Below are 144,179 nucleotides of genomic sequence, written 5' to 3'. Positions count from 1 at the left end.
CTGGGGCTGATGAGAATGGTAGTCCAAAACATCCAGGGGGCACTTGACTGAGGAAGGCTAGTCTACTCTGAGTGGCAACAGCTGTCCAGGGTTTCTGACTGCTCCTCATTTGCCCGTGGAACAGCTGTCTTTCAAGGACAGTGTGCTTTTGCAACAGCTCCCCATGATGCCCAGTGAGCCATTCTAGCCCAGGGGTGCTTTGCTGGCCATAACTAGGAAAGGAGTAGTGTTCGTTTGGCAACCCATGCAAAATTCTGCTGACCAGCTGTGCCCTACTTGGCAGCCCCATAATTGTTCAACCTGTTACTGAGTTAATCAGCCATTGTGCTTTTAAAAACTTTCTGTTTTTTACATCAGCTAGCGATGTCTGGATATTTCATTAACTTTCTTTGCAGAAAAGCAAAATCTATCTCAATTGCATTCCTTTATTTTCACATCTGGCTAAGGCGGATGAGCCACTGTTAGAACAGCTGCTGGCTGTATGCGGATAATCTACAAATAGATCCTAGTGTATACTCATTTGTCGAGTGCCAGCCCTTATGTAGCACATTATTTATTTATTGTTAGATTTATAGCCCTCCATTTTGCTTTTTAAAATACTCAAAGTGGCTTACATCATTCTCTTCCTGCTGTTCCCAGTCTTACTCCCACAAAAATAACCCTGTGAGGTAGGTCGGGCTGAGGATCTGTGACTGGCCTAAAGTCATCTAGTTGGCTCCATGGCTGAGCAGAGACAAGAACCCAGATCACCGGAGCCCCAGTACTTTTAACCATAACATCCCCACTGACTCTCATTAGTGCACGATCCATGCACGAGATGGGAGGGGTCAGCAAGCTTAGGGTTATCCCAAGTTTGCAAAAGTTAGAGAGAGAGAGAGAAAGAGAATGTTTCAGGAAGCAGTCTAAGCAAGTGGCAAAGAACAGAATGCTGATTATTGGGAAACTGGGAGCAGAATACTAGACTGAATGGGTCAGAGAGTCTTGGAAAGGGCATCACTGGATGACTGAACCTGAGTAGAAGCATTCCACATGGCAAAATGTTGCTGCAGACCTTCTCCTACTAAAGATTAAGTGTCATAATTGAATAGAAATGTTGTCTTTTCTGAACGTTGTTGCAGATGGCCATTGTGCTGGAACTTCTCTTGAACTTCTGTAAATGTACAAGTACCACATGTGCCTCTGCATGTGATGTGCCAAATCCTTGTCTCTGCTTTACTGAGCATCACTCAAGAAAGGATTGCCCACAGAATCTTTCCTCACGCTCATGTGCTCCCATGATGTCCTGATATTGAAATTATTTCATAAGAGGTTTATATGCCAGTCTGGCCTAACGGTTAGAGTGTTGGAGTGGGGCTTGGGGGATTGGGTTCTCATGACCATTCAGCCATCACTGGGCCAGGCATGGACTTTCAGCCTCACAGGATTTTCCCCTCAAGGTTTCTTGTCACTGCCCCAGTCACCATTTTGAATCCCTGAGCTGGGCTGGGGTATGCTGTAACTTCTCATTGTGTGCAAACCTGGCAAGGGTGGGTTCTTGATGCCCCTGCAGCCCATTTGCTCTTTTAGTATTGCAAGTGGCTTGTCAAGTACCCCAGCAACTCGGCCTGGCCTGGTTCACACGTAACAACAAATGACAGCTCTTCCAGCACAGCTCAGGGATTCAAAATGGTGGCCGAGGCAGTGACAGGAACCCTGCAGGGAAATTCCAGTAGCGCAGCTTCTTGCCATGGTCAAGACTCATAGCCATGATCAAGACTCTGGCACAAAAGGAAAAATAGGGAAGCTGTCTCCCTAACTGTACGCTTCAGGTCAAGTATTTTTTTGTTTCATGCAGTGCGTGTCATTCTTCCTGCCTTAACTCTGTTTCATACAGTCTGGAGGCCCAGAAGAGGATTAAATATCCTACTGTACCTGTCTGTCAGGCTCAGGTACTCTTCAGCCTGGGCTTGGCCATTCACTGGAGCTGGAGGACATTGTATGGGTGGCTGAAGTCATTTGCTTACTTTCAGTATGACAAAAGAGGTTGTAAACCTCTTTCGTTAAATATTTAGCTATGCATGATGGAAGCATAGCTGTTCGTCAACAAACTTGGATCAAAAACAGGGAGACAGAAAACCTGGACAGAATTGGGCTTAGAATAGAGAAATGTAAGAGGCAGCAGGTATATTATTCCTTATGTAGTCATTATATGTGTATTTAGCAGATTTTAATGCCAGTTTTTGAGTGAAGCTCTTGAAGTGGCTTAGAATATTTCTGGCAAGAACATTGCTCTCAGAACTGACTGTAGCCACTTCCATTTGAGTAGCAGCCAAGAGGCATCAACAAAGCAGTTGATGTCATTTAGCCCTGGGAGTGGAGGTGGGGGACAATTCCACTGAAGCAGGCCTTGACATCCCTTTTGCCTGTCAGGAACTCCCTCAGTCCTCCTTCCTTCCCACAGGGCAGTTCATGTCAATTAGCTGGGGAGAAGAGGCAGCCCAACTCTGTTGAGAAGTAAGCTCCACTGATTTCAGTGGGATTTACTACATGGGATTGTTGTCTGTGTAGTTATAGGGTTCTAGGAATGAACAGTCCACAACCTTCCTTACTTGGAAAGCTTTGACTGACATTGCAGTAATATTGACTAGGTTCTGAACTCTGTGCTCAGCAGAGGAGACACATGCTGATGTTACACAAGCTGGCTTGTGCACTCCAGTTGTTCAACCCAATGTGCAAGCTCTTGTGCAATCCATTGTGCAACCCATCACACATTCCACTTGCATAATGCAGTGTGCAGTCTGTTGCCCAAAGGTAACAAGTGGAAAAATGTAGTGAGAGCATCACTAGGTTAAAGCCCTGTATCACTTGGCATCTTTGCACCTGAAGGAGGGTCTTCTCCCATGTTCTCCTGACTGAATTCTCACAGTGCCAGGTGAGGGGCTCCTCTTGGTTCCCTCCTTATCAGAGGTGAAACAGGCAGCAATTGGAGAGAAGCCCTTTTGGCCCATGGCACCCTGTCAATGGAACACCTCTCCAGGAAGGCTCACCTGATTCCAAAACACTTCTTCTAGGTGCCAAGCAAAAATCCTTGCATTTCCAAACATTTTAGGCATTCAAAAATCTTGCCAGTTGCTCTTGGATTTTAAATTTTCATTATATAGTTGTTTTAATGCTGTAAACTGCCTCAATACCAAATTTGGTGAAGGCTGTTACATAAATAAGTGGCATGGATCTTTTGTCAGCACTCCAGAAATGAAGGGAGGAGGAATTAAACTCCCTGCTGTTCTGTTTAGTTTTGTTATCCTGGAGTCTGGCAGGACATATGCAGCTGCCTTTGCAGTCTCACACGCACAGCTCAGATTGCTGTGTACCATTTTCTGACACTCTGAAAGTTATTATGAGTCCACGGCCTTGATAGCTGGTTTCTTGAGTGCATGCAGAGAAGAGAAAGGGCTGGGTAAAAGGGCAGAGCATTTGGTTGGCTGCAGCAGACTGTGGCATACATTTCATGAGGTGGCGTTTGCACAGAAAGTTTTGTGTATGATCTCACCCTTTCGTTAATGGGTTCTCATGGCCTGTGGCACGCAGCTTGCTCTCAGAACATATCAGGGTCAAGTCAAATTGATGTTGATTATGTAGCATGCAGCCTATTCCTTTGCTCTAAGAATACTCCAGTATCTTTTTAATATTTCTGCTGTGTGCAGCTCCAGTTTGGATGAGAACCATTGCCCAAAGGGAGGATCACACCTTACTTTCAACCATTATTTCCTCTGAAATATCCCCTTTTCCATTACATTCCAGGGTTTATTTATTTATTTATTTATTTAGCGGACTTATATGCCGTCCCATTCGCCTAAGCCTCGGGGCAGCTTACAAATAAATAAATAACATTAATACAATAAAATACAGTTGGAGACATCCTGGCCAGAGTTGACACAAGAAGTCTCTCTTGACTCTAATGGAGGCTGTTTTTCCTTTTCAAATCCCCAACTTGTGGTGTGGGGATTTCAGGCAAAAATCTGTGTGGGACATTTTACCCCTACGCCTGATGCTGCGTGGTGGTCTCGGGAAGGGCACACTTGATCTGGAGGGGTTTTTTTAAAGGTTATACTCAGCTACATACTTTCCAGCATTCCCAATGCAGTGCCCTCCAGATGTCTAGATTACAATTCTTAGTGTTCCTCACCCTTGGCCATGCTGGTTGGGGATGGTGGGAGTTGAAGCCCAGAACATCTAGAGGGCAGCAGGGTGAAAAAAGCTGCACTGTACAGTTAAAGTAGTGGGTGTTAGCTTCTTAGTGGAAAGTAAATTGCCACAGAACTCGCCACCAAAAATCTGAGTTGTGGTCAAAACATTGAGGTGTCTGTATTGTTTCTGTATGTACAGCTGAACTGTTTTTGTGGGATTCCATTAATCTTATTGCCATAATTGATTATTGATCTTTTTTTTAGATCTTTATTTATAAATCTGTGTGCATATTTTTGTGTATCTATGACTCTATGAATACAACAAAACATAGAATGCAGTAATAAATACATTCTTTATTAGTGATTGGTGTAGAAAATGGGAATTGTGTGTAAATGAAGCACAGCCTTGAGTGTACAAGAGCTGAGCTGAGCTGAGCTGTCAAGGACATTTTTGAGGGCACTCGGAGACGACTCAATGGCCTGTAACAACAAGATCAGGCCTGATAAATAGGGACAAATAGAACATGTGTAATACTATAATTTATACTAAGGAAAGTTGTAATCCATGCAATATGAAAAGCAAACAACAGCCGGATCCAGCTACAGCCAGAAGTTGCTCAAAGAAAATAACATCTCAGCCACCAGGAGATCATCTTCCCTGTTTCTCCCTAGGAGAAATACCTTCCCTAACTTAAATGTTTGGATCTGCCTTCCCAAGGAAGATAGGCCACCCTAAGAAAGGGGGCTTCTGTAGCCTAATGCTGGCTTCCAGTTGAAGTCCGGACCCAATTTAAGGAGCTAGTGATGACTTATAAAACCCTAAACAGCTTAGGGCCTGTATATTTGAGGAAGTGCTTCCTTCCATATATACTTGCCCAGCCTCTAAGATCTGGAGCAGAGACCCTTCTTTGGGAGCCCTCTTTGAAGGAGATCAGAAGAGAGGCTGCCTGGAGAAGGGCCTTCTCTGTGGTGTCACCCCAGCTATGGAATGGAATGGGCTCCCCAGAGAGGGGTGCCTGGTGCCAATGCTTTTTTCATTTTGGCGTCAGGTCAAAACTTTTTTATTTTCCCAGTATTTCAAATGTTACTGTTTTTTAAATATTGATTTTATACATTATTTGTGATGCTGTGTCTTATTTATGTTATTGCCACCCTGAGACACTGTAAAGGTGGGATACAAAGGCAATAAATAAATAAATAAAGCAAGCAAGCAAGCTTCGGTGCAGATGGCATATGCCATCTGTGAGGAGTGATATTTCTCATGGGACAGGGATACAGTGCAAGCTCGTTCCTGCAAATCTCATGGATGACCTTATGTTTGCCTGTTTGCTGGAAACATGCCTGAGATCTGACATTATGTTTTAGGACATGGGTATTGCCAGTTTCTTGCAGATTAGTTTAAAAAAATCACAACCCCGGCTTAGGAATGTGCACTCCAACCCTTGTTGCCCTTCTATTCCTTAACCGCAAATTGGTGTTGATTCTATGCTGACATGAACTAGGATCCTATATTTATCCCTTTAAAAATAAGATTTCTTTATGTACATTCAACACTTACCTGTGGCTCCCAGAGTAGCTGTTCAGCCTCAGAGACACAGCAACAACTGATGTTTCCAGACAATTCACGGAGCCCAAATTTGAGATGGGTTTGTAAACTGGAGTTAGCTAGACATATATCTAGTTAATGTTGACAAGTTGATATCAGCATGTCTTCAAGGCTATATTGTGGTTAAGACCACTGAGTGAAAGAAGGGAAGAAGAGAGCATATTCTTAAAGCAGACCCCCAATCTGCAAATCATAATTTATACAGGATTAAGATTGTACCTGGCCTGTTTCTCTGTTTAGTGCACCCTTCCCCAATTAACACCCTCTCCAGATGGGTTTGGACTATGATTCCCATCATCCTCAGCCATCCTGGTCATGGGAGGTGATTGATAGGAGGTGTTCTCCAACACATCTGGACGGCACCAGGTTGGAAAAGGCTGTATATGTGTTTTCATAACTTCCTTTTTCTCACAAAGTCCCTGTCACCACTGAACTTGCATGAGGTTCAATCAGTAAGTCAATATTTAAAAAGCACTTACTGTTCATTGAGTGATGGTAATAGCATCAGAAAGCCTGATGCAGGTGGCTTTCAGAAATATAATCCTTGCAACTCAATGCCCTAACTATTCTTCAGTAAAGAAGATAAGAAGGATTCTGAAAGATACATACATTCCTTTACATACTTTTCATAGTTTCTGAATCATAACATAGGAGCCTGGCCTTACTCAAACACACCTGACATGCAAAAATATCTCATATTAATTCTTTTGTAAAAGCTGCCCAAATTTGGAAGACTTAAAATAAATAAAAGCTTTCTAGTGCTCAAGTGAATGTGGAAGTTTACAAAGAATGCCTTTTAATTGCTTGAAAATGGTTTTCAGTTAAGAAGAAGAAGAAAATATTTTAAAATACATTTTATATTCCATTCCATTGTCAAAGCTCTGGATATAAATGAGATTTTTTTTTGAGGTGGAACCCAATTAAATCCCTTTGCTGACAGAAGGCTTCCCTCAATGGAATAGAGACAGACATGATTTTCAGCAGTTCCCCTTCTACCCTGCAGCCTCCCCGCAAATATGCTTAGAAGGATTCCCCAACCTCTGAAGCAGATTTAGGAGGATGTAACTGGGGCAGGAGAGAATTTTCCAACCCTGCCTGCCTTCCTATTCTGCTGATGGATATCTTCTTTTAACAGCATCTCCATCAACTGGTACAACCCAGATCTGTTACGTTGTATGTGTTATTGAGCAAGGCAATTTAGGGTGTGACAAAGGACTGAAAGTAGAATAGAGTTTCATTTTCTGATACTGGGCTTAAACCACTGTACCATTTCTCTCTCTCTCTCTTGCAGCAATCCAGTTCTGGGGATTTCAGGACTCTGAGGAAGGGGTTATCCCCATACCACTCCGAGTCACAGCTGTCGTCACTACCACAGTATCAGGATGCCATGCAAAACGTAAGATCCACACAGCTCTCTAGTTGGTGTAATTATGCTGGCAGGAATCATAGGCCTTTGGGAAAAGGGAGCCAAAGCTCAACCAAGAATGCAAATTTCTGGAAGACTGACTGACTACGTATTCTGCAAGCAGTAGACAAAGAACGAGAATTGGTCACCTGTGTGTGGATTTTGTGTGTCTTTTTCTTGTCCTGTGCTCATGGCATGTGTGGGAAATCAGTGCTAGCTCCGAGCAGGTGCCATGTTGCCTGTGAGGATCAGGTGGGCTGGAATGTAGCATCCATCAGGAATGTCCTACAATGTCTTACCCTCTTTCTTTTTTGCCTTTTTAAATATAAAAAAAACATTAATTTTCCAATGATAAAGAAAAAATATGTCAAATTTAAATCTAGTTCTTCACAGAGGGTAGTAAATTTAACATATATCAATATTTCCCTGTACTATAGGGAAAAAATATAGGTGAAATTCATGGGCTAGTTGGAGGTTTTCTTCCTTAATTATATTTAGTTTATTTTCCATAATCTGAGGAAGGGTTTTGATATATATTGCAGAGTATGTCCTTGATTGGTGTATGAAATAAAATCATGCTGTGATCAAATCATACCAAGGACGTTCTATTCTTAAACTAAAATGGCATCCAGTGAAGCTTGAAGATGCTGATCTATTTTCTAAAACTCTTTTTCGCGTGTGAAATAAGTCATGTGTGATAAATCATAGTTTAAGAACTGATGCTTATGCCCTTAGTTGCTTTCTGTTTAGACTGAAACTATTTCTGCATAGCTAGCAAGTCCATATAACTCAAGAGTTGCTTCACTACCTTTCAGAGAATTGTAAATAAGTAAAATATTTTGCTGTTGCATCCTGGACACCTCTTTTTTATTCCTATGGCATTCAGTAGTTATTAGACACAGTGTTATTGATGGCAACATAAAATCGTGTCAAAATGTTCCTCTCCTAAATATTTATCAAGGCCTTTTGGAATGTTGCAGTGTTGGCGCGGAGCTGCTGGTGCATGGTTGCATACCAGACATGAACAGTACAACTTTCTCAAGGACTTAGTATAATAGAGTAGTTTTTTGTGATCTGAGAGGTGATAAAAACCATATCCAGGAGTCTGACTTATCTCCTGCTGCTGGAACATGTTGAAACTTTAAAAGTTTTGAAATGAAAATGCTATCATTATTGAGGAATAAACAGTTATTCTGGCTGAGTGGTAAAGGAAGGGTCAGTACTTCAGGATGCAGAGAGAAATAGTGCAAATTAGGCATCCAAGAACACAGAAACAAGAACAACACTTTTGCTCCAACCTGGGACAGTTTAAAGCCTTCAGTGAGGCCTGTATGCTCACCCTGGAGTGATATGGTCCAGGAATACATGTAAATCTGTCTAACTAGGGATGGATAACCAACCAACACCCCATATGCCCATGTTGGCCCACAAGGCCTCCTCACCTGGGTGGTCCTTTTGCTCTTACACAAGGCCAAAGGATCAGCTCCTTTCTCTGTGCAAGATTGCTTCTCTACCCCTCTGTTCACAGGGGCTGCCCTTTTTCCTGAGCAGAGAGATGAAAATGGAGTGATCTAGCAATGGAGAAAGAATGCAGGTTTCTTCCTCCGATCACCAGCTAGTTTCCATGCCTTTCTGTACAGAGAGAAAACAACTATTCTTTTCTCCATTCATAGCAAGGCATGAATATGATTAGTGTGTGTGTGTGAGTGTGGGTCAGGTATTATGTATTAACGTGTTGTGCCTCTCTGTGTGTGTTTCTGGGAAGATGGGTGGATCTCCAGCCTGCTGTGAGGTGACCTTTAGGAGGTGTCCTGGGAGGCATTCTGGTCCTCAGACCAAAAATGGTGGTCCATCCCTGACCCAGCAAATAAAAGACTAGGTTGACAGTCACTCTGAGCCTCGGACGTAGTTTACAGGTACTAATACTCCGATAAGGAAGAATGTTTCTTACCTGCAATGCAAGTGAACTGAACACAAAGAATCCAGTATCATTTTGGAGTAAGTTGTTCCATCCAACTGGGCCCCCTTTTTTCTGGACCTTTGATCCAGTGGAGGCCTGGGTTAACAGAAGAGAAGACTGTAACTTTTGCTGATCCCTCCTAGGCCTCTCGAAAATCTTCTGCACAGTGTTGTAAGATCTTCCAGAACAGCACAGAAGAGGGCATGGGGGGCTTGGTGGCAAATCAGTGAAAATTACCTCCCTTACTCTTCTGTATATAAAGGCTTCCCCAGATTAGAGATGCTTCTACAAATGGATGGAATGGAATCCTTTCATTCACAGTAAGCTGCAACTGGAAGAACATGTTAACTTAGCTTATATATTATTGCAGATTTGGGGATTGTCATGACCCATAAAATGGCTAAGGTGCACAAAAACATCCAGGTGCAAATGTTTGTACTGTCCAAACCTAAAACTGGGTTGTTCAGGTCTTGAACAACCCAGAGTTAATCCTGCAAAAACCATAGGTAGCCCCTAAAGCATGCAGAATTTATGGGTTCCTGCATCATGAAACCTCCTAGGAATGGGGCCATTTCTGGGTTATTATTGAAAGTGGACATAAGTAAGTGGGCATGCTTGTTCACTCCCACACACTCACAAACAACCCAATTAACAAATAATGTTACTTATTTCATTTGTCCCAGATCACAGGTCTAATTTCCAAATACAGGATTCTATTTCTGCATATATTAACTTTCCATTAAACAATTAGGTTCTTGCCTCCCTTGTCAAGCCATAATTTGCTATCCTAATCTAATCTAATCTAATCTATCCATTATTAAGAAACATCCCGCTTTTAAAACCCAGTTCCCTTGCATAGGTTTTTTGATAGATTTCCATCTTTTCACTTATCACTCAAATATTAGTTTTAGTATGTTATAGCCTGATCATTAATATAGCCTAACAGTACTGGTGAAGGGTCAAAATGTTACTTATTTCATAGTGTTCTTGATAGTAGCCTGTATCATTTCCCCAAACTTCTGTATTATGATATGTGCTCAATAATGATGTCCACGGTTAAAAACAAAGGAAGAGCCAGAGTGGATCAGACTGAAGGCCTGCCCACGTGATCATCCAGATGTATGTGAAAAGCCCATAAGCAATATGTCCTCCTGCCCATGTTCCTCAGCAACTGGTGTGTTCAGGTGCATCCTCTTGAAAAAAAGCCCATCTTAAGAGCCAACTACACATGCTAACATCTGAACAGGGACCAGCATCCTTCCAGAGTTGTGCCACCCACCTTACCCCACCCCAAAGTGCTCTCTACCCCTGTTGCTGTTGCAGCCACAGAATACGGATGGAAGACAGCTTCTAAAGTATAAGCAGGAGCTGACTATTTCCTAATTCTTCAAATATTTCTCCTAGAACTTTACATTCCAGATACTTCTTGCATTCCACATCCTTCTCCCAGTACCCAACATTTCTTTCCGTGCACAAGTTGAACCTTTACAAGAAACTGCTTGGCATATTTCAGATGCTCTCCACTGCCTATATTTAGTTTGGTAACAAGCAGCTGGCCCAGCTGAAAACTCTGATGATTTCATTCACAATAGATGCTGAATTGCTAAAACACCATCTTCATCAACAATAACATAACAACATACTAGGTACTAGAAATTAGGGAGTCATGACTGGTCTCCATTCTTTGGAAGATGCCTTATGGATTGCAAAGCAGATGCACTCAACTTAATAACCGATTTACAGGCACCACACCTAGAAGTATGAGATGCATGATGCAGGCATCTCTCCCTATAAATACCACTGTTAACCTTGTAACACGTTAGTAGATCACTAACTTCATTGGAATGATTCAAGATTGACTTGATACAAGATGTGTGCTTGATGACCAGAAGACGGTATCATTGAAACACAGCAGTTGAAACAGACCTGGGAGGTCGTCTAGTCCAACCAATGCTCAATATGCTATCATCAATGCATGTTGCAGCTCCAGCATCTCTGAGGGGTGACTGACTATCCTCTGTGTAAATTCATCTGTTGAAGGAGACCTCCATCTTCCAAGGTTATTTACTAATGAAGAGTACCTATCATTGTAACATACCTTCTAATATTTAAGCAAATTTACTTCCCGCTAGTTCTACCTATTGGTTTTAACCTTGTCCTCTAGAGCATTAAGAATAGTTATCATGTTTCAGCATCTTCTCTTCACCAGTCTAAATGTACCCATTTCAACTGCTCCTCATAGGAGTTGGCTTCCGGATCTCTTACCATCCTGATCATCCCCGTACTTCACTTCTAGTCTTCATTTCTTGTTAAGAGATTTTCACATGACTTGGTCATGACTTCACAAACATATCCGCTATAGACCTTAGTCTTCCTTTCAGTCAGCAGACAAGGAAATACCCTATTTTTATCCATTTTTAGTATTCCTATTGTCGTGAAGGGAATGTACACCAAATGCCAGGTCCCCTCCTACTTATCGGGCAATTACCCTTTAACCATTTTGATTGAGATCCTTCATCAGTGTAAAGAGACCATTTTGCTTGATCATTCAAATAACACAGTAAAGCCTTTTCTGTATAGTGCCATTTCGGCTGCAAGCAATGGGAGTGTTCCAATGTGGGAATGATGGGGGTTGTAGTCCAATGTCTAGAGGAGTCTGAGCACTGCACACAGAGCACTAACATACCATGGAGAAGTTTTTGCTGAACCGGTCCCCCAACATGCTGTTCTTTAAGCAGGGAGGGATGTCAGCACTGAACCATAGGCGGAGTTCAGCAGGGGGCCAAGTGTTGGAGCAGGGCCAGAGCTGGGCACCAGGGAATGCCCCCCAGAACCAGCGAGCAAAGCCACTGGCCAAACAAGAAGGCATTTCTCATCTGTCCTGCAAGGAGCAAGTGCACAATGGTCAGCCAGGGTGGGAGGAGACTGAGAATACCTCCCTATCAGGAGAAGGCCCAGATTGCATTTCTGGTGGCTCACTACCCAGGGCACCTGTGCAAAGAGGGTCAAAGGGTATTTCAGTGTGAGGGCTTTTAGTTCAGAAGTACTGTGCATCCATCTCATCTTCTTTTCCTTGGCGGATTTTCCATGGTAAGAAAGTCACGGTGGAAGAAGCAGTCTTCCTCTGGGCTCCCATAAAAGTCTATAAGGGAGGCAGGGCAATGCTGTAGTAAAATCCTTGTAGCCCCACTGGCTGCTATGAGTGATCACCATTTAAATTACTTTCTGTTTTTCCTGAAAGGCAAGTTAATTGCTGCCATTTGGGAAAGTGCTTATCATTTGTTGAGTGTGGGAATTGTGCCTGAGGGTGGCTAAAGCATCTTTCCATATTTTAATTTGTTTTATGTATTGTACTGCTGAACTGTTCAATAACCAGTGCTCTCTGGGTAGGGGGGAACACATTAAAAACATAAAATGAAAGTGGAAGCAAGAAATGAAAGCTGCACACATAAGGGAGACATCTGCATGCATCTTGTTGCTAAACAAGAGAATTCTCCTGTAGCTATTAGTGAATCCAGCATTCCTTGTCAGGGTGTGCTGTTTCTTTAATCCACTCAGTAAAGAACCCTGTTTTATTGGAAAGTATGCTGTCCATACTAGAGCTTGTGCTGTCCGTGGACATGGTGACAAAACACGCAAGGATTGTGTGGCACTTTCCCACGCAAGTGTCTTTCAGGTTGCCTTTCAATGACTGGATACATAAGAAGAAAGCAGGTACCTTCATGAAATAATTGAGAGGCACTTGGCCTTACAGCCTTGCAAAAGCGCCTATGTCTCTTGCAGTTGCAGGAAACTGTTATGAGATATATAGCTCTTTGCTGGTGCATATCATAAACTGATTTTAAGTAAGTTTTTTTAAAATCCTAAGAGAAAATAAAATTCATGAAGATGGGAAATAATCAGTCCTTAAAGAGCATTGAGAGTGTTCATACTTTCTTGTAGAACTGGGGAAAAAAATTGAAAGTATTACCATAAATATGAGCCCCTCAAATCATCAGGAAAGTGATGGTGGGTATTCAGGACCTGTAAACAGGATGATCTTGGAGATGCGTACTTAAAACCATTCATTATAGTGTGGAATTCTGCACAGTTTTCATTTCTATTTCTGATTAGGTGAGTTGGATTGAAAACCAATTCTGAAAATAGATTAGAAGTTCAATTTCTGTCTTTGATAGGATTGTACAGTTGGCAGCTTTCCATGCTGCCATTTTGAGAAATAATCAGAACTAAATAATTCTCATTGCTCTAGACTGCTTGATCCAAATGACTTCAGTTTCTGGCCATGCCATTTCCTTGTTCAGTCAATCCATAAAGCAGAAGAGCTATGGAGGAATGCTTCTTTCTAGCAAAAGGCCTACTAATATTCCATAAGTGGCATTCCATAAGTGGGGTGCCACCGCAAAGAAAGCTCTCCTCCGTGTACTCACCCTCCTAATATCTTTCACGGAGGGCTCCCGGAGAAGGGCCTCTGCCGCCGATCTCAAGAGGCGGGAGGGCAAATATGGCCTCATATGTTGTTATCATTTCTATAAGAAAATAAACGAGGATCACAAGAATTACCAAGCAATCCGTAAGCTAAGCTTGGTGTTCCTGGATCTTATTAGGGCTTCCACAGTGGGATCAGTAAAGCTGGACAATTCTTCTAGAAAGAAAATAGGGTCACCACTGTTGCTTTTTTCTTAGTGATGTACAGCTAGAAGTGACATTTGCATTGGGTGTGATGTCTGCTTCATTTATTGTGAACCCCAAGAGTTCCAAGTATATTGGAATAAGTTGATGGTGCTGCCTAGAGCATGCTACAGAATCTTTTATGGTGCTCAGGAGTTCCCTAGCAGACAACTCTGGATGGAATGTGTATCCCATAAACCAGGCGTGGGCAATAATCAGGGTCCTTGTGACCCTCCATTCTTCCCTCCCCCCCTTTTTTTGGCTTCCTGGCAGCAGTAACACAATTGGTGGTTTGCCACTCAATTCCACAAGCCTAGTTTTAAAGCTACATTTGGTACTTTTAGCTCACTGTTGTGATTTGCTGCTGAAATTTCTCAGAAAAGTAGATTGTTTTTCCACTGCCATCATTTTGCAGGCTCCAGAACCCACCTAGTTGCCCATCACTACTTAAGGGAATACACCTTGAAAAACAATTGCTTAAAGTGTTTACTTCAGATTTGCTCCTACAAAGACAAGGCCAGCCATACTATGAAGGGGGTGTCATTAAAATAGGTGGGCGGCTTGTGAGTTCCTTGAAGCTTTGATCTACACCTTCCTATGACTTTCCTGTGTTCGTTAGGGCTGGTAGGAGTTGTATGTCAAAATATCTGGAAGGAAACAAGTTGCTCCCCTCTGCAGTACAAGAAATTAAACTGGTGGCTATTTCATTTGTTATTTTTTACTCAACTGCAAGGAGAGGAAGGTCAACATTTCAGTTTTGCACCTTGGGCATCAAAACAACTTGGGCTGTCCCTGTACAAAATATGGTTTGCTTTTGTGTTTGTGTACAAAGCTTGGTAGAACATACTGTAATTTTGCATACCTGTGTTCAGTTTTTGCTGGCTTTGAAAGGAGCTTCTAATCTTGGTGATTTAGCTCACTGGCTGCAGAGATCATCAGTGCCCAGGAGCAGCAGGTGACTAACGAATAACATTACCTCTTTGCAGAAAAGGGAGGACAAAAGGAATAAAGAGCATAACAGAAGGGGGCTTGATGCTACTGAGATGCTCATCACACCATGAGGCTATTGAACAAAGCCAAAGCTGGAACAAAAAAAGCAGAAACAATAGACGGGGAAGAAAGGGAATCAGGACTGCAGTAGAGACAGGAGCAGCTTTCAGATGAAGGAAGCACTACTTCTAAATTTTTGGCTGGGCATCAAAAGCAAGTGATCACCACCATGATGGGTTCCTCAAGGCAGTTATTATTTATATCCTATGTTTTATTTTTTTTTCAGTCTTGTGAATTGTGCCTAATGAAGGTTGTCAGGTCAAAATTTCCCAACCAAAGGCTTTAATTATATGTGGGAGTAAATAATCTTAATACAGCAGGACTTCCTTCTAAGGAAACATGCATCAGATTGTGCTGTCTGTTGTGAAGTATGTCCATCCAGACATCCATCATGAAGCAGATCACATCCAAAAATATACCCCAGTGCAGTGGGCATTCAGGTTTGCAACTTTGTGAAAAAGGGAGTAGGATTTCACCAAAACTGATCTCCAGCAAGGGGTTTGAATGCTAGTGTAGGACGTAACCTGGCTGGCCTGCATTAAACACAGCAGGCTGGTCAAGTCCCCAGGCACTGTCTGTGAAACCTGAGCTGGCTGCACAGGCAGGGATTGAGAAACCCCTCATGGGTTCCCAAGGCCCGCCTCCCCAGGTAAGAGCAGGAACCAACAGAATTCAAATGAACCAATGAACATTCACAGTGGGAATTTCAAAGCAATGAACAAAGAGGAAGGTCAAGATCTCTTCTTGCTAAGGTCAGAGTGTAGGACGCAGAATAATCAGTTCAAGTTGTGACAACCCAGATTCAGGCTGGACATCAGGAAAAGCTTCCTCACTGTCAGAGCATTACAACAGTGGAACCAGCTGCCTAGAGAGGTGGCGGGCTCTCCCACACTAGAGACATTCAAGGTGAAAGTGAGTGGGATGGTGTAACATGGTGTCCTGCAACAGCAGGGGGTTGGACTCAATGGCCCCTTCCAACTCTATCATTCTATGATTCTATAAACCTCTGTCATCGCTACTTGCTCTGCAACGGTATTTAAGGCTCTGCAGTGTGCGCTCTGGGCCAGTCATCCTTATGCTTGTGATTGGACTATTCTCAAGCATGAAAATCCATGTTTTTCCCTCTTACCCTTGTGCTTGACTGGACTAGCAGACCAGAACTGGTCCCCTTGTGTCCTTCACTGGGAACTTGGGCCTGGGGAAGGTGAAATAATAGCCACCTGTAAATAAATGCTCCTCTGCACTGAAATTACCACAGTATTACAGAGCTGGAAGGTATGTTGGAGGCATCCTGTCCAATGCCCATGCTCAACACCAAATATGCAGTTTGCAAGAGGATAAATGCATCTGCTGAAACGCTTCCAGGGAGAAATCCCACCACTGCCGAAGGCAGATTGTCTTAACTATCAAATAGCTCTTGCCATTTGGAGTTTCTCTTTTTACCCAAATTACAATTTCCATCCAGTGGTTCTGCTCTTGCCCCCTAGAGCAGCAGAGGGTGCTCTCACAAATCAAATGCAGGAATGCCAAGTGCTTCTTTCTAGTGCGTGGTGAGCCCTGGAACCATTCTTGAAAAACTGACATTCACTTCTATGGAATGGGGCTGTGTGAGTGGAAATCTGCCTTACTTTCCAAATTACATCCATAAGGCAACAAAGCCATTAAGTTTGTGTGTGTTCATTTAAAGGGAAGTTTTTCTTTCCTTCCTTATGAATCAAAGAGGGTGCATCAGTCCTTTTTGTAAGGTAAGTTGATTTCCCCGAACTTGCCAAGGCCCTGAAGATAAGTTGTGTCTGACAGGTTGGTGTCTGAGCTGTGCAGAAAGATGGAGGCTTGGCTTGGCTTGGCTTGGCTTGGCTTCTGGACAAATCCAATGGTTGATTTATAGACTTGGGTATTTGCATGGCCGTCTGCTGGGTACAATGAATGGAAGGCAAATTAAATAACTGATGAAACAGATTAGCATCTGGAATAAAGTCTTTCTCAATGGGAGGAGGAGGAGGAGGACAGGAGGACAGGATCTCCTTTTCATTTGAGGTCTTAGCCTTTGAAAGGGATTCTGTGCAATATTGGGAAGCTGCTTTTGATTCAGACAGAATCCATATTGTTTTTCCCTGACCATGCTCCCCTGCCCTGCAAGAATCTGTGTTTTCCAGTTTGTTCCCTGTGGCAGGATTATCTACTCTACTCTACTCTTTTTTATATTTCTAAATTCATCCCAGCGTGATCTGGGACAGTGTAGCTATTTAAGTGTGAATGCAGAGGGGTTTGCTTTATTTAAGATCTCATGCCTGCAGTCCCTCTGAGTAGTGGGTGACCAATAATGAAATACCACTTTGAATCAACTGCTGTGCAGGCAAACCTGCAGACCAGGCAGAATATTGACAAACAGATAAGCTGATGTACTTCTGGGTGCAACTGGATTTAAACTGGACTTAAAACTGGTTAGAAAGTAGTGAAGAATAGTGTTGATCGTATGATAACTATGATGAATCCAGTTAAAAATAGAAAAAATCTTGTGGTAAAACTTTTCCATCATCATTGATGTTCCACATTCCATCATCTTTTGCCAGGTGGAGAAATACCCACACTCTCCATTTGTATCTGTTTCTTTGCATGTTTGCAACATTTGTATTCCATGTGCTTGTTGCACAAAACAGAATTTGAACTCAAAAACTGTGCTCTCCTTTGAGAATCTTCATTCCAAAAAAAAACACAGCATGTGTCTAGACCTCAAGATCACAGGCCAAGATGAAACCTTGTAAGCAGTCAAAGTAGGTCTGGATAAGTGAAGAACAAGATTTCTTTCCTCATGCTTTCTTGTACCAATTGGAGTGGCTTCCACTCCATCTGCTATATTTGGGTTCTTAATCCCTTTTTATCACTCCTCAGTGATGTATATATTCAGAAATAAATTAATACTTTTGAGAATCTTCTGCCCAAAGAACATTATTTCTCCTTTCTCATAGTCAAAAAGCCATAAAGTGCTTTGCATTAGAAATGTGTGCAGTGGTTAAATATAATTGAAAGTATCTTAATGTTAAATATGCATGGCTTGAAGATTTCAGCATTCCTAAGTAAGGAGCTGCTTCCATGACCATGAGGCAGAGCTACTGTGAGGAGGACTGCTACATGGCGCGAAAGAGGCTGCACCATAGTCAGCTCTTCCCCAAGAGCCGCAGGTGCCCTGCAGGTGTGATGGACCATAATTCTCATCATTCCCAGCCTTCCTGTCAGCAAGGTTACCAAGCTGCCTCAGCACATGCCTTTGATACCATCCATGTCTGTGTGGGTGTGATGTGGATGTTTCCTATTGTACTTCTCAGGGTGTCGTGTTGTCTGTACAGCATTTTGCGCTGTACATCCAGGATTCTTCACCCAGGCTATATGAAGGATACATCCCAAAGGATTTTAAGAAATCTTTTTACAATAGTGCAGTATGCTCTTCCTCCAGGGCAGTCAAGGCAGCTTGCATGGGGATTCCCACCCGTCCAGAGGTAAATTAATCTGACAGTTATGACATGCCCAAGTCTCTCACCGTGCTTTATGGTTCAGCAGGAATTTGAGCCCAGATTTCCCTCATTCAAAGTACACTACTCAGACAGGTATACATGCAACTTCCCTTATACACACACGCGCATGCACACAAACACAAGCACACTTAACATTTCCTGCCCTCCATGTATTGAATGAAACCCCTACCATGTGCAAATTCTACCCAGATTTCTATTGTTCCTGCGCAGATGCACACATTACCACAGGATTAAGAACCCTGCACACCCGCACCACGTTGAGTTCATGTACAAGTATGCTCACAAAGGTATGCCGTGAAATGTATGTGCACCAAAAGCATATACAAGTGAAACTTGCACTCCATCTCATCTCCAGCCATGTATTAGAACAGACTTGCCCAACCTTGTGCTTTCCAGAAACATTTGGACTTCAACATCCAGAACTCCCAGTCCATGGCCCTGCTGGATGGGAATTCTGGGAGTTGTGGTCCAAAGGCCTCTGAAGGCCACCAGGTTGGGGGAGGCTGCATTAGAACATATGTTTGTGTTCTTCCATGTTGTGGTGGAAAGCTGTGATATGTGATGATGGCCCTGCACATCTCCCTTAAAGCATCCTGAGTGGTGAGTCTGAAGACTGAAACAAGCAAAGACATCTTGGTGTTTCAAGCAGACAATCCAAAGGTCACTCCTCCATTAATGATTAAAGCATCAATACGTTAAAGTCATTCCCAAGTGTGCTGCCCTGTGGTGGCTGTCTCCAAATCTGTTCCACTCTGCCTCATACTGTAGCTAGACCTGTTTGGGGTTGAGACACCTATTGGTGGTCCATCAAGCCCTGCTGAAGACCTTCTTGAAGGCTTCTCATGGCAGCAGCCACACAAAGAGATGAGCTGTGGGAGATCAGAAGGAGGCCGGAGCCCTGGCCCTGCAGAAATTCTCTCTCATGAAGTCTCCTCCTGCCGCTGTCACCGAGACTAGACACTAGACAAGGCAGGGCCACTCCGCCAGCTTGGCTCAAAATATAAATTCATGCCCCCTCTTCTTCCTCTCCATTCCTTTTTGTTGCATACTATGCCTTTTTAGATTGTGAGCCTCCTGGCAGAGGACCATCTTCTTTAACAGATTATAGGTAAGCCCCTCTTGGAAGACTTTCTAGCTGAGAAGCAGTATAAAATGACATCAGATAAATAAGTTGACCCACACTCTACCTGTGTGTGTGTGCGTGGGTGCATGCATCTTTCTTGTCTTCCCACCATACCTCTCTTACAAAGGGAATAAAGGTTGACTTTTCCCCAGTCAGGATCTATAAAACCTTTGCCTTTCTCACCTTGCTTTGCATATGTCTTGCGTGCCTTTCTGCTGAAGGGAGACAGCTGGCTGGGAGGGGAAAATTACTGCCTGGGGTAGCCGTACGGGCCCCTTCCATAATCACCCTCCTACCCAACCACCCATATAAAGATTCCCAGAGAAAATGAGGTCTTCTAATCAGGGCTGGATTTTATTTCAGGAACAGTAATTCTCTGGACTTAGGGCAGCCATATTGTGACCCACATCTCTTCTGCAGGACTATCCTCTTGATTTCCAAACAATCGAAAAATAGCCATAGTTGAACAGGAAGGTTTTTCACCTCCGTTCATTTTCACACCTTCTATGTTTAAGGGGAATTCTGAGCAAGGAGGATGCTTGCTTTGGCTGTGGCTTTCCTGTATCTTTTGTCATTCACAGTTCAATGCTTTCTCCAGATGGGCAATGTTTTCCTCCCCAAAGACAGGAAAGCTCTCTCTCTCCTCTTTCTCCCCGCCTCTCTCTCCCCACCTAAAACTAGGAATGGAGGGGAAGGGATTTTTTTTAGCATGTTCTCACCAAAATGCTTCTCACCAAGGGGTGATGACAGCATGTTAAAACTGAATGGTGTGATTTCTCTTCACATTTCTGAATGAATCATCCTGCAATTTAAGCTAAAGAGATGTTTGGTTTGGAATTGTTTTTTCCTCTCTATCCTTCCCCACCCCCTTTGACTGAAGTGATGTGTGAGTCAGGCCTGAATGCCTGAATGCAAAAAGTGGGAATTACTGCTATAAATGCAGAATCTAGTTCCAGGCATTTTTTGTAGTGAGTTTATCTTTGAAGGATTAGAACATATTATATATTCATTTGAGCATAGAGTTCCACCTTAAAGCCGCTCAGGGCTGTCTTTGAGGGCACCTGGGGAAGAACACCCTCTGTGGAACCTCTTCCCTCCAAGAGTGGACCTTCTTAACTCCACTGTCACCTCCTTGCTCCTCCCTGCTGTCATTTGCTTGCTTGCCAGGCGGAGATCCAGTGAGCCAATAGGCAGGTCTTCTCTTTCTCATCTCCACTATTTTCTGGGCCAGAGCACAAGGCAGGGAAAATAAGCAGGTTACCGTGGGAAAAGAGGAGCGCAGCTCCAGGGGCACTTGGTTGGGTATGGGCCTATGAAGATATTTCTCTTTTAGCATAGGGAGTTCCTCCTCTTGTTTTCCTGTCTGTGGAGACAACCCAGTTGGCCTCCACAGGGCCCAGCCATGCCCATCCTTGGCACCAGCTCTGAAGCATCTCACAATGATATTACTCTGAAATCACAGAATCCAAACAATGGAACAGCACATGAAAAGGGAACTGCAAGCCCCTCAAAGTCACAGCAGAACTGCCATGGATGCCTAACCAGATGTTTCCAAGCTCCTGCAGAATAAAATGATCTTGTCTGGGGGAACACTTTTGGTGGAAATACTGGGGCATCATTTGCCATAGCCAGAAATCTTTTCCCTCAGCTCTTATCACCTTCTGATCCTCTGCTCTGTGGCCCAGGAATTCAGATTCTGCTAAATGGAAGTTGCATTTGAGAAAACAATATTCTCTCAATGAAGCTGGATTCATACTGAATAAAGGAGCAATCCTGTGCATGTTTAGACAGAAAGGGGCCGACAGCTCCCAATCTGCCACACCCAGCCCTGCATTAGTGGCATCAATGCATCTCTTTTGCATAAAGCTGCATTATCCCAGGCCTAATAGTAGTCAGAAATATTATTATGGGAGCCTAACCAAGGGGTTGGCAGCGGAACCCAAACAGCAGCAGCACAGAGCTAAGCACAAGGGACCAAACATGCAGACATTAAAGTTGTTTAATCACTATTTGAATATTTGAATGATTTCCCCCCCAAATGATATCATACCAGAACCTTGTGCACCTTTTGACCAGAACACTGAAAACCTGCCCCAGTTTCTTCCTGAACTTATTTATCCTGAATTATTATAATACTGCATTTCTATTCCACCTTTTCTTCTCTTGCAAGGACACCAAGGCGGCCTGCATATTCCTCCACTCCAGTTTCTCCTTCCCACAACAAACCTGTGAGGTGGGATAGGCTCAGATTGAATGGCCAAAAGTTACCCAGTGAGCTCCATGGCTGAGTGGGGACTAGAACTGGGATCTCCCAGGTCCCCAGGCTATCACACTAACCACTACGCTCCGCTGGCTCTCACACTGCATATTTTTCCAGAACTAAAATGGACCAGACATTTGTTTTTGAAAAGCATTAATGCTCCTGAAAAGGGTGTAGAATGTTTCTGGGGACTTTAGTCCACCACTGCCCCCTGGATTCCTGTCCTGCATTGTCTTATCATTTAGAAGAAAGAAGGATGTATTGCTGGCTAATCCAGGAAAGCTTTGGGGTGCTGGGTATTTTGGGAGCCAAAATACAGGCATTTCACGTACCAGGTGAATGAACCATTGCCCTCTAGTTTACATACAAACATATTTCCTTGTGACATTTAGCTGGTCCACACACCCATGTTCCCACCACATCAGGTAGTCCCTAAACATTCCTCGTACCATTATCTAAAGCAAGGATAGTGGACACAATTCAGGATTTCAGGACCTAATTTGTTCTTTGTTTAGACTCCTGAGATCCTGAAGCACAACAGACAAATCCATGGAACTTTCTGAGCCCAGGAATTACTTTAGGGTATCCAAACTGAATGGACCTCAGAGACCTTGTAAACAAAATACTCCAGGTTGTCTTTGTTTGAAGTTGAGGGAATCGTTTTCTTGCTGCTGCTGTCATAAAATTGGGCATTACAAGTCCCTGCCAATTTAAAGTGAATCACACAGCAATCTACCAGTAGATTCAGATCTAACTTCTGCCCCACCCTTGGGCTAAACTGACTTTTATATGGCACTGATGGATGCAGCTAAGTGTTGCATATACTCATGTTTGTTTCCATAGAAACTAATGCACTTCAGGGAAGGGGAAAGGAGATAGCAAAGAAGGACAAGGGGGAAAGATCAAAATTAAGTGGCAGTTTGAGCTGAATGCTTGGATATTTTGAAGCTTTTGATTCACATTGAGTGGTTTTTAATATTCTGACTTTTGAAAGCGTATGATAAGGAGGTAGATGTAGATTGTTATTAAAAACTTTCAGTGCAGGATAAGTAGCTAAAGGCTTTAAATATTTGGGTGGTTCTTGGTGCTTTGTCCCAGATTTCTCCTGTGTGACCTTGAAGATGGTTGGCCATGTGCCAGGTGAAGTCAGACAGTCATTTACCCAGTGGTAACTCACGGTGGTGTGAATGTAACCTGTGGTGAGCCAGTTGTCTGCATTTTTCCTTCCAGCATGAGGGGAATTTTCCTACCCTCACACTTCCAACAGCCTTCCAGTCAAATGTAAAAGTGTCATCAACTCTGACTACTTAGATGTCACACCATATCACCTCTGGTAGTGGTGCTGGTAACAACGTGGCTTCCCATTATGGTTTCACCATGTCAGGATCCTTAATGAACCTGCATATTTATTTAATATATTTCACTTTGTATTAATGGTCTCACTAGCCGTATAATGACTCTCTTACACCTTTGACCTTTTGTATCCCTGTTATCAAATATGCTTTTAGATTAGGGTTCTCTTTAACCCAAGAGCCACTTTGTTTTGTCACCTGGTTTTTGGATTGTTGGAAACTGCCCAGAGAACTTTAGTGATGGGCAGTATAGATATTAAATATAACAACAAAAGCAACAATAATGACATTCCAGTGATGGATGGGACCAAAGGCAAAAGAGGTGGAACCAAAATACCTGCACAGGTTCTATTCTTGTTCTTCTTATTCTTTCTTACATTTATATCCTGCTTTTTTCCTCTTGCAAGCAGCCAAGGTAGCTCAAATAATCCACCTCCTTTTCATTTTATCTTCATGACAACTCTGTGAGGAAGGTTAGGTTGAAAATCAGTGACTGGCCTAAAGTTACCTAGGAAATCTCTGCAGGGACTAGAAATCAGATCTCCTTAGTTCCAGACCAACACTAAGCAATACTTCACACTGGCTTTAAGCCCTGCCTGCCAAAAACTAAGCCTTGGGGTATTTCTGCCACTGAGCATTGCTCCTTTTGTCTTTCACAGTGAAAAATGCATCCACAGTCCATGAGTTTTAAGGAGCTGTGTGGCTTTCCAGAGGATGACACAGGAGACAATGGATCATAGAAAAACATAGGCAGGGAAAAATTCTACACAAACCACAACTAGAAGAACTTACATACAATCCATATATTGTTGTTATGTGCCATCAAGTCATCTCCAACTTACAGCCACCCCATGAACAACAGCCCTGCAAAATGTCCTACCCATGACAGCCCTACCCAGCTCTTGTACATTCGAGGCTGTGTCTTCCTTTATGGAGTCAATCCATCCCATACTTAGTCCTCCTTTTCTTCTTCTTCTGCACAATTGATATACACATAACTCAATTCATATATATGTATCTCAATTCAATACATGACTCAAAGCACCATTCATATATACATATTCAAGTATGATGTTAGTCTCAGAATTTTTCCTCAGGGTAATGGGGTTGTAGTCCAGCCTAGATACCCTTCTCCAGCTCCCATAAAAACTTACCCTTCTGAACCCCCTGTTTGAACTCTGTTAAGCAGTTCATTTTCCCAGCCAAGTCAGATGCATTTTGTACCACACCACAAATCAGCTCCAGGAATGTCACCAACCTTCCTGATTAATACTATTTCTGCAGCACTCTAATATTCATATACTGGGTATGATTCAGATCAGCACAAGCACTAACCTACATTACGATGCTTTAGCAAAAAGACCTCTGGCTCAACACCAATAGTGAAAGCTGTGATGGATTTTTGGGGAATTCCATCACAGCAGCTAAACATTTTGGCATTGCAGCGGAGGTCTGTTATGCTAGAGCCACTTAATTTTATTTATTTATTTATTTATTTATTCATTCATTCATTCATTCATTCATTAGATTTATATCTTGCCTTACAAAAGAACTCAAAATGGCCTTCATCATTCCCTGCCTCCTGCTCTCAATCTTATCCCCACAACAACAACAACTTTGTGATGTAGGTTGGCCTGAGAGTCTGGGACTTGCTCAAAGTCACCCAGTTGGTTCCATGGCTGAGAACCCAGGTTGCTTGAGTCCCAGTCCCTCACTATGGTAATTTACATTAGTGCCTGTGTTCACTATCATACAGCCTCTTGTTGCCTTCTTTTTCAATACTGAAATTACTTCTGAATTTGGTTTTACACCCATTAAGTGTCACCTCTACAACTCTGCTTGCTTCTGGCATGATTTAAACATTGCAAGAGGGCCACCAAAATAGCAGCAGTAGCACTTGGCAGGTTGTGCACACCTGACCTCATGAGACAACAAGTACATCTCCTAAAGCAAACCCTTCCCTTAAAGCTTTTGCTCTTGCTTGGAACCTAATTAATATATTTGAAGGACAATTAATACAAGAAGTGGCTGTACATGCTCAGCAAGTCTGGGTCAGGAAGGCAAACTGATACTGTGCAATCATATTCAAGACTCAGAGCAGAAATTAAGGAAATGTTGTTCATTAGAGTTTTCCTTTTCTTCAGCCTAAAGTTTAAAAGAAAAAACTCCCTTTTTAAATGGTTTTCTTGCTTAATAGTTAGTTAATCTTTTTTTAAAATCTTGTAGCTACTTTTAAACAATTGTGTAAGAGAGAAGCAATGACCTATAATTGCCATGGAGGAAGAGAAATGTTTCAGTAATTTCAGAGCCTTTATCCATCTCTCTTGGCCAAACATAACGCTAACAATCTGTTAACCAGCACTCACAAGGGCTACCGATAAGCAGAATTAACTTTATGACTTACAAATCAGCTTCTAAACATTAGTTGAAAAGATTACCTTGATTAATATTGATCATGGTTAGTGTTGAAACAGATAGAATATTATCCCATATTTCAGCACTAGGCATAGGAGTGCTTGCAAGAAGTATATATATTCTGTGTTTGGCCATACTGTATTACTCCAAGGTATCACAAAGTGCCTTTATTTATTGATTTGATTTTTATCCTGCCCCATTAGCCATAAGGCTCCCTTATACCTTTGTAAGTAGAGCTCATATAAATTAGGCCTAATTTGTGAAATAAACAAACTTAATTTCAGGCATGACACCTTTGGTCTAATTCCTAAGTATGGCCTGAATCTGAAAGCAAGTACCTCTTCCTATTTCAGTTTGGTTAATTTGTTTAAAGTGCACCTAAAATAGGCATGTCCTCTTCTTGTTGTGTAATGCTTCTCTAAGTCTCACAGTTCTGAAAATGCTTTAGGCCAGGGATTATTAAGTTTTGTATTGCAACCTGCTCTTTTGGTTCAGTGTTCTTGATTCACCGTATTTTCTTTCCATCTTGAGGCTGCATGACAGGTTCTAAATTATGGCTCAGATCCTTCTGCACTCTGATGCTCCTTTTACAACATTGCTTGACAGTGGCATGGATAATTTTTTAGTCAAGTCTCTGTTGCCCATTCACATTGTACAAGAAATTTTTTTCAGGTGCTCATCAACCTGGGCATGCTTATTTCCTCCTTGTATTTTCTGGAACAGAACAGAAGAGTCTCGGTTTAACAACCACAGCTCCTCCTCATATTTGACCTCAAGGAACTTTAGTTTGTTTAAATCATGGTTTTAGAATAACCTAGGGTTCAAAACTATGGTTTGATCCTGGCTTAGCTCTGATAAACATAGTTTAAACAAATCATAGTTTCCTGATTTCAAATGTACTAGGTTTATTTGAAAGTAGATCTTGTAATGCCTGGAAAAGAGGAAGAAGGTGCCAAAAACTTGCTGCAACTTGTTTATGTAGTGGGAAACCATAGTTTCCCATTGCACCTGAAATGAGCCATTCTCTGATCTACATGTTGCTGAGTAGGAAAGTAAATTTGAATAAGAAGCATGAGGGATAAATTCAGGGCACAGTGAATTCACAGTGACAACTCTGCAATTTTGAAATTCTAAGATAAGGGTTATTATTGTTTTGATATTAAAAAAAGACTACAGAGCTCTGTGCACTGTATAACTAGCACCTTAATTATCTGCAATGATACATACTACTCTGTCATCAGGATTTACCTTCAGAGCCCAACAGGATAATCTTGCTTTGTTTTGCCAAAGAATGTGAAGGCAAAATATTGAGTTTTTCAATGAATCCATTGTTGGTTTTGCTGAATGGTACAATGCAAACATACAAGTCACAGAGGCAGAAAGGGGTGTCTTACTGAATAAGGGCATTGTAGCTTGCCATGTTTAGGAGATACCTTGCAAAGGATTGCCAATCTCCCAAGTGCACATTGGGCTGGTTGGCTACTCAGGTTCCTTGGTACAAAAGCAGTATTTTTGTCTTTTCAGTTGCTTGTCAAATGGCAAGGGGCGAAATTGAACATTTTGGAAATGAGCTCTGCTGAGCTGCTGAACTTTGGGGTTCATAAATTTACCTGAAGGTTGCTTGATCGTCTTTCAAGACTCTTGCCATGTTGCTGATCTGCTCCTCGCTTCCCCATCTCGTGTCAGTGAGATGTAGTTTCCTAGTAAAGTTACAGCACTCTAAGCAGCTCTCTGCGTTAAAATGTTTCTAGGGTTGAAAAACTCTCTTAGTATGCCTAGAGAAATGTTTCCTTTCACCATAGGCTAAGCTACATAAAAACGTGTATTGGTCATCTGGTCCTTTTTAAATGGGAAAAGCCATTTCAGGGGACTTTGAGGATCAGAAAATATCAGGGAAGCTTTTGGAGGGCAAAAGCAATTGAGGGTTGAGAAAAGTGGACAGGAAAGGATTACACATTCTCCTTCTTGCTCCCCTTTGCTCCCAATTAACCCCTTCAGAAGTGGAATTTCCTGTTGAAAAGGCTGAGCATCTACTGGGAAATGTGTGTGCATTTGGCGCTTACTTAGTTCCTGCATATCTAGTGTTTGAATTAGGAAATGACATGGAAGAATTGGGCATGGGGGTTGGGGATGTATAAAGTTTGCTAACAGTGCAGAATTGTAATAGTCTAGGCAGAATTTTAAACTCTTGGCCAATTGCTAGAGGAAAAAAGATTTTAAATGTTATATTATGATATTTCCCGTATTTCTGTAAGAATATTTTTGAACAACAAATCCCTCTGAGAACTGCTAGACAGGCCACATAGAGGTTTTGGTGTTTTAAGAAGCTGCTGACACTCAGAAGGGGAGACACTCTGTCCATGCACAGAGGAGCTGATGGGTTTTAGGCCTTAAAAACAAAAACAAGGCTGATTTGCTTCAGCAAGGCAAGATGCCATCTCTGTGATCTCAAATACTTTCACCTTCTTTTCCTTTTGGAGGGAAAAGCAGTCTGCTCGTGTCTATATTTATTTGGCTTGAGAAATCAGCACTTTAAAATATAACCTTCTATATATGTATTTAGAAGGCAGAAGGCCCCTGGTTTGATCGCTGGCAACTCTATGCAGTAGGGACAGCTCCTGCTTGTAACCTGGACAGCCCCCACCACTCAGTGGCAACAATACTGGCCTGGACTAATATTACAACACTGGAAGGGCAAAACCTTCAACCACACAAGGAGTGGAGGACTTTCATGAAGCTTTTGATTCTTGAACAGGTGGATTGTAGGCATAATTTACAAAGGGACAGAAGCATGGATACCTGAGCTGTCTTTATTGAAGTCTATGCATATTTATTCCTAATCACAGTAATATATTATGCTATTTGTAAATATATGATGGCATATCATCTATTCGAATAGATGGTCTTTGTAATAGTGCACTCAAATTTCATTGTAACCGTTTATTTTAATTTATTTCTTTTTTTTAGTTTTGGTTGTGGTTTTATTTTGGAAATGCACCATAAAAATGAAATGGGAAAAAGCAGAACTGGACCCATGTAATGCTTGGTATAATGCTCTGGTGATCTCCAGCTTGTAAATAGATATTTTCCTTCAGTGGGAACGGGCTAGAAACCACTAAGCAAGGGAGGAGGAGGAGGAGGAGGAGTATATTATTGTAATAGTATTATTAATATTTGTTGTTGTTGTTATGCACTGATTTCCCACCTTGCTTCCTCTTGCAAGAACACCAAAGCTGCTCACAATGTTCTCCTTTCTATTTAACCCTTACAACAAGAACCCTGGGAGGTAGGTTAGGCTAAGGAGGTAGGTTAGGCAGGGACTGGCCCAGAGTCACTCACTGAGCTTCATGGCTGAGTAGGGACTAGAACCCACATCTCCTGAGTCCCAGTCCACTGCACCACACGAGTTCTCTCTTCTAGAAATTCTTGTGGTGAATAACAGTTGGGTATGACTCTGCTCTGCTCTATTCTTATATCTGCAATTCAATTCACAGCTTGTCAGCAACAGCTGGTGGCTCTGTTGTTAGGGAAGTGGGACATCCACTCCAGGGTTCAGGCTGGCCATTAAAGGAGCTGTCTGTGGTCCTGAAACCAATTGCTGTAGCCCCTTAAAAGTTCAGACTCTGGTTTTGTTTTCATGAAGGGTTTAACCTGCTTCTGTAAAGAGGTTTCATCTTCCATTTTTGTTGTGGAGAAAAAATGCATCCTTTCCAGGTGGCTTTTTCCAGGGGTTTGTATTTCTTTGCTCCAAGCACAAGGTAACTCTGTGATACAACTATAGCACAGTGGAATTTTTCTCCTCCCCTGGCACAATTTAAAATTAAATACCAGATTTTCCTTACTCTAAACAAGCCTGCAAAAAAGGCTGACAAACGGGAAAGGTCCTGGAGGACAAGAATGTTATAAAAAGGCCCCACAAAAGTTAGATTTCCATGCCCAGTGATACATGTCCGTCTTCTCCCAATATATTTTTTTAATTCCCTGCAACAGCCCTAAGAGGAAGGCTAGGCTATGACAATTGTCAGTTGACTGACCCAAAGTCACCTGCTCTTAATGGCTAAGCATAGATCTCAGCGTAGGTCTCTCTGGCCCTACTCTGACACCTTAACCTTTCCAACATGCTGCATCACAGGATTCTTCCAATATTGTGGGAAAATCAGATTGAGAAAGAATGCCTTACCCAAGTCCACCAGGTGGGCTTTGTAGCAGAAACTGTCAAGATAGACTTTCAACAACCAAAACTCCAATGGTTGTGCAAGTAGTAAGGAAGCTTTTTCCAAAGAAAGTCCCGCTTCAGCTATTTCATTAGGCCCGGGTCACTGATCCACCAGTGCTGACGGAACAGTGCAGCATGGACACGTGCACACAGAATCCCTCTCCACCCACCCGCAAAGTGGAGGTTGTAATTCCACAGCTGAGGGGCGTGGATTGGATAGAGCAGAGTTCCCCAGTCTGTGCCCTCCAGATGTGCTGGCTGGAGGATACTGAGTGTTGGAGTCCAATAAGTTTATTTTTATTTAAGCGTCATTTTAATTGTTAACAGTATTTGCTTATTTTATCTGGCCAGGGCGACTTATTTTATATTGTTACTTATTTTATATTGTTATTTTTATATTGTTATTTTTGTATTTTACTTCATGTTGTGAGCCACCCCGAGGCTTCGGCGAATGGGGCGGCATAGAAATGTTTTAATAAGTAAGTAAGTAAGTAAGTAAGTACCAGGTGGAGAAAGTGGGGTGGCGCTACCAGGATGGAAGTAGCCAGAAGGGACAACATACTGACCTGCCTTTCTCTCTATTTATCCATCTTCTTACAAGTGTTTGCATTCCTTATTGTTGTTTCCACAGGGCCCTGTCCGCATGACTCCGGATCTTGCTGCTTCTCCTGCTGTGGGTTATGTTCCCCTAAGCCAGAAACCTGAAGCAGTGGTGCATGCTATGAAGGTAAATCTGCATCTTTGTGCTTAGCAAGCCATGCTTTGTGTTCTGGCCCAAGAGGGGAAGATCCCAAGGAAGGACACTGAGGAGCCTGCACTGAGGAGACACAGCAGAGGACGCTGTCTTACTCTGATCCTTGGTCCACCTACATCAGTGTCACCCTCACTGACTGGCAGCCACTCTCCAGGGCTGAAAATGCCAGACAGGGAATGTGGAGCTTCTGTATGCTCCCTCACTGAGCTGATTCTGTTGCACTAGGAAGATCTGGTACTGATTCAACATGTAGTTAGCACACTGGTGATGAGCCATTTCTGGAACAAGGCAGGTCAGCACAGCTCACCTCTAAGAATTCTGCTGGCCTGTTGCATTCTGTAAACAAGCATTTGGGCTCATTTTCTGTTGCTTTAGGAAAAGCCAGTTTCCCGTGGTCCTACCAGCAAACAGGCAATCAATGCATCATATTGCCTAAGGATGCCTGTTAGCTAGGGTGCTATTACTTTAGACAGGATTCCATCCTCTTAGGCAGTCCACAGCTAAGTTGTGTGTTGGGTATCCATATCTGAACAAATAAAAATATGTTAGACAAGAGTCACAAAGATTACAAAAAGTACAAAGGCAAATTTCATCTGAGGAGGATGTTTCAAAAGCAGGGAGAGATTTGTGAAAAAGCCCTCTTTTTTGTGGCTGAATGATGACTTTCTGTCTGAGAAAGCTATTTTTCCATCCTGCACATCTGCCTTGATTTTTGGATTCCCAGCAAGATTGGTGAAAACCTGGAATTTCTCACAGCAGTTGAAATGTGGAGTGCTGCCCTAAGGAATTTTGCAATGGCAGTAGAGAGAAAACAGTCTTGTTGAGGACCGAAAGCTTGCTCTTGTTCGTTGTCTGACTGTGAGAGAGGCAGACCACACCAGCGTGTTGTGTTGTATTTTTTAAAAAGACTATTGTAGGTGCATGCTAACAACATAGAGGGAGCCCATCTCCCATCAGGACCAGCTGCTGCAGTCATCATGCTCAGTGAATTTATACGTTTAAGCTTTTTGTAATGATTAGTAACAGAAAATATCATAGCAGGAAACCATCAGTTACTTTTTGTACATGGCCACACACTTCCTTTTAGGACATCTGTGTCAAAACATCTGCCCCCAGGCTTATCTTTACAATTTCTGATCTTGTTGAAAGAGGCTTATTTTATATTTTTGATCATATTGGGTTTCTCTGAGAGAACCTGCATAACTAACCCTTGTTGTTTGGTCACCCAGAAAAAATTGCATTCTTCAGTCTCACCTTAAAAAACCTTCTGTTGGAGGCAATCAAAATCATTGTGAACCAAATCTTCTGACTTGTACACCCATGTGTGCAGAGCTGAAGCATTATATAGATGTATCTGTATCACCCCCCAAGGACCATAGTTTTCATTATTAGAAGTCTCAATGCGCTTCAAAAGCCCTTTGTAATGCACCAGTCCCTAGGGCATATGGATAATCTTTCAGGATATGAGTATGTGCAGCAATCCCAAGACAGAGCTTAGTCAGCTGCTCGAACCAGCTTTTTTCTCCCAGATCCAGAATTCTGCTTTGAATCGCCAGGCCTCTAATGTTGCATTGCATTGAAAACTTTCACTGCTGAGTGTCTTGCAACTGCTAAAGGAAGGATGGGTAACATGCAGCTGGCCTTGCATTTTGCCTCACCACTGAAATTTGGTGCTGTAATGGTGCTAGCCATAAAAATAGCTTAATTTAGAGGCCAAAAATCAGTCTTGCCACCAAAATGTTGGCCAAAAGAGTCCCTTTTTCCTGCAGCTGTTACAGCACCAGTTCTCAATGGCAGACCACACTTTCAGCTTACTGGAGTTTCACGCTGGCAGAAAAGCATGATGGAGATCAGCCTGGATTACAGGCGATTGTTAATTAAGTCACCCCGGCTAGCTCTGCACATTTACCCTGTCCAGACACCCAGTGCTTCTGGGGCTGCGCATTGAGATTTGATTATCCAGGCTGCTGAGTATCACAAGCATAGGAGGGCCAAATGAGTCGTTTCCATGGTCTGCATCCCATGGGATCAATAATTAATTCTTAACTTTTCATCAGAGATCTAGTTTTATTTGCTAGCCATGCAATCCCTCTTGCTTCCGCTTGTATTCCTCTCTTCCTTGAAAAAGAAAAGCAGATGGATTGAATTAATTTAAGCAAAGCCACGCAGTCATGCAAACTTGCCATTAGTCCAAAGTATGTCAGCTAAGTTAGTGGGTAATGCAGTTTTTAAAGTAGGTTAAGGGCCCTAAGAGAATGACCTACTTTTATAACCAAGACTTTAAACACACAGCAGGGAAAAAAAGCAGCATCACTCTGGTTATGAGCGGTCAATCTGCAGAGCTTCAATGGAAAGTAAAATTTAGCTCTGAAAAACATCTCACCTGATTAAGCATTTATGTAATTTTACACAGAACTTTGTGCATATGAACCAGACTAAGCAAAATTCATTGCAGTGGTGTCCCATCAAGGAAAAAACAATAGGATTTTTCACTCTGGATTATAACGTGCATGAGGTTTCTTTGGGTTGCAGTGTTTTGTTATTTTTTTTTAAAGTCTGAGATTTGGAGTGCAGTCCTGTACACATTTGGGCAGAAAGAAATCCTACAACCCCCAGCTTGCCCCTCTTCTGACTGGCAAGTGGTCTCCAAACAGAGGTCTTTGTTAGCCAGGGGATGAGGGAATCAGAGGAGGACATTCTGCATATTCTGCCTCTAACCTGCAGCCAGGGGCAGCACTAGGTATCAAAACAGTCTGGGACTCAGTCTGCAGTTTTTGCCTGTGTTGGTTTACCTATTATTAGGAGTATTATTATCCCACCTTTTTCCTTTCAAGGATCTGAAACACATGTTCTAAAGCACAGTCCCCACACTTTTTTGAGATGCTGCCCCCTTTTTCTCTTGGGCAACAACGATTCCCAAAGTACTGCCCACTTTGGGAATCACTGCTCTAGAGTATTTCTGTGTGTGTGTCTTTAAAGGACCTAGTCTCCAAAGGATGGTCCTATTGGTAAAAATGGATATATGGTTAGGGGAGAGGAGGGCAAAGCTACCCTCAAAAGAGAAGACTCAAGGGAAGAGGGCAAGAAGAGATGAAATACCTGGAGGTAAAAGCCGGGTGACCCAGGGCCCTGACTCTTTATTTCAGCAAGAACTCCAGGAGAACAGGGTGGTGGAGCAGATGGTCTCCTGCATATCTGGGGATCCAAATGAAGGATCTGGAGGCCGGGCCCTTCCCTAACTACTCAACGGGCCCCTCTTTTTACTGTCATCTGTTGGAAGGGATTTGCTGTGGCTACTTATACGGACATAATTTGGAGCAGGAGAAACTGAGTCAAATTGCTGGTGTGCCCAGCCAGTCTGTGCAAGCTGATGCATGACTACTCAGAAGTAAATTTCACTACATTCAGTTGGACATAACCCCTAAGGAGAGATGGGTTTGCAAGTGAAAACAACAGCTGTGACTCAGATCCAGTCCAAGCAACACACAGTTGCTATAATCAAAGTACTGGATTTAATATGCATTCAAAAGTCTTGCCCAAGTTTTGTTACTGAGTGTACATGTACATGTTGCACATGGGATAAAATCCAAATAGACAGTACTTGAAGGCAAGTAACAACAGACTCTGCCCCAAAATCCAAGAACTGCAGCGCACACATGATTGCCACAAGTGAAATGAAAGGGGCTGAGATATAATGTTGCATTGCATTTATAGTCAACTTTCCCCACCTGCAAGGAACCCAGGGTGGCTTACAGCATTCTCTTCCTCTCCAATTTATCCTCACAACAACCCTGTGAGGTAGGTTGGGCTGAGAGTCCATGACTGTCCCAACGTCACCCAGTGAGTCTCTTGGCTTAGGAGGGGCTAGAGCTCAGATTTCCTGCGTCCGGTCCATTGCTGTGAGCACTATGCCACACTGGCTCTCCATTCATATTCAAAGGAGTTGCATATTGATGGGGCTTATTGCTCACAGCCCCTCAGTATTCCATTACTTTTTTGTTCCGTGATTTCCATTACCCTAACTGTGGGCTTTGAACTTGGTTGAGGATTGCAGTCCTGGGACACCACATTTAGTGATCTCGACTGATGCTCCGTTCTTCTATGTTAGGAGCCATATGGCTTCACAGCTGTATGGGCAGGAACTGCTGAGGACCCACTGAACTTTTGTACGTTTAGTTGCGGAGTTTAGTTCGCGGTCTGTGTGCCTTTCTGGAAATCCCACAATACTAACTGCTTAGCTGATATATGTGGATGAAAGATTTAGATGGCACTCTATAACATTTTGCTGGCAGAGTGTAACTTCCATGTCACCCTTTCCTTTTGTGGTGTGTGTGTGTGTGTGTGTGTGTGCATGCGGACATTTTGCTTTGTTTGTCCTTCTAGAAAGCTGGACAAAGGCTGTATCATTTGCAGCTTTAGTGATTTGGTCGTGTGATGCCATTTTATAATTCCATGTCCATTGTGTTTGTCTGTAGGTCCTTGAAGTCCATGAGAATTTGGACAGACAAATTCAGGAAAACTATGAAGAAGACCTGAGTGAAAAGGAGAAAGCAATTGTTCGTGAAATGTGCAATGTAATGAATCCATTTTCACCGTGTTTCGCATTTCAGCCATTTGCTCCCAATTGTGGCGTTAGCACTGCTGTCCAATGCCTTGTGGGGCTCAGTTCTCTTTGTGCAGGCTTCTTTGCTTGCTGTTTTTGCAGCCTGCAGACAACGGTGTCACAAAGCTACTGACAATGCACCACAGTAGAACTTGCATTCAGTAGGACCAGCTCCCAGTTAGAGGCACAATCCTGTACACATTTAGAGACAAAAAGGGCCTACAGCTCTCAGCAAGCAGGGGAGTAGCAGGGAATTGCAGGCCTTTTCTCTGTCTCAACTTGCATAGGATTATGCCTTGAGTGTATGTAGGACACAGCCTGTACTTCTATTCTTGTGTCCGCCTGGATGTGTGTAAGTGGCTAAGACCTTTAGTGCACTTCAAATACGTGTACCCAGATTTCAGAGGGTATTTGTACTGGGCTATGGTTCCTTTCCATCTCAAATGCTGGAAATTATGAGAATTCATAAAACATTCCATACCAGAACTACTAAAATCTGTGGTGTAGAGCAAAAGTAGGAATCTGTGCTCCCGGAAGGCCTGCAGCCCCAGGCCTGTTTTAATGTAGCTGGGGAGAGCCGGGGGGGGGGGGGGGGGGGGGGGGGGGGGGGGGGGGGGTTTGAGGGGGGGGGGGGGGGGGGGGGGGGGGGGGGGAGAAGGGCAGGGCAGGGGGCAGAGGTGAAGACAGGGGAAGCGTTGACATGGACTGGCCAATGACAGAAGGACCTGGCACGTTAAATCACCAGTTCCGACCTCTGGCAAGCACTGTGTGCTCCTCATCCATGGCCTATTTTTGAAATGGAGAGATGTTAGAAAGAGAGTGAAGGGTATGCCAGGAAGAGTGTGAGCTAGAAAAGGAAGAAAGAGAGAGTAGCAGAAGAATAGAAGAGATGAGGGAATGAGTGAGAAAAAGGATAGAGAGAGAGAGAGAGAGAGAGAGAGAGAGAGAGAGAGAGAGAGAGAGGTGTGAGGGGATGGCAGAAAAGGAGAAAGCCACTTCAGACAACATGAAAACCCACATTCAAGGTTGTATGTGGGTTGTCCCTGAAACATGGACTTGTTGGGTTGTGAATCGTGGGTTGTTCACCATGCTTTGTCATCTCAGCTGGGTTCAGACAACACAAGAACCCATGTTTTAACACAAGGCCATGGTTCATGATAACTCATACTCAACTCATAGCAAATCCTTGAGTATTGGCTATTGCAATATATAGACCCAGGCAAAAGGGGTGGCTCTCACAAATGAGAAAGAGAAGGGGTGCCCCTTCCCAGTTTTGCCATCAGCCTCACCCCCTCAGGCATGCCTTCCCCCCACAGAATGCCCTCAAGGGAATGCATGTCTCTGCAGAAAACAGTGTTTTCACTCCCAAAGGGAAAAGAGCCTCACAGTCTTCCTCACAGTCTACTTCTAGCTGGAAAAGCACCAGCTCAAATCCCAGTGCTTTGCTGTCCAGGCTGAAATCAGGCTTAGCCCTTTCGTGAAGGCTTGGCAGACCCCCATCCCTCTCCTAAGTTGCTCTTAAGCCCGTGCCTCTCTGCTTTCCCACCAGCTGCCAGATGTGGAGTCGCCAATGGCTATCACTCTGCACATCTGTTTCTCTTCAGGTCTTGGCTGTTGTCACCAACAGAAAGCTCACACAGCAATCACTTCCTGTCACTCTGTGTAAAACTAAATTGCAGTGTTGCTGGAAGAAGGAGGAAGCAGATGACAGAGAAGTGGCATTTCCTTGTCTCTTGAGACAGGGACAAGGGAGGGAGGGAGGGAGGAAGAGTAGCAGAAAACTGTTTCTCACTTTTTTGCTGGAGTAATGCAAGGGGAGTATGAAATGAAATTCCTTCATTGAAAAGATTAGTTCTTCTTCACGGTCACCTGTCCACATATGGGCTCTGTGTGCATGCATATGTGTGATGCACAGGTGACCACAAAGAACAGTGTTAAAGGTAAGCAACCTACCTTTCTTTGCATACTCAGAAATGAATAGCTCAGTCCTGTGTGTTTTATGTTTGCTAAAATTGTGGGCTGCCATCTAAAGAGATCAATGCTGCTTTAAAGCTTTGTATCTAACACATTCAAAAGCAACACAGGAGCTTGTTTTTTTTAAAAGAAGACCTTTGTGATTCAGAGTCTTCTTTCAACAACAACAACAAAAAAGGCTCCACAGAGTGAGCAGAATTTCCAATAGCTCCTGTACATGTTTTCTTTGGAGCCATGTTATATTGGGTGAAAAGTGCTCCTCATGAGTAAGTTGCTTGTACGGATACAGCTCTGCAGCCCAGCCCCTTGCCATTCTATCTGGAAGTAAGCCTCACTGCTTCCAATCCCTAGTAAGTTCAGTTAAGATTTAATCTTAGTCTCAAAGTACTCCGGTTTGTGTGTCTGTTCCCTCCCACTATTGTGGGCCTGTTCCCATGAAAGAAATCCCCACAAGCATGCTTGGAGAAGCTGAAGGGCATAATCACACGAAGCTTGTGGTCAGCTGAAGTAGCATTTAGGGTTGTAACTCCATACTGTCCTATGGGAGTTGGTCTAATGTAGAAGCTTTTGGCAAGGTGGAAAACCAAGAACACTGGTAAATGCGAATATTGTGGGTTTGTGGGATGCCACATGGCATATAGCCAGAGGCAGCAACACGATGTATGAAGGAGCCCTGTTTGTTTCTTCAAGCTCACCATGGTAAATGGGAAGGTTTTTTCTTCTCACACTAAGAGTTAAAACAAAGACTTGTCCCAAAAAACTAGTCGGAAACGAAAAGCAGGTGGTTCTTGTACCCCAAGTGCTGCATCCAGTGTTGCAAGGACTCAGTTTAGACCCCTGTGGGACCTTAAACTTTGTGGGATGCTCAAGGTTGTCCGGCACTGAAATTCACCTGCCCTTTGAAATAGGTAGCTTTCAGGTGGAATTCAAGGACCATGGCTCAAATGATGCCTTTAACCCAAAAATGTTGTCTGAGCAGTCTAAAAAGTTAGCTCAGAATTTACAATAAAACCTTTCCAAGCAATGCTGCAGCACCTTCCTCATTTACTGCATTTTGAAATGGACTCCCCAGACATACCTTATCAGAGGTGATGCAACAGCATGCTTGGGTGGCTTCCTGAGCCTGGAGTTCAGAGGGTTTATCAGTCTGAACACGGGATTGGCACAGCCCTGGCAAAGCAGCCTCCCTCTTGCCTCATCCTTGGGAGACCTAGTGAGGAGGCTGAGCCAAGGACATGGCTTCTCTGGTGCCTTCCTGGAGAGGGGTGGTTCCAGGCCCCACGCTCAGCAGGCACAGGGACCTGGAACCAGCCACAGAGCTTTGCTGTGCTTCTGCTTTGCATTAACCTTCACGGGGTCGGAGCCACGTTTAGGCATGTGCAACTAAGCCCAAAGAACCAGGCGTCCCCCACGTCCTCCTCTCCATGCCAGCCTCTCGGGCCTGCTGATCATGCTGTGCAAAGGGCTGGGGAACCCTGATACGTTCGGTGAGCTGTGGTGCAGTGGTAAGGAATCGATCCTGAAAAATCGAGGTTAATTGTTTTATCAACTGTATCATATGCTGTTTCCAGTGCTTGTAAGCTGCCCAGAGAACCTTTGGGTTATGGGGCAGCAGAGAAGTGGAATAAAATAAATAAATAAATAAATAAATCAGGCAGAAGCTCTGTCCACGAGCAGACCCCTTCACGTTCCGGCGGAACGTGAGTGCACTCATACATCTGTAATGCGTCTGAGATGGAGCTACATTTTCCCTCCCACCTTGGCCACCACCACTTGGAGTCTGGTGCTTAACGAAGAGAACAGGGGTTCTTTAAGCTTGCCAGCAGCTGACCTAGCACTGAACTCAAATTCTCAGCCTAATTTACCAGTTTGATACCATTACCTAAGGCATGTCTCTGCTTTTAATTTCTAGAGGCTTTAATAAGATTAACCCTTTTAATCCATCAACAAACATTATCTTGGGGGACGGAGGCCACCTAGTGCCAAGAAGAGGAATTGCATAACTCAATGGTGGGGGCAGGATGAGGTGGCCAGGAATCAACTGCTTTAGCTGTAATAGTACTTCTTTTACTATTACAACTAAAACTGTAATTTTAGTTTACCAGCAGTAACCTGTGTTTCCCTTTGCCTCATAGGTCGTCTGGCGAAAACTGGGTGATGCCGCAAGCTCCAAACCTTCGATCAGGCAGCATCTTTCGGGAAACCAGTTCAAGGGCCCCTTATAAGAACCTCACATCACAAGACTGGGAGTGAAAAGAATGAGAGAAACAGACTTCTCTGCTTCTAGCTGCCAGGGTTATCTATTTTTCCAACTTTCCTGTAGCTGTTGATAGTGTAATGAGGCAGCTAAAGGCCTAGTCTGTAGGCTGGGCTGGACCGGAACAATTTTACATGGGTTAATAATAACTGTCCTCCAATGGCCAATTTGTGTCATTTGTATTGTAGTGAAAACCTGCTTTGTTGGATGGTCATATTTAGAAATACCTGAACCCGACTGAATTTCTAGGAGGGCAAAGAAACAGGGGACCTTAGCCTATGGAGCAGTTAAACTCCTTTGCTTCGTCCTGCTAATGCATCGCAGTGCAGCAGCCCCTTGCAGCATGATTTTGGAAAATACCAAGGAAAACATGAAACCTGCATCTTTCTTTCTTTCTTTCTTTCTTTCTTTCTTTCTTTCTTTCTTTCTTTCTTTCCACTTGAGATAATTAGTCCTATCAGAGATAGTTTACCTAGCATTAAGAACACTTTTTGAGGGCCAGTTCCAGGTTGCTGTGTGGCTTGTAAGAGGAGAGGCAAATCCTCCAGCCATGGATATGAATCTGCCAGGGCCTTGATAAGCCACAGCCCCTGGCTGGTGGGCTCCTCTCAATGTGATAGGCCCCAAGCATATTCATTTTCCTCCAGGTCTGCCTAATATTCATGAATCCTGGGGATGTGATACGTATTCCAAATGACTAGCCTACAGCAACTTCCATGTTCTGGTGAGCCCCTTGCCTGAAGGGTATAGACACAACTTGCATTGCCATGCTCTTTCCCTGTTACTGGGCAACCATGGGAACCATGGGCCTTTAATGCAACTTGGGTCTATGACGGATGGTGACCAGGGTGATTGTTGCAAAGGAGAACCAGGCTTGGGGCAGGTATCAAGGATTATCCTTGTTGGTTACTTGATGAGGCCACACTTGTCCGGGTTCCATGGCCAATTCCAGGCACTTCTAGGTGTCCTACTTTCCTTCTCGCTGTTGCTGCGAGGTCATCTGCCCTCTCTGAGTGAGCAGTGACAAGAAGGAGAGGTAGCTTCTGTAGCTTTCCTACTCTCTCTTTCTGGGAGGTGCTGCAGCTTGCATCGAGAGGAAATGGGCAACCCAATGGGCCCCCCATCCAACAAATCTTGTTCAAAGGCTGCTCAGAACTGGAATTGGTCTTGGTTCAGTATGTACAGTGGTACCTGCCAGTATTTTACGTTCTACACCACTATTCACACTACTGTAAACATGAGAGGGGAAACCGTGGCCCTACAGCTGTTCTTGGGCTGCAGTTCTCCCCAGACCTGGCCAATGGTAAGGGATGATGAGAGTTGCAGTCTAGTAACATCAAGAGAGCCAAAAGATTCAGCAGCCTGGTCTTCCTTTGCATCGCCCCTCCCCTGCGTGTGGGAATACTTGCTTCTGTGTTGCCAGGTTTGTTTTTGCTTCTGTGTGTGTTTATTCAGATGTTAATGTCTTGTTGCAAAAAAATCCATGTGGACTGGCCCTGCACTGTCCGTGTTGCCCAGACTTTTTAATATTAAACAGAAAGGTCCATTTCTTCAGTCTTTCATATAATTTAGCTTGCTGACATGATGGGAAGAGTGGTGGGCGCAGTGTGTTCTGTCCCATCATTCTCAACAGTCACTTCTCAGCGAACTAACACACAGAATGGGTTCTTTGAAAATGGGACCAGAACAGCAGCCATTCAAGCTGGCCAAAGGAAAGTCTGTCTTCAGACATGCTGCTTTCATTCAACCACTCAACCAAATCAAGTCTCTCTCCTTGGAACTGCTTCATATTACATGGGTTTGCTCGGTTCTTCTTTGTGGTCTCTGCGCATCACACGTACGGGCTCTGCACGCATGGAGTCTGTTCAGTCGAAGGAGATGCATAGATGACCACTTGAAGAACAACATTTACAGGTAAGCTATTTGCCTATTCGATTACTATATCAAGCAGCTCTTTTGTAACCTGCCAAAGATGTTGATTGCCTATCCTGGCTCCATCCCACCTCATCTCATTAGGTATTTGTTGATTTCCTTAACTTGTACAGCAGAACACACAACTGGCAATCTTCTCACTTGTGTGAAGGAACTTTTACGAGGATTCATATACCCTCAGAAAATTTGCATTGAGATTTGTAATTAGTTTGAAGATGTCACAGTTTCGGCTGTTGTGACCTTGACTCATAGAATTTTGGCTTAGCTACTTACAGCTGGTTCAGTTAGTTGGCTGAATTTCTGTTGGTTTCTCTTAGAGTGTCATCTGTTTAAGTACCCACATTGCTCTTCAACCACTGGATAATCAGAAACTTCTCCACACACCTTTAAAGTTACCTTCCTGTATGAAGGCCAGTGTCAATTGGCCATTGCTTCTTCTTGTGCTTCAGCCTTGGCAACACAATCCTCCAAGAGATGACTTTACTGCCTGCACATTGATGTGTCATGTTTGCTGAGGGTGACACATAAAATGCTGATGCAAAATGCAAGTATCCAAACATTTGGAGACAAGTAGTGATCGTATACCACAAAAATATGACTGGAACAACCCCAAGCGTGCTCCCTGCTTTTTTGTTTACAAATATGTCTTACTTTTGACCTTAAAGTCAGGACCAACCAAAGTCCCTTTGATTTCAGTGGGTCCATTCTAAATATGTCTAAATCTGGATCTAACCCAAGTGCAAACCCTCCTTCCTCTTCTATCTAGTTTGCCCCAACAACCCACAAACAGACATCTTACTGGGACAAATGCAAAGCTTTCAGTAAATGATGTGCTTGAAAGCAAGCCTTAATTATTGTATGTCTTTCTCTTTATACAAACCAGTCAAATCCAGCCAAGACACAGAAGGAGAACTTAATTTAAAACTGATCTTATAACATCCACAGATTTCATTCTGATTCAATTGGACGGAGATAGACAATAATTTCTCAGAGCTGCAAGTCATGAGGTAGCTCTCTGTTGGTCAAGCAGGTTTTGCAGGGGTTTTGGAACCAGCATCAAAACAAATTCTGCACAACTAGCTTTCTAGAGGCAAGAGTGCGATGCAAGCAACCATGCCTCTTACCTGCCATGTTCAGTGCTGTTGTCCACCAACCACTTATTGTTTGTAAATCACTAGCTTTGTTGTAATATTCCTGGATTTTCTCATTTTTATTTCCCATCAATTGCATTCTTTCCCAACTGTCTTCTCCTCTCTTCTATTCCTCTGTATCCTTTGGATGTTCGAAGATTTACATCGACTTGTTTTGAGCCACCTATTTGCTAAACCATTTTAATGGCAGCTGTGACCCATCCCTGGGATAGCGTGAAGCCTTTTTAAGTGATAAGGAGCAAAATTTATGGGCTGCAGTGCTTATACCACCATGGCACTGTGCTGCTGATAAATTCAAGCAGTTGCTTAGCCAGATGTGTTTCATCCCCAAGAGAAACATGAAATGAGCCAGGAAACACTGAATGATTGTTCTTCACAGATCTGAGCACCACTGCAAACAGGCTCAGAAGTTATAAAGCACCCAGCAGGATCCAAAATGTGCACAGGGCATGGTTTTGAAGGGCCATAATGCAGCAGCTCTGGTCTGGTCTGTGCCTGCACTGGACACAGCCTGTGCTGCCTTTGAAAGGGCAAATAACTAAAGAGCTGGAGCAAAGTTTCGCCTGTATAATTTGGAATGTCTGAGCTTTCTCATTCCTGGTTCACCTGCAGTCCCTCACATTCTCTGAAAAGCTGCCTCTGGAAATTCAAAAGTCCTTCCTGGACAGCTTGCAGTAGAATAGCAGTTGCAGTTGAAATGGCAAATTCAGACACATGCAATACACATTTGGAAGTTCTTGGGTGTGTCTCTTGGGATCTCAGTCCAGATGTTTTGGTCAACTAGATTTTTTTCTCAGTCCATTGATTGCTTGGGCACCCAACAAACCAAGGAAACCACTAAATTGAACCCACATTTTGTGTATTTGTTTAAATAAATAAATAAATAAATAAATACAAGAGGAGTATCTATTATAAAACCAAACTGTGACATGGGAATTAACTGAACCCTCTTCCAAATAATTAAATAAAATCAGAAGATGGACCAGCTTAAGTAAAACCACTGAAGTGGGAATGGCACAAATTACATGTATTCAACTAGCCCTATCTAAATAACATTAAATAAATTACAAAGTACTCCAAAGTAAATAGTTTGTAACTCCATGGTCATATTTGCAAAAAGAAAAAACTTCTGTTTTCATTGATGAAAATATAATGTATGCCCAAATGCAACTTATGTGTTATAGAGTTTGCAGGTGTAGTGCTATATGTTTTTTGTTTCATTGTTCTTCATTGCTACTAAATGTTTAGCTTGAACTGAGCTAAAATGAGCGTCTTCCTTGGCGGGGAAAAGGAGACTCGGCACACTCCTATGGCCTCCCACCATTGTCTGGGAGGCCGTAGGATTCTTCAGAGACAGTGCTCCAAGGTCTTGTGATCTCAGAGCTGGGACTCCAAAGACTGAAGCCCTGCCCTGCCCTGCCCTGCCCTGCCCTTTTGCAACTGGCTCAGAAAGACCATGCCAGCTACCCTGTTCCCGAGGTTGCAGTTGGGCCTTGGAGAGGGAGAAAGTGTGTGCTGGGACAGGGAGAAGAGGCTGAGTCTATGGACTTACACCAAATCCAATTGGTGCCCTGGCATCCTTCGCTCTGCCTCTCCGCACTAAATCTAGATGGTAAAAAATGGCCTTCTAGAGAAAATACCTGTGAGGCACGGCAGCAGTAGAGAGCAACACTGTTGCACCTGGCCCAGGGCAATAGGACTGTGCTCTCCATGACTTTACAGTATGCCTTGGGTGCTAAAGTTTCAGTTGTCTATTATTTTTTTAATTGCAAGTTGCACACAGTACACTAAGGTGGAAAGAGAAAATGTCCTGAAAGATTGCATATTAAACTGGAGTAACAACCCCTCCTTTCCCCAAATAGCACCCATTAAAATGCGTAGTTCAACATTACAGTTTGCTGTGGACAGTGATTTCCAGATTTTTATATCCTTAGAACTGGGTTCGAATGGAGCTACTTCAGGCTTGTCAGATTGGCTTTGATTTTCTCTTATTAGAACTCCAGGATGCTGCAGACAGACCCAGGGGCATTAGATGTACCTACAGAGTTAAAGAGTAGGGTGTTTCTGAGCACTTTCTGGGTCTAGATGTAGGTTTTCAGTACCAGAACTGAGCTCACCAGTCGCTTCCGTACGGAAGTCCACTCCTTGTTTTCCTCCAGCTTCCTTTCTTTCAATAACCTAATTTAGATGGGGGAAAGCCATGGGGTTGGTGCAAACGTTTAAGTGGACACTTATGAATTGCCAATAAAAAGACCTGCATCACCAAAAAAGGAGAGTACCAATTTGCATTAAATGTGCATGTGCTAATTTATGCATATGGATGCAAATTTTAAAATAATTTAATTGAAATATGGTACATCTCACCCTGGAGTGGAAGACCCGCTGATGTGTGTGCCTGTCTGTTCAATCTATTGTCCAGGTGCCAACTATTTATGGGTTCTTTATCTTTAAGTTGGGACTGGACAGCTTTTGGTGACCCTTAAATAGAAGACTGCAAAGGGGCACATGGATACAACGGGGCACCAGAAACCCTTTCTGAAGGGTGGATTCAAAAATCGACCAGAAAATCTTGAATGCTCTTCTGTCGTAAAACAAGCATTCGGCTGAAGTTTAATATGCTTTGAAAGTTCAGAACAAAAGTATTCTTGGCTCTTCCACTGTACTGCCACTTTATTTCTGAGCAATTGAAATATTTTCCCTTTTAAGGGAAAAAAGAGCAAATTGTGGTAAGAAAAAATATCGTGCTCCTTGTCCCTTTGTAACAAAAAAGAGCACAAGTTTGTTTCAAAAAGGCATGTTTTTAGCCAAATGAAAGCGATTTTAAAAAATCATTGGGTTGAACATGGACTTAGTCATGCTTTGAATGAGATCAATAAGTTAAGCCGTGAGTTTATGTCCCACCAATTTTAGTAGGTCTGTTCTAAGTATGGCTAAATCTGGATCCAACACAGTGTTTTTAAGTGACCTTTAAACTTTTTAAAAACTGGTGTGTGTGGAGGGGAAAAGTACTACTGATCTTTTTCAAACATAGTGCATGGCTGTAAAGTGATAAAATTGTATATTTTTCATAATGTGGGAAAAGAGTCTATTTGTGCTGCTTTGGGAAATCAATATGAAATTATGATTTCTGTTAAACCTGTGATTTTACAACCCCACTATATTTTCTGTATATGACTGACAAATAGAAATGGAAGAATTTAGCACCTGCGCTCATGTATATAAGCGATGTCTTTAGATCTTAGCACACATTTATACCTTTTATTGAATCACCTTGCTTTTGGGGGGATGGGGAGAAAATGTGAGCAGATTTTTTGATAAGTGTGTAAAACCTTAATTTGAAATATTTTAGTAAAAATTAAAGTAAGAGATTGTGATAGTGTATACATTCAGTTGAAGAAAATAAAACATGTTCTTTGTAAGTGAGCAGTGACATGTCTGGATTCTTCTTTTTGAACTGAAGACAGCTACCCTATGGCACACTTCCCCAGGAGTAAGCTGCACTGAACTCTGGGACATAGTTTGAGTAGATCCAGCTAGGATTACACTATACTGGGATTAGAATGTTTGCAGATCAGGATGAAATTATGATTTATGCTAAACCTGATGTTTATAATCCTGGTTTATTCCAGCCAAAGGTGTACTTACAAAGTTGGTTTGGATGGAGAAAGATCATCATGACCTTCATGCTGGTGAAACTTGCATCTGAATGTTACCCTCATCTTATTTCACATGGGCTATTAACTGCTTTCCATCCTTTGGGGCACTTTCAAATCTGTAGCAGAGCAATCCTGTGCAGGCTTTAAAGAAAAAATTGCAATGGAATGGAGTGTCAGCGTGCTTTAACTGTTTCCCACCTGTGCTGTGTTTGCAATTGAAATCCCAAACCTCTAAGGCAATGCAGTGGGCTCCACTCTTATAGGCAACCAAAAAATCAGTTTAGATAGATTTGCACTGAGAGAAAGTTCCCTCTAGACTCTAGAGTCTAGTGTTAATGCCCTGATATGTAGGTGATCAAGTCAGAGCTCTGGCAAGAAGGATCTGTCTCCTCCAGCAGGGAAGATGGAAGATACAGGAAACCAGGAGGCAGCAAGGAAGAGAAGGGGCAGTCCCACCCAGGCTGGGATCAAGCTTTCCTCCTGCTTCCTGCCTGCCTACACACGATCCTGCGTGGGCCTCCCTCCCTGAATGCACCCACTTGTTTCCCACCATTATTGGGAGAGGTTGTCTCTCCATACACCATCTCTCTCGAGGTCGGGGTAGTGCAAGGTGCTGAAAACATCTGGGTCTGTCCCAGAAGAAAATTGCTTGGATTTCCATTTGCTCCAAAAACATCTAGGTCTGTCCCAGAAGAAAATTGCTTGGATTTCCATTTGCTCCAAAGTCTCTCTGGGTGTGCCCTTGAAAAACTCTGCCTTCAAGGGGCATCCTTATTTGTGAAAAGGGTTGCATGGACATGGAAGGGGAAGGCACTCGACTCAAGGAAACAAATCCTTAGGAAGACAGATTCGAGCTATCTGGACAGCCATCTGAGTGGTGTGGGGTAATATGCTGTCCTGCAACAGCAGGGGTTAGACTCAATGGTCTTCATGGCTCCTTGCAACTCTGCTATTCTATGCTTCTATGATTGAGGCTGGAAGGCCGCAGGAGAGCAAAAGCCATCTGATCCAGATGGTCCAACACAACAGTGGCCATCAGGGTCCCTGCACCTGGACAGGAGGGAGGTAAGGCTGGTGGCAGCCCTGAGTCGTCTTTCCGTAAAGGATGCAGCACTCCAGTGGGCCATCCCCGAGCACAGCCTGTGTGCCGGATCCAGTTCACCCAGATGCCTGGATGGACAAGGGCAGGCTGATTGGGGAGGGTAGCAGAGTCTCCCCTCGCAGCTTGCATTCTTCGTGTGGGCTGGTGAGCAGGAACCGAGAGGAGCCGTTGGGCCTGGAGGCTCTGGGATTTGGCAGCAAGTCACTGCTGGCATGTGTAGGTCATTAGCAGGTGATAATACTATTGATCCCTGGTGCCAGGCAGAGGATGGGTCCAATGGCCCGAGACCAGACATGAACCTGTTAGTCCAAATAGATTCATTAAGCACAAAGAGCTGCTGTAAGTATGGAAGTGTTAAACTGATGAAGATACATCTCTCAATTCTATTAGATGAACATGGATGGCCACCAATACGAATGGCTTTAAAAGGGCATTGGACTGATTCATGAGGGAGAAGGCTATTGGGGGCTACTAGCCTTACTGGCTTTGTGCCCTCTCCTGGGCCAGAGGTGGCCTGCCTGCATACCCCAGTTCCTGAGGAGCTTGGACAGGAGAAGGCCTTGCACCCATCTGGCTTGAGAGATTCTGCTGGAGCTAGTTTGCCACCATGTACGAGTATACAGAGTGCTGGACCTTTGGTCAGATCCAGCATGGCTTTTCTTATATTCTCAAGTTTTTAGAGGATTTTAGGAGTCCATAGGAGGAGGGCTGCTTGGCAAAGTTCATCTTTATTGCCCCCTCACTCAGCAGAGAAAGTTGCAGCCACTAAGAGGAAGGATGAGCATTTGCAAGCTATCAGAAAATATAGTATCTATCTAATATTTAATATCTTAATATTTAAGATAAAAAATATCTACACAGGACAATCACAATATCAGTGCAGTCATGAGGATTAACAAGTCAGAACGAAGAGGCTTTCTTAGTGCCAGCCTCTTTCCTGGGAAAACCATGTCACCAATCCAAGATGGAGACTCTGCATAGCAACACTACCAAATTGTCAGGGTACTCTAATGAAGTAGTCTTTGGATGGCAAGGATATTAATCTTTCTTCCATTTTGGCCGTGGCTGGATGCAAAAGAAGTGTTACTTGGCCATCACCTGGATGCCCAATGCATAAGAGCACCCTGAAGATGCAGCAACAACGAAATAACTAAATGGAGGGTCCGGCACTAGCACGTGCTCTGTATTTCCACTGGAGTGTCTCTAGCAGATTCATGTAAATGCAGGAAGTGTGACAATATTGAAACAAGAGCAGCTTATCATTCAGAATAAAAGAATGGCCCATCAGACCAACAAGGATACCATCCAAGCTCAAAACCATCCAATATCCAACTGTTCCTGTAACTAACCAGATGTGGACTGTGTTTTCCTTGTGCTCTAATTACTACGCTCTGACCTACACTGAAGGATGTTGATAATTACCATGTCAAATCTGTGCCTTGTTCCCCCAGATTTTTTTCTGTTTTGTTACAAATGTCCTTTGAGACATTAAAAGAGGAACTGTCAGCTTGTTGAGCTATGTTTGTGCGTTGTAACCATAATGCTGCAATATTATGCTGTGCAATTTTTATCAGTGCTTGTTGTAAACTGTCCCAAGACACTAGTAATGGGGAGGTCTATAAATACTTTAAATAAATAAATTATTTGCAAGCCAAATAAAACTTACTGTTGCAAATATATGCAGCCTTAATTTAGAGTATTTTACATATCCATGCATTTGCTCTACATCAGCTTCTCAAGCAGTTAAATATTTAACTTATTATATTTCTACCCTGCCCATCAGCCCAAAGGCTCCCTGAGCAGTTTACAGATTAAAAATAAATAAAAAAAACCACATGATAAATTCACAACAATGCAATTAATAAATACAATATTGCAATAATCTACCGCCTAGTAAAAATAGAGAAAAAGATGAAGATAAAAATTTAACTATTAAAATATTGGGAAAGTTAAAAGGTTTTCACCTGCTGCTGAAAGGAGCAAAGAGTGGGTGCCAGGTGCACCTCTTTTGAGAGCTGATTCTACAGATGGGGTGCTACAACCGAGAAGGCCCTTCCCCTAGTAGCCACCGCCCTGGCTGCCTTTGGAGAGGGTTCTCCAAGAATGACTTCTGCTGATGATCTCAGGGTTCAGGTAGGCACATATGGAGGAAGATGTTCCTTCAAGACAACCTGGCTCCAACCCTTTCAGAGCCTTAAATGTTAATGTTAGCACTGTGAATCAGGCCTGGACTTCAACTGATAACCTATGGAATTGACAGCGGATTGGTGTGATGCATTCATGTTGACCAGTCATACTCCCCTTGTCTCTCTTCTGGTAAAGGTCATCCTACAGGGTGACCAAGGCAGTTTTTGTTCCAAAACAGGCCTGAAACCAAATGTAAATGAATGCAGAGAATCCATTTCCTCCAAGAGTGCTTGAAGCTGCTTGGCTACCACCCTTTCAAACACCTTGTCCGGGAAAGGGATGTTCGCAGCTGGTCCATAATCATTCACATCCCCTGCATTCAAGCTGGACTTTTTAAAAGGATGGCTTGATCCCAGCTTCCTTTTAAAGATGCTGGTACCACTCCTTCCCTCAGGGAGGCCTTCACAGCCTCCTGGGTCCAGGTATGAATGCCTTCCTTGGTCTTAGTAATCAGCTATGATGAGCTATGGTCAAGCATACAGGTGGTGGGCCATACTTGCCCAAGCACCTTGTCCACATCCTTAGGACTCAATAACTGCAACTCATTCAACAAAATGGGACTAGACAGTGTTCTGGATACCCCTTTTCCTTTAATTGTGGAACAATTAATGGCAAATCTGTGATTTTTATCCTCGAAAGTGCTGTGCACACTCATTACACTGGGTTACCGACAGTAACTTTCTCTGGCCCTGATTGTAATGGCTTCATACATAATTTGCACAGCTTTTGCCAATTCTTTTACTGCATTGTGAAGTTTTCCCAATCTTTGTATTTCCTAGTTACTACCTGGGACAGAGGTCAGGCTGACAGAATAACTTGTCTATGACCACCAGATTATTTTTTAAAAAACTCCACTGGTTACCTTCAAAGACAGCTTGTCCTGAGAATATACCACCACATGCAGTGACTTTTAAATAGTAACAAAAACTACTTGTCATAAAGTTTAATTGCCCTCCTAGTTGGTTCTCTTGTGGATGTAACTCTTGTTTTTAGCAATTTGGTCATCAGGCTTCTCCTTCATTTCCCCATTTGTAGATTAAGTTCCCATTTGTTGACTTTATGCTCTTATTTCTTTCTCCTAGAAAACTCTCAATTTTAAATGGAGCCTGTTTAATAATACTGGCATATTTTAATGTATTTTGTATGCTACAACAGCTGTTTTAGGATGTAATCTTACGGTCTTCCAGTGTTTTTAAGGGAGAAGGGCAAATAGTCCTAGGTCCAAGATCAGACCTGTCTCAGAACCAGGACTCCCATCCTGCTCCATCACCACTGGCATACCACAGAAACATACTGGCTGCCTCCCTTGAGAATTAGAGAGAATAGGGGAGAAAATAAGGTAAGCCAGGAGGGCAAGAGCCGGAAGGATTGATGCTGATTCCTACTGGCATCCCATCTCTTTCCCTCCTAAGGCACTCTAGATTGTTGAGAACAGCTGTCTGAATAAAAGAAAAAGCTGGAAGCGAGGGGCCACTGCTCCTCTCTTGGGGCATAGCGTGCACATAAGCCTCTGAGATTGAAGACTTACATGTATTAAGGCTGGAGCGATAGGACTACACCTCTGAACAGCCTCCCAACTTTTCTGCAAGATTTTGACCCTGCATTTTCCTTACAGCTCTCTTGTACTAAATTGGTCCTGGATTTTCTAATGGGAGAGCTCAATTTGGAAGCAAGCTGGTTATTGTTCCAAGCAGTGCAAAACAGTTGCCTCTTTTATCTGAAAGTTTCACAAGCTCTTCATACTTGGACACAAAGATACGAAGATTCCCGGTAGCCCCGCTATGCAAGGAAGTGAGTTCTGTTCATATGTTCATCTGTATCTAGTCACTCCAAATCAATCAGATCTGAGTAAGTGAACATTTGGGTTGCATGGGTTCCTTACTAAATTCCTTTGAAGGCAAGCTGGCAATCTATTCAGACATTTAAAAAAAATGCTTTTGTACTCAATGGATTTCAGAACCTAGGTTTATTTGGCTACATCTCAGCAAACAGCCTTTCAGAAAAATGAAGTTGGAAATCACCATATGCCATTACATTCATACTTTCACACTTAGAAAATACAGATGATTAGGAAAGGAATTCATACATAGGTGTAAACATACTTTACAAATCAAGATTCAAGTACATTCTAAAACAAAAATGGCAGAAAGGCAAACACCAACAGATGTTTATCAGCTATGGATTGCAAATGTTGTATGTGTTTATATATATTAAATAAAATAAAATTGGTTCTGTTGCTCAGAAGCATGTTGCTGGAATGTTACGTCATGAAAGCCAGAAAGGTCTTTTATCTGCCTCAGATGGAATGATAACCTTAATCCTGATACTCAAAAAGTAGGCACTGATTTCTAGAAGCAAATTTTCTTACCAATATAACTAAGCCAATATGGCCTTTTACTAGTGCAAAGTAACCCAGTGCTAGAAGGAACTTAGACTTTGGATTTTATCTAGTTTTGTAATCTTGAAACTAAAGCCTGTATTGAGCTCTGCTGACTAAACTGTAAGCAGATCAGTAAATATTTTAGGCCACTGCCTTCTAGATTTTCATACATCGGTCTCTACCGTATACAAACTATTCCCTTAGCTGCTGCTCAACTCATTAAACTATTCCTCCAAATTAAAAGATACCGTGTGCACAACCGCTATCTCATCCAAGTAGCACGTCCAAGTCCTGCAACAGGCGGCATGCCAGGTGGGGGTATTGGGGGTGGCACTGGTGGCTGCCCACCAGGGGGCACTGTGGGAGGGGGGTAGCTTGCTGGTGGCATTCCCAGTCCTGGAGGGGGGTGAGGTGGGACAGCATGGGAAGGAGGTAACCGAGGAGGTGGGAAATTCGGATTGTAAGTAGGTGGCGGTGGGTATCCTGGAGCAGGAGGAGGGATTGTTGGTGGGGGGAATGATGTTGGTGGAGGAGGAGGAACAGGAGGAGGAGGATTGGGAGGATACACATGGGGGTGATAGGCCAAGTGAGCAGGAGGTCCATAGCTGGGTGGCAGAGCTCCGTAGGTTGGTGCTTCTGTCTTCATCATTGATTGAAGGCTCTGATATCCTTCTCCTGACATGTAAGAATTGGTAGTGGACATGCCGGTTATGTAACTCGAGGGTGGGGGTGGGGGAGGGGGACGGTGAGGCATAGGTGGTGGCTGATGCACTGGCGCTGGATGAGAAGGAGGTGCAATCTGGACTTTTGCCATCTCCACAGAGTCTACTGTTGTGGTCTGATCACCTCCAATGGAAACTGTGGTTGTCAGAGGCGGCTTATGCTCTGAAAAACAAAATATACAAACACTTCAGTCAGCTGCATATGCCAATGAGGGAAACAGCACAACATATACTTTCACAATTTCTATTCCCTGGTGAGATGTAGACCTCTGTCTGAAAAGGAACACAAGTCCTACCTGTATTAACAAGGACCAAATAAATCAATGTCAACAGGGAGAGATCTGAAGACACAGTCTAGATTTGATTTCCTTTGTTTTAGTCTATGTATGTGTATGAAACTCCAGTAAGATTAAAGGGAAACATACAAAATGGCTGCAGGACAGAATTGTTTATTTGGTCATGAAAGCAAATAAACTGAAATCATTACAAAAGGAGATACCAAGTTATTAAAATATGCTCTCCCCTTCCAACAAAAACATAGGGCAAAATGCTGTGCCTTGAAAACACAGTGCAATGGATATATTAGTTCTTATTCTGAACAGGGCATAGATAGGTAGCTCTGCCCAAGTCACCTGATACATGAAGCCACTGAAGATGTAGCTCAAAACCATATTGCAGCAGCTGACAGAGGGGACAGACCAGGCTGTTTTGAGTTTTCCTTGCACTATGGGAACTGGAACATCCAATTAAATAAATGACTAGTTAAGGCCTTTCAATGAATAAGGAGGCAATCATGAATTTGCATATTCATATTGTTCCAATCTAAAACCTGTCCAAAAATGAGCTACAGAATTTTTCTGTACTTGGTAGAAGAGCTGAGAAAAAGCCTCAGTTGCATCTCTCCTACTATAATACCTTCAGGAATGTTAAAACTATTTCACAGACATAACAGGTGGAGCTGGAAAAAAACGATTTCTTAGTCAAATACGGGTGCCTAAGAATTGTAACAGTTTGCTAGCACTGAACATAGATTAAAAACATGAAAAGTTCAGAAAATGCTCACAAACTTGCTGTTTGAAGAATCTTAAATAGATACCAGTAGCCTGTCTTTCGGCAGTAAATTCTGCATAATTAACCCATTTGGAAAGGGGTAAATTTAAGTTTGCTATAAACAATTTATATGCAGGTTTTCCTTTATGCTGGCAAAGGTTAATTTTACAACTCAACTCTTTAACGTAACCAGGTCTGCATTCTATTTCCTTACATTTTCATTTTGAAACCAGAGAGAGAGGCGGGAGGGAGAGGGAGAGACCGAGAGTGGAGAGCTGGAAGACTCTTGCGGATCCCAGTTCAGCTCAGTCAGTATTTAGATCATGTAGCTGTATCATAAATTATTTAAGTCCTATCTCAGGGTCAGGAGAAGGACAGCTAACATGTCAAGGAAGGGAAAGATCTTGAACAGACACAAGTCCTATGTGACAAAGACAAAGTTCCAGCTTAAGACAATAAAACTTTGAAAAGTCCAAATTGCTACTTAAGTCATTTTTAAGTGTTTGGATTAAGCAGGACTGGTCCAGGTCATGTTACTAACTGCAGAGAAGTGACAAGGTAAGGCCAACAACTCCCTTTTGATATTCCACAAGGAGAAGCCGACTGGAACAGCAACTGAGTGATGAGGCTAGGTCCTCTGCTGGGCCTGAGTGCAGCAGCCTAGCTTAGTGTAGGCTGTAGGCACCCAGAGCTCTGTCCTCTCACAACCACTCACTGCTCCACACATTGCCTGTTTGTGCCCTCTCAAAAAGTCATAACACTTCCCAATCTCCATATATTTAACATTCGGAAGTGGCTGAAATTTCCTAAATGTACCTGGATACTTAAATGTGTGGAATTCCTAGTCTCTGAATGCATCCTGTGGCAACAGCTATTTGGGTTTTGGGCTCCTGGGCAATGTGCTGAATACAGCAAATTATTGTTGTTACTAATAATGATGATGGTGGTGGTGATAATCTCTGTACTGCTCAATAGCTGAACAACAGATAAAATGAAATAAATAAAAACTATAATACAAAACTTAAAACCCAAATTTAACACCAAATTTAAAAAGCTACAGTAGCTTAGTCATATAAAGGCACAAGAACTGTTAAGTAGCTGACATAATGCTCCAATATAACAGCAAACTAATTAAACTCCCCATCACAGAGGACAGTTTTAACCTAGTGCTGAAAAGATAACAGAGTTGGTCCCAGGCAAGTCCCATGGAAAACTTATTGCATAACTGCAGTACTGTCACTAGATATAACCAGGGCAGCCCCATGTAGCATGCATGGAAATAGTCTAGTTTAGGGGGCCACCAGCCCATGCTGACAGAAGGCACTCCAGGCCACCGGAACCTCAAATGACAAAGATGGATAAAGGAGCATTCCCAGACTAGGAACCTGCTCCTTCAGGAGTGACACACTGTCCAGATTAGGTTGAGTTCCTTCCATTTGGCTAGAAGAACCACTCAGTAACAGCATTTCAGTCATGTGTGGACTGAGCTCCAGTTCGTTAGACCTCATCCAGTACATTGTTGCAGCCAGATACTGCACATCCACTGCCTCACTTTACTGATGATGAAAAGGGGAAACAGAGCTGTATGTCAGCAGCCTACTGATGACAATGCGCTCCAAAACTCCCAGATGACCTCGCTCAGTGCTTTCATGTGGCTATATGCTGCATGGGGAACAAGACAGACCCCTGAGGGACTTCATACTGGAGAGTTCAAAGGACCAAGCAATATTCCCCATGGAGTTGGCTGTCCAGAACCACTGCAGTCTAGCAGCCCCACTCCCAACTCAGCCAGTGGCCCCAGAAATACACCTTGGTTAATCTCACTGAAAGCCATTAAGAGATCTAGGAGTACCAACAGGGTCACACTTCCCCATCTCTCTCCCAGCACAGGTCAACGTACAGAGTTGCAGCTACTCCTTACCACTGAGATACTGGATAGAAGCTCCTTCTCAGATGACTAGTATAAAGAGGTTTGAAATACAGCTATCAAAGATAAGTTAACTTGTGAAATTAAGTTGAAAAAGGGCTTGATAAGTAAAATAATTTTAAGGATATGTGGAGATGGTTAACTGTTTTTAGTCTTGTTTTAAGATTTGTGTAGATTGTAAAATTTTACTGTTTTTGTTTGTATACATATATTTTTTCCAAAAAAGAAAAAGAAAAGAAGAAGCTCCTCTATTTGGCACCTTGGTTGGGTGCCAAATATGCTTGCCCATGATGGGTGCTTGCCCATGATGGGGAAGAAACTAATGGAGGAAAATATTTGCTGTTCTGTGTGAGACTAGTGGAGACTCCCCTCCGCAGCAGCCTTCAGAGCATGGGACCTTGGGGAAAAATTACCCTGGCTTACAAATCATATACATATAGTTTCATATAAAGAACAAATATTATGGCCCATCAAATACCATCTTGCTCACTCACAGCAGAACTTACCAGGTGGTGGATGAGCAGGGGGAGCTGGTGGATGCGAAGTTTCAATCTTAGCAATCTTAGGAGGTGGTGCCTCTGAAAATTTATCAATATGTAGAGGGAATGCTTCAATTAACATAGCAAAAAAGTAGCAATCAAATTAGTTTAGTTCAACATAAAATGATACAATTGTAGAATTTAAATTTCAGTGGGACTTGCTTCTAGGTGGACATGCACAGGAGGGCACTGTAAGCAATTTATGTCTGCTTTGCAGAAGGGAGGAGGGGGAGCAGGTGAAGGAAGATATCAGGACAGGAGGAGGCAGGGGGGACATCAGGGTTTGCACAAGCTGGTTTGCTTCCTCCCAGTTCAACGGATAGAATTCATCTGGTGACAAAGGGAAGGAGAAAGGAGCAGGCAAAGGACCTGTTCAGGGCCTGTTCCAGATGGACTGTGACTTTCACCCCCAGGAGGTTAAAGGATAGTGATAGCCATTCCATCAGTCAAATTTCAGCCAAGCTGAAACTCCATATAATCTTTTCCTCTCCTCTCCTCATTTCTTTTCCCTTGTACCTCATGTCTATTTTAAATTGTGAGCCTGAAGACAGGAACTGTCTTATTTGTTGATTTTAAACCACTTCAGAAAAAATATGGAGACGGAGCAAGATAAAAATACTTCAAATAAAATTTAATCTTACAAAATAGATAAACAGAAGAAAAATCCCTATTTTACCTGTAGCTTTCGTTTCATCCTTTGGGGACACAGCCTGTTAAAGAGGGAAGCAGTGTGCAAATTAAACACCCAAATCACACTTGGTAGTGGGATTTACATGCTTGATATGTATAAGAATACAGCACCACTGACACTTCTCATAATATGTAGCCAAGGTCTTTCAACTTGATACTCTGTCCATAGTTTAAATTTAATAGCATTCTTTTATTCTATTTCTATTTCATTGCCTCTATGCAATTTTAAGGCAATGTCATAGCAGGCATATAACAGAAGTCTAGTCAAAGGCTGTCCAGACAAAAGTTTTGACCTATTATAAACAGGAAGATTGCTTTTAGAGCAAAAATATTAAGACGATTTTATGTTCCGTAAGGTTCCTGCCCAAAGTAGGTCAACAGCACAGAGAACAAGTCGGGAAATTGCTACAGAATGGTACAGGTATCTATGATTAAGAACCAATATGAAATAGCAGGATTAAAAAGTACAATCAAAATAAGGTAAGCAACTGTACTAGGTGAGGCTGCTCTTGGCCTTGGCTAATCAAATGTTTAGGATATAAATTACCAGCACATTTTTGGACCTATAGGCACATTTAGAAATTTGAGAAGCTTCTCTGGGCACCACTACAAAATGATTCCCAGAGGATGTGGGCAGTCACATAATGGCTGCCAAGGGAGTAATCAAAAGTGAGCTAATGAGGTAGGGTGGGGAGAGCCATGGGATGAGTCCAGTGGCTGGGAGGGAGTGAAATGGCAAGGCAAAGACATAGAAGGAGAAAAATAATTAGAGGGGCTAGAAACATTCCCCTAACATTTCCAAGTTTTATTTATTTATTTTTTGGGAAGGTAACAGGAAATAGAAAGCTTTGTAGATACCACTGGAAGTCCCTGTTGATCCCATGTACACAGCCCAATAGCTCAAAGCTTGCTGGGTGGTTCACAAATATTAAAATACAAAACATGCAATAAATTCATGTAAAAACTTTAATGCACAAAAATGTATAGCCATTTAATAGAACTAATAATTAACAAAAATAGTTCCTCTATTTCAAATGTCAGAATTTCTAGTCTAATTTGACCAGCTAGACACCTGATCAACTGCATATCTGGGGAGGAATTATACTAATTTTTGGAAATTTTATTTCTACATCCCAATAGTCAAACCTCTCCGGGTGGTTCACAATTCAATATTAGTAATGCTCATATTCCTTTCCATTTGTTTCATGCCTGCCTAGGATGCAGAGAGCTCTATTTTATTCATGTACAGCACCTAGTACAATAGGTGCTTTTATAAGCAGTAAGTGAAGTTAACCCAGAAATAACATGGGTCAAGATGTCCGCTGCTTTGCAAAATCATATTGTTTCTGTTATTCTTACCACAGGTCGTTTGGCTTGCCGGGGAGGACTTGACTGAGGAGAAGGTTTCTTGGACTGTTGTGCTTGCGGTTGCTGCGGCTGCTGTCCAGCTGGCTGAGACTCTTTGGGCTGCTGCGGCTGTGACGGCTCTGAACTCTGAGACTGCTGTGGTGGAGGCACCTGAGGTGTAGACTGAAGTGAAGGAGGCTGCTGCAGCTGATGCGGGGTATGATGAGGCATCTGTTGCTTCCCTTGTGAGTACAGATCCAAGATCTGATGACATATGTCTTTTACAATGAGAAGAATGAAAGACCAGAAGTTAAACATACGAACAGACAGCTAAAGAATAAGCATGTATGTAGCAGATTTGAAAGCTCTGCCTGAAATAGTGTGGTCTTCTAAGAAGCCACCAAATTTAAAATTACTCCATCATTTTCCCACTTTTGCTTTAGACAACATTTTGAGCAGTTCTTTCCAGTACCTTCCAGAACATCAACAGGTACATCTTGCACAAACTGCTCCCACCATCTCCTGTACATTGGCTTTGATGTCCACTCCTGAATCTCAAACTTGCACAAACGGCCAGCCAGATACATAACTGCAACAGCTATAATCTCCGGTTCCCACTGCAGTGACAATGTGGTGCACAAACTACAAAAGCAAACCAAAATTCAGAGATTTCTGTATTATTAATTGGTGATTATGAAATAAAAACCAGCTTGAATGATTTATGAAATAAAAACCAGCTTGAATGATTAATCAGAAAGCTGGCATCAAAATGCAGTAAGGAAGCAAATTCATGATATGACCCGAACAGATCAAACAACCTCATATCAAAATTGTAAAAGGTTAGTTTAGTGCTTATAAACAACCCTATTTTCAGTAATCTAGCAAAGTATGGGATCAATACAAAATGCATTTGGCTTTGTGTCAAATTAGGGATTGAATAATTTGCTCAAAGAAATGCATTAACTCAGCTTTTGACACATGGGGTGATTCAGATGTTACCAAACTTACATATGGGATCACAATCAATGTAACAGGCTATCTTAAGAGTCTCAAGAAAAATATTTACTGACATGGAATGTGTTAGAAAAAAGATACTTTGATATTGGGCAAGCAGACTGAACTCATCTCAGTTCTTTCTTGCAATCTTCTACAGCAGCTTAATTAGGAACATAATTAAGGTGCATCAGAATTTTGAATTCTCTGATCCCCAGAAAGACGAAAGGTTTTACTTTTGCTTAACTTCTACCAGGTACTGTAAAATGAGACTTAGCAGCACAAAGACTTCTGATTTAGCACAAAACAATGACCAAGAATGCATTCAAATTTAATTTTGATGCAACAATGTTCTGAATTAATTGAGGATTTCAGCAGTTTTAAAAGGTAGGCTGATAGACAATACTCTGTAAAAGTACACATGTGCTGTTACTACGACTATTCCTGTCCACATAAGGTCATAGTTGGTGTATCAGCTTATGCTGGAAGAAGGGGCTCTGTGCCACTTGTGCTCCCAGCAATGAAGATCAATCAGTGACAACCTCCATCTGATCCTTAGGGGGAAAGCACGCCTTTACAGAACAGAATGAGTATCATTTACTCTGGCAGGTCAACATTCACAAGCAGTGCCTTCATCTTGTCCAGACTGAGCTGAGGCTTATTACATTCTTCTAGCCCTTTACTGCATTCAAGCACTGATTCTAGTGCCCCCATTTCCAGTTCCAACTCTACCCACTACACACACTGATACATAATTCTTGCCAGCTTCCAACACACTTAAGCACTCTTTGGCCAAGTTTGTGAGATGTGTGGCAAATAAATCTGAATGATTTTTAAAAATCTTCTGGAAATATCAGACAAGAAAATGACCAGCTCAAACAGCATTATAAAGCAAGAATTAGACTAAGACTGCAGAGATTTTTACCTGTCGTTGACAAATGTCCACGCCATTTGAACCAGTTTTTGAATTTTGTTCTTATCGCCTATTGAAATGGGAGAAATAGTATTACTGCATTAAAATGATAAACAATCTTGTAGTTATCGGATGTGTAACGCACTTCTGAGTAAGCATCCACAGAAGCCTGAGTGAGGTATGTCAGTGGACACACTTCAATGGTGATGTTGGCAAGACTGACTGAAAAGTCTGATGAGTAGCCCAGGTTCTTCTCTGCTTTGAAGCTGGAGAGATGGACAAAGGTAGTATAGGCACTTTCACCGTGAACCCTGTCCCCTGTCCATCTGCAAAGTTTAGTAGTAAGACTGAGCATTGTTTGGCACCTGCATTGTCAAGAACAGCCTTGGCCATGCACAGTCAAATTGGCAGCCCATGTCCTCACTGGCCTTTCCTATTCTGGTGTAAAGAAAGCAGCCTGAAAGGATGGAAGCGGCATTCTTCCCCTTGGAAAGAAGGCGACAAAGGAAGTAAGTGCTGGTTCCTGCTACCTAAAGGTGCTTCATGAGCCTTTAAACTGAAGAGACCAATGGGCTGCACTTTTCTCCTCATCTGGCCTTTCCCCAGGGAAAGGCTGGTAGAGAGGGCTTGATAGGTAGAAAGCTGACAGCCACACTTTTTAGCTTCCGTTCAGAATCTGTCAATGGGGCTTACTCAGAAGCATACATAGGACTGTAGCTTACAAATTGTATGCAGTTTTCTAACTTACAGGCTCAGCAGGTATCAGAACATCACAGAAAAAGCTGGTTCATACGCTTGCCCCAAACTGAGTAACACTAACCTCCAGGGGGATGAGCGACTATTTACTCAAGTATTTAATTCTAGGTTCCACTTTAATAGACTGTGTACTTAAAGTCTCTAAAAAAAATTACAGGCAACCAGCAGATAAGTAGTAAGTAATCTCAGAGCCCTGCATCTTTGCCACCAAGCAGCTACCCTGCAAATTTAAAGTTTCTGACGAGGGCTCTCCACAAAGTGCCCTTTCTGCTGCTTTGACTTGGGCTGAATCTAACTAGTTTCTAAAATGCAAGACATGTTACTTCTTCCAAGGAGAATGCAATGTCTCTTCCTTGGAAATCATGATTTCCTGTGGCTTCTAAAGATGCACACAATCAATCACATGCATGAAAAACTTTTCATGCTCTTTCCCATAGTTTTTGTGCACAGAAAAGGCAAAGAAGACTGAGTTCAGCTCTTAACAAACTAGTTGTGCAAATAAATTCAGACAAAGACTGCAACAAGTATAAACTCAGCTTCTGTCATATATCCTAAAACTTACATACAAACTAGACTAACCAATCTCTCTCTCTCTCTCTCTCTCTCTCTCTCTCTATATATATATATATATATATGTCACTGTTTTAAATTCTTGCAGATTAAATTGGCTAAGACAGCTACAAAAATTGTTAACTGAATAAATACATGCAAACATTCAGTAGTGAACATTTATTTCCTTACCTTTAAGTTGCTTGGCGTATTTAAGCAAGAACTGGTAAGGGTGCTCTACTTGCAAATCAAATTTTATTGTCTGCAATAAAATCCTCTCTAAAACCATAACTTCTTCCTAAATATCACAAGAGAGCAAGGCCTATGTTACTTCAAAATATCAGCTAATTATTTTTATATATCAGAGTTCTAGATAGCATTACACAATAATACTGTATCTACAGTTATTTACATCAGGCATGAAGCAGCCTCAAGTATTTTTTTATGAGCTGACCATTCTTGCACCTTCTAAATAAAATTAAATGCATATAAGCACCTGCATTTTTTGGTTGTGCAACATATTCAGCAATAACAATTACCACTTAACTCAACAGTGGATGACCAGAACACTTCAGTTTTCTCTCCATATCCTACAGTTGATGTTACTGTAGCCTAAAAGCTACCCAATAATAATAAAAATAACAGGACTGCACAAACTGACATTGTTACACTTAAGCCCCATATTTTTCCAGTTTCCCCTTTTGGAAAAAGATCCTTTTGGCCTGATGGGAAAGTGACAGCAAGGGCAAAATAGGGAAGAAAAAGAGGTGAGGTGTGAGCAGTGAGGTGGCTGCTTTTCACTGCCTCCACAATACGGCCCCACAGGAAAACCAATTGCTGAATCTGCTGAACAACCACATTTTAGGCTAGAAGGAAATACTTAGTATTGCTGTCAATTCTGGGCAAAGAGTAAAACTACACACACTTGCAGTCAAATGCTAATTTCTAGGAAAGAAATAAAGCTGTTTGCTTTCTGTTATTTCAACAATGACTTTCAATAATCGAAACAAAATCTCTATGATGAAGACATCATTTGGATGTTAGTGGTATCTATATAAAACTACTTTATTTTTTTCTGCAAGCTTATGTGAACAGCTTCTTTCAGTTTGTCATTTCTTGTAGTACCACCTCACAAAATATGAGTAAGTCAGCCATCTATGGCTATAATAAGATGGCAGGATTGGTGTTGTACATACATTCTTTTAATACTGCAGCCAACAAACTGACAGGAGCTTACAGCCTATAGCAAAATTTATGTGGTCTTGGATGGAGCACATCTTCAGGAATCAATATCTCAGCAAAGTGCTGGTTACTCTTCAGGCTGGTTATCTGGATTCTCAAAGGCTATCGAAAGCTTTAATCACAGAATCATAAAATACTAGAGTTGAAAGAAGCCAGAGGGCCATTAGGACCAGCCTCCTGCTCAGTGCAGGACACTAAGCTAAACCATCCCTCTCAGATGGTTGTTCAGTTGCTTTAGGTCTACAGCAATTCTCACCAGAACATATAAACACAATAAGCTTTCTAAGGAATTGCTCACAAAGTATTCAGATACTTCTAGACACCCAGAGCCACCGACAGACAATATGTGACAGTCTAGTATCACATACACCTTGTTAAACAAATTTTGTAGAGACAAGCCAAAGAAATAATTTGACCATGTCAACCTTCCGGTTTTCTAACATTTGTTAATTTTGTAATGATTACCTTTGTGACTAAGTTGTCTGAAGACTGAAAATTAGAAACTGCCTACAAATACTATAAACAAACAAGTGACAAATTTTTATTTTTTCCAATTTGCTTACTGTATGCATATGGCTGCACTCTGTGTGGCCAGTTTCACTGCTTCCCCTGTGCAGTGGATTATTTCTTTGCTGAAAAGACAGGCAAATGCAACAGGAGAACAACAAACACTGCAGTATACATTGCCTTTCAAAACAACATAACGTGAAAAAAATTTCTAAATGAACCTAACCACTGAACTGTCCTTCAGCTGATAACTACTGAAATAGTAAGATTTAGATATTTTATACAAAACAATTCAAGTTTTCTGTCTCAGGCTTACTTCTGATTTAAATTGTTTTACACCAAGACCATCGCTGAAATCACATGGTCTACCGACAAACATCTACAGTTAATACTATCAGGGTTGCACCGTAACAATTTTAAGCAGAAGAATCATTGCTACTTGTCAGTTTACCTTTGGATCATCCCCAAACTGTCCAAACTGCACATCATTTAGTAAATTACGGGCTGTTTTGATGATATCTTTACATTTTTTGGGTGTTTCCTCAACTTTCCCTGCTAGGAAGAGACAGCAAGCCCCAGTCACCTATCAAACAACAACAGCAGCTTTAGAAAGTTGTCTTGATGGAGAACTTGAAGAAATAAACTAGTCAATTATTCTAAAAATTTAATTATATTTATATAAAACATACAGTTCATTCATAACATGGAAAGAATACACACTTAGCATTTCATAATTTACTGTAAAATATAATTATTGCCAGTAGTTTGGAAAGCTGCCGAAAACAGTTTGATCAGATCAGTGCTCATGCTAGAAGGGTAGTTCAAATACATAAAGGGAACAATCCTTCAGCCTCCTTACTTCTCAGTATACAGAGTCAGACAATTTGTCCATCTAAGCCCAGCATCATTGCTTCTAACTGGCAGCAGCTCACCAGGAGTTTTGGCAGGAGTCTTTCCCACCCCACCAGAAAACACTGCAGATCTACTGCATGTAGAACTTGTGCTCTTCCATGGAGGTACAGATCCTTCCCACAATGGTCGACCTCTGGGTCTGAGAAACAGCCTTTTCCTCAAGCAATCCCCATTTTCCATCCACTGACAGTACAGCAGCTGCACCCAGGTGGCCCTTAAACCTCAGGACTGAAGCATACTTTGTTGGATCAGGCTAAAGTTCCATCTAGTTTGCTATTTCTAAAAACCTGATCCTGTAGAGATTCTAGCCTCTCAGGTTACAGAAATCTCTTTGCCCCACCTACTGGCACTGAAGTGTAATGACAGCCAGTTTATCACACATTTGTCTTATCATTCGATTTGTGTTACAGCATTAAAAAGCAGTAAAAACACAAAATAAGAGTAACAGTTTTATATGTTTGATTGTTACATACAACCTTGGGAGAGCCTCTCTACTGAAGGGTGACCAAGAAATACTTAAAATAAATAAAATACTGGTATATTTTTATTTGTACAATGAACCATATAATGCAATAGATTACCACATCAAGAACAAATTGACAATTTCCTGATGCCCAAGTTAAGCATTCTGGGGAATTCTGGCTTTCTCTAAAAGGGCTGTGTATTGCTGCATGCAGCTGATTTGTTTCTACCGTCCTCTTCTCTACCAGCAGGTACCGCTAAGTAAGCAAGAATCAAAAGCTTAGCATGTCATTCAGGCTAAGATTCTTGGCTTGCTCTTAGCCAAGATCACAAACAAGTGCCTGTTCTTGGTTTACAAAAGCAATAGGCTAGGAGTCATATTTTACAATATGGTAAGCTTTTGATTCTTGGTTTGTGTAGATGTTCCCACAGGCAGGAAGAGCCAAGTAAGAGCAAATGGGCCATATACATCAGCACATTCAAAGTAAATATAGATTCTTCAGAACTTTGGCATATCATAGCATCTGAATACAATTATTGCCTGATTTCACCATAGGAAACTGAACTGATGCCGAATAATATACTTCCCATCCTACATTTACATTTTCTATTAAAGCTTTCTGTACTATACACACATTCTACTTCAATGAATCCTAAAAATATGCAATTGGAATTACATATTCTTCCCCATGGTTTCTAGATTTTAAGCCCCTAGCACTGGGACCTGGCTTCTAGTCTTTGTCAAACACAATATAGACTGATGCTACAGAATTAGTAATACTACTTCCTTTAATACCAATGACTTAAAACAAAGGCAACAGGTTTATACTTACATATCTTGGAAACTGTTTGAAGGAATGAAACATATAGAATCGATGAAAGTATATTATTCCAGTTGCTAGTGTATCATAATGTCTGAATCACAGGATAAGGATATAAACAGAACTTAGTTTAAACTCAGCTATAATTGTTAACGTCAAATGGAAATGGATAACATATCAAAATGGTGTATTCAATGTATTATTATGCATTGCATTTTACTGTTGTATTTGATTGTGAACTGCCCACATAACTTTATAGTATGGTTGCAAACAGTAATATAATGAATAAAAGAAATATATTACTAAAATAGTAAGCATGAAGACCTGCACACTCAACTTACACTTCTATGCACAATGGTTTGGAAATAAATGAACTCAGCAGGTCTTTTTCCACGCAATGAGATAATCAGGTTGTAAGCAGCTTATGATTTATGATAGAACGTGTTACTTAGTTAAGGCTGAGCTTTGTTTCAGCCCCCAAAATTTTGGGCAACTGAGGTTGCCATTCAATAAGTTACTTTGAAACAAGCCAAGCTCATACCCTGATACATGCTATACCATTTAATCATATTTAAATCACTTTATTCACATAAGCACAAGGTAATCACTGACCATCTCCAACTCAGCGCTTTTACAGTTTCTGCACAGAATGGACTAAGGAATTAACTACCCTTCTATCCCATGCCTACTTCTGCTGATTACACAGTTGGAATTTCATTTCTGGCAGAAAGTACCAATGTTGTAGAGCCACTGTTGTCTGTAAGTTTCTTTTCTTTCTTTTGTTTCTGAGAATGAGCTATATTACATGAGATCATAGTTCAAGGATTGAGGGGAAAGGGAAAAGTACTCTTAGCTCACATCCTATAAATGCTTCGCTGGATTACCATAGATAAGATGTTGGAAATGGACAATACAATTACATTCTAAAATACCTATTTCATTAATCTTGTTCACTAGATAACCTCCTCATAAGTAAGCACATGAGATATGGGACTGTGCCTTATCATGACTCCTGGAAAATCAAAGTTTCCAATACATATAGGAAAAGTCCCACATACATATAGTTATATGGTTACAGAACATAAATAGTGGATATACCATTTTTACCTTATGACTTCATACATGAGAGTTAAGGAGTAAATAGGGATTGTGAACCACCTTGTTTATAATGCATATCAATGGTATTGAAATTGACTGTCAATGATTGTGAATAAGAAGAGCGAAGAATGCATAATTGTTGAAAAACAGACTTAAAATAAGGTTTCATTTCATCAGTCAAGTAATTTGCAAGATATATTAGTATGCTCAAAACTGTATATTTATCACTATATTCCTTTGCTAGTTTAAGAATATATGGTGTTATTCATTTGAAAACACACCTAAAGTAGTTCCAATTTAGTTAAAACATTATGAACTAAAATTTTTAAAAAACAGCTTAAAGCAGTATGAGTCTTGGTCACTGTAAAAATGAATAATTCAATTTCTGGTTAAAATCAAGAAGGAAAAAGTAAAAGTGGATGATTTGATAGTTTCTAGTTACTAAACTTTTAAGTACGATTAATGGTTAATTTGAGAACACTAACAGGATTTGGATATTACGCAAAAACAATTTTAATTCAAATGTGAGGAATTAAATTAACTGCGCAACACAGAAAACTCAAAGGATACAGTCCTAAACGGGTTCCTACATCAAATATGAATCGGGCACCTTCCCTCCGGTACCTTGCCTCAGTTGCTGGATCAAGTCCTTCTAACTGTGATGGTGTATGTGCCAAGTCTTTCTTATCCCAGTACCAGCATGGTTTTGTGTGGTCCAGGTTTGCCAAAGCTACAGAAGGGCTGGAATTTTCTTTGTTTTCCTTCATTTATTGATGCAAAATGGTTCTTGTTTGACAGGTTTTCAAAGGTGCACTTTTCAAATAGTGCCTTTAGAACCTCTGAAGAAAAGAAATATTGGTTAAGGATGACATAGCAATGTTATACATGTCAACAAAGCAAATGAATAAACAGAACCCTTTTTATTATTTTATCTTCTCTATCATGTTCAAAATGAAGAAAAGTATTACAGTGGGGTAGAGAAGTGACCTTCGCAAGACCAAAAAATACAAACAGACTTTCAATTAGAATAGCAAGTTTTCTGGCATTTATGTGCATTAACATCTATCACTCAGAAAGCCAGTCTTAATCCTATACTTGCTCTCTTTATTCTTGTATTGTACATTTAACACCCTTTACCCTTTTGAATTTTTGCATCACACAAGGAAGCTAACACATCATTAAATACTATTGTGCCACACATTTCCTTAGTGCCAAACAAACACTTCTTTCTGTGGCAGCAGAGCCTACTCACTGCCAGCCAGCCAGCCCTTTGCATCAGTATCAAGAGAAATTAGGGAGCACCTTAAAGCCTTCCATTTTTCTAAAACCTTTGACCTTAACACAGAATATGGGACTTGTTCCTTTATTTACTGGAAGAAGTATTACAGGGGTTCTGATTCGACCTCTGGTCACACCACCAACCATATTAAGTGTTGAAGCACTGCCACCAACTCTCTGTGCTCTCCCACAGAATGGCATACAGAATAAAATTACCCAGAGAGGGAGAGCACACACTTGTCAAACAATTCTAAGCCTGAGAGGGTGCGTGCTGTAGCAATTAGAGTGTTGAACCAGGACCCAAGGATCCAGGTTTTAGTCTCTGTTCGAGCACGAAGCTCGCTAGCTGACTTTGGTCAATCATAGACTCTCAGCCTGACTTACCTCACAAGTTTGCCAGTGAAAAATAGACAGAAAAAGGATTGTGTAAGTTGATTTTGGTCCCTTGCAAGAAAAAGGCGGACATAAATACAAGAACTGAAACACAATATCCCATACCCAGCCACCAAATAGCGTATTGTTCAATTTCTACCCTACATTTCTGATAAGTGAGAACACTCCCCATAAACCATCTCGGCGCCCCCGTCCAATTCACAAAGCTGCCGCCTCCTGATCAAAGGCCTCCCCATCTTGCGTCCCATAGAATTCGGAGTAAGAAGTGCCTCTCAACCATCTCAGGTCGTCCCCCATCCCGCTCGAGCCACTCACAGAAACAGTCGCGACGAAGCCCCCAAACGCGTCAAACCGTCAACAACACCTCCTGCGCAGCGCCATCTTGGAAAAGCTCGGGTAAAGCCGTTGCTGACGTCTTTGCGCCGGCGCGCGAGAGCGGACAGCCGTGCACGAGCCAGCACGTTTAGGCCGCCCCACGAATCCAAGCTCTCGGCCTCTACTCTTCGCCCCGCCTCCTTCTCACACGCGCCTGCGTGAGAAAGAAGGCTAGTTCGTGTCTTAGGCGCTTTTGCCTGAAAAAGCAATTCTGATGCCACCGGCCAATAGGAGGGCCACAACAAAGAAATGAAGGCGGACACTCCAACCAATGATCTCTCCGAAGACAGCAGAGGTGGGTTGGACGGCGGCGGGGGGGGGGGGGCAGGGAGAGAAAGGGAGAAAGTGTCTCTGCCAATCAAGGTTCTCGACACCTCCTCCCTGTGGCGTTCCGTTCGCCGCTTCTTCTCTCTGCTCACGCTCTCGCGTACACGGCCCGGCCCGCCCCGCCCCGGCATGCCATAGGTGATTGAGGGGAAGCGAGGATTGGCCAGCTGTCCCACTGCCACACCTGTGAGCCAATGGCGTCCCGCGGTCCTTACGGGGACATGGGCGGGGCCGAGCTTCAGGCGGACCGGGGCAAGCGCTGAGTGCCCCAGCGCGGAGTGAGTGGGGTGTCTGTACGCGAGGGGCGGCGGGGCTGTGGTTGGCTTCGCGGCCGCCGCCGCTGCCTCTCCCCCCTCGCCCTTCACATCCCGGGCAGCCGTCCGGTGAGAGGATTTTGAGCCCCGTGTTGTCGTCGCTCAAAGGTAATGGGGAGGCCTGTTCTGTTCCCCTAACGCGCACTTATGCATATCGTCTCCGAGGGGGGCCTGTTCTCGCCCTGGCGCCTTCCCTCGCCCCCGTGTTGGGGGCCCCGCGTAGTCGTCGCCTGCGCTCGTCGCAGGGAGCGGGCGACGCACGTCGTCGAGGAGGAGGTCGCCTCGTCACTCTTTCCTTCTCGCTTCACGATCACGCCCACGCAACGCCGTGTTAGTTAACCCGGAACAACCACTGCCCTCTCCTTTTGGGTGTCATCGCTGACGGCGTTTAGCCCCGTAGGCATCCGCTCTAGAATAGTAGGTGGAGGGGCCTGGCCTGACTTTTCCTGCTACTCGCGCAGTTCGATCCTGTGCTCTTAAATATATTCAGACACGCGTAGGATTGTGTCTGTATATATAGGATATATATAGGATATTCAGACATTCTTACGCTGCGGGATGAGCCCATCAGATTCGACCAGAGCCCCATGCATGTTTATTTTCGAGCTGGCCCGTAATAGGTCAGCGAGACTCGCATTCAAATAAATTTGCATGAGGTAGCAGCCCCAGGTGCCTTAATCTCCACTCTTCATTTCTCAGTGCCTTAGCTACATGTTGTATTCCTGCCTGATGGCTTCCCTTTCCTGCGCCCCCGTTTTATGTGTCTTGCTGTCCATCTCATTTATTTCTTAGTTTCCAGCCCCTCTTCCTTTGCTAAAATTATAGTCACAATTTTTTGGCTTCCTTTCCATTGCTGCCTATGACAGCCTGCCCTTCATCTCACTGTCTTTTGGCATGTGGTTTCCAAATATTTCCTGCAGTTGGTTATAACATAGCCTAGCTGCCACACTGTCATCTTGAAGTGAGGAATGTAGTTTCAGGGAGTATCATCTTTTGAATCCACTCTTGATGTAATCCCTGCCAGTCTTACTGACCCTTTTATGTATATGATTCTCATAATTCTTTCTCTAGAACTTTCCTTTTATTTCAGTCCTATTACTACCTTTAATTAACATGTAGTTCCTGTGTATGTGTTCATTACTCTCCTCATGGTAGCGTTCATCAGTTCTTGACATTAGTGCTAACTTTGTTTTTCTCACAGATACTATGTTACTTATGTATTTACTCATAATAGCTATATATTACTAATGCAGCAGAGTTTCAGTCTAGAATAAAATACTGGTAATAATTTTGGTTTTTAATAATACACAATATGCACATGTTCACCAGGACCTGTCACAAGTGACTCATTTCCCCTTTCTCATAAATCTCTGTCCTGTTTGTGCAGGTGATGCCCTTATTCCTGCCTCTTCATCATAGCTGGGTGAAGCTACCATTTTCCAACTCAGTAATCTTCTAGATTTGGCTTCAGCTTCGTCTGGTTCTATAAGGGGCTACTTGTGTGCTCTATATAAATCTCCAAAGCCATTTTAGATCTTGTTTGCCGAACATGTTTACAGTTCCTCTTTCCAGCTTTCACCTGCTCATAACCAAACATTTCTCAGGGAGTGATTGCATTTGTTTGCATCTTGGATCTTTCATTCTCATTACATTACCAAATTTTCTTTTGAGTAAATTGTGATTTATTCAGTCACATATTCATTTTTAATGGCTTTATTGCTGTACTATATTTATTCACCCACACATTTAATGTACAGTGTCTTATTTATTAGCAGAGTCATGGTTGCTATCGAATGGTATATAGATAATGGTGTGATACTATTTGCTTTGCTTGGGTTTCTTTGCATATTTTCTTCTGTTAGTTTTTTCAGTAGTTATGCATTTATCACCATAGTCTTCATTTGTCAACTTTTGTGATAGATATTTTCCATTTCTTGAAATCTTACTTGCCTCACTATATTTCAGTTGAACACCACGTGTACCTCTCCATTACACACACCAGCAAAGAAGAGTAATAAGAACCAGAGAAAAATGAGATAAAATTGTTAGCTTCCGCAATCCTTTGGGGTTCATTTTCTTTTATTAAAATGGCTGGCTGATTTAAGCTATCTGTTCTTGATTTACTAATCTTATTACTACTTCTGTGTGTACCTGTGCAATGATATGCCCTTCTCTTTGCTTATGACAGACAAGTGTGTTAGTGAGTTGATACTGTTGAAGGGTTTTCAATTAGATTACCTCTAGAGAATATTTACATAACAAAGGTTTTGTTTTCAGAACATGATCAAAACTAATATATATTGTAGTATTTGAGAACCTTCATATGACAAAGTAGGAAAAGGCTGGTGTGCAGTGGACTTGTGCTGTATGGAGAAGTGGAGACAGTTTTTGATAGATGCTACAGAATGATATTCTCTTTCCTTTAACTGATAAAAATCCAGTAGGTATATTGTTGTACTGGTATACAATAATTTTAGTTCACTTTCCATCAGAATATCTATTGACTGTAATTGTTATACTTTACTGGAGAAAACGCTAATGTTAACCTTAATGCCTGAGTTATAATGCTTTATGTTGTAATTAAAGTAAGAAAAATAACAAAAGTTAAGTTGCAGTATGGAATTAATGAGAGAAAAGTCCATTGCTTGGGTATTGAAGTAGGCCTCTCTGCAGAAGTCTGCTGAAATCTAACATATCTATTACTTTACAGGTGTCATTCAGAGGTTCCTGACTACAACACCCATAATCCCTGATCGTTGGGGGCATGGTGGCAGGGGTAGATGGGAACTGTAGTACAAAACACATGGAGGGCAGTATATTGCCTACCATTGATTTAAGAAAGGAACTATTTTGATTCACAAGTAAAACTGTGATGCACAATTCATTTATGATGACTAACACAAGTAGAATTCACTTTTATAATATAGAATTTCTAGTTCAGCCAGTCACTTTGAGAAAGGAAGTTGAAAGGACAGCTTCTTTATCAGTTATATCAGCCTTAGTTCTAATCTGGAGACATTGCAAAGCATACTAACTTCTGCTTGTGGGCTGAATTCCTGTAATAGTTCAACAACAGTAGCACCTTAAGCAATTGCAAAAATAATAAAGTATAAAATATAATTAAATTACATTTAGGTTTTGCAGCAATTAGCCCCAAGAAATAAAATTGAAGTCTCTCTGTTCAGAAGACATACACCTCTAATTGTCAGATGCTGGGGACAAATGGGATGGCTTCCTTCATGACATTCTTGCTGCCTTTTCTGATTAAGTACAATGGAGTGCTGGGCTAGAAAGGCCTCTGGTCCAGTTATGCAGCCCACTTTTTGTTTTTAAAAGCTCACAGGATAATTCTTTTAAAATTCCCTTTAAGTGTTAAAAGCTGCTTTTTTCTTTCTAAAATTATTCATTTGAATCTTGTGCTTAATAAATAATTAACTTTAAACTAGTTTGGACTTTGAAAGAAGGTAGAAATAAGTTGAAGAGTTCAAGATTTAATTGACTGTATTGTGAGGGCTTAGAATAACTACAGATATTGTCTGTTTTAATTTTTGATGTTGTCTTACTTCATCCATGCTAATAGTAGAATTTTAGGGATCAATCCTGTGTATGTTTAGAAAGAAAAAGGTTCTGCCAACTCCTGATGTTCCCAATTTAGCATGCCTGGTTGATGAATGCTGAGAGTTGTCAGACTTTTTTCTGTCTAAATATGCATAGATTTGTACCCTTAGACTATTTTTCTAGAAGTTGAAAAGGTGAATACGTGTCCAGATCTTACCATAACTGGTAGACTATGGCATGTTTTCTTATATATGATATTAAGGACAAGAACAGACAATGATGAGATGAGTGGCAATGTGTACTTGAAGCAATTGCATATTCTTCCCTTGTTCATCCTGCTTCTTGTATTCTATAAAACACTGTGCACACCACTGGCAGTATATAAATTATATACATTATATGTATATAAATTATATACATTATATGAGAGGTACACAATTCTAAGGCCCATATATATGGTACTTGTCTCACCAGAGTTCCACTCTAGAATGGTTGGCTCCAACTTTACTTAGCGTTATAGTGATTTAAAAATATAACTCCTGCTGTACTTTCTTTCTTTTGCCTGGATCTTGGTGTTATATACAGGCAGCTCTGTTTTAAGTTTTCAAGCTGTGGCCTTGGGTACAGTGATGAAAAGCATGTGCCTATTAATTCTGCTCCTACTTTGGCAATGAATTAGTGTTGCTAGCCTTAAGACTAATAATACAGTTTCAACAAAAAAGTCAGATCTCTTATTGTTTTGTTGGTTCATTTGACAGTGAGGACTTTCTGTTCTGCATACATGCTTTTTATGTCTTTCATTGAAGCTCTAGATGTTAACCAGGGTAATTTCGCTTGGGCCCTTGAGCTTTTCATCCCTCCTATATTTAGAAGTCCCTTTCCCTTAAGTTAGTTACACTGGGGTTAGGTTTTAAAGAGTGGCCTGGATCAAAATAAATTATTTCTTTTTAATTTAAAAAAGTTTTATTTAAAGTTTAAACTAGAGGTGAGGAGGTCAGTTCTGTTAGTAATATGGTTCCTATTGCATAGTAAACAGTTAAGATTCTAGCAAATCTTGTATAGATTTATAGCCACTCCTTAAATAGTTTTTGCTTTTTGAATTCATTGGGATTACACAAAGAGTTAAAAATTGAATTATCAAAATTAAGTACTCAAGATATTTTGGCATAAACCTGTAATCTAGTGTAACTAACATCTCTTTCTAGATTGTAAGCCCCTTAGGATATGGGCCTGTCTTTTCACTGTTTGTAGAGCACCATATATGTGGATAGTACTATATATATCATGTTGTATGTGTGGTATTACCATACTTTAGATTTCAAAATTTCTGTTTAATGTCTTAAAATGAGAGGTCTGATAAAAATAATTATTTTTAGACGTGGCTCCACTATGCTGATTATTTTGCTTTTCTTTGGGATACTTACAACTTGCACCACTGTTTTGGGTTGTGCAGCATTTGCTGGAGCATTTTATTAATGGCATGTTTTCAGAATGTGTCTAATCTTACTATCATACTTCTGTGATGGCTTGATTGATAAGATTGAAAAATCTTATTGTATAAGACTTACACTAATTAACTTATTCTTTGTTTAGACAATCATTTAATGCAATGTGAGTGCATTTTGAAGGAAAATACTGAATGAACATTTCTTTGTTTTATAAAACCAATGCTTGAGAAGGAAGAGAATGTATTAGTATCTCATCAAAGAAATATTTCTGGTGGAACAGTTTAAAATTGAACACAAAATCTTGACCAGCTTGAGTTAGAGTGGAGATTGGCTTAAAGTCTTGTTGTAGCTTTTCTTACATGCTTATTTGTGCCAAGGTAGTTGGATCCTCTATATTTGGAGATGCACTTTGGTGCATGTACCCAAGCATATTAGTGAGTGTTGACAGCTTCTTTTTTAGAGAAGATCTCTGTGCATAAATCTGTACAGAGATCTATGTTTTGATACTCTAACACAAACAAGCAGAATAAAAGATTTTAAGCACTGGTTGTTTGTACAGGTAAACACTACTTATCCTAGTTCAGTATATTGACCCTGGTTACATGCAAGTAAATCCCACTGAAATCAGTGGGTCTTCTGAGTTCACAAAGAGATAAACTGCTTTATGTTGATAGATTGTAAGCCAAGTATTTTATTGCCACTGGATAGTTCTGTGCTGCCAATGAACATCTGTCTTAGTGAAAATCAAATCCCATTAGTTCAGTATTTTAACTGAACTAAATTTATGTATATATGTATTTTGACAACTTGCATGGAAGGCTACCAGTGCTTTTCTTGTAATATATATGGATGATGTATACTTCAATTATGAGATTTTGAAAAAAAAAATTCTATAGTATGCCAGGTTTTTTCTTAAGCCTTCTGAATATTTGAACACCTTCACCTTTCCTCTCCGTTTTCCCACAAGACAGACAATATGTTTGTAACTGTGGTAAGAGAGAATATGAAATCTTCCTGCTGCCCAAAAGTTAATATAATAACAGAAAACCTTGCTTGTTTTACTGCTGTTCTCTTAAAGCTGAAAGATGGGGAAGAAAAGCCGAGTGAAAACTCAGAAGTCAGGTACTGGAGCTACAGCAGTCGTCTCTCCGAAAGAGATGTTGAATCTAATTAGTGAACTGTTGCAGAGTAAGTATATAATCCTTAAATTCAAGGGAAGGGGATAAGAATGTAAATAAAGTAGCATGGAAACAGTACACAGAGTTAATTTCAGCTCAGTATTTAACTTTGAAAATGAAAGCTTTCATTACTAAAAGCCACCCAAATAATTTTGATTGGGCAGTAAACAGATAAGTGCCCAAGTCTGTCCAAGGTTTAACCCTGAGTTCTGAATATAGTGGAAGTTCATGATTTCTTTACATTTCAATTTTTAGTGCTGAGCCTCAAGTTTTTTTATAGCATATATACTGCCCAATAACAAATATTCTCTGTTGAAATTAAACATAGTAGTGCTCTTGATGTTCAGAAGGAGGAGAGCTAAATGCAGTGAACCAAACATTATTTTGTTTTATTCTTTCAGAATGCAGCAGTCCAACTCCAGGTCCTGGAAAGGAATGGGAAGAATATCAGCAGATCCGAGCTCTTGTTGAGAGAATTCGTAAAAAACAGAAAGGTAAAGAAACATAAGGGATTTCTAATTGCTTGTGATCAGAAGTAAATTTGAAACATCTGTTGCTTTTTTAAAACCCTTCTTCCAAATTCAAGTATAGCCTGACAGTCAAAAATATTACATGTTCTAATATTCTGAAATGGGTTATTTTCTTGTTACTGTGCAGAAGTTTTCAAAATAGACAAATCTTGTTGTAGGGTTGGGTGGAGTGCCTTGATACCACTTGAAGGTACCACTTGAATTATTTTAAATATTCATGCCTGAATGTTGAACTTGTAGGTACTATACATATTTTGTTTATTCATGCCTCAGCATTGAAGTTTCAGTTACCACTTCAAGTATTTTGAATATTCAGTTGCTAAATATGGGGTTGGTTTCAACTGTTATTTATTACAGCTGTTATCCAGATTTAGATGCATGCAGCTGTGGTGCTGGAAATGGATTTATCCCCACAGCAGCCTCTCCAGCCTTTTAAAAATGCTACAGTGAGGGTCAGGTGACCCTGCTGAATGAAAATAGGGTTGGGCACATTCCATGAGTGGAGCCTTCCTTCCATGGAAGGAAAGCTCCTGGATTCAACCTTTAATCTGTATTGTGTTTCCTCCTTGAAAACCTAGAATAGCTGATATTCAGCATTCCCTAACAATAGTATCGTATCATCAGGTGTTTAATGGTTCAATATTTTGGTATGCTCACCAAATGCACATTGTCTGCGAAAATTATTGATCTGGTTTTGTCAATTTCCCTGCTTTGATCGTATGTACCAGGACATTAGCCAGGCAAGGCATCAACTTCACAATGTCAGAGTTTTGCATTTATGCAATATCAAACTACCAACATCCTCCCCCCAAATTACTTCTGGTACAAAAGAATGCAGTGGTGAACCGTTGAGAGCTGCTTCAGTGTGCCTCTTGGGCACTTTGAAGAAGCTGTCACTTTGGGGATCTGGAAAAGTGGTCTTTGAAAAGTAAATGGAAGGTAGAAGGAGGGATTGCAGTGATCATAAAAGGGTTTGTCATGTATTGGGAAGAAGCAAGAAGACTGAGTTTTCCCATGCAGGTCCTCTGATACCTTTGGGAGGACTAAGGTGGAAGGAAGAAGGGAAAATGAAGCCATAAATCCTATCATTGGTCACGTGCATGAACAACCCACATACTACGTAGTTTATTTGTAGTGTGGGTTGCTACATTATGCAAAAGATCCTTTCAGCATTTGAATTGATACAGAGCTTTATGTATGCTCACCATACATAAAATTATGTGTTACTGGCACCTTTATGTACACTTTATAACCAATGGCTAATATTTACCTATATTTTCCCAATATTTCTGTATTGTCATTTCATGTTTTACTTTGGTCTGGTCTCTGACTGTAATCAGAATGATGTTATTCTTAGACTAGCACTGTTTCATGATATTTGCTTGCAATAGGGAACACAACTCCCTGTTTCTAAAGGTAATCCTTCCTTGTGTTTAGCTTTTCTTTTTTCTCTCTCTGTTATTTGTGATACCACAATTAAAAATTCTAAGCAGAATATATTTTGAATATAGGGAATTCCAATGATCACACTGTGAAAAGTAATGTTTTTTCATTTTATTTAATGAAAAATATTCTGGCTTAAATTTACTGCTGAAGAGTTTCAGATGCATATTCAGTTTTTAAAAGAGAAACGGGAAAACAGAATTGCTGCTTTGGAGATGCACTTTCTTCCTAGTTAAATTAAAAAAAAGATTTCCTCAGTATAAAAGAAAGCATTGCAATGTAATATTGTAAGTAAGTAAATAAAATAATACACAACATTAAAAATTTAACCTTTTTATACTTATTAAAATTCAGTAATTTACAGTAGAGCGTTATCTGTCACTTTACCTCTTGTTCTGATGTAATTTGTCACTTTCACCATTTCCTTTGTTGGCAAGTAAAGCCTCCTTACAGGAAAAATAATTTTGTATCATCCCTACTCCCTAAAAAAAGGAAAATTAATCATCATGTTACATTGATTAGTAGTGGATGCTTCACTTCCCCAGAACTCAGGAGCTTGGAAGTTTCTTGCTAATACTTTTGCCTGGTGAGGTTATCTTTTATTCTGAGAATTCTTGATTCTGGTTAACTAAAATTGCATTATCATTGTCCACACTTTAAAGCTATTATACATAGATAAAAGTTCTTTATATACCAGTTAACAATAGTTCATCATATATTTCTGTCTGCTATTAAATATACACGTAGGTTTATCTGTTGTATTTGATGGGAAAAGAGAAGATTATTTCAGTGATCTAATCAAATGGGCCAGAGACAATGGTGCCTCCACAGAAGGTTTTGAAGTGGATAACTTTGGAGAAGAGGGTTTTGGTTTGAGAGCCACAAGAGAAATAAAAGTGAGTATAACATAATTTCTCAAGGCCACCTAACTAAACCCATGCCTTATGCACAAAATTGGAAAATGAAATTGGTAACAGAGTTGCCATACAGACATGTACCTGGGATTATTGACTAGTTGTTGCTTTGTCCAAATCGCATCTGTTGTCAGAAAAAAGATCTTCCATCCTCAAAAACTGGTATCATTGTAAGAAGTCACCGTATTAATTATATCAAGGGAGGAAAAATAGTGGCTAGATTTCATTTAGCCATTCTCCTCCAATTAGTCTGTACTTCTGTCAGTGCCAGTCTTTCTTATTTGTTCCATTCATAGTTCATTTTCCTATTCAGGTGTTCCAGGTGGTATGCATAGGGCCCCCCTGTTAGTTTCCAATTCAGCCACAGATTTATTTAGTTTCAGCAAATTACTGTATCATGGTCTCTTCAAACCGCAATCGAGGTTTCTTGGATTGCATATGTTTACCTGGTCTTCAAAAAGGCCTTCACCAAACACTCTTGAGTAGATTTATCTTTCCATGGAATAAAATGTCATTATCAGTAATGGTAAAACGTAACTGTAACAGTAAAACAGAGAACAGTGAGCAGAAACAAATGGTAAATTTTCCCAATGGAAGAAAGTAAACAGGGGAGGTCCTACAGGGATCTGTATTGGGACCAGTACTTTAAAGGACTTAGTCAAGTGGCCAAATTCACTAGCGACACCAAGCTATTTTAGGGTGGTTAGATTTTATTATAATAATATAATATTTCCCCCTCCGCCCATCTTTTCCCTCTTGCATGGAGCCTATGGTGGCTTATGAGGTCCTCTTCCTTTGAATTTTATCCTCTCAGGAATCCTTTGAGGTAGATTACTGAGTCAGTGATTGACCCAATGTCAAAAGTCAGCTTTGTTTGCTGAGTGGTGACTTAAATCAAAACTGATTGAGTCTCAGTCCAACAGATCTCTAAATCACACTGGGCACAACAAAATGGGATTTCAAAGAGCCCCAAAGAGATCTCTCCAAACTTGGAGCTAAGGCATCAAAATGATAAATGGGGTTCAGCAGGAATAAGGTTAAGTGATATACTTCGTGGAAAAACACTCAGCTTCACATCTATGCTGATGGTCTGAGCTACTGTCAGCTGACCAGGAACAAGAGCTTTGGTTTGTAGTATGCAGCTCAATGAAAATGTTGATCCAGTCCGCAGTTCCTGTGAAAAAGGCAAATTCTATGTTAGGCATAATTAGAAAAAAATCAAACTGCCAGGGTCATACAGATCTATTTTATAACCGTGTTTGGGATACTGTGTATGATTCTGGTAATGCACTGTAAAAATGTTGTAGAGTTGGAAAAAAATGTAGAATAGGGCAATTCAAATCTTCAAGGAGCTGGAGCAACTAAAGTTGCAACATATGGGAATGCTTAGTTTAGAAAAATGCTGAGTAAGGGGAAATAGGAAGGTGTACAAAATTATGCATTCTGTGGAGAAAGAACATGAGGAGACATTTTCCTTTCTTTCTCTCTGTTAATACTAGACTTGAGGTTATTCCATGAAGCTGCTTGGTGATAGATTCGGGACAGATTGCAAGACATACTTCTTTACCCAGTGCATGGTTAAACAGTGGAATTCTATTCCACAAGATAAAGTGATGAGCACAAATATGGATGACTTTAAAGGGAAATTAGCCTAATTCATAAAGGACAAGGCTGTCAATGGCTATTAGTCCTGATGGTTACGTGCTTCCTTCAGCATCAGAGGCAGTAAGGTTATATATACCTGTTGCTGGGGAACATGAGCAGGAGGGTACTATTCCACTCATGTACTGCTTATGAGTTTTTCATGCATATCTGGTTGGCAATGTGTAGACACAGCGGGGGTCTAGATGGATCTTGGGCTAATCCAGCATAACTGTCCTTATTTTCTTGAGAAAGAATTGCAAACTACTAAAGAGCTGTGTTGCATTTTAAAATACGTGATCATTGAGCAGCTGCTAGGTGGAATTGGGTGTCATCGTTTGAATATGTGTAATAATCTTCTAATGTTGGCATTAGTCCTCAAGGGCAAAAGAGAGAAAGATGGCCATGCCATGACTGAGTTTTGCATAGGCATACAGCAGTCCTTGGCTAGCTGTTTTTATGGCTTAGACACTTCTTGATTGGGAAGTTCACTAAAAGCAATTGCCACTCATCCTAGTGTCATTTCAAAGGCCTTATATATGACGTGCATACTGTTGTCTGTAGAATTACAAATGCTTTCTGTTTACCAGTAAAATTGTGAATTTTTCTGTTGCCTTTATAGGCTGAAGAACTTTTTCTCTGGGTTCCCAGAAAATTGCTGATGACGGTTGAGTCTGCTAAAAATTCAGTCTTGGGTAAGATAATATTTTGAGTGTATTAGAAATACGCCTATCTCATATTGATGGAATTATGTCCCAGTGGTACAATGCTGTAAATTGCGAAATAGAATTGGCTAGTGCAAAGGTGGTCAGAAGGTTTACTGGGATCTGTTGGTTGATTTCTGGCTGAACTGAACTGTAGGAGTCCCAGACTTCTAATTTTTTAACAGTAGTTCCAAGGAAAATGTGGTGCTGGAATGAAGAAACCAGGGATAGAAAAGTCTGAGAGCTTAGTTCTGGTAATGAAAACAAAATTCCTAGGCAGTAGCCAGTGCTGCTCCTCTGCTTATGCCCCTAGTGTAGCACTAGTATATGTGGCCTCCAGCACAACATGAATAGTAAGTACTGGTGGAACAAGTTTTCCAGTTCTGGTTGATGTATCTTGGGGATCTACTTAAAAGAAAACTAGATCCTACAAACCTGAACTTTGGCCACCTCTGCATTAGTGCATTTAAATCTATGATTGAATCATAGAAAATTGGGAACAAGCTGGTATCCTACATATCTTTTCATTTCTTGACCTCTGCTGGTAGAAGGTACTTACTTCCTGCTAATACCATTGATAGCAATCAGTCTAATTTTTTCATTAATGTCACATTAATCTGAGGGAAGTCAGCATGCTGGATTGTAGCCAACCTGTGGTGAAATTCATGAAACACATTTTGTAAAGATTTTGGACAGTGATGTCTAGATTTTGTTTAAAAGTTACAGAAATGTGTATAAGAGGACATAAACATTTTATGCCTATTACTGGAAGAAAGACACTTTGTTGATATTTCTTTTTTTAAATAATGATTTAATAAGCACTTAGGATTTCTTCTTTGTAGAGACTAAGATTTTCCTAATGATTTACTGCTTTAGGATCTTTGTATTCTCAAGACCGAATTCTCCAAGCGATGGGAAACATCACGCTAGCATTCCACCTTCTTTGTGAACGATGCAACCCTAGTTCTTTCTGGCTGCCTTACATCCAAACTCTCCCAAGTGAATACAATACCCCTCTTTACTTTGAAGAAGAAGAAGTTCAGTATCTTCAGTCAACTCAGGCCATACATGATGTTTTCAGCCAATATAAAAACACTGTTCGACAGTATGCGTATTTCTACAAAGTTATCCAGGTAAGAGTTTAGAACAGAAGCTTCAGTAAATGTGGCTTATAAAAAGATAAAAGATTAAACATTACATTACATCTTTTTATTAAACATTCTAAAGTTTTGAGTACTGCGGTCACATATTTGTATTGCCCTAAACCATACTAAAATGATTTTTTTGCCATTAATTTTTTCACTTAAAATAGAAAATGGCTTAATTATGATAGTTTATATGTGTGTGTACACATGGTAGGGGTGTTAAATATTGAAAGGACTCCTAGTAGGAGTGCAATATGTGGTATGTTGCACTGACTAGAGTGTTGGATTGGATCCTAGTACTCAGCCATCCTAGTACTCACTGGCAACCAATGACACTTAGCCTATCATACCTCACAGGGTTGTTGTTGTGAGCATAAAAAGTGGACAGGAGGAAAACCATACAAGCTACCTTGGGTTCATTGCAAGAGGGAGAAAGACAGGCTATAAATGCAATGTAATAGTATCTATAAATAGTGTATATATCTGTATATTATGTTTGCACATTGTACTGTTTTTGAAATCTATCTGATACTGAGCTGCTTCACAGTATTGGAAAAGGATGGAACAGTGTTAACAAATACAGCATATTTTTCTCTTAACGTGGTGGATGTTAAGCTCCCCCCCCCACACACACACCTCCTGGTTGGGAAAAAATAGTCATACAATCTTCTTTCTGTCATACATGTATGATAATTTATATTTGATTTTTAAGGGTAAATCCTGTAATCCTTATGCTTGTTGAACTATTTAAAATGGTGCAGTGAGTGCTGGCAGGAACCCAGTTGTTCTGAAAGCAGGTTTCTTTCCCTGTGGGGCTACTGTTTGTAGCCACTCTCGTGTTGTACACCTAATATATTTCGGTAAGTCACCATCTCTATGTACACCTAATATATTTTGGTAAGGAATACATTTCCACTTAAGGAGGGGCTGCAGTTCATTGTAAGAGCATATACTCATTGTTAAAACTATCCACTTACTGCCTCTCTCCAATCTTAGACGGTACCATTGAATAGCACTTTAGGAGTCTGGTTCTATAGCCAAGTAACAGGTGGATCCACAGTTGGCTAAAGAATTGGATTCAAAGAGTGTTTCTCAATGAACACAGGAACATAAGGAGAACCATGCTGCATCAGCCCAAAGGTCCATCTAATCCAGCACTCCATGCAGATGGTGGCATCTCAGCTGCCCATGGGATTGCTCAAGCAAGATGAATGCAAAACCTGCATGTGTCCAAATTCCTCGGCAACTGGTGTATGCAGACCTGCCAGCTCTGGTAAAAGGCACCTTCTCAGCCTGGAGAGAGGTAATGAGCAGGGTTTTGCAGAGCTCAGTCCTAAAACTAGTGCTCTTCAGCATTGCTGTTAATGGCTTGGATGTACTAGGTGCAGGAAATGCTTATCAGATTTGCAGATGACACAAAATTGGGTGCCCTAACTAATATGCTGGAAGACAGAAACAAAATTCAAAGTGATCTTGATAGCCTGAAGCACTGAGCTGAAAGCAAATTCACAGTTACAGGATGGGAGATGCTTGTCTCAACAGTACTGCAAGCGAGGAAGCTCTTAGAATTGTCGTAAATCACAACTTCAATACCAGCTAACCATGTGATGTGGCTGCAAAAAAAGCAAATGCTATTTGAGGTTGCATTAATAGATGTATAGCTTCCAGATCACGTGTGGTATTCTATTTAGCACTTATCAGGCTGCACCCTGAGTATTGCATCCAGTTCTGGGCCCCACACTTGAGTAGAGGCACAGACAAACTGGGGAAGTTTCCAAGGAGGGCAACAAAGTTTATCAGGGGACTGGAAACAAAACCCTATGAGGGGAAAGAACTGCACATGTTTAGCTTGGAGAAGAGAAGACTGAAGAGATATGGTAGTACTTTTCAAATACTTGAAAGGCTGCAACACAGAGGAGAGCCAGAATCTCTTCTCAATCATCCCGGAGTGCCAGCCACAGAATAATGGGATTAAGTTAGAGGAAGTCGGGTCCTGGCTGGAACTCAGGGGAAAAAATGTTAGAGCAGTGCAGCAGTAATATAATGCAGTGCAGCAGTAATATATGCCAAGGGCTGAGCACCTCTGTGTGGCAACTCTGGGCTGAGCACCTCTGTGTGGCAACTTTAATCCCTTGATCTTTCTGCCTGACAGTTCTGCAGACCTAGCAAGTACATGTACTGTTTTGAGGTAGGCAAGTTTAGGGATGATGAGGGAGACAAATTGGGACAAAGCAATATGGGAGCAGGTATATTTTTATTGCCACAAATGGTATTAGTCTCTCATACTACAACGTCACCTATTCTAAATCCATGTACACTTTTCTTCTTAGTGCATCCATTTTCTGGCTATTTTTTTCCTCCATGTTGTACTCAGCTTTTCATAGTAACAACTATAGTGTACCTGCCTGTGAGTAACCAAGGCTTTATGGTACTGGAAAATAAGCATTATTCAGGTAAATGATACTGACAGAATGTTTTACTAGATTTCATTTTGTTACTTCTAACAAATCAACTAAAGCCGTCTTAGGTAGCTATTCAGCCTTCATCAATCTTTTATTGCAAACATTGTCTCCAATATAGAGATGGGTGCAACATGTCTCAACCATTGCTGTTTAATGGGACAAAATCTCAGTTGAAACATAACCTACTTCCTGTCTGTCCTTATTGAATTGTAATGTCTTATTTACAATTATTTAGAACATTTTTTAATATTTTAAAATGAAAGTTTTGTACCTAATGTTGTCATAAAAACACTTAGAAAACTAGGTTAGAGAAAATAGTCCCAGTTTGCCTTTAAAGCTATGTGAGTTTTTTTAAACTGAGGATATGAAAAATATCAGTGCTAGGTTTCCATAGTATTAATGGAGATCTCCTGAGCATAGACCCTTCTTTCATTTCAGTCTTTTTGATTATGTAAACTAGCTTGTTCCTTAGCTTTGGGAATCTAGGTTGCTCTAGGTAATCCTGCTAGGTGATGTGTAGAATATGGGCAGTTCAAACCCTGTCTGGACAAATCTAAGTGATTGTAATAGAACTATGAAGGGATGGAAGATTTCGTATTTTTTTCTCTTGGAACAGAAGGTGCTATATTAATGAGATGCCAATGTCACAGATAAGCTCCAGCTTTTTTAAAAAAAGAAAGCTGGCAACACTAGGCATCTAATGTTGTTCTAACTGTTGGGTTAACTAATCTTCATGCCTGCCATATGTTATCCTAATGCAAAGTTAGTAAAGTTTACCGCTGAGTGACATTACATCTAGATCAGAACTCACATGTAGTACTGACATTCGAGAGCAGACAAGTGTGATCATGAGCTTGCCAGCTTTCCCAAGTGAGAGATGTACTTGGTAGGAACAATGGAGTGCCTGTCTATGTTCTTTGAGATGAACCTTTCAAAATGTACACTTAACATCATGTTTTATTAATCCAGAGGCAGTGTCTTGTCCTTGAATGAATTGCAGCAGGATTGCTTATCATGAATGTTGGCATCCAGCTCATGTTCATCTGTTCCTATATTTGGGCTATATCACCCGGCTGCCACTGAACAATGAAACCCCCCAGTGTACGTACTTACCTACTGGGGGGTCAGGTCCAGTTGCATATTACTTCCTCTAACAGCAAACTCAGGTGTCGAATGCTATCAGAAATAGAGCTACAATGGGCCCATTGAGAAACAGGAGTGAGATATTGGATATGGAAAAAAAGCCTAAGGTGTGAAAATGAGTCCATCCATGGAGGGTTCAATATGCTGATTAGTCACATATTTTGAGTGTCAGATGAAAAGCAGAAATGAAGTTTTGGCCAGGGAGATGAAATGAACTGCTGGAGAAGACATGCATCTCTGAACAGGAATACTTGGTAATGCCAAGGTACAAGCCAGGAAGTCCCTAGTTTGAATTGTATCTCTGCTTTGAGCTCAATTGATGGCTTTGAGGGAGCCATGCATTCTCAGTCTTAGACTTCCCTGCAGTACAAGGATAATGATGATTTATATCTTTTCTATACCGCCCAACAGCCAGAGTTCTCTGGGTAGTTTACAACAGTAATAATAATTCTGGCTTTACATGATTATTGTAAAGATTACAACTAGATGCTGCTCGTGAAGTGTTTTGAATACCTGGAATTATACAATGTTTAATGTTGTTTGATGAATAGAGACTTAATCTTCTTGGAAGCTGAATCAGCTAAAAGAGATGTAAATTTTTATTTTTAGATCTAGCTATATTTGTATCCTGCACTTCATTGAACAAGTCCATGTCAGTCTATTTCTTGTTATCCTTGCAAAAAACCCTGTAAGGTTGACCAGACTGAAAGATAATGACTGGGTTCAGACCTCACAGCAAACATCTTTGTTCATTTCCATGGCACATAGATTTTTTTGCCTGAACTTACTGGTTAGATGATCACATGGTTCTCATAGCAACATGGTTTCTTTTTGCTGCACTCCAGCCATGTATCCCAGGAGCCCCTGCAGAAGACCTCAACCTTCATCCTGATTTGCCCACTGAGAGTTTGAGGCAGGCTTTCCCTCTTCCTTCTCCTGTGTGCCCCTGCATCTCTGTAACACTTCCTAGGTACTCCAGCTTCCACAGGAATTTTTAGTAAATCATCATAAATGCTTTTACCACAATTTCCCCCTTCCTCCATGCATTTACTTGCTTTCTCCCCATTTCCAGAAGTAAATAGGAAGAAGGGTACATTGCTTATCCAGTAGAAATAAAGTAGATGATGATGCTTGTGTTGCTAGGGAACGGAGGGTAGTAAAGAATGGATTGCTGAGTGGCCACTGCTGAAGGCTGCTGCTTCCACAGGATTCTGTGACTTTCCATAACAATGGTAAAATGGATATCTCACGTCTGGATGACTGGAGAACACTCAGTAGAGCAGGCTAAATGTACCATGTAGGAATGCCACAGTTGCTTCCACGGAACCTGACAGACCATAACGGTAAGAAATCACTGTGGTTTGTCATGATGTGCCAGTGATTGGTCCAGGGTTACCCAGAGAGCTTCGTGGTTGAGCTAAGATTTGAACTCTGGTCTCCATTGTCTAGTACTGTTTCTTGTAATGCACAGACTTCCTGATTGGTTTCCTTAACAGAGACATTAAAACTGGTATTGGAAATATATTTACATTCCAATGTTTGGTAGCTAGTATTTGTGTTTTCATTAAAGCATTGGTAGAATGGTTCAAATTTGCAAAAAGGTAAGTTCTAAGCCTAGTTTTAAGTTTCTTGTTTTAGCTAGCCTGCATATTCATGAAGACTGAAGAGAGATCTCCCTTTTGCAGCTGATGCCAACTGAATATTAGTCTAGGTTGACAACTAAAAGCAGGTGCAAAGCTGAGCAGACAAAAATAGCCCCTTGCATCAAAGCCCTACACTATTTAAATATATGTAGCTTGATGCCTTACTTGATCTAAGTAAGGAGGACTGGAATTTGTATTCCAAGAAAAGCAGAAAATGGTTATTAGGATTATATTTAAATTGTTTCAGAAAGGTATATCAGTTTGATCGTGTATATATATTTCTATTTGGATGTGTTATGTGTTATATGTTACTACCTGTAGCATTTTATGGGCATTGGATGTTCACAGCAGTGAGAACAGGACCTGAATGTTTATTGGATGGTGCTGGATTCTTTGTGCTCTGAAATGTGGTATTATATGCACAAGAGGGAGCCATATAGTTTACAGACATTCAAAGTGGGATTCCTTGCTCTTCAAAGGTAGAGGCTTTAGTTTGCTTCTGTAGAAGAATATGCAATGGCTTTCTGCTTTAACTTTTCCCTTGGCTTCACATAGGAATGTTTGTAGCCTTCTGTAAAGAATTGCTACATAGATTACTGCAGAACAATGCTCTTTAGCCAATAAAGCGCACAGTGGTAGTCTCCCAGCTGTACCTGTTCTCTGCCAGATTGAGAAGCGAGAACGGGAGAAAAGTGGATGATGAAAGTTATTCATTCACCTTCTTTGTAACAAAACATTTCAATACAAGTATTCTTATTAAATTGTTTTACAATTCTACTGCCAGCTCTAACAAACTAGGAAATGAACATTCCATAGTAAATAACTTGAGCGTCATTCCAATTGCTACTGGTAAGGACCCACCAGAGGCTAGGGATACTTCATACGTGTTAATTATTCTTCATAAAAGTCCATATCCATCATTTCACAATGGTTTTTGTTGTTTCAAAAAAAACTTTTCTGAACATTTCACAGACTGTGAAAGGAAGTTCTACTGTGCATGCATGCACCTGCTTGTGGCCTGTTGTTTTTGTGCAGTCAAGAACCAAGAATGTATTTCCTTGTATTTGTCCCTGCAGGGCTGGTGCTGGAATAACATGGCCAGATCATAGTCTAATTGTTTCATTCTCCCTGCATGCCAAAGTAAGGTTGAGAGTAGTTGTTATATCAGCAAAAGGGTCTCATGAAAATAGCAGGCTGTATTTCAGAGGCACTTTCTCCCACTATGCAGAAAGTTTTATTGGCTCTGCTTCTTTCTGATAGACTGGTGGCAATGCAGCATTTATTGGCAAAGGCATGTTCTCTTAATATTTTAATTATTCAACATTTTCATGTCCTACATTTCTTCTTCTGGAATACAGGGCAGCTAGCAATATCAAGGTAATAAAGCAACCATAAAAATAAGGGAAACAGTACTTATATTATGGGTGTTTTATGGTATTTTAATATAGGTCTATGGGCCTGTACCTTATATACCATAATCAATATGCAAATATTTTTATTTCCCCATTGTTTTAATGTGTAATTGGTATTAACCGGGGTTTCTGTTTTCATTATCTTGATTATTGGATGCTGTGCTTGTTTTTTTATTTTATTGTTCTTATTGCAAGCCATTCTGTGATGCCAGTGGTGAACAGGATACAAAAGTTTTTAATAAATATTTGAACAAATGAATAAAAAAAAATGTCTTCAGCCCTTGTTGAACCTGTTGGATTATGGGCTGACCCAATGTTACCTGGGAGCAAGTTTCATAAATGAGGTCCCAGGACAGACAGTGCCTTATTTCATGGCACCATTTAAGTAGCAATCACTATTGGCAGGACAAGGAATAAGGTGTGCTTGGCCATCATAATGCTCAGGTCAGTTGGTAAGACAGAACACAATTCCTCAGTCATTTAGGGCTTACAGTAGTCCCCCGAAATTTGTGGGGGTTATTTTCCTAAAGCACCCGTGAAGTGTGAAAAACTGAGAATTTGATGCCGGCGCCGGCTGCTAAGGCAGTGCATGCGGGAAACATAGAAACAGAGCGAGTCAGAAGGGGTCTCCTGGGCCATCTAGTCTGACCCCTGGCTCCAGCTGGCTCCGCTCACGACATGCCCACCATGTGCATGTCCAGCCTATCTTTGAACACCCTTATCGATGGGGCCTCAACCACCTCCAATGGAAGCCCATTCCATATCCTTAGGAGGCGCGGGCCGGGTCGTGGGGGTGGGCACGTGCATGTGGCAAGGCAGGGGTGAATGCGTGCAGAGATGGTTTTCTTCAGGCAAGTCCTAACTCGGAGGAAATGATCTCTTTGCGAGTAAGCCACCACACAGCGGGGTCCTGGCTTACTCAAAAGGAGATCGGCTTGGACTCGCTTGGAGAAAAATTCCGCAAAAGACTGAGGCTGCGAACACTGAACCGCAACTTCATGGGGGGTATACTGTGCATGCCCCTAGCAATCCATTGAATTGTTTGCTAATTCAGTGGCAATTATTTTCCAGGCTTTGGCTGATACTGTGCTTTGATGTTCTTATAGCCAGAACTGCAGCATTCAGCACCAGCTGCAGTATGTGAAGCATCTTCAAGGATAACCCACATACAGTGTGTTGCAGTAATTCATCTAGGGTATTATTAAGCATAAGTCACTGAGCTAAGCTGTCCAGGAATAATGATAGCTGGTGAACCAACCAAGGATAGCCATAGGTACCACTCTGGCCTCTAGTGACACTCTTAAGTTATGGAACTGACCCCTGACGGTCACCTCACTAATTAGCTAAGAATCACCAACCTGTTGACCTACCATCTACTTATTGTTTAGCTTCAGTTTATTGGCCCTCATCCAGCCCATCATTGTTTCCAGATACTGCACTTGAAGAAGATTATGGCCAGAAACAGCCATGCCCATATAGGTAGAGTCTTCATCTCAGACTCTAGTTAGCTGAAGGTCTCCATCTTGCACAGTTCCTTAGGCATAAGATTCTTCCTTCCAGTTGCAGAAGGAAGTTGTCTTAGGAACATGTTAGCTGGCCTTGATGGAATTTCAAATAGTTTTCTAGAAAGGCTAGTAGATAAAGAGAAATGCCTTACATTCTGCTTTTCTTGATCACCACTGGAGGAACGGTTGTATCTTACTTCTCAGTATACATGTACATAAGCAAACAGAGAAATCAATGATTTTGCATCTTGTACAGATGTCCTGTGTGGAAGTCTACTTGGCACCTTTTTTTGTGTTTCTCTGGTCTTTAGTGATTTGGGCACTTATTTGGCGTTCATTTCCTTTGCATTTTATATTGTTAAAACAGGAGTCTGTTTTGTTTTGTTGTTAAAGAAAATAACCATTACATGTATTTCGGTTTTCTCTCAAATTTCCATTTTTTCACCAGACAGGAAAAATAGCCCTTCCATGGCTTCTAAATTTCAAGCTATATACACACTCCTGGGTGGTTATTGATTTATGCATAACTTGGTTCCTATTGAGTTGATGGCAGTATGTTTGAAAGTATCTTGTGCTCAAATGAAGTCTTGAGGTGGATTTGGCTGGGTGCCATCTTCTGGCTAATCCTGTCCTGGAGCTTTGGATGTATGACCTTAGCTGGCTCAAAGCCGATAGATGGTGTACCTTCTCATAGACCATTGTACAGAAGTGTGGTTGAACCCTCAAAGCACTTTGGATCTTATATTTTTACCAGTGGTGCTATAACCTATTTTTCATCTTTTGGGACTTAGACCTGCCAAAAATCCTATTTGATATTCATCACATTTGGTAAGAATTCACTTTTTGGTGGCATGGCTCCATGACTATAATATTTTTTAGACAACAAGCATTTTGCAATGAATTTAGAACATAATTTTGTGTGTACCTAGACTGGTGATTCTAAAACTTTGACTGTAATGATAACAATGACGTAGACTGTCTACAAACCTCCAAGCTGTCCCTTTATGTCTGTCTACTTTTTAATTTCATTATTAAAAAACTTGTTTTGATATGGGGCTAAGCCACCCTTAATAAGCTGTGATGGGTTGGTTGTTTATGGAACACAACCCTCAGCACCCCCAACAGATGATCAGGCTAATTGAGTCCTCTCTTTCTCCTTCTCCCTTGATTTACAACTGCGTGTCACATCTTGTCTCCTTTCTTGTGCTCTGATCTTTACATTATTTTTCTCCCAAAGACTCAAAATTGCACAGTGTATTTTACAAAAATGACCTTGGAAATATGTGCAAATATCTTGATCTTTTTGTCAGTATTTCAGAGGTGTGCAAGTGTGCACTTTAAGCTGTGCAACAAATGTACTCTTGCTTGTTTATTTATTTATTTATTTATTTATTTGGGGAACTTCTATACTCGGGGCGGCTCACAAACATAAATAACATCCTATAAAACAATATAATTTAACAGTATAAAATAAGTCGCCCTGGCCAAAGAATAAAAGAATAAAAAATAAAAGAATAAAAAAGAATAAAATAAATAATATTAACAATTAAAATAACATTTGAATAAAAAGGTCTTCACCTGGCGCCGAAAAACAAATAACGACGGCGCCAGGAGGACCTTTCTGGGGATGTCCTTGTAAGTTTCAGCTATCAAAGGGAAGGGAGTACAATAACATAGATGGAAACTGACAAGGCAAGACTGCATATAGGCTAATTTGTTGAGCTTTCAAATGAAAATAACCGGTAGAGGGTGGGCAGAAGTGGGAGAAGTAGATGCACAAGAAAGGTAGTGGTGATAAGACTTCCCCTTTAGCAATGTAATCTTCTCAATTTCTAGTGATGGTTCTATATTTTCAACCCTTCCTGGGTTCTTTACCTACTCCAGAGAAGGGAGATATTAATCCTCCCCCTTTTCATGGCTCCTTTTCAGAGCATTTATTACTGCTGCAGGTCACAGGTCGCAGTGAAGAGCATGCACGTTATAGCTTGCTGTGGCTCAGCAATGGCTATCTATAAGTTGTTTAACTCAATATTAGATGTGACATGAACTGGCTGTGCATGGCCTCCAACTTGTATTTGGTCAGAGTGAAGTGACGCAACCTTGTTACCTGTTTTTTTGGTTACTGGGTTGTCTTGTTCATTTATTGATGAATAACTACAAGCTGCCCCAAGTCAGAATAGTATTGTGGTGTGTGTTAGGGTATGCTTTACTCATCATTGCTGGCCAGGCATCACATGGAATAGATAACTGTTTTCAGATAGTCAGAGTGATGGCCAGAGGCAGCTGGGGGTGACTTTGACATCTAAGCATTAAAAACTAGTGTAGGCAATTTATGACACTGAATGAGAAGTAGTAGTCCTACTTCTTTGTAGGAGTGATTTATCAAGGGTTAGAGTTTTTTGCTTCCAATGCAGTTACATCTCACATTTCATTTTCCATTTGTATTAAATACAGCCACACTATGTTTAAAAAAACCTAAGGTTTTTAAAAGGGCCATGAGGTTTGAAACATAACCTACACTCTTGAAGTTTTGATACATGTATATAGCGCCTGTATAAGGTGATTTACAAATGGGGACAAAGCCCGTAGTTGACTTTTCTCCAAAACTCACTGTGTAAAAGGAAAGATACATGTAGGGAGGGAGAATTCAAAAGAAGAGAGGAAAATCAGTTGGAACATTTAAGAAAACAAATGAATCTTCAGTTGTCTGAATATAGACAAAAATTGTGGAACAAATATAAGTAGAAAGACAATTCCAAAGATGAGGCTCAATAACAGGGAAAGCACAGGTGTGGTTTTATAAGCAAGCAAGTACAAGGCTGGAATGTATACCTGAAGAGGAGATGAAAGATAAGGAGTTGCAAATCAGTGAAATTATTTAAAGATGACAAGTGGAGTTTATATTTAATATGCAAGTAACTGGAAACCAATGTAATTCACAAAACCAGAGTGACATTGTAGAAAAGATGAAAATGGCAAATGGAATATTCGTGGGCATGAGCATTCATAACAAAAACAGAACTGTGCAGCTTAAAGGAATGGCAGAGAGAAGAACATGAAAGGTTCTTTCCACCTTGAGAGGGTTCTCACCTTAAAGGCAAACTAAAACAATATTTTAAATGAATTTCAGTAGAAGAAAAATAAGACTGTGAAGCATTTTCAAGAGCAACAAAAAGGGCTTCTTTCAGCATGTAAATAGGAAGAGGAAGGGGAGACAAGTGGTGGGACTACTAAATGAGGAAGGAGATCCAGTGACTGATAATGAGGGAGCAGGCACAGATGCTAAATGACTGTTTTGCCTCTGTGTTCTCCCCAAAGCAGGACGGGGGATATCCGCATAGGAGATTAGATGAGGCTGGGGACTTAGGGGCACAGATTAGAGTCACCCCCCCTTGAAGTTGAGGAGCTCCTCAGGGACATTACAAAGGCGCCAGGCCCTGATGAGTTACACCCGAGAGTACTTAGAGAGTTGGCAGGGGTTCTCTCATGCCCGCTGGCCTCCATTTTTGAGTCCTCGTGGAGAACGGGTGAAGTTCCAGAGGACTGGAGGGTAGCATCAGTGGTCCCAATTTTCAAAAAGTGTAGTAGAAGGGACATGGGAAATTACAGACCTGTTAGCCTTACGTCCATTGTAGGAAAAACCATGGAAAGGCTCATAATAGAGAGAGAAGGGAAGGGAGGCTGACAGCCACACAACACGCCTTCCGCCAAAACAGGTCCTGCCAGACAAACCTTGTGGAATTCTATGACAAGGTTTTGAGATGGCTAGATGGAGGGGATGCAGTGGATGTGGTATATCTGGATTTCAGCAAGGCCTTTGACAAAGTGCCCCATGATATCCTGGTGGAGAAACTGAGGAGTTTTGGGATACACCAAAGCACTGTCCGGTGGATTAGGGCATGGCTGACTGAAAGCAGAAGGTAACCATTAGTGGGGAATCATCAGGATGGCAGCCAGTGCCTAGCGGGGTCCCCCTGGGCTCTGTCCTGGGGCCAATCCTGTTTAATCTGTTCACCCCTTCTTCCATGTCATTAATGAAAAGTCTGCTGATCAAATTCGCAGACGACACTAAAACTGGAACAGTGGCCACAACTGAGGAGCAGGTACTCCAGATCCAAAAGGAAGTGGGCAGGAGACAACAGGATGGTGTTCAGTGTGGATAAGTGCAAGGTCTTGCACTTGGGGCATAGGAGTGGGTGGCATAAGTACAGGTTAGGTGACAAGTGGCTGGAGACCAGCACTTGTGAAAGGAATCTTGGGGTACTGGTTGACTGCAGGCTAAACATGAGTCAGCAGTGTGATGCGGTGGTCAGGAGGGTGAACGCCACCCTTGGTTGCATAGCCAGATGTGTGGCTTCTAGATCAAGGGAGGTATTACTACCACTCTATACGACTCTGGTGCATCCGCAACTGGAGTATTGTGCTCAGTTTTGGGCCCCTCATTACAGAAAGGATATAGCCAGGTTAGAGTCAGTGCAGCGTAGGGTCACAAGGTTGGTGGCTGGTTTGCAGGGGATGGGTTATGAGGCAAGACTGAGGGAACTGGGTCTCTTCAGCCTGCAGGAGACTCAGAGGGGATCTGTTGGTGTCATACAGGTATGTGAGGGGATGTCACATGGAGATGGGTAGAGACCTGTTCTCCCCTGCAGAGGAAGGCAGGACGCGCTCCAACGGAGGAAAGCTCAGGGAGCCAAGGTTCCATTTGGATGCCAGGAAGCATTTCCTGACAGTTAGGACCCCAAGGTGTGGAATAGGCTTCCACGAGAGGTTGATGCGGCCCCATCAGTATAGGTGTTCAAGGATAGGCTGGACGTGCACATGGTGGGCATGTCGTGAGCGGAGCCGGCTGGTGCCAGAGGTCAGACTAGATGGCCCGGGAGACCCCTTCTGACTCGCTCTGTTTCTGTGTTTCTATTTTAGTGTCAAGAGGAAGAAAGAAATGAATTTTAGAAATATTGAGATGATTAAAATGAAAGATTTGGTAAGAGCACAAACATGATGAGGAAAATATAAAACAGAATCAAAAGAACCACCTAAAGTATAAGCAGACACTAAGAAAAGGAATATGGGCAAGCAAAAGAGGGAGATTGAAAAGGATAGAAATATTAGCAAAACCAAATTTGTGGACTTAATGTAATATTATGCTGACTTGCCCAAAAATGATAACAGAAATTTAGGTAGTGATGTTAGATGGATAACATAGGAAAAGACAAAGTTATAAATGTTCAATATAGGAGTGATATGAGAGATCAAATATGTGAATGCAAGAACATGAATGATATTAAAAAATAGAGGCTCCAGTTCATAGGAATTCAAAGCAAAAGAGGACCTTAAAGAGAAGTGGTTTAAGAAATTGTGAAAGAATATGTTAACCTTTGTGTAATTTTTCTTTCAAATTTCTTTCACCTGTAAAAGGGTCTGTCTTCCATGAGCTCTTGCTTGCAAAATAAGGGCAGGAACAAATTTTGTTGATTCCCCTTAACCTGTGGGGCTCCTCACACCACTTCTGGGGGGTTTCTTAACTTTCCCTGCAGGGGAAAGAGGTGATTAATTAAAATCCCCATTTTCTTGAAACAGCAGAAACATCCTTTAAGCCCAGTCCTGCTTTTAGAACCATTATTCCAAACCACTGTGAAAATATATATATATTTTAGATAAACAAGATGAAGATCATAATTGCAATTACACACAAATCGAAGCTTTGTACATAAAAGAGAAATACCAACTCACTTAAAGATATCCATTGCAGGGATAATGGAAGAAGAAAATTTAAAAAGATTAAAAATAGGAACACAGATGATGAATGAACCATGGAAGAAGTGGAAACCAATAACACAAGACAGGTGATACGCTTCTAAAATAGAGGCCGTTAGCTGTGTTGACCTGGGTTGGTGGAAATTACTTCTAGATTAGATGAATAAGACCAGATAGGTGAAGAAAAATAAGATTGCTTTGCAACAGCATTAAGGGTGACCCTAACGTAAAAGTGACAAAAATCAGAAGACGGGTCCTGTGTGATCTCTGCTCAGCAAAATTGGTGCGGGATTGGTGTTAATGGAAGAAAGGAGTAATCCACTGCCAAGGGAGGAGAAAAGCAGGTAGTACAAAAGGTGGAAGGTGCAAGCTGAACTGGAGTAAATAAGCGCAGATGTAAGAGCAAAAGCAGCTGAGCGTTCTCACTGAGGTAAAAAGAACAAGGGCGAAGGAAGTAAAATGATGAGGGAGAACTGGGTGGTGGTAAATGCAGAATGTGGAATGAATTACTAGGGGACTACTTTTGATAGTTAACAGGACTGTGACAGTTAAGCATTTCACTGGACAAAAAAAAATCTATTCCACATGTATGTAAGCAGGCACACTGGCCTTCAGAAATGATACTAAACCTCGGGCTTTGCTCTCCTCTACTGGCTTGGCCTGGAGAAAACAAGTTTCCGCTTCCCTTTTAGATTAATTATAATTGAGTCATCCACTTCATAAACTGTGGTTAATCTTAACTATTAAGTATTGTTGTGAGCCGCCCCGAGGCATCAGCAAATGGGGCGGCATAGAAGCTTCCTAAACAAACAAACAAACAAACAAACAATGTCTAGCAGACACAAGGTAGCTTTGTAAGCTCCAAGTTAACATTGGCTTATTTCCACTAAACGTAGCTGACAAACTACAGTTTGGATGTGGAACCTTCCAAACACCTGTCAGCTGCATTGAGTTGTGGTGAAGGGAATGCATAACCTAAACTGCTATAGCTCTTTTAGAGAAAGCTAAACTTTGGTTTAGTTTTGTCTTAATCAAACCATTGTATATGTTATACATGCATATAAGTACTTCAGAATTTGGATTTAAGTGCAATTTAGCAATCTGACTTTCCTCTTGATTAGAAGTAGTCTGTTCAGGAAACACAAAGCACCATGAGTCTTTCTAAAGCCCCCCGCCCCGCCCCCATCTTCACTATGAGAAAGGTAATGTTTCTGGGTCTCACATTTCTTCCACTCTTCCCACTAATACACTGGGACTGGGTGACTCAAGTCACAGTGCTAGGCACAATTTTGAATATGCAGTTGACATTGGGATGTTGTCATGTGAACCCAGCCATTGGGGTTTACATGGCAGTTAAATGGCAATAAGATGAGGGCTATGTATTGTTTAACTTGTGCATACCTGCTGACAGTCAGGTTCAGATGACATAGCAATCCTCAGTTGGCATATTCAAAATGGTGGGTGGTATGTGCCCTGGCTCAGCAGAAGTTAAATAATCCATGATTGGCTGTCTTCTCATGCAAACTGGTTCAGTCTGTAAAATGATACTTGAACCAAGAGATGCTTTGATGGAACATGGACACTCTGCTCCCCAACAAAATAGAACACACTTGGATAACTTTCTGGTAAGTTCTGTATTGCAGGGTCAAGTTTTCAGCTAGGCAACCAAAGAAATGTAGCAAAGGTACCTATACCTCATGTCACACAGGATTAGTTTGGTAATCTTTTCAAGACAGTGAACCGGTCTCTATTTCTCTAAGCTCTCTTTCTGTAACAGTAGGAAAAATGGGAGGCTGTGTGAGAACTTTCCATTTTGAAAACCATAAAACTTCTCATTTGGGAAACAGTTATCTTCTGCATTTTGGATCCTGGTTGCCAACGTAACTACTTTTAATTTATTTCTGCTGCTCTGAATGGCTTACGATCCCATTAAAGTAGTCTCCCCAAACACTCTGTCTGAAAATGCTGTGCTTCAAAACCATATATGCCAATATTAGATGAAATTGTTTCTGCACATTTTTAAGCCACACTTGGGAGATATATTGTGTTGGCTAGAAAATACAGAGGTCTGTGGAGACTTTTATTTTAGAAGATGAGGGTTTTAACCCCTCTCCTGGCCACGAATTCAGATGTGCAGTTGTTTCTGTAGCTATAACAGTATGACTGCTTATTTTCCTGAGATCAAGTCATACTTCCAGAGAGCAACAGCTTCTATCCCCAGGGATGTTATCTGTGTTCTGGGACTCCATGCCTCAATAGTTAATCTTACTTTTTCACAGATACATAGGCTTTATTGTTGGGATTTAATACTTTTTTTCTTGATGTAACTGCAGTGATGAATGTTCAATAAAAATCAAAGCACAGTAGAAAGCTGATGTATCTAGAGTGAAACACGCAAAGGAGATGTATATTCTGAACACTGTTTAAATGTTTAAGGGACTTATCTTTGGAAATTAGTAATTTAACTAAATTAGAAAATGGATTATCTTTTACACTTTTGGTCTGTGTGATATGTCTTGGTATGGAAAACTGTAGTGCTTCTAAGTGGAACTTACTTCTGTTATTACTATAATAAAAATGTAGCATAACTGTTTCATTTCATTGCTGTCCAAAATTGTTTTGGTAATCAAAGTAATCTTAAGTCATTTAAAAGACCCATTCCTATTGGACACTTGTATATGCTGCAGTTGTGTGTGAAGAGGAATCACCAAGCATTATCATATCAGATAATTTTACTGACTTCTTAGAAAAAAATACTCCAATGAAAACAGCATACTCACTGGGATGCTGAATAGGGTCTAAAACTACCAAGTCAAGCCATTAAAATGCATTTTACATTATAGAACACATTGTAGCTGTTGTATTATTGATTATATTGAACTCTGTATTGAATATGAATGTATAAGCTTTCAAAAAAAGTTCTTTCCTGGTATAGTGTTACCATTCTTGTACCTATCTTGATAATCACTTCTGCTAAAAGCTTTGTTGCTAGTGCTTGCTTCTGTCCCCTTCACCTCTCCCTTTCTATCAACCATAAGCTGCAGAGTATTTTACAAAGTATTCTATCAACCATAAGCTGATTTCCCAGTTATGTCTTGGGCCTTAGCAAGCTTGTATATATTTCAGACTGCTTGTATATATGTGTCCAAATGAGATTTGGGCATCTTCTCCATGGTGTTTTGTTCTTGGTTCAGAAATCACACCGTGGATGAGATGCATGTCCATTCTGGGTGCAGTCCTTTTGATTGCACCCTGGATGTTTGTAGGCCTCAAATTTGGAAGCTTACAAGCATGCAATGCAGAGTGGAAGGAGTAGCGCAAGCATTCATGACCTTCTCATCTGCATTTCAGCGACTTTCTAGCTGAGCTGCTTCAGATGTTAAGGTGGCTAGTGCACCATCAGGATATCCTAGAAAATGACAGTCTTCTTCTCTTTCCATTCCCCAGAATACCGCCTTTACCCCTTTTTTGAGGTCAGCTTCCTGCTGGCACTGTTCTTTCTGCACTGACTGAAAGGCTGGGGCAGGGAGACTGGTGCTCAGTTCTTGACCTCAGGTCTGGGAATCTGAATTATACTATGTCTTAAGATGATGTATTGTTCTCTTCCTAAATAAGCCACTTCATGCATATGCCATTTTATGTTTTTAAGTCTCATTTTTTGAACTGCCCACAGAGCTTAAGCTGTGGGGTGGTGTAAAGATTTAATCCATAAAGGTAAATTAATGATAGCCTCCCCATAAACACCTAAGAGTATGCAGAGTTTTGCTTCCATTGGTGCAGTCTGGCCAATGGGTAAAGCCATGGATACAGCCACCATACTCTGCATGTGATTGCTGTATTTGTGCAGTAGCCAAAGAAGTGAGAACCATGCAAACCCTTTTATGCTTTCTCAGGTCCTATTGCGTTCAGTAGGAATTACTTACAGGTAAATATATATGGTAGTACACCCTTAGACAAGTTCCTGCTCATTGCTTGTAAGCAGGTTGGAAGGTGACATGGTTATATAAATTAGAGATATTAGAATTTTCATTTTGTTTTGTTTTGTTTTTGTCTAATGGGTGTTGGTCCTTCCATGTGATTGATCTTGCTTGTCCCAGGAAGCTGCGTGTATTTCCTAAAGGTACATATTTGAAGTGTGCATTTCCACATAATGTAAGCTGACAAGATTTGTGGGTGGAGGAGAAGAATGAAGAAAAAAAGTTCATGAAAGACATTGAGTTACTGGCAAACACAATATGTGCTGGTAGAATAATGAAAGTTGATTGATGCACACATGACACTAGGAAATTGTGAATTAATGTTTTTTTTAATGTGGGTGGTTAAAGTAGTTGGTGTATTAAATTATTTAGATATTTAATTTCAGTAATATTTACAAATAAGTGCCTAGTGTCTTGTCAGGGTTTTTTCTTCCCCTTCCCCTTTCTGTTCTTTTTTTTTCTTTTTGGTCTCTCAGTCATTCTGGTCAGATAGTTGGGTGCCAGTTGCATAGAATTTGAATAGAATTCTGCATAATTCCCCTAACATACTCCTTAAGTGAAAAAGCTAGAACCTTGAATTTTAAAAAAACTAAAAAACTGGAAATCCAGGGAAGAGGCCTGGTGTAACCCTGAGGTGATCATCCTCCCAAGTTCCCTATGGCTTGACCCCGACTCATCACTTTTCCCATTTGGGATATAGGCATTGATAAGCTGTGATAATTCTCACAGCCTTAAAAAGTTAGAGAGGCGGTTGCAGGCAGGAAGTTGATGTGCACCAAGGCACTGTTTTAGTGTAGTCTTCCAACTTTGTACGCACTAATTACATGGGACAGAAGGAACAGTAACACAGTCATGACTATCCAGTGTTGGGCTGTGATCAATGCATACTCTTCTTTAAAGAGAAGGTACAGCAGTCCCTGACTTACGAACATCTGAGTTACAAACAATCTGAGCTACTTATGAACTGCCATAAAGCCTATTAATTAAAAAATACTTTAGGAAATCATCACCGGGTGGGAGGGAGAAGCAGGCCCTCTTGTCCCACCCATCTGCAGAGGAAAATGTATCTGGCATTTCGTTGGTGTTAAGAAGAGGCACTGGTGAGTTGCAGGGGTAGAGTTATTAGCAGTTTTTCCACTTTGATGGAGGGCCAACTATATGTGATCCAACTTACATACAAATTCAACTTAAAGACAGATTTCCAGTTTCTTAGGAATGGAGCTCATTGGTAGCCTGGGGACTGCCTGTACAAATTATTGCTCATAATCCAGCACTAATGTTATTACTTTCCCCACCCATTCCTTAATGTCACTCAAACTCAGGTGACAAGGTTCTTTTCCTTTCTCCCCTGTATTTTTCTGGGTTACTTGTAGAAGTGCAGCTAAAGGTTTCGAATTATTAAACTTGCTTTTAGTCTAATTATTGGGAATACTTCAGTTTATACCTTTGCACATCTCTTATAATGGAATTTTATTCATGTCTTGCCAAACCATGGTTGAATGAACAAGAGAAATGCTGCGGGCTCTGTACTTCCTCTACCTTCTGGTTTAGACTACCTGTAGATTGCTGTGATGTTTGAATTGACTGATGCCTGGATTTTGTTCACGACTGTGAAGGAATGAAATTTAGTTTGCTAGTTTTGGTGCCATAGTAAAGAGCTTGTATTGTGTAGTGGCTGGGAGAGTACACCATCTGGGACACAGGAGATCTGAGTTCTAGAGTTTACTGAGTGAGTTTGGGCCTGTCATACAGTTTCTGCTTAACCTGCCTCACAGGAATGTTGAGAGGATAAAATGTAGAAGAGGAGAATCATGTGTGTTGCCTGGGGTTCTTTGGAAAAGGGGAAAGCGCTGTTATATATGTAATAATAAATAATAAAATCTAGTTTCTGAAAAATGAGATAGGAAGTAAAATGGGGGGAAGTAAGCTGCATGCAAGTGGGCAGGGGTAGGCATTGGGGCCAATCAAATTGTTAAATTGTTTTGAGTGTGGCATTGGAGTTGAGCTTCAAAGGACACAGTTTGCTATTTGGTGAACAAGTTATAGACTTAGGGCCTATGTATTAGATAGTTTTATTTTGGAGTGATAAAACATTGTTTTTGTTTGGGTGGTTTTTATTTTGGTTGTGGTTTTTTTTATCTCCCTTTGAAGAAAAGCTCTGCAATCTGAAGTTCTTTATAAATGACAGTCAGTGATGTCCCAATGACATTAAAATATTTAGCAGCATTTCTAAAAATAATTAGGAGGACTTCTTTCTAGTTAAACATGCCTAGGATTGTTCCCTTAATTGTTTTGAGTTTTCGTTGACTAATTCAATCTGTAGATGACTAAAAAAAATCATTTTAAAGAAAAGGCGTATTTTCTTAGGTTTATATAAAGCAAGTGTGCCTAGCAGTATGTATAATTGTAGAAGAGGCATTCTGTGATGTGGTATCTTTTAGTATGGTATTTGCCATTTCCAGCATTGTGTTTGTATTAAAATAATTATTTTTAATCTATTATCCAATTGCCAAATCTACCTCTCAGGAGTGTTATAATGTGAAAAAGACTGAGAGAAGGGGAAGAATTATGACAGCTGCCTTGAATTTATACTAAATAAATGAATGTACAAGGAAGCAAAAATCACTCTTTTTCAATAGAAGAAAAGCCTTGAGCTCTGTATTCAGACATGCAACATCAAAGTGAAAACCTGAGTCTTGTCTCTCAGAGACCCCTTGCATGTTTTTCCTAGGGGTCTTACCTCTCATCCACATTGAGATAATACGAAGAAAGATCCAGGCATCTATGTGGCTATTGGAAAGAAGTTAGAGATTAATGCATCAATTATTTTAATTGTGGAAGGCAAATTAAGCTAACTTGAAGATGTGGCCTTCTGACGCCCTCTTTCTGGCAACCAGCATGCGTTCTTTAGCCCACATCTTGGCAGCTAATGTTAGCTGGGGAAATATCGGGGCTGTAGGTTATGAACTCTGATACATATATAAGTTAATGCAGAAATGAACTTGACCCCAGTTCTATATTGCTATTACCCAGTATAAGAAATTGTAATTTTCTGGATGCCTCTACAAGGCATATATCAATAATATAAGGGACAGCTGGTGTTAACTGTGGACATATTTATTCAGTGGTGTTCTTGTTCTATCTGCCTCCTAGTTCTCTCTGCATAAATATTTTTGTAAAATCTGAATAATTATGAGTAAGCTGTCATAACCAAGAGGTGATCATATATTTTCCATGATAGCATGTGAACCTTTGTGATGTATTGTATGGAATGAGCTAGCTGTTACGTTAAAGCTTTTGTCCAGAATCCAACTGGTCTCTTCTGTCAATGGAAGCTTGTTTCAGCACAGCAGGAGGGGGTGGTTCAGTGATTCCTCCCACCTGTATTCCCTTGTGTTCCCCAGATCTGCTCCAGCAGGTTGTGGGACAATCCAGAGCAGACTTTGGGGTTTTTGGTGTCTGCAAGGGGAGAGGGAAACCTTGGAAATCACATGCCTCCCTTTTCTCTTGACAGAAGCCTTTTGTTGGTGGAGGCAAACTAACTGGATTCTGTGCTTTTGTTTTAATTTGGATAAATTATCAAGCATGTGGCTGTGTTCATTTTCCAGGTGACAAGGAGAAATACCTATTTTAAAAATACCATGTTTCTAAGACTGCATTCTTGGTACCCTCCAGATGTTTTGGACTATAGAGTTTGTGACCTTTAGTCCTGTCTGCTAGCGTGTATGGGAGCTGAAGTCTACAGCATGTTAGGAAAGGCTGCTATACTCTATGACCAAGGGTATGTCTCACTGAAGTTAACTAGGATTTACTCCTGAGGGGGTATGCCTAGGATAGCACTGTGTCATCGTGCCTTGATTTTCCATCTTGATTAAAATGTTCCAGTTAAGTCTCCTGATGTCTGACCATTTTTGTTTACAAACATCCATATAAATAGACCTATTATTACTCCAATAAATGTGTTTGCATTTAATTAAACATTTGTCTTAATGTTCCCATTGCTATTTTAAAATAAAACAAAATTTAAAATACTCATACTACTATTATATTTTTACACTATTGCATGTAATACCATTTATAAAACTAAGGGTGCATGAACTTAAGCGATCTAATTTTTGCCATTTATCAATGGGTTGCTTCATTTGAATAAGTGTCTATCTCTTTTGATCAACCTGAAAAATTTGCATGCTATGCAGCAGCCATATTCTATACTTTATTAAATATCTGTCAATTATAAATATCAAGGTTTTACATTAATGTCAAGATAGTACATCAAAAATTCATGGAATATGTGACTTTTTCCAAGGGTATTTAATACTTAATGCATTTGTGTCATTTTTCTTTCTAGATATATTGACAGGTTTTATTAAGTGTTTGTTAGGGAGATTTCATTTTTACTGAGGAACTGTAAAGAGAAGCTGCATGCTAAATCAATTTTTTAATCAGAGTATTCTTCTCTTGGTCATTTCAGCTGAGATATGCTAACATATGTTAAAACATTGGAAAGCATTCTCAGAAATACGGCAATTAATTACTTGGTAACATTATTCTCTAATGTATATCTTTTGCTGCGAGACATTATCATTTTGTATTATAATCCAATAGTATTTCCTCTGTTTTGTTAAGGGGGAAAGCTTGTTTTTCTAGAAATGTACAAATAGCTGGAGTAAGGAATTGCTCTATAAATAGCTCTCTTGGAAAGTACAGGTGGCTTTTAAAACTATTTTATAAAACGGTATAATTTATTGTCCATTGCTGTTTTAAATAGTTACTGTTTAATTGTTAAATACCAGTTGTGTTCTGTTCTAAAACTATATAATTTTTGTATTATTTTAGCATTAGTAACACATATTGAAAAAGGATAGTAAAAAGTAGAGGCATATCTGCGCAAAAACCCCATTGTATCAAAACACAAAACCAGAGTGGGGCTTTGCATTCTTATAATACTTTTTAAGAGGGCTTTAAGAAAATAAACGTCTGTCTCATTTTAACTGCCTATACTTGTGTTTCTTTAGGCCATTGAAGTATGGAAGCAACAGGTTAATAGAGAAAATCAGTGTATTATACCTTGATCACAGTGGGGGGGGGGTGAGCATATTTGTATTGATTGCTATTCAGCAGAATGTGGTCTGGACCCAGAAAATGTTAGGAAAGACCTACTGCAGTAATGTTGTCATCCCTAGGCCTCTGGTGAGCCTCTGCTCCATGTCTTAGCTATAGATGTATGTGGGGTGGAACAGTTTTAGTGGTGGTACCTTTTTAACGGATTGGTCTCCCCGAGAAAGTAATTTTCTACTTTTTTCATCAAGTTAAGGCTGGTCTGCTCATTCTAAAAAATTTACTGTATTTTTATGTCACACAATTATATTTAGTTTGCTTTAAACAACTGCTGATTTTATTACTTTGTTTTTGAAACATATTTTTTTCTGTAGAATTCCTTACATAATATTTTGTTTAAAAATTATTTATGAGAATTAAAACACAGACATGTGTTCTCACACGTGTGAAAAAGTCACTATCTAGTATGAACTACCAATAGCCTGAATGTCTCTCTTAACTGATGATGTTCCATCTTGGAGAAGATTGTATTTTTGTGTATTTTTAAAACAAAAATTCTAAGATTAATTTCTGTCTAAAATGTATTCTATTCTGATGCCAGTAGGTGGAGTCAGAGCCTTGCTAAGCCATTTTTCCTTCAGAGAAATCCTAGTATGTCTGTTAATAGGAACAGTCATTTTCTCAGTTGAACTTTACACAGAAATTAACTGCAATCATGGGTTTGGTATTATATAAGCTTATTCTATGCTTCATATGGAACTTGTCCACAGCCAGACAAGCTGTAGACATTCTAAGTTTTCCTGCATGACTTAATGCAAAATGTATTGGTAATAACGAACTACTTGTGAAATTTGTTGTCTTCTTCAAGCCAAATTTTACCAAAAATAAACTATATGCATAGTTTACCAAAGATTATTCTTGAAATTGTTAATACTTTACTGCTGTGAATGGTAATGGGTGTATCATTTTTCTTGTATTTCAGGGTTGAGATATATATATTGTGTTCATGATGTGACTATTGAGATGTTTCTCCTAAATAATGTCAACTGTGGCACTATGTTGAGAAATGGTGCGTCTACAGATATGCTAAGCTTCGTATTAGTTATTTTTAAAATACTCATCCAAAGATAGAGAAATCTGAAATGAAATTTTGTATGGAAACCAAGTTGTGTATTTATTTATTAGTTGAGTGAGGCCTGGTTTTCAGAGCTAGTCCATCCACATGTCTAATTTAAGGGGTTGGAGAGAGGAGACACCTGGGACATAACACCCAATTGACAGCCTTTTGTAGTATATAATTTGCCTAAAATTGTGCACTGAGCACAAGCTTTTGTTTTCTAATTGATTTACGGTTTGAGCCACTTTTACCTCATCCCCTACTGTCCTGCACACAGTGCCAGCAAGTACATTACTGTGAGAGATGATAAATTACCATGCACTTGTGATGCTAATGTATCAAGAGTACAAAAAATGAGCACACTACACAGAGCTCCTTGCTTTAACAATGTTGCAAAGATACAAATGAGTTTTGCTTGAATGTATCAGTAGAAATAACCGTTCATTTGATCACTTACTGAAACCTGCCTACTCAACTGTAATTGAAATGGAATATTAAAATGATAGTGTTAATGGCTCTCAATCTCTTATGGGGGTAAAAGTTTTTGAAGCATTTTTAGAAGTCCGTGGTTCTTTTTAGCTGTTGTATTTCAATGTGTTTGAGACAAAGTGGCCTTGAAGTAGTTTAGTAAGTCAGATGTCCAGAAAAGAACGAATTCTTCGTAATTAAAATTTCTTTTAAATCATTTTTAGTTCCTCATAATAATTAAGGTCACTTTTCTTGCCCCCTTTTCAGACATGTAATGTGACCAGTATCACAAAGAAAGAAATCAAAGTGCTTCATTAGTCTCCCCCCCCCCCCCCGCAATGATTGCTGCGGCACAGTCCATCTGCATAACTGCTTCAACATTTTAATCTCTATGTCTGAATTAGGCTTAACCTCTGCATTTAAAAAAATGCATCCAAGGAAAGATACTTAAGATCAAGTATGCTAAAGTACAGATTTAAATTTCCAGGGTAAGAGAAGAGGACTGGAGCAATCTCATTTTTAGACAAGTTTTAATGTGTAGCATGGAGATGGGAGTCCACCTTAAATTCTTATGTGTGCTGTCTGTGGGTTCCAGTCTTTGAAATATGAAGAAACAGATTTATGGCGGCTGCTGGGCACAACAAATTAAGTTGACAGTGATGTATGAGAGCATAATAGCATGATGATCCCTCTGTAGCGCGGCTGGACGCCTCCTGCTTCATTTGGCTCTTGTTAGGATCTGTTAGGCAGCTAAATAATGAAATTCTGCTGACTGATTTCTTTTTGTTTTTTGTTTTTCCTTTTCACCTCTCCTCTAAATCCTGTATTTCTCAGACCCATCCTAATGCCAGCAAACTGCCATTAAAGGATTCTTTCACATATGATGATTATAGGTTTGTATCCCTTTTTATATAAAATAAGTTTTTCAAATGTTTCAAAATAACTTTCAAATGTTTCCCCAGAAAATAACCAATCATGAATCCCTGGTTGAGTCACAGTAGTCATATTAAAAATCATTGAGTGAAATTATATAACAAATTTAGATTTTAACTTCATACATTTTGTTCACTAGCTAAGCAACATTAGTTTGATGGCTTTAGTCTAAATTGTTTTATGTTACAGTCCTTCTAAATATCCCTTGTAAATTGTTTTTCTATCAGTAAATTCAGTAGTTGCTCTTTGACACTATGTACAATTGTTAAAATAAAAGTAAAATGGCCTGAAAGTTGATGGGGCCTAGCTTACAATGGTAGAAATGATACCTAAAACATTTCTACATCTGAATAATCTCCCAGAAGAGAAAATCTTAATTTTCTGATTTCTTCTTAGGGACATTAAAGCCAGTACATTGAGCCTATGCAATTGTGAAAAATTGATATAATTTATATAGGGTTTATTTATTTATTTATTTATTTATTTAAAACATTTCTATGCCGTCCCATCGCAACAAAGCCTTGGGGCAGCTCACAACACATAAATACTAAAATTATACAATAAACAATACAATATTTGTTTTGCTGGTTTTTTAAAAGGCTGACCTATTTGGCTTTTGCTTTCCAAAAGTTAGATAATTGGTATTAATAACATGTAAAATTCTGGTACAACAGTAAACACTTAATGAAAGTACAAATGGGATGTTATCTGCTTTTGGTAAGAAGCTGAGAAGAATTGTCCTAAGATGTGTAATCTCAGTTGGAACTTTTTATGTTGCTTCCATTTAACGAAATATTTTTGGTTTGTAGGTGGGCAGTTTCTTCTGTCATGACACGACAAAACCAGATTCCTGCTGAGGATGGCTCCCGGGTTACTTTAGCTCTGATTCCTTTATGGGATATGTGTAATCACACCAATGGGCTGGTAAAGATACTGTTTTTATGGCTTTTTGCAGGAACATTGAGTGTTTTCATATACTGCAGAGCTAATATTTTTCACATTTTAATATCTCATTTGAATTGGAGGTCTTATATGGAAGGAGTTGCACTGACAAACTTTACACTTTCTAGACAGGTTTCACACTCTTGTATTAAAATGTAAATTTTAGCCCTACACAGAACCTGGATACCTGATGGAGCACCTTCTGTCATATATACCTTGCTGAGGTAGTTCCATTTTCCTTGATGGTGCTGCATTTTCCTGGGATCCAGTTTGCAGGAATTTGAGATAGTATATTCCTGATAGCACACTGGTTGTGAAAATTCTGCTGCTCTCCTATGTGGTTGGTGCCAAAGGATACACGCTTTTGGTGCCAATTTAAGATGTAAATGTTTATGCAGGCATTTGATTCAATTTGGTTGTCTGCATCTTACAAACTTACTGCCTGTGGTTCTGTTCTTGGCTGATTTATTCTGCATTATTGCACCCTACTTTGAGATTATTTTATAATGAGAAACGGGGGAAGTTTGTATAAATAAATAAGTAAACACAAAATGGAAACTGATCTGTGTAAATGCTACATCTCATCTAGTTTTAAGCCTAGGGCACGGCCTTTCTCTTTTATTTGTGTTATATACAGTGTTTAGTGATTGTGTGTGCATTAGAAATAAATAACTTACATAAAATGCAAAGAATGAGCAGTGGTCAAAACCCCCAGAATATATTCAGCACTTTGTAATAAGAATCCTGGCTACCAGCTGATTTAGTTAAATATTTATGTTATTACAGTACATCCAGGGCTTAATGCTTCTCTGGTCAGTATCAAGTATGGTCGAGTTTCTCTAGACTACTGTTCTCTACTGGAGAAACCTCACATTTGACAGTGGAGTTCAGGGGATCAGGATCAATCATGCTTTTTGATATTTTGGCAAGCTCACTCATACGTAGTTCATCTTGTTCTGCCCAAGTGCATCCATTACAGAACTCTGAAACCTTCCACTGCACTTTTTTATTTTAGTGTGACCTTCTCAGTGGCATATTGCTTATGTCTCTGGTCCCCGCTGTCCAATCACTGCCAGCTTCCAGATTGGAAAAATAGGATGGTCCAAAGAATGCAAAAGTCAGCCATTCCTGAGATTATACAATCTCAGATGATAATATTTTAAACTACATAATGCAGAAACACTAATCTTCGGACCCTAAATTAATTAGATAAATCCAACTTATTCTCCATTTTCCTCTCATTTTTTTAGTGCAAGTCTGGTCTAATTATCCATTCAGAGTTTACACTTCAGTCATGAGAATCTTAAGTGAATGGACTAATAAATGACTTCAGTAGGAATTTTAAAAGAGTAGATATTTTGCACTTTTCAGTGACAGTGTATTATTGTTCTAGAGATAGTGGTTCAGGTATCTCTCCTGAAATCAAGAACTAGATCTCTGCCAAAGCTGTAACTTGCAAATTTTGCATTCCCTCACAATTACATAATGGTAATAATCCTGTATAGATCATACTTCAATACAGTTCCCTGCAAGAGTGAATGAAATTATTCAACACCAATTTAGCAGTTAATCTTGTTGGATGGAACAGTGTTTACTAAAAATCTAAAACCAGTCTGGCTATAATACCAGTATATCCAAGCATTAGTCCTCTTGTATTTTTGTGACTGTACTTATTCCACCACAGACATTCTTGCAAAAAAAGTTGCAACTTCTGGTAAAGGGACTACTAAGAATAGTCTGTTTTTCATCCTACCAGCCTTTGGTACTTGCTTTTCTAGAAGTCAGAAAAATATGTGTGAAGATAATTAATTCTTTTCTAGCAGTGCAATTTTGTGCATAGATAACCGAACTTAGATATGCACAGAATTGCACTGAGTCCCATTTAGGATATTTATTCCCAGGTAAGTCTCCATAGTCTTACAGCGTAGTTCTACTTGTTCTGCACATCAGAATGCTTATATGGAAGCAGTACTATTGCTGTTTATATAAAGCTTTAACACCTAAAACAGGTCACATGCATATTCTCAATGTACCAGTTCTGCTAGTGTTATCCCTAGATTGTAGTTTTGGATGGGGTGGATACAGGAAAAGCTGAGGTAATTGGTTGCCCAAGAAACTAGTGAGTTTCTGATTTAGGTAAATATTGAACCATGGCTATACCAGCTCATGCTCTTAGCTACCATGCTACATGAGCTTGCAAGTACTATTAATCTCAGTTAAACATCTCCCTGTGAACTTGGGAGCACAGCCTGGGCCTCTGTTCCTCTGCTGATGATCCAGGAAATCCAGGCTCACTGTATGAAAGCCGGAAGACAGGTGGTGTTTCCTACTCTGAAGTCTGTTGCAAAGTTGCTTCTGAGATGTTTCTCCAGTCAGTCAGCTATAATGCGTCTTTATTCTTTGCTCTACCCCACGGGCCCTTTTTCTTCCACAAGCTAAATAATAAAAGGCTCTTTTGGTTTTAGTTGGAGCTGTGTCCACCCTGCTTTTTCTTGCTTCTGACACTGCTAATTAGATCAACCTGCTCTAAGAACTCTGTCAAGAATACTGTCTTCATGCATTTCTCATTGTTATCTTTTAGCAGCATTGTGACTTGACAGTCAAATTGGGTACTGGTGCTGACAGAGGTTTAGAGCCCAGTGGGCAGGAAAAAATAATAATTTACAGCAAAAGAACCCAATAACATTGGGATTAAAATGATAGAAAAGCAGCACTAGAAAAGGCTTATGGGTCATAAAATCTTTCCACTGCTCCTCAAGTGGAGAAAGAAAGGCAACATATTGCCTTTTTCCTGGAAATAGGTGCAGTTTTTGTACAGAATTGTTTTTCCCAACAAGGGCTTCCCCTGCACAACCACATGTGCATGCATGCACATACACATATTGTTCCTCACCTTTCCAATAAGAAAAGAACATCCAAGGTAGCTTTATATTGATTATTTACTTTCTTAGTCATCTCTTGCTTAATTCCACAAGCATATTTTGTACTGTTTGTAGTTGTTACAGTGATCGGCATTATGTCCCTAATATTTTTCACTATTCTTGGCTTCTGTAAAATGAACTTACACGATGGTGTTGAGTGCTTATGGCAGTTGAGCTTTGCTTGCTTGTAATATTTATTTATTTAAAGCATTTTTATCCTGCTCTTTAGCTAAAAAGACTCCCAGAGTGGCTTACATACAGTCAGTAAACAGAACTGCCCCCTGCCCACTAGTTTACAGTCAAGGAGAGAGGGAATATGATAGGAGAAGAAAACTAGCTACTTTGGGTAACATTCTGTAAAGTTATGTAGTAGTTATAATGACAAATTGGAAGGGAATCAGTTCAGGAAGAAGAAGAGCCAAATGTAGTTGGTGTCTGATGGAGTGGCCAGCCTTCCACGTCTTTCCCTGCTTCAGCCTGATGGAATAGCTGCTGCTGTGGCTTTATTTGTGTTCTTTATGTGAAGTGTAATTGGAAACAAAATGTCAGGATGGTAAACCACATCCTTTGTTCACTGTATTTTAAAGACATAGGTGGCCATGAATTCTAAAAAAGTGATATATGTGTGTGGGAGCAGGTTAAAGCTTATCACTGAGAAATTCTAAGTTCTGAAGTACTTTTCCTTAATTAAATGCAGTAAGCCGCATTCAGATGCTTCACTTAGCAGTTCATGATAAAACTAGAGCTTTTTCTCCCTGGTCTGGGGATTGTTAAACAGTGAATTGTATTCTTTCAAGATAATTGATGGCATGCTTCCAGTGAGTTTGAGTAATTTATCGATCACTATGAATTGCATTACACCTTCGCACAGGGTGTTGCCAGCTTTGCCCCCTGCCCCACAAAGGGTGCCATGTATTTTACTTGGGTCCCTGTCTTGCGTCGGATGCAATGACACTCAAGCATCTTTGTTCTCATACGTGGGTTGTCATGCCTTTTATGAATGTACTGCTTTGCCAAGGGTATGAGATGCCTGTGGGCTTGCAACCCATGGTGGGTGGTTGTGTCATCTGAACCTAGACAATGTGGCCAAACACCCAGTGAGCTGCTTGATTAAAATGGCAAAACTCCCATGCCATTCCAGACAATGGTGCCTGGTGTCAGGAGGCACTGTCTGAAGCTTTTCTCTGCCTGTGGTGGCACAGAGTGGCCATCTTTGTGGGGCTCTGGAGGAGACCTCTCAAGCTGCCCAGAAGGATGGCACAGGCCCCTTACCAGAGGCAAGAGGACATCCTCGCTGAGAGTTTTACTCTCCAGATGCAGGCAAGGATAGGCAGGAGTGGGTGACCCTCCTCCTGCACAATAAGTCTCCTCTCAGAGCGAGGCAGGGTGCTTGATCCGCTCAGTGGCAGACCAGGCACCCGCAGCTCTTGGGTGAGGGTAAAGCTCTTGGGTAATAGCTGCCAGTCTGCTTGGCAGGTCTGCCCTCTGCTCCCAGCTGCCCTGCCTGGATGTTAGAAAGCTGTCCATAGGGCAATGAGTTCAGCTTCCATTCTCAGCTATGTGCATCAGGCTGCCCACTGCCCCAGCAAATTGCCCCAGCTGAGTCTGGAAGTTGAATTCTTGGCACATTGGGGCAGGAGCCCTCTTTGCGCAAAGGGCAAAAATAATAGTATCAATTAAAATATGCCATGAAGTACAGTGAGTTTCTCTTTCAGCTTCACCTTCAGAAGCTTTGACATACAACTCCCATCATTGCTTATTCTGGCTAGGGCTGAAGTTACTCGTAAGCCAAAACTTTTGGAGCACTACAGGTTGCTTGCCCTTGCCCTAAAGGATCAGCTTGCAGGTTAGGCATACCCTGTTACCAGTAGCTGTAGTGGCATTTGTGGTGTGTAGTACCTTTCATCACAAAAACTGTTGTGCCAGCTGCATCCTCTCCTGGGCAGAAACAATGCAGAAGCTAAGCTGAGAAAAGTTAGGGCAAAAAATGGTTTTCATTTTAATAAAATATTTTTCTTTAATGTATCATCTTGATTATAACCTCACATATCTTTCTGTTCTAACTTGGTTATTAGTTATTTGACATTTCCTCATGATGTAGAAGGGAATGTTTCTCTGGAGCTTAATGAATGTTGAGAGCTATAGGAAATGTGCTTATGGCTTTGGAGAAATGCAGGTCTGAACTTGCAGTCTGAAGTGTCCATTAACTCTTTGGATTTTCTCATGGTTCAGAGCCTTTGGCTTTGGCATTCTCTTTCCCCAGCTCCCTCCCCACTGCTGCATTTCCCCTGAGTGGCTGTGCTGTGGATTAGCTGGGAGCACGATGCCACTCATTATAGGAATAACAGTCTGTGGGAGAACAGGAAACAGATTTGTAGAACTTAAAAAGTCCAGCACACCCAAAGCTTAAGATTTGTTCTTATTCAAGAATAGGTTAAATAAACAATATTCAAAAGGAGGCATTTTCACCAGTGCAGATGGGGCCAGAGAACAGAGAGAAACAGTTACTGAATATATAAAAAAGGATCAGCATGGTCTTTAAGTGGTGATCAGCATTGCAAGACGCCATGGAAAGTCATCCCTGGTGCGAATAGCAGTCCAGCAACAGCACACTTTAAAAGATCTTGCAGCACTTCTAAACCTGGAAATTGAAAGCAGGGAGCCACAGTGCCCATCTAACAAAGCAATCCAACGCTCATCAAACTTCTGCTGGTGGGACCTCTTGCATTTTCAAAGACTTGCCAGGCTCTTGATGGCAGGCTGGACATAACAGGAAAGCAGGGCTATCCCCCCCCCCTTTTTTTATTTTTATTTTTTCCTTACATTAGACTCTCTCCAGGTCTGGTCTGAATAGTCTCCCATGTTCAGAGCATGATCAAGGACTAAGAGAGCTGTGGCTTTGGCAGGTCCTCTCTCCTCCTCACTTGTTTTACCCCTTTGTGAAAGACAAATGTTGAACCTCAAGGAAGAGGTTACTGCAAACATTTCCATAGTGATTTGGAAAGGAGGTCTGTGCTCGGAAAGGAGGTCTGTGCTTGGAAAGGAGGATTTTTCTCTCTGAACTCAGAGGTGTCTTTACATTGTTGAAGAGGAAAATTCACGCAATGCTGTGGTCCCCAGGACATCCTCCTAGGATGATAAGATTGTGCTCTAAATGAATTAAAAGCCCTACAGAAAGAAACAGACTTCAGAAAGTTGTCTGTGGGAAATAAATAGGGTTTGAAACATTGTGTGGATGAGAATTAAAAATGAATGCAGTCAGGAAAGTTACACATGCCATAAAAGCAGCCAGAAAATATTAATGTATATAAAGCTTTTTGTAAACTGCCCAGACAGTGTCTGTTGCTGGCTGGATTTGAAATATAAGCTCACAAAGAACACTGAGACACCTAAATATAGGTTTGTTATCTAACTAAAAATGTCTTGATTGATGAATTAGTGAAGGGAAGTACATTCCTATGGCTGCTAAACAGTGTCTAGATGGCCATAGGATTTTTTGGAGATCCAGCGAGATCTCCATCTTCAGAGTGGCCCCCACACCCCAGAGTTGGTATGGAAAGAACTGTGCGGCTACATCTCTGAGGTCACAAGAGAGACAGTGAAGGATACAGGCGATGCCAAGACATGAAGTGCTATGGTAGCTTCATAGCCTCCTTTCCTCCCACTCCAAAGCACCTGAGTTAGATGGCCAAAATCTAACTGCATTGCAGGGAAGGAGGACGACTGAGGCGATGTTTGCCTCTTTGCTGCTCCCACCTTCAGTAGGCTGTCTGTAATCCTCCAGGTTCAGAGGACTATGGACATCCCAGTTGGATTGTGCCCTTAATCATTTAAATGTGCATATTGACAAACACAGGAAGCTGTCTTTACAGAGTCAGACCATTGGACCATTTAGCCCAGTATTGTTGACACTGACTGGCAGCAGTTTTCCAAGGCTTCAGACAGGAATTTCCTCCTCTGTACCTGAAGGCGATAAAGATTGAACCCAGGGCCTTCTGCATTCAAAGCATGTGGTCTACCACTGAGCTGCATCCCCTTTTCTGAGATGGCAGTACTTAAAAATAATCACCAGGTTTTTTTGAAAACATTCCTCTCTTTTATTAATTGAACATTTTATTTCTAAGGCTTTTGAATTCCCTTGTAAGCGTCACAAACAACGTGTGTTTACAAACTTCCAGAATGTTGTTCTGCATTAGGATGGATTCCTGTTATCCTTTCTAATGTGGCATCATATGTAATTGAGCTTCCCTTTACCTGTATGTTACGAAGGTGACTGGAGCTGATGGGTGCTTCCTAGCATATGTGTTTGTACTTTTCCTAGCAACTATTCTGGGCATGGAGATTATCGTAGCTGGAGCCATCATTGTTCACTAGCCTTCTTGCTAGTGCTACTTTTCCCAGAGGTAATGGATTGCTTCTTCCCATCAGCAACTTCCCACAAGCTGTGGGAGTAGGTTGTCTGCTTGCCATGGGAGAAACAGCCATTGGTGGAAAATCAGTGAGCAAGAGTGGCTCTGGCTAAGATGCCCTCCATGCCCAGAGTGCCAGCTAAGGCAAGAGGAGAGCAAGCATGCTGGGAAGTGCTCTCTAGTTGCAGCTGCTCTGTTTTAGCAGTTGTAATACCGAGTCTGTTTTCCTGTTTTGGAGAAGGACAGAAGCGGAAAGTCACTTGATAATGCCTACTCTGATAATAGTATTTGCATAGGACCTTAGAAGCTGCTTCTGATTTTAAAAAAAGGTGGTGGTTCTTCTGAAGAAAGAATTCTAAATATGCTAATAACTGTTTTTCTTTCCCCCTGTCTCTTCATTAGATTACTACAGGCTACAACTTAGAAGATGACCGTTGTGAGTGTGTAGCTCTTCAAGATTTTAAGGCTGGTGAACAGGTAACCTAGAAATGTGTGTGTAGAAGTACTGCATGTAGAGTTGCCTTGAAGAAAAGACGTCCCATACAACCTACTGGCTACTTAGTAAACATGAACGATTTTAGTTTAGTTTCATGAATTTTGCTAACTTGCACGAGATGTGTTCTTTTGAGACCATCCTTATAAATAGGTTGTTGAAACGTAAGGGAAGCATTTTTCAACTAGTAATCGAAAATACATTTGTCAGTACAAAGAGAAATGTTCTGTCACCATATAAAGCAACCTTATCATTTTGCCATAAGTAACTCAACCATTTTATGTTGTGAATGATACCAGGCTGGTAGAAAGGTTCAATCTGTCTTGGATGAGGTTGCTTAAAAGACCTGACCTGAACATGATCAGTTGGACAACAACTGTTTGTTCAGCATCTTGCAATTTGACATTATTTAATTCTCATTCAGCAACTTCCTGATTTCTTACCACTTACCTGTCCAGAAAATAAAAGATGATGTCATAACCAATTCAGCTGTCAGGATCTGTTTTCCAAGGGATATAGAGATCCTTTTAACAGCCATCACTATCTGTCTTCAGCATTCCATTTTAATATCACTGAGACACATGTTCAGTATTACATGTTGACCATTAACTTTTGGACATCCCAGCTGTGGTATATAAAAATTGCTTGTTAAGCTGTTGGTAAAATATGCTGTCAGAAGAATGTGAAGCAGGCAGCTCACATACACTTACAGGGAGCTGGTTTGCACATTAAGCTAAAAACTGTTTAGCATTATGGGGATAAGTGTAAATTAGCCTAAGCAACACATTAGGCTCACATGCTCCCCCTCCCCTTCCACTGCAGCTAGTAGAAGGTCTTTGACAGACTTTCCAGCTGGCTTATTAACTATGGACCAGAGGTCATGGTTAAAAATGTGTTCTCTCTTCTTTGTTCAGAACTGATCAAAATAGACCCTTCTTTCTTGGTCAAACCATTTGATAATTCTGGTATAACCTTCTGCTCATGTTATGGTTCTGGGGTATTGGGACAAAGCTGCACTTGTGTGTGAACTCTTTTGCATGTGAATTCTGGTGCTTCATGCAGTTCTGAAGGTAGCCAGTGGGAGAGCTTTAAATACATGGAGAAAGGACCATATGTACTAGTCTAGAACAGAAATGTATTGATGCTTCCACCATTGTCAAATGTTTGAGCAAAAGCAATGGGGGTGTGTTAAAATTTGCACCGTGTATCATTTAAGGATAGTATTTTTCACAAGCATTGTGTTTTCCTACACTATACTATCAGGGTTGTGGGGGGATTGGTCTGATGTGCCATTTGTCGTTCCTAGAGTTGATCTTAAGCTATTTTTCTGTCCCTTCACTTCTCTTTTCATCCTCCTAGATTTACATTTTTTATGGCACTCGGTCAAATGCTGAATTTGTGATCCACAGTGGGTTTTTCTTTGATAATAATTCACATGACAGAGTGAAAATAAAGCTTGGAGTGAGTAAAAGTGACAGGCTGTATGCTATGAAGGCAGAGGTCTTAGCTCGCGCTGGCATTCCAACGTAAGTCAAACTGAAAGAGGCTGCTTTTATCTTAAAATATTTCAAGCTTTAAAGTCCAGTAGAACATTACAGCATAAGTGTTGTTCAGTAATGTAGGTGGAGTCTAATATCTCTCTCCTATATATTTTTCTGGAATTGCTGTTATAAAGCATGTTTACCAGTTATAAAGCATGTTTGCCAGCATCCTTAGAGTCACTTAATTATCTGTTAGGGAATGGGCTAGTTTGCTATTTTTACTCTCTGCTTTCCCTCATTATAGAAGTACTGTCATGCTCTGTTTGTGACCTTTAATGTTTCCAACATCCTTCATTTTTGAACTATAAATTCCAATACATTGTGTTAGTTTTAAACCATAATATTTTTCATTCAGACAAGTGTATGATATGGAGTCCCTGTTTTGGGAGTGGATTGCTAGCCGCCTTACTAGATTGAACAGGATTTCTTCTAATGAATTTCTCAATAATTACTGACACTCAGTGTGTCCTAGGAGTGCTGTTCACAGTTTGAAGCTTGGAAATGAAATTTGTATAGGTCTTAGATTGTGATACCTGAAGGCAGACACAAATGTTAATAGTAATATTTTACTGGCATATTGTACAGGAGAAATTGTTCGATGTTTATCTGAGAGATGTTGGAACAGCTTCAGTTTAATGCTTAGAAATTGGACTGACCCTTTTATATCTCCACTAGAAGAATAAATGAATTATAAATTAAGGATTTTCATATTACATAATCAAGCTGCAACAGACTGACTTCTTGTTCCCTATTTTTGTTAGTTCTAGTGTTTTTGCCTTGCATTCAACGGAGCCACCGATCTCTGCCCAGCTTCTGGCTTTCCTTAGAGTGTTTTGTATGACTGAAGGTAAAAAGAGAAAACCTTATAAAGATTTGTATTTAATTTGTTCTTTTGTGTTGAGCTTACAATCATAAAATTGGATTAAGGAAATTTCAGCCTTACAGTCAAATCGGAAGTCACTGGCCCACAAAAAAATTCTAGGCTGGCAAACCACATGCAACACTGTGCTAGATATTTGGGCATAGAAACGCTTCCAGCTTACCAAAGCTTCACTTTCTGACTACCAAGTGGGAAGCCTTTCCTGCCAGAGTGAGTGGCTGTTTACAGGCCTAGTTTAGAAGCTAGCACATGTCCTGCATGGTGTGTGTTCTACTTTTCCAGCCTCAGAGAGATGCTATAATGAGAAGAGTGGTAAACTGTAAAGCTAAGTGCAAAAGTGAACCAGCTGTTCACCACTCTGTCAGTGATGAGACCTTCTTAAGCTGCAGTTTGGGAGTAAGTCTCTGAACTAGTAGGTCCTATGTCCGAACCAACATAAATAGATTACGATGCTTGCCTTACTGGTAACCCAAACAAGTGGCACAATTACTGGGTGCATTCCAGTACAGTTTGGTACTTGAACTCAATAATAGGAAGTTTGGAAGGAAGGAATCCCCCTCCCCTGCCCCTGCCCTATCAATGATTGATAACTGTTTTGGCTTTCTTAGTAACGAAATGGCGTGATTGCTGACTGTATGCTCTTCTCTTGGCAGATGAGCTGAAAGAACACTTGATAGGAGACCATGCCATTGACAGAATCTTCACTCTTGGCAATTCTGAATTTCCAGTGAGCTGGGACAATGAGGTGAAACTTTGGACATTCCTTGAAGCCAGAGCATCCCTTCTTTTGAAAACCTACAAGACCACTATTTCAGTAAGATTTTTAAAATCACGTAATAATTTCTAATAGTCATAAACCTTACTTTTCTTGAGCTAATTTCCTGGCTACTGGTAATGAGAGTGACTCTTTTAAAATTATGCCATTCCTGTGAGGGTTTCCTTCTCTGGCAGGAGCTATTTCTTTCCTCCTCCTGTGCCAGAGAGATGTTTATAGATGTGACTTAACTACTCATCTGTGACGCTGTCGGCTTTATTTAGCCTTTGATTTAAGCAGTGGATCTGAATTGGTCGTGGGCCATGATCTCAAGAGTGCCTGCTGGACTTCTGCTATTCTTCCTTGATAGCAACATTGAGCTGGGTTATAAGCATCTTTTGAAACTGGGTAGTTGTGAAAACAATTCCTTTTTTAGTAGCTGGGACCAAAGAAAGTTTGCTTACACTGGCTTTGTATTTAGAAGCACTTTTCATACAAACTTGGGAAGCTGCTCCATGGAGATAGAAACTCTTGCATGTTTTAGAGGTTCTTTGAATATTAAACCTTCTTTGTTAGACTGCATGATTCTGAGACGGTCTGATGCTTAATGTTACTTGCTGTCTCAAATGACTGTTCTCCCTTTCTGCTCATCATGCCTGGCACACCATCATAATACCACCGTTCTTCCTTCATATTCCATCTCAATATTAACTTCTTGAACAAATTCCTTGAGTTATTCCCTCATTGTTCATCTCCAACTGCAGCAAAGTCTAAATGTGCTTATAGCTTCATTTGTTCCTGGAAACTTTGTCAAGTTTTGAGTTGTAAACTCGCTGAGACAGAGACCACACATTCTTCAAGCTGTATACCTTTGCTTTCGCCAACTGGGTGCCCTCCAGATGTTTTTGATGACCATTTCCAGCATTCTTGACCATTGGACATGCTGGCTGGATGTGCTTAGAGTGGAAACCTGAACATCTGGAGGGCACCATGTTGGAGAAGGCATTAGGCACCACATGATGGCATTAATACTGCAATATATAAATCAGATGGCGTGGGCCACTTATGGAAGTATAGTCAAAACTGCCTTAGATGTTGATGAACATATTGTTTTGTATATTTCCTTTGCCATTTTAGGAGGACAGAGCCTTTTTAGAAAAACCAGGCCTTGCCTGTAATGCGACAATGGCTATTAAATTGCGTCTAGGTGAGAAAGAGATTTTGGAGAAAGCAGTAAAGAGTGCAGCTGCCAACCGAGAATACTACAGTAAACAAATGGCAGAAGGAGCTCTTCTCCCCAAGTATGAAGAGAGCAATATTGCACTGCTGGAGAATACTGTGGCAGGTTCAAGACTCCCAATTGTCTTGAGAAATTTGGAGGAAGATACAGATGAGCAGGAGGACTTAAAGATTGAGGAAACGATTGGTACAGAAACAAATGGATTTGTGAATGGTGACAATTCAATGCTTAATGGGACCAAATCGGAAAATGAAAACCTAAATCAAGAGGAAAGCAACAGAGAGACTGAAGATGCCAAAGAATCTTCTTCAGACAGTACTGATGAGGTTAAGGAATAGCTCTAAAATAGCTTTGACTTTATTGTGAAATTGAAAACTAGCAAGTGTTCTTTTTTCTTCTTCTTTGAACGGTGAATTGAATTGGTGTTTCCTAACAATTCTTTTTGCAGAGGAAAATGTTTTTTGCTGCTTTATAATAAAAATGGTTTTTAAGTTATTTTAAAAAAATAGCACCCCTTTTCTATTAAGATTGCCATCTTGCTTTTGGAAGATAGGGGTGGGTGAGGAAAAAAGGAGGAAAGATACCTTTGCCAGCCCTTGGGTGGGAATATATGTTTATTTCTGGGGGAAGAGTTCAGCTTCATCTGCTGTCATTCTGTTCTGTTACTCTGACTTCAAAAACCCAGTTTGCTTTTTGCAATTTGCCCAGGGAGGTGGTAAGGCTTGACTGACTATTTGTTACAAGCAGAGAGCAGAACAGCACAAGGAGTGGCTAGAAAGACTGAAGAGGTGGGAGAGGCTGAGGCTGTGTAGGGCCCACGTGCACTGCTTCCTGGAAAGGTAAGGTGGCAACCTTATTTTCATCAGGTTTCAAAGGATGAAAAAGAGCATAAATTATATTCTAATTACAGTGGTTCCTTTAAAAATGGTTTATTTTGTGTTTCAGTTTACTGTGCAAAAAACTTTATTCTCCCTGCCTTCTCCTTGAAATCAAAGTGTGCAGCTATTGTACATCCATTATTTTTTTAAGCTTGCCTTCCCCACCCTCCACTTTCTTTGAAATGGCACTGTTTGTTTGGTGAAGAAGTTGGAAGCAGTTCAGCCAGACTACAGCTTTAAAATGTGTTGTTCAAAGTGAGGTTGCTCTCAGCTTTTTCAGGTTTTCATAAATAGCTAGAGATTTTCAAAGCTACACTTTTGACTAAGAAAATTATTAAAAGTAAAACTTTAGTAATTTGTGTCTGCTATTGTTCATTAATGTTGCACGGCCATAAGCCCTGACATGTTTACTTGTGAACTAACATTAAATTTCAGCTTTGGACAAAGCCTCCACGGAAGTTGGTGTGGAAGTGGTAAGCAGCAATATTTTTGGATATGGATGCTTAGAGCCTGTTAATTTGGGGCACTATCCAAAGAAAGTTAGTTATATCCCTGTCCCATTTACACCAACCATTTATTCGTGATTTATCAAAAAACCGAGCTGTAACAGTTCCTTTTGCTTCCTTTTTGTTATTCTTTAAGAACATTTCTGTTTTCTGGCACACTTTTGATTGGACCCATGAAACTGTTACCCATTTTTTGTCCTAAGAAGTAGAATTACCCCTTTTCCCTCCACTAAAAAGCCAAGTTTTTAAAACACCAGACCCTTTCTTACAGCACAAATTCTGGGTTTTTAGGACTGGAGATGTGTTTTGGATTCAGCTGATTTAGACATATTTGGGAGATGTCTGAATCAAAATGAGACTCCTCTGAAGTGATCTGATTCCAAACATTCCATTTTCATACAGATTACAAAACAAATAAAACACATGGAAAGGAGATAAAGGAAATAAATCATTCCCCAACTCCACAAATCTGAATGCTCATGCTACTAAAAAAGAAAAAAAACCCCAAACCCCAAGAGAGAGCTTCAGCTATGGGCAGTATAGAAATGTAGTAAATAACAACTGCATATTTTCTGCTGTAATAGGGGGACATCCTTCTCTATCCCTCTTTTTTTGGAGAAAACCTTTAAACTATAAAGATTGCTCTAGGGCACACTTATTTAAAATATGGCAGATCTGTAAGGGCAACTATCCCTATAAATTTCATCTAATTATGCTAAGAAATAAAAATGATATTGGCAGTTCTTTGCAAAACAATAATTATTAAAATTGAAGAGTGTAGTATAAAAGACCCTTCACCTATTTGTCTGAGATTTGCAAGGCATAGTCCTCTCTTCATGGATAGTTAAACCTGAAAAATGTAATCCAAATCTGATGAACCAAAAAGAAAATCACAGCTGTTTGTTGGTTTCCAATGACTATTGCCCCTTCTTTAGCCTATGTGACTATTGGCAGGACTTGGGTGATCACATTACTAACCAGAAGGGCTTGCAGAATGTATGATGGACCTGTTTGGAGTCAGAAGCAGCTCAGTAGAATTTCTAGGATTGGGGCTGGAGCTTCAGTATTCTGTACAATTCCTGATTCCTCCCTAGGATGAGCAGAAGCAAAATAAGTAAATAGATGCAAACTTAATATTTGTGAAAATCATTTTGCAGAATTTTTGATCATTTTGACGTGCTGTTTTACTTCAAATTAGCCATAGCTGCTGGTTCTTTCCTTTATAATTAATCTGATTTTTAAAATATATCACTGCCATTCTGCTTTGGTATTCAGAATAACCATTAAAACTGTGAATCTTAAAACAATACTGTAAAATACTAATAAAAAAGGTTTCAGAGACTTCACTGAAAACTACAATAGTAATTACTGCATTTTTCAGCAAAGGATCTAGCTATTAATACCTTTAAAAACATACCACCTAAATTCAGGCCCTATGGTGTGGCCTGGCAAACATGCAGAAGAAATATTTTCATAATATATGTTCCATGTTCCACAATATGCATAAAAAGTTGGCACTAGGAGTTCACCTCTGCATTCTGGGAGCCAAAACCAGCCTCAGTAGAACATTCAGAACTTTGTTCAGAACAGGTGAGTGAATTCCCCAGACCCCACAGACTACCATCAAACATTATTTTTGTCATGTCTGGATTTAATTTTAGTCTATTCAAAAGAAAGATAGCGCTAGGAAACAGCCTCTTTTTCAACCAGTTAGTCCTCTTCCAAATCCAAAGCATCCAAATCATGGAAGCTGTGCTGCTTCTGGGTGTAGCAACAAGAACTGAGCATTGTTACTGGCCATATTGTACCATCCATGGTTTCTCTTCCCTCTTCTCATCAGCTGTGCAGGAAGAGGAAAAGAATAACATACAACTGGCAATATCCTGTTTCACTTAATTTTCGGGATATGGTGCAGCCATTACCCTCTGTTAGGTAGGAACAAAACTATTACTGTACAGGAGTCCTCCAATCCTCTATCAGTTAACATACTTGCAAATGATCTGATGGTTTAACATGTAGAGCTCTGGAGAAATACGGAATAGTCAGTCTGGTTATGGTCCCCATCCCCTTTCAGAGACAGAGACTAGCAAAGCAGTTTCAGTCTCAGACTTTGGATGCAGAAGATGGTTTCCTGTAAAGAACACTTTTAGTAGATCTGCAATTAAACAGTCAACTTCTGAAAAACGTATGTATTAGGTTATTCAGTTCGAAAGTGGGCATTTCAACACTTCTAACAAAAACAAATGAAAGCCTCCTTTTGATATTGGACAGATTAATCCCTCGGGCAGGCACTCGTTAAAGTATAGCGAATACCACTCATCCCTCCTAGCTTGGTTTCATGAGCCAGAACGCTCACGACTCAAGTGCACATTTCTTTGGCTGAACCACACCAAGACCTGTTTCAACCACACCATTGGGAAAATCAACTGAAAGTGATCTAAGCATTAAGGATGATCCCACCCTGCACAAAACATGGCTCAGGCCAGAGTTAAACGTCACAGGATACGCATGCACTGGTATACGATGGGGCAGCACCTCCTGCCCTCACATTTGTACATGTGAAAGCTACCTCAGGATTGCAGTCCATCACACGCAGACAGTGAGATGTGGTTTCTAAAGCTCATTCTGTGCTACTCAGGCTTTGTGTTCACTTTTGGACTCTGCACTTTAAAAAGGATGTAGAGCAGGAGTTCCCAACCTGGGGTGCCCGCACCCTCAGAGGGTGCAACAAAGGATGGCAGCGTTACAAATTGCCAAAATTGGCAAATTGCAACTTTTTCACCAAAAATATCCCAATAATAAAATTATTATTTTGTTTGCCTTTGGATTCAGTTCTCTCTCTGTCAAGACAAAATCTAGGGATTGCCTGAACCTACAGGTAGACTTCTGGATTGCAGTCAGCAAGAATGTTCCACGTTTTGACAAAATTGTGAATGAGAAGCAGGAACGAAGAAGTCATTGAATTTTATGTTGACAATTGAGATTGGCTTTACTGTTTACAATTTTTCTCTAATTGTTCAATTTATATTTGAATTTTATGCACTGAGTTCTTTTTTTAGTTCAATTTGTGCACCTGCAGTATTGTATGTGGTTCAATTTGTGGTTCAAAAATTATAAAATTGACTTCATCTTCAAATGTGACATTACTTATGTAGGGGGTGCAAACATCTTCTTGGGGTACAGGGCAAAGAAAGGTTGGAAACCACTGATGTAGATAGATTGAAATGGGATCAGTGGAAGGCAGTGAACATGGGAGTATGAAAAATACATCACATGAAAAAAGCTTGAAGGAACTGGGTATATTTAAGCCTGGATGAGAAAAGACATGATCACATCCTTGAACTAGAAAAGGGCTAAGACAGTTCTGCTGCTCTAGAAGGTAAAACTGGATCAAATGGGTTTAAGTTACAGGAAAGTAGATTTTGGTTGACCCTTAAAAAAGCCTAATGGTAAAAGCATCTCAACAGTGGAGCCCATTACTCGTTGGGGTCAGTGTCTCCCTTGTCAGATGTGCTAATTCCAGGTTCCCTGCACTAAGCAGAGGATTAGAGTATAGAGCCTGCAATATGTACTCCACCTCTGTGTGCTGGTGAGAAGAGCTTCTTTGCACGGTTTTCCTTTCTATACCAATAAGGTCTACTGCTATTAATTGCTTGATACCACATAATATGACCATACTATGAGTTTCTCCATCTGCACAGGCGTCCAGTAACAAAGTTGGAGGTAACAAATTCACAGTGACAACAGACCCTGCCAATTGCTTTATTCGTCAGCTTCAGGCAAAGGAGATGTGGGACTTGGGTTTTAGGCTTCAGGCATCTCAGAATGCAATCTTGCCTCACCTGGTATGTTCCAGAAATTTTGGGTGGCGATTGTTGGGTGATGGGAATTGTAGTCCAAACCATCTGGAGCATACCAGTTTGATGAAAGCTGTTATAATGTTGGGTTCCAGCTTAAATAGTTGCCTTAAAGAAGATGTCCTCTTGAGTTAAAAAAAAAAAGAACCTGGCAAACATATCACAGCTTTTAAGACCATGTTTTCACAGCCACAGAAAGCAAGCGCTGATGTTCTGTTACTGAACAGCACTTGCAATTTCAGCATAGCTACTATGAGCCTGTGCAGAGTGCATTTCACCAATTAGTAACCAGATTCCTGTCTAACAACAAAGGAGGATGGTTCCAAGTAGAGCAGGCTCAGGGAAATTCTTCAAACACTAATATGAAAGGCAGTTGTTGGTGAAATGCATGGCTCATTCCTATTCCTGGTTGATATTTAACAAAGGTTATACAAATGTTAAAATATTTCTCTGGGATATTAATGCCCAACTCCTTAACAAAAAATACCCAGAGTGGCTTTTACAGGAAATGTTTTTATCAATTTTTATTGTACTGTACCCAGAGAGCCCCAGCTATTGGGTGGTTTGTTGAATGAATGAATGAATGAATGAATGGCATCTAAAATATGAAAGCCAGCAAACCATACCAGACAAAAACCCCACAAAGCCAACAGCTATTCAAAACAATATGAAAAAGCAGGAGAATACACTAATCAATATATTTAATAAGCCCACTTAACACAATAAGAAATTAATTTTCTCTATCAGAGGCCACTCCAAGCCATTTCTCCATGAGAAACAATTTCTTGTAGGAAAAGAGCTGTAGGCATACAGTGAAATAAATAGGTGAGAAAATAGTTTTCTTACTATTTTCCTCATGCAGAACCCTTTTTGCTTGGGTAATCCTTGAAGCCCCAACTGTAGTCAGAATGCATTATATTCTGTCACTCTATGCTTGACTGTAGAGGTTTTATTCTTTTAAAAGCGGCATGTAATGAAGTGGGGCAGCGGCAGGACCTGATGCCAAGGCAAGAAGTGCTTAGCAGTTCCCAAAGCCATCCGATCTGTACAGAAACACACATTCCCAGAAGACCACAGGTCAGCAAGGCACAGAGGAGGGCGCTCCATTGGCTCGTCCAGTTCCAGAAGAGCGCAAGAAGAGCTGTGCTGGTCCAGACCAAGGGTCCATCTGGTCCAGCAGTCCGTTCACACAGCGGCCACCCAGCTGCGCACAGGCAACTTGCAAGAGGATACAAGTGCACCAGCCCCTTTCCATGCAGCCCTTGGTGTACTCAGGCACGTCGCCTATGATACCAGAACTAGCACATGGCCACTGGGACTTGGGGCCATTGATGGCCTTCCCCATGAATTCGTCCAATCCCCTTTCTGGGAGTGCATTAAACTGTCCTTAATTGCTCCATATTTCCCCATGTCATGTTTTCTGAGCTAAACAGTCCTAGGTTTCATAGCCTTTCCTCATGAGTTTCTCCAGCCCTTTGGTCATTTTAGTTGTCCTTTTCTACACTTTCCCCAGCTCTATACCATTTTGGAAACAAGTGTTTTGGCTTGTTTTTAGGGTTCTCTTAGAAAACATCAGTTCCTCTTGCACTGGCAGCAGTACTGGATACCTCCCATGATGGAAAGTATCCAAAGCCATATTGTCAAACCAGTTAAGTCAGGGGTCTCAAACTCAACTTACCTGGGGGCCGCTGGAAGTAGAGTCTGGGTGAGGCTGGCTGCATCAAGTATTCCACCACCGCGGTGGTGGTGGGCTGCTCATCCCGCGTCAGGCGCTTTGAAGGCCGCAGGGCCCCTCCCCCGTGCCCCGCCTGTCCCAGCAATTGGCCCGCGGGCCGCCAGTTGGAGACCCCTGAGTTAAGTCATTCTCTGCTCCAGGGTGCATCAAAACACATGCATCAACCCATGTATTCTTCAACTCTTTCAGTGCCGTATTTAGCACTCTCAATCCTATCCCTAATAAATGTGCATGGGATGGATTTCTGTACTGGGCAATGCTCTTGCAAAATGAATCTGCCTTCCAAAACCTAGCATGTAAGCTGCTGAGGAATCTTGAGAATAATATCTAAAGTAGAGCCAGGGTGTCTTACAGCAATTAATTTAAGTGATTGGATGCTGGGGATGGTTTAGTATAATTGCACACAGGTAGTAATTTATTAAGGTGGCTGTTTCTTTTGGCATATGTCAAAAAGGTCAGAGTCTATACTTTTTTTTTGGACATTAACCTAGTCTTCTGAAACTCAGAAATCCTACTTTTTGGTCATTAATTTCATACATGCTGTGATGGTGACAATTAACCCACTTAATAAAGGTCAAGTTTCAATTTTTTCCAATTTCTGGAACACTTAACTTTATTCCTTCTTGAAAATGGGCAGATTACTGGATGATAAATAGCTATTAAATGAGTTCAGGAATGTAGCCGTGCTGTCAGGATAGCTGTCGAACAGTTGGCAACGAAAGGAACAGCATTACTGTATCTAATAGGCCAAAGAGAGAACGAAAATGAGCCTTTTTTTCATGGTTCTGCTATAAAAGTGCTGTAATTAACACAAAGCAAACAGACTCCGATTCAGGCACAGGAAGAATAGCTACAGATGGCCATTCTGATCCACATCAATACCTAATGCACGGTGAAGTTCTAGTTGGCAGTAATATGTGGATGGCAAAGCTAGCCCTGGTTGCTTCCGTGGGTTCTCTTCTATGGCAGTCCTAATGACATGCACAGAATTCTTTAAAGAAGTAGACTCATAGTTCCCACACTTGCTCCCAAGCCACCACCTCTTGCTCCTGTGTTGGGAGTTGGGGGGCACAATAGAAATGAATGGTTTGCGAAGTACCTGGAAACTTTCTGTAGGAGGACACTGCTGATCTGCTCTCGGTTGTTTCAGGAAATGCCTGCTCTGTTCCTGCTATGGAAGCAGAGGGTGCCGCTGGTACAACCAAACTTACAAAGGTGCAGGCTACCATAGGCTACTGCTCTAAGTATTACACTTGGTAATGTTTTTTAAAATAGCCTTTCCTTGGCCACTGGTGCACAGCCATTAGACAATCAGGCAACTGCCACTGAAAGCAGAATAGACGCCAGATTTTCCTCCTCTGCACCCTCTCCCACATCTCTACTGCATCTCTCAGAATGGAAAGCGAGGAAAGGTGGTCAAAAGGCCGTGTGCGGGGGAGCAAGCACCATTACAGGTAGTTGCCACAAGGGCATAAGACACAGCTCTGCCGCAGATGCCTGTCGTCATACCCGCCAGAGGAGCACAACAGGGATGGGTGGTAGACAACATGGGGAAAGCTCTGACTCCTTGTGGGGGTGGTGGGACTTTGGGGCCAGTCTCTAATGTTAAGCCAGGATCTAAGGCTTGGGGCAAAAGAGAAAATTTCTACTGGTTGCTTATATTCCTTCCCAACACAGTAGTTTCTGGTTATTCTGGAAAATAAAATCTATAAATGCTTAATTGTTAAAGACTCCAACTTGAATGGGGGCAGTTTTTCCTCTTCCCAGGAATGCACCTTCAGCTCCAATTGAGGCTCTTTCTCAATCATTTAATACAATGGAGGGAAAGTGGAAAGGTCCAGGGAAGCCCAGGACATAAAGGACATAAATCCCATACAAGATCAATGCCCTCCCTGCTCAGACTGTTGGAGAGGCCTCCCCTTCTTGCCCTCAGGCTCCAATACACCAGGCAGTCTTTGCTGCAACAAAAAATGGAATTCTTAAAGTCCACTCGTAAGCTGGAAGATAAGCCTCTGCTCACGTAAAGAGTGTTGAACACAAACTGGGAGCTTTTCCCCAAAGCTCTTCCCTTTCAGTATGTCAGTGGACTCCACCCTCAGGGTGACTCCTACAGGGAAAAGCCAGCTGGTGAGACCTATGCAAGACCTCTAACAGGGCAATTCATCTTTCTTGATGTCATGTGGTCAGGGACTGAGCAAGGCAGTGGCTCTCCCTGCTTCCCTTCTTGGCCTCTTCCTGTCTCTTCCAAAACATTCCCACTCTCCAGGTCAGCCTGGGAACCTGAGGGGCACGACCTGAAGGGTGCTTCCAAGGCCTCTCTCTCTCCTTGTGTTTTACAACTCCTATCACTGAGTCTTCAAGGTTGTCATCATCTTCAGAATCTAGGTCTGGGGATGCCTGCCAAGAGTTGGGTTCATTTCCTACAGACTGTGAGGTAACAGTGCTGGTTCTCTGTGCCACCATTGCAAGCATTATGAGAGCATCGTCCTAAATTCCTGTGGTGCCATCCCAGTCAAAGTCCATAATCAAGTCTACAACCTGGCCAGAGCCCTCCGGTCATTGGCAGATGCCTTGTAGATGACCTCCAATATTTGGCCATGTTGTGGTGGGGACAAAGCTTCCCCTGGCCTCTGAAGCCTCTTAAAGATGAAATGCTTTTTGGACCATCTCTGGTTTATGTGCTAATTGAGAGGGTGGAGGAAGATGTGAGGGAAGCCATTATCTGTCTCTTGGACCACAGTTTCACACTGAACATGTCCTAGAGTCATCAGTCACCATACAATGTCTGTTCACACTTAGGTGTGATTTTGGACCCAGAACAGAAGAAAAAGGTCCTAGGTGGCAAACATTTTTGACAAACATGGCCCTCCTGAAAGCATCAAGCAGCCCATCTTCATGAACCTCACAGTCAAAACCTTGGACGTGTTCCACTCTAGGAACCTTCAGTGGTTTCTCAAAATAATGTTGAGAAAGCATGAGGCTCACCCTGCCACCTGTTGTGTCTCTTGGCAATCACACCAGAACTTGTCCCATGACCATCTATAGAGGAATGAACCTGGATCCAACTGATGGCAAATACCGGCTGGATGAGCTGGGTAGCACCCAGCCTTGCACATTTCACACAGGGATCCTGGTCACAGGAGGAGAAAGCAAATTGGCATCAATTGGCTGAAACTGAAAGCCATACAGATTGCCCTCCTAACCTTTCCATTCAGAAATGTGTCCTAACATGTATATAGATCACAATAATTTGTGAGATGCACCCAACTGAGATGTGAGCCAGCAGCTTGCGGAAGAAGGTTGGCCTCTTTTTCCCTTGGGCAAAACTGGATTTGGCCTGGATCCCAGCTGAGTGCATCCGTGGGATGCTGAACATGCAAGCAGATTGACTGAGCAGAGACTAGTGGACCCAGGGAAGGGTCCTATGTCTCCAAGTATTTTTGACTCCTGACCCAGTCGTGGGGTCTCCTAGTCATAGACCTATTTACAGTTCAAAGGGACAGTTCAAAGGTAAAATAAATTCTATCCTCCTTTCAGGAGCATCATGCTGTTGAAACAGACTTCCTTGATCTCAGGGATGCTACATGAGATGAGGGTTCTGGGAGCAGAGATGGAAGTCTGGAGATGTAGAAACTTGCCTTATATCAAGCTAAGCCATTAGTTTTGTATTGTCCACAGCAGAGTGGTGCAGATGGTAGATTGGGATCTCCTGGTGTATTTCTACATGGTCTGAAGAGAATCTGCAAAAGCTTCTGGCTCTCAATGACTGAGCAAAAGGAAGTAAATGTGAAAAATCTATATTAGTGTTTTCTGGCATGACTGACCCTTTGCTAATCACTTGTCTCTGAGCCTCAGTGTTCTGCATCTTAATTGCGTTTGACCCAGTTCCTGTGCAAGTCTGTTGGCTGGTCTTAAGGTTTTGTGTAGCACTGCAGACCAAATGTAGATTTGGACTTGTATAGGCAAAAGGTTATTCCAGTGCATAACTGATAGAAGCTGTTGGTAACTGGATCCAACCCAAGCCACCATTTGCATTTGGATTCTTCCCTTCCAAAGTCAGTCGCTTGCATCTGGTCCATGTTCTAGGGGAAAAAAAATAAACCAAAGAGATTAGCAAGCCTGACATCTGCTCCAACTCTGGTTTGCACTGACAGGAAGCATTTCTGCCTGGCAAAGCCCTTCTAGGACTCTCTTTCCACAGGGTCCCATATCTGAAAAGGGCTTGTCCCTTTTTGCCTCAGAGGTCACTGAGACCCACCTTGAAAGTCACTCCACCTTGTTCCCATTCCTGAATGAAAACTTTTGCCTTTTTATTTATTGCATGTAAATCCCACCGTTGGAGAGCTGGGCCAAGATCGGGTGCCCTCTGGCCAGTCATCAACACTCATCAGAACTTCCCTCAGAGGTGAAGACAAAATGGGGAAAATGTGCTGGGCAAGAGGCTGCAAGGATTTTGGACAGCAACAGGGTTGCCGCCTGCTGGGCCAGACCATGGAACTCTGGTGCGCCATTATCCTGATGGAGGAAATTGGAATAGGAGTGTGTGCTGTGCCAGCTGCGGGGCTTTAAGGGCTGGTAAGAAAGCCCCCCTCCGCCACCACTGGCCTTCCTCTTTCTATTATTGCTCCCACTGGCTCCTGCGGGTAGGCTGGAACAGGATGCAGATGTGGAACCACAGCTCTCCTTGACACCGGCCACCCACGGGAGGAGAAAGGAGGGAGAAGCGAGGTGAGCGATCCAGCCAAGCTCTAAGTCTGATGCTCGTCTGCCTAGGACTTGTCGGCACGTCCCCTTCTCTCCATGTGTCCCTGCTGGGCATGACGGGGGATCTGAGGTGTGAGTCACAGGAATGTACCTCATCGGATACATATTACAAGGAAAGGAAGGTCATGCTAAAACTGTAATGTACATCTCTGGGAATCTGCCTTCTGTTCCCAACATGAGAAGGTGGTGTTTGAATGAGCAAAGGCTCCTTTTGCCTCCTCCCAGCCACCCCCAGAGGGGGTTTAGTTTAGTTTTCAAATGTTAGTGTTGTGTCTTCCCCGCACCATTTTCTTCATAAGAGCACCACATCTTCACCCTCAGCCCCCTGAGCACTGATATCTGAAGACCTGCAGATGCTTCAAAGGCATCATCAGCTCTCAAGATTCAGCGACCCGGTTTTGGATTAAGTCTACAAGCCACTTCGGTCCTTTCGGCTTCAGTGAGAAAAGCTGCTTCGTAATCTCTAGTAATGACCCACCCTAACTAAAGAACAAGTGCTTGTTAAAGGTCATTTTAGCTGAGCGGAGAATACTGTTTCCCTTCCCAAGCGCTGTCATCTTTCACTTTAATTAATCTCCAAAGTGTAGGCTGATGGCAGCAGTTTCAAATACCATAACACTGGGAGACTGGACTTCCAGTGACATTTTTATTGAAAAAATGTAAATCATATTTTGCTAGCACAGTAATATAGGTGTTCATTAGTGAGAACTAAATTGCTGCAGTGCACCTGTGGAAATGCATCTGGTGCTCTCGAAACTCAAACGAGGTGGTGATAATCAGCACTTTTGGAGTCGGCCTCTGGGTCCTTGTCAGGGGGGGTGCGAAGGAAATCGCCTTGGGACTGTCAGGCTGCTGGTGCAGCTAGTCCACTCTTGTCTCCTCAAGGCACCCCCAACATGGCGCCTGCAGGGGCTTCCAGTGGTGTTCACAGGCTCTCCCCTCCCTGCCCCTTCAGAGCGATTGTTTTAGGACAACCTTGCACTGACGCATGATGGGGAAGGACTTGGCTCAACAGCACCACAAAAGAAAAAGGCCTTGAAGTTGTGGACAACAAGCTAAATGTGAGTCAGGAATGCAGTGCAGCTGCTAAAGGACAGTGTCTGGGGATGCATAAACAGGACAACAGTGAGCATCACTTCCAGGACAAGAGAGGCACTAGTTCCCCTTGACTCAGCACTTGTCAGACCTCATCTGGAATGCTGTGTTTGGTTCTGGGCACCCAGGTTTTTAATAGATGCAGAAAAACTAGGAACGGTTCAGAGGAGGCAATGGAGATGATCCAGGGTCTGGAAACGAAGCCCTGTGATGAGGGGCTGAGAGAGCAAGGCTTGTTCAGCCTCAAACAGAGAAGACTGCAAGGGAATGTGGTGGCACTCTGCAAGTACCTCAGAGGCTGTCTCAAAGAGGAAGGAAAAGACCTCTTTTCACTCATCCCTGCGTTAGGACTCGGAAGAATAAACTTTAACTGCAGTACACCAGATTCAGACTAAACACCAGGAAAACCTTCCTAACTATCAGCAATGTGGCAGTGGAACAAGTTGCCAGGAGAGGTGGTGGGCTCTCTCCACACTGTAGACATTCGAGGCAAACTGGACAGTCATCTGAGTGGGATGGTGTGACTTCGCATCGCGCACCCGCAAGGGGTTGGACCAAATGGCCTCCTTGGCCCCCTTTGACCCTATTTTTCTATGAATCCACGAATCTATAAACCTGGGCATGGGGCTCCATGCACTGGGAACCGTGCAATTAGGCGGTTGTAATGCACTCCCCCACTATGGCTACCTTGAGCCCTTTTCAGAAGCTGCAGCTAGTGCAGAAGTTCAGGTGCTCCCTGGGACTCCCAGATGGACTCAAGTAAGACTTTGCTAAAAGAAGTGCAATGGCTGCCCAGCTGCTACTCAGGCACATTCAAGATTAGGCTGTTGACATCAAGGCCCTAAACAACATCTGCATATGCAGTTATGGGCCATCAAGTCATCTCTGACTTATGGTGACACTAGGAATGACAGTCCTCCAAAATGTTCTGTCCCTGACAGCCCAGTTCTTGTAAATTCAAGGTTTGGCTTCCTTTATTGAATCAATCCGTCTCATATTTGGTCTTCTTCTGCTTTCAACTAGCACTATTGTCTTCTCTCATGAGTCTCATCTTCTCATGAAGTACCAAAAGTATGACAGCTTCAGCTTTGCCATTTTTGCTTCTAGGGCAAGTTCTGGCTTGGCTTGATCTGGGATCCACTTTCTGTCAGTCCAGGGCTGGCAAAGCTCTCCTCCAGCACCATCTCTTAATCACATCAATTTTCTTCCCATCCGCTTTCTTCACTGTCCAGCTTTCACAGCCATACATACTGATTGGGAATAGAATTGTGTGGACGATCCTGGCCTTGATCTCCAGGGAAATATTCTTACCCTTGATTATCTTTTTTAGTTTCTTCATTGCTTTAGCAAGCTCCCTTTCCTTACATGTACCCAGCCAATCTTTAACATTGTAAGAACAAGATGGCTGGTCATTCCAGGATTAAGGGAAAGTTGTTCCATAAAACAACAACAGGTCTTCTCCAAAGGGGCCCCCTGTCCCCTGGAAAACTCCCTGGGATAGTTTGGGAGAAAATAACACTTCCTTCATATGCATCCTGCAAATGTACTTTTTCACACAGGCATTCCTTGGCTTGTAATTAAATTAATCATGGTACTCCATTTTTGTGTTCTTTTATTATTTTACTTACTATTTATTATTATTCTATTTATATGCTGCTACATTCCTGATATCTAGCTGGATATCTAGTGTTCTCTTCTTGTGGCTAAGCATGCCCAGTCCTTTCCATCTGTGCTCATAGGGCTTTGTTTCCAGTCCACAGATCATCCTTGTTTCCCTCCTCTGAACCCTTCCCAGCTTGTCTGCACCTTTCTTCAGCTGTGGTGCCCAGAACTGGGCACAGCACTCCAGAGGAGGCCTAACTGGTGCTGAGTAAAGGGAAACTAGTACGTCACAGAATTTGGAAGTGATACTTATTGTAATGAAGCCCAAAATATCATTTGCCCCTTTTGCAGCCACATCTCATTTTTCACTCCTTTTCAGCTTGTGATCTGCAATAATTCCAAGATCCTTCTCACTTGCAGCATTCTTGAGCCGATTACCCATCTTGGAACGATGCATTTGGTTTCTTCTTTCTAGGCTTAGAACTTGGCATTTGTCCCTATTGAATTTCATCCTGTTGTTTTCAGTCCAGCACTCCAGCTTATCAAGATCACCTTGAATCTTCTTTCTGTCATCCAGGGTATTAGCTACCCCACCCAGTGCTGTGCCATCTGCACATAAGCGTTCCCTACACATTCTCATCCAAATCATTAATAAAGCTGTTCAAGAGTACTCACCCCAGGACTGAACCCGCCGGGACCCCGCTAGTCACCTCTCCCCAGTTTAGAAGGTGCCATCAATGAGCGTTCTTTGAGTCCAGTTCTGCAGCCAACTGTGGATCCACCTCACAGGTGTTCCATCTAGCCCGCATTTGGCTAGTTTGCTTATCAGGATATCATGGAGTACTTTGTCAAAAGCTTTGCTGAAGTCACACTATGCTATGGCCACAGCATTCTCACAGCGTTTGTGTAGGGGGACTGCTTCATAATCTGCTCCAGAATTTTCCCAGGGATTGTTGTCAGGCTCACTGGTCTGTAGTCCCCAGGTTCTCTTTTTCCCTTTCTTGAAGATAAGAACAACATTAACTGTTCTCCAGTCGTCCGGCACTTCCCCGGTCCCCCATGATTTTTCAAAGAAAATAGACAGTGTTCCTGAGAGTCCTTCTGCCATCTCCTTCATGACTCTGGGATGGAGTTCATCAGACCCTGGAGATGTGAACTCATTCAACCCAGTTGGATGCTCCTTGACCATTTGCCTATCAATCTTGAGCTTCCATCCTGCTCTTCCAGCTGGTACTTTCCCTTCATCAGAAAGGTCATAGATCTTCTTTTGGGAGAAGACTGAGCCAAAGGAAGAATTGAGCACTTCTACCTTTTCTTTTCATCTTGTTATAGTTTTGCCATATACACTGAGTAATTGAACCCCTATTTCTTTCCTCTGTCTTTTACTTTGGACATACCTGAAGAAGGCCTTTTGTTGCTTTGAGCGCCCTTCACTAGCCTCAGTTCACTCCTAGCTTTAGCTTTCCTGACACCATCGCTTCAGTTCTGCACTACTTGCCTGTATTTTTCCCTTGCAACTTGGCCTTCCTTCTACTTCCAACACACTTTTTGTTTCCAGGCCATCTCTAAGCTTTGTGTGAAGCCACGTGGGCTTCTTCTGTTGTCCTCTACCCGCTTTGCTTATTGGAATTGTTTGCAATTGTGCCTTTAGAATTTTCTGCTCTTTTTAAAATTTCCCATCCATCTTAGACTCTTTTTCTCATTAGAATCACTTGCCATAATATTTATATGTAAACAACTTGAGAGTCTTAGCAGCAGATAAAGGCCACAAATAAACATTTCTGCCCTTAGATCATCTTAGGGCAGTCTTGCTTTTCCTCTCCCCTCTGCCCCTCTGCCTTGCTATTTCCCCTGTGCTCTCAGCCTCTAGCCATGCTGCATCTCTGCACTCTGTCTTTCATTCACAACCTTTAGCCTTGCTGCTCCTCTTCCCCTCTCCTGCACCCATTTAGATCATTTTTGACTAGCCAGGGCCCCACAGCAGCCATTATACCACTAACCACGCCCACCACAGGAGGCATTTTGTGATGGCGCTCACAGCTGTTCCTCAAATTGGCATACGTGCCCATGGATGAAAAAAAGTTGTGGAACCCTGGCCCACTCTGGCTGGCAGTGCTTCTCCAAGGCCTCAAGCAAAGTGGTTCTCCAGAACCAAAGCTCTGGGGCACTCCTGACTGGAAATTCTAGGTGCGGAGCTTGGGGCTTTCAGAAAGCACATGCCATGCATGCAGATGGCAATGCTGCCTGTGAATGATGGAAGCTGCAGTCCAGCAGCTCCGGAGGGCACCAGGTTAGCAGTGGCTGGTCTATTGCTCTTTTTAGGTTTGCTGTTGCTCTCCTTCTCCACACTATTGGCTACAATGGATGAGTGTACAGACATTGCCATCTTGAGTCCTTCCTTTGTTATGCTTCTTGTACATGATTCAAACCCAGCCTTGGGAGGCGGGGGGTGGGGGTAGCCATTATGGCATATGCTGGAAACATCTGTGCTCGCGTTAGTGGGACAGATGGAAGTCACCGTTTGGGTCATGTGATGAGTTCACTCAGACCGAAGCTGACATGTAAACTTGAATCTGAGTTCTGACATCATGATTAACATGGAAAACTTGGACTGGTTCCTTGCAATCTCCAGAACAAAGAGTTCATTCAATCATGCAGGATGTCTCATGCACAGAAAGAATTCTCTTTGGTGGGAAATGCTGCACATGCACCAGATTGCACCATTAGCTGGACAACAACATATAATTCAGGGTGGAACCCAAGGGAATAACTGCGAGCTGGTGTGGCATGGTGGTGAGAGGGTTGGACCTGCTTGGGAGATCCGGTCCTAGCCTCCACTTGCCCACGGGCTCTCTAGGTGACCTTGATCCAGTCACAGACTCTCAATCTCATCTACTTCACAGGGCTTTTATGGAGAAGAGAGTTCTATAACATGGTTTGGGTTCCTTATAGGAAGAAAGGAGGGATCTAAATATAGTAATTGAACTGGTGGCCCTACAAGTGGATGCACTTCCCAATTTCCCCCAGAGACCATCAAATCATACAACAGTAGAGCTGGACAGGGCCAGAAGGCCTTTGGGTCCAACACCTGCAGCGCCAGGGCACCAATTTACCCCTGAGGGGCACCAGGGGGGTTGGTGGCATGCGGATGAGTTATGCAGTGGCGTGTGCACCCACACCCACACCCACTTCAGCAGCACGGGGAAGGCTGCACTTGCACACAGAGCTCTCCTGCTGGATTCAGGCAGATGTACTGTAAATGTGATCATTTATATATGAAATTTCTCAGTAGTGTTACCTACTCTGAACTTCAGAGGACAGGGCAGGTTAAATGACTAATTAAATAGAATACCAGTGGGCTATTTAATCTTTTAAAAACATGATTAATTGTGACGATCTAAATATAGATCTATATTCTCACTACCCCCATGTTGGCAAGTGTGTGGAAATATCCCACTGAGAGAGCGAGCAGGTAAGCGATGGCTTTGCTTCTAGGAAGCGGCTTGCTTGATATCTGGCCCAAATGCCGTGAATGAAAGCAGGTTTCTATGTATTGTGGCTAAAGGTACAATTAAAGAAGAAATACTAGCAAGTTCTTTGAACTGTGACATATCAGCAGAGCCTTCAATTAGAGCCACTGTTAGTTCTACTTTCACGCAGCTTAAATCATCAGCTTTGAACTGATTTATGCAGAGAAAAAAGTTTCACTAAAATAATCATTTTTTCTGCAGCAAACGATGAGCCTTCCTGGCTGCAGAGGTGTAAAATTCATTTGAAAGATATATTGTCTGGACATTCTCAGGTTTCCAAATATGCAGCGTCAATAAACCTGTGTGGTCATAGGGCATTTAGAGGGGGCTTAAGTACCATCTGTGAAGCCTTCAGCTTTGCAGCAAATAAGTTATTTTAGGCAATCCAAAGTCGTTTCAATGGAGGAAGGGGGTGGAAACAGTGGTCACACTGCTACAGTTGCTAACTCTTTCAATGGATCCACAAAGACAGGGAAAAGACGATTCTGTCAAAACTTTATGAAGTGTGCGTGCTTTTGCATGTATAAAGTTCTGGGTTCAGTCTTTGGCATCTTCAGGCAGAGCTGAGAAAGACTCCTTCCTGAAAAACCTAGGGAGCAGCTGCCAATCAGTGCTGACAGCACTGAGCTAGATGGGCCGTCAATTTGGCAGCTTCCTAACATGTGATGTGGCTAATTGAGGCAGGCCTGCTTCTCACTGAGCCAGTGCAGGGAATCTTTGGGAAATGAATGGAAGAATGGGAACAATTCAGTGTTACATGGGTTCCTCTCCCCTCTACAGTCTCCCTCTTACCCAACAGATCTGCTCTGGAGGGCTGCAGGGCCATCCTCTGGAACACTTATGGGGACAGGGTGTTTCAAGGGGGCTGGGAACTTGATGGTGTCTCCTATCACTGAGTGATAACTTTTGCCCCAGTCCAAAGACTGCACCTTATTATTGTTTCATGCAGTGGATATCCCAAGACAGTGATTGGGAAAGGGGTACATGATACAGCAACATGTCTATAGATAACACTGGAGACCCACTGTGGCCCATTCTAGAGGCTAGAATGTTGGCCTGAGGACCCAGGAGATCTGGGTTCTAGTCCCCAGGTGGCCATGAAGTCCGCTAGGTGAATTTGGCCAGTCACTCCCTCTTAGCCTAAACTACCTTACAGGGTGGTTGTTGGGGTGGGGTGGGGGTGGGAGCTAAAATGGAGCTTTGCAGGCTGCCCTGGGTTTCTCACAAGATGAGAAAAGGCAGGATAGAGATACAAGGTGGTGATGATGGTGGTGGACCTCAGTCTGCCCCGCCATGTTATCTTTTGGAAACACTGGACTAAGCAGCCCCTAGCCTGGCTTCCCTTCAGCATCTCTGAAGGGTACCTGGAGCTGTGGGATCGAGGTTATTTGGAGTCCCAAGGAATGCAATATGCCAAGTCTAGGTTGGCTTACAGGGAGAAGAGTGTTTCATTGTGCACAAACTACAAGTCAGCTACCTTAAAATGCTTAGAAGCAGTTACGCAGCATGAACTGGGCTGCAAGGCAGGCTTCAATCAGCTGGAATGGCTGGTCAGCGAAGGGAGGGCAGGGCTGAGAACCTAGTTATGCACCCTTTTTTGCTGACACCATGAAGCCCTGCAATCTGAAAGTTTCTCAGCCTAGCAAGTCCAACAGTAGCTGAGTAACTTACTGATACGTAGGATGGGCAGATTCCCACCGACACGTATGAAAGTTAGACCTTGTGATTATTTATTTAGTTATTAGATTTATATCTTTCCTTTTTTCTATTTTAAATAACTCATAGTGGCATGCATCATTCTCCTCCTGCTGCTCTCAGTCTGGTCTCCTCAGCAACAACTCTGTGAGGTATGTTGGGCTGAGGGTCTGTGACTGGCCCAAAGTCACCCAGTGGAATCCATGACTGAGTGGGGACTAAACCCAGATTGCCTGAGACCCAGTTCCACACGCTTAACCACTATACCACACTGGCTGTCTAAACATGCAGGGCTTGTTTTGCTCTTTGATAGCAAACAGCTGGTGTTGATGTTCTGAAGTGTCCTTTGTCCATCTTCTCTGCTAAGCCAGGCCTTTTGCCTGAGCCAGACAAGATGGAGACTCTGTCCACAAGAGGGAAGATGTACACAGCCTCAGTTTCTGACCGCAGACGGTTTATGTGTCTGCACTGATGAGCAACACTGCAGATGAGGATTCACTTGGGAGAATGGTGCTTGGATGTTTATCCTGAGGCAAATGACCATCTAAAAATTTAGCTGCATCCGCAATATGGTTCCTTGTCTTACAGCAGACCTATTTGCCTCTCCCTTGCTAGTTTTGACAACAACTCACATCAGCCCTAGCTGGCATGACCAATAGTTGAGGTAGCAAGGCAGTCGTTGGCCAAAACATTGGAAGGGCCACTAGCTGCCCACCCTGCCACAAGCCTTTGGCTACAAAGGCTTCTCGGTCTTCACAGACTTGTTATGACCACAGCTTTGAAAGCCACTGATTTAAAAACCACTAAAACAAAAGAACGCTTTCATTTTTCAGCCGCACAATGCAAAATCCATAAATGGCATGTGAAAAGAAACAAAGGTTCATAGTGTTACCGATATCCAAACTGCAATTGCTTCAGCTGAAGCAAAAGTGACTCAGAGGAACTCTTGATGCCTTGCCTTTCTCCTTGTGGTCTCCATTACGGAGATGAGTTTTATGTCAGAATGGTGTGTCTTTAATCATTTAATTCAGTTAATTTAAAGCTCTGTATGCATAATTTATTTACAGAGAGGTAAAGCCTTCTAATTCTTGCATTTATTATTATAATGCACAGTATTAGTGTATTTTTATCGCTGCTCTCTGCGCACTGTCTTACCACGTTAGCACTGTACACATCAGACAGAAACAGCTGTGCTGGAGTAGGTCTGAGATTCCCTTTCACATGAAGTTCTCCATAAATTATGCACCTAGCTTCCATTTTTGAATGTTAGGAATTTAAAAAACACAAATTAATTTACATTGCCAAGCACTAGTCTGTATGTTGTGCCCTTCAGACTGTATGCTAAAAATGCCCTTAGAATTGGCCAGGCTGTCTACAAAATCCCAGAGACAAATCGAAATAAATACTTGTTCCTCTTTTTTTGGGGGGAAAGCACCTTGGAAATAAGATCATTAACCTAATGTCCCTTTTGCTTCTGGTCAAAACAGGCTTTGCATAGTTTCAGCCCAAATAGCATTGCAAGCACCTGACAATTGTAATCCACAGAAGGGAGGTTCTGCAGAGCTATTTCATTTTTCTGTTTAGCAAACATTTTTATGTCCCATTTCATGTGCAACATCTGGCTGGTATAAAACAATACAACTAGAGATGGAATATCTCTTCTAGCTCAATCAGTGTGGAGGTATATATAATAATCACTTGGTCAGGGGCTCTCCCGGGTCTTTGATAAAGGCATTTCCTGGTACCTGTTCCTTTGAAATGAAGATGCTTAGCGCTGGCCCATGGACCACTTGCTTGCGAAGCAGGTATCCTGCCAGGGTGGCTCTAGTGGCAAGATGCTAGCGCACAACGGAACAGCTCTTCTGCTGATCTGACTGCAGCCTCTGCTGGCCCTTGGCAATGGATAGTCCTGTCCCGTTTGCAGATTTCACAAGCTCCAGCCTTTGAGTTCTGGACACTATCCCAGCCTACTCTGTTTTGCTATGGTGTCGCCCCTTGTATGCAATTCTTCTCTGATTTCACCTACCAGCTCCAAAGGCTCCCCAGGCCCAGCCCACGCCCATTTCAGGCCCGGCATTTCCAGAACCAAAAGTAGGCAATCCTACTTCAGAGCTTCCTACACCCCATAAAGTCAGGCGTGTGAGCTAATATGTCAATGTGTTGACTTTGCATAATCTTATGCAGGTCTCCATAGTCAGCAGTTTGATCCAGAATTTAAGTTCACTTATCATAGGACTTTTGATTCTCCGCCCTAGGGTTCAATTGGGGAATTCATGGTCTTTTGCTGATTCTCTTTAAAAGGCCATATACATTGTACATTGCTTAAGGGATAAAGTCCACAATTAATATTTCTCTCCTCTCCTTCCCAGATTCTATGGCTTAAACCTGCTCCTACATGATTGGTATGTTAGAGCCACAGACTGACAAAACCCCCTTTGGCAACCCTGATTTAAAAAATTGGAATAAGTGTAGTTTTGTATCCAAGACTTACTTAAATAATTGAACCCTCATGTCCAAATGAATCAAAAAGAAGAGCCAGTGTGATGTCGTGGTTAGAAGCAAGGAGCTGGGGCTCAGGCAATCTGGATTTTAGTCCCGACTTTGCCATGGAGTGAACTGGGGGACTTTGGGCCAGTCACAGACTCTCAGCCCAACCTACCTCACAGGGTTGTTGTTGTGGGGATAAGATTGAGAGCAGGAGGAGAAGGATGCAAACTGCTTTTAGTTCCTTGCAAGAAAAAAGGCAGGGTATAAATCTAGTAACTAACCAACTAAAAATGCAGTGTGATTCCACTGCCCTGTTGCTAAACGCATTTATTTGGAAAGATGTACAGTTTTGTTGGAGGAAGGGATGACATGCACATGCATGCTCACAGCACAATGAGCACAAGCCTGGCTGACTGTTCCTGAGTACAAACTGTGTTTTAAAAGAAGGAAGTTGCAGAACCTGAGCTACAGCCGGGCTCAGCACGTTCAGCCAGTTTTCTGCCACTGCTCTGGGAGGTCCTCCAGGAGGGAGAGCCTGGGCTTTGGCTTAGGGATTCAACACCAGTTGCTCCACTGTTCTTCCAGTTTAGTGCTAAGTGCCCCCCAGCTTGGGTTTTACAGCAGGATTTTTGCGAAGCGGCTGGGGGTGGGGGTGGGGGTCAATAAAACCCTTGTGTCTCCATCACAAGTTCTTCTTGCAGTCTGATTTTGCCTCCAGCTATGCGGGATATTTTTGCCCATTCCTTGTTTCTATGACCTGTACTGCACATTGAAGAGACATCTTCATCAAGCTGTCCATGGTGATGCCTTGCACCGCTGATTCCCAGCCCCGTGGTGTGTATGAAGAGTTTAAATTATTCCTTGTAATGTGCATTAGCTGGCACTTATCTATGCTGGATTTCATCTGCTGTCCTGTTACTCAGCTACAGTTGGGTCAGATCTTTCAGAAATGCTTTTCCAGTCCCCGTCGTCTTGACTGCCCTACATCATGGTGTCATCAGGATATTTTTACATCTCTTGTTCCAGGGTCACCAAAAATTTTGCTTAATGAAAATGCTTGGATGATCGTAGGAAGGCAAGGGAGGAATATTCTAGTAATGAGCAGAATGCCTCTGTACATCAAGCTTAATGATAAGGGTGAATCTTCAGGAGGTGCAACATTTTCCCATCCCTCCATGCACCTTATCCTCCGAAACAGTGTCAGTTCCAGTTTTTGGAGGGCATGCAGGCAAGACGCACTTGATGGGCCCCTTCTCTCAGAGAATCGACCTTCTTACCAGCATTTTGCCACCAGGTATTGCTCTTCTGGACATGCGGATGGCGCAGTGGTTTGATCTGAGCTGCTGGGCTGGTTGATCGAAAGTTCAACAGTTTGAATCCGCAGATGGAGTGAACTCCCATACTCTGTCCCAGCTCCTGCCAACCTTGCAGTTCGAAAGCATGCAAATGCAAGTAGATGAAAAGGTAGCACTTCAGTGGGAAGGTAACAGCTTTCCATGCACCTCGGTGTTCAGCCATGCTGGCCACATGACCATGGAAACTGTCTGCGAACAAATGCTGGTTCCCTCAGCTAGGAAAAGGAGATGAGCACCATCCCCAAGAGTCAGATAGGACTGGACTTAAATGACATGGGGAAACCTTTACCTTTACCTATTGTTCTTCTCCCTCACTGTTGCCCGGCTTGACTGACAGACAGGCAGCTAGTGAGCAAGTGGGTAGTGGCGTTTGCTCCACCTCCTTGCCAGCTGTTGTCTGGTCTGTTGCAAGAGGCAGTGGCAATGGGGAAGACTGAGATCAAGTTCAGGGGACTATTGTCAATGGACTGCTGGTAGGGGCTGGCCTCTTGAGGAGC

At 41.5% G+C, this 144,179-nt stretch overlaps 3 protein-coding genes across 6 annotated transcripts in view; 2 read left to right on the top strand and 1 right to left on the bottom strand.

Annotated features, from left to right (window-relative positions):
• CCDC85C (coiled-coil domain containing 85C) overlaps positions 1 to 45,848 on the top strand; it is a 188,952-nt gene extending 143,104 nt beyond the window's left edge. For both annotated transcript variants that reach the window (XM_044436425.1, XM_044436424.1), the window contains 4 exons: positions 7,064 to 7,168; positions 30,386 to 30,481; positions 34,984 to 35,082; positions 39,221 to 45,848. In XM_044436425.1, the coding sequence (XP_044292360.1) occupies positions 7,064 to 7,168; positions 30,386 to 30,481; positions 34,984 to 35,082; positions 39,221 to 39,310 (390 nt within the window). In that variant the 3' untranslated portion in view covers positions 39,311 to 45,848. The remainder of the gene's footprint in view (positions 1 to 7,063; positions 7,169 to 30,385; positions 30,482 to 34,983; positions 35,083 to 39,220) is intronic.
• A 5,473-nt stretch (positions 45,849 to 51,321) lies between these two features.
• CCNK (cyclin K) lies at positions 51,322 to 68,408 on the bottom strand. 2 transcript variants are annotated; one of them, XM_044436444.1, is made up of 12 exons: positions 68,265 to 68,408; positions 66,849 to 67,117; positions 65,193 to 65,274; positions 63,437 to 63,568; positions 63,042 to 63,110; positions 61,429 to 61,534; positions 59,944 to 60,001; positions 58,498 to 58,667; positions 58,038 to 58,303; positions 56,665 to 56,698; positions 55,956 to 56,027; positions 51,322 to 52,635 (listed from the first exon to the last, which is right to left on the bottom strand). In XM_044436444.1, the coding sequence occupies exons 2-12, from the start codon at positions 67,043 to 67,045 to the stop codon at positions 52,013 to 52,015; spliced, it is 1,809 nt and encodes a 602-aa protein (XP_044292379.1). In that variant the 5' UTR covers positions 67,046 to 67,117; positions 68,265 to 68,408; the 3' UTR covers positions 51,322 to 52,012. The 2 variants fall into 2 exon arrangements, with proteins under 2 accessions (XP_044292379.1, XP_044292380.1); XM_044436445.1 differs by lacking the exon at positions 63,042 to 63,110.
• A 506-nt stretch (positions 68,409 to 68,914) lies between these two features.
• On the top strand, positions 68,915 to 122,908 carry SETD3 (SET domain containing 3, actin histidine methyltransferase). Of its 2 annotated transcripts, XM_044435859.1 has the most exons (13): positions 68,915 to 69,073; positions 75,050 to 75,159; positions 75,551 to 75,643; positions 77,870 to 78,018; positions 80,300 to 80,372; positions 81,258 to 81,514; positions 106,900 to 106,958; positions 107,808 to 107,922; positions 115,673 to 115,747; positions 117,123 to 117,289; positions 118,066 to 118,151; positions 118,838 to 118,998; positions 120,076 to 122,908. In XM_044435859.1, exons 2-13 carry the CDS (start codon positions 75,057 to 75,059, stop codon positions 120,514 to 120,516), a joined length of 1,779 nt encoding a protein of 592 aa, XP_044291794.1. In that variant the 5' UTR covers positions 68,915 to 69,073; positions 75,050 to 75,056; the 3' UTR covers positions 120,517 to 122,908. The 2 variants fall into 2 exon arrangements, with proteins under 2 accessions (XP_044291794.1, XP_044291795.1); XM_044435860.1 differs by lacking the exons at positions 117,123 to 117,289; positions 118,838 to 118,998; positions 120,076 to 122,908 and having other exon boundaries at positions 118,066 to 118,137.
• The last annotated feature ends 21,271 nt before the right edge of the window (positions 122,909 to 144,179 follow it).

This window comes from Varanus komodoensis, unplaced genomic scaffold, assembly GCF_004798865.1.
Source record: "Varanus komodoensis strain SLA01 unplaced genomic scaffold, ASM479886v1 scaffold3, whole genome shotgun sequence".
NCBI classification, from domain to species: domain Eukaryota; kingdom Metazoa; phylum Chordata; class Lepidosauria; order Squamata; family Varanidae; genus Varanus; species Varanus komodoensis.
The sequence above is the reverse complement of the archived record's forward strand: the minus strand, read 5'-3'. Positions and strand labels throughout refer to the sequence as shown.

Bases quoted from the DNA above. Each gene is read 5' to 3' on its own strand.
- CCNK (XM_044436444.1), bottom strand. From the start codon at position 67,045: ATGAAGGAAAACAAAGAAAATTCCAGCCCTTCTGTAGCTTTGGCAAAC. The intron at 56,699-58,037 runs GTAAGAATAACA...CCTCTTTAACAG, and splicing joins GGCAAGCCAAACGACCTGTG to GCTGTGTCCCCAAAGGATGA. The intron at 52,636-55,955 runs GTAAGTTCTGCT...TTTGTTTTTCAG, and splicing joins CCCTGCTCATCCACCACCTG to AGCATAAGCCGCCTCTGACA.
- SETD3 (XM_044435859.1), top strand. From the start codon at position 75,057: ATGGGGAAGAAAAGCCGAGTGAAAACTCAGAAGTCAGGTACTGGAGCT. The intron at 115,748-117,122 runs GTAACCTAGAAA...TCATCCTCCTAG, and splicing joins ATTTTAAGGCTGGTGAACAG to ATTTACATTTTTTATGGCAC. The intron at 117,290-118,065 runs GTAAGTCAAACT...TATTTTTGTTAG, and splicing joins GCTCGCGCTGGCATTCCAAC to TTCTAGTGTTTTTGCCTTGC.